Genomic DNA, 144,179 nt, shown 5'->3' with positions numbered 1-144,179 from the left:
TGGCATATCTTTATTGGGCAAACAGTAGTTAGTTGAAATTAAATGTTTGTTGACATTGAATTGGATCCACACAGTAACTCTAGAAGGTAAGAGTCATTTTATAGAGTATTGTATTTAAAATAGGAAAAATTAGTTATAAATGGAAAAAACTCCAAAACATATTAGTCTTTTAATTAGATCTTCCCAATGTTAGTACAACAGTTTGGCAAATGGGAAAATGGGAAAAACACTTTTAGTAGAAGGGTCTATCCTGTTTAGAATTGACTTTTTTTTTTTTAATTAAGTGAGAGGTGGGGAGGCAGAGGGACAGAATTCCGCATGCACCCCTACTGGGATCCACCTGGCAAACCCCTTACCCAGTGATGCTCTGCCCATCTGGGACTATTGCTCTGTTGCTCAGCAACTGAGCTATTTTAGTGCCTGAGGTGAGGCCATGGAACCATCCTCAGTGCTCTGGATCAACTTGCTCAAACCAATTGAGCCATGGCTGTGGGTGAGGAAGAGAGAGAGAGAAAGAGTAAGAAGAGGGGAAGGGGTGAAGAAGCAGATGGTCATTTCTCCTGTGTTCCCTGACTGGGAATCCATCGCAGGACATCCACAGGCTGGTGGAAGCTCTACCATTGAGCCAACCCCCCAGCACTATGGCTGATTGTTATGATGTTAAAAGGCATACTTTTTATATTGCTACAACAATTTTTGTACAGATTTGGACCAAACATAAATAACTTTCTTATGGAATTAATGGGGAATACTTTGAAGATTTTCATCTCTCGAGTGTAAAATATTATTGAATAAGGATTTGGGTTTTTTAAATTTAGATATAATTGACATATTAGTTTCAGGTGTACAACATAATAATTTGATATTTGTACATATTGTGAAATGATCACCACAATAAATTTATCTATCATCATACATGGTGCCAATTTTTTTCCTTGTAATAAAAAATTTTAAGATCTCCTATCTTAGCAGCTTTCAACTATATAATGCAATGATATGAACTATAATCCTCATGTTGTATATTATATCATCATGATATACTTATTTTATAGATGGGAGTTTGTATTTTTTTAACTTTTAAAATGTTATTTGATAGGCTCTGGTTTTGAGCAGTACTCTTTGGATAAGTATAAAGTATTATACTAGTTTTTTAAAAATAAGTCCTGTTGTTGAATTAAAAATAAGGTTGGAAATCTCATTTTGGAGAAGAGAAAAATTATTTGAAAAATAATTAAAAGTGAGACATAAATATTGTTTAGTTAATCATTTGATGAATAGTTTAATAAAGACTCTTGGGTTTTTCATTTTTTCTGTTACAAGTGGTGATTAGAGAAAACCTTGGTAATCAAAATTATGGCAATAATCATAGTAACAATTAAAATGGCTGCAATTTAATTGCTAATTTAATTCAGTTATTGACTTTTTTAATGTATGGTGGTAACTGCTGAGTATGGCTATGAAAAGGCTATGATTTTTGTTTTGAGTGGTACACAATTTATGCAGCGATAAAAATAAATATATTAAGGAATCTTACTAGTCCTTGATCCTGGGAAAGTAATTACATTTTATATAAGTGCTAACTTGGCAAATTATCTCACCATGTAGATTTGTACTTTGTAAGTAAAATGCCATGGATACCTATTTGTTGAAAGAGAAATAAGGAAGAAAGACAAAAGGAAAGAAATGAAGGAGACATTGCCTTCTTGAGTTCCAAATTAAATAATAATAATAATAAATGTAATAATTGAAAAACACATGCTTATTTCTTATTATATGCCAGTCTGCAAAGTGTCCTACACATGTAGGGCTGTAATTTCTTGTCTAAGATTCTAAATTTCAGAGTTTTTTAAAAAGTCAATTAGCAGTAAGACCAGGTCTGATCTGAACTCACTAGTGGCAAGAACTGTGCTAAATAGACAGTTTTTAATTTATCCCACGTAAGGTGAATCCTATAGACTCTGCAGAAGCACTGTGTTTGATTGCAGAGTTATATAACCCATGGTTATGTAACTATGTGATCTCTCCCAAAGAATAACTAAATTCTGACATACACCTGCCTATGAGGATTTGCAGTCATATACTAACTTATTTAATACTCACATTACCTTAGGAGGTTGGCACTATCATTATCTCTATTTTATGAGAAATAAATTGAAACAGAAAGGTTAACAAACAAATATTTACCAATAATGACTGTTTTAAAGCCTGCGATTTTCTGGTTTGAAAATTCTTTGAATAAAAATTTTTTTAAGTGTCATCAGGCTTTCTGACTGTTTTTAGATTCACTAAAGGAAAAAGGGGATTACCACGAATACCTACATGTTAAAACTTCTGGGATATATTATAATACTACTGCTACTATTTCTAAGAAGTTCCAAATGAATTAGAATAAAAATGTAGTACTCTGTTTATTTTGGGTGGTTCCTTCTACCAGAGTAAAATACTGGTTCTCTGCCATGTGGAGCTCCATAACATAGTAATAGGGAAATAACAGGAAAGACACAGACAGCTCACACTCAGAACATTTCACTGACATCTGGCTTTATATCTTCCAGACCTCCTCATCAGTCACTTTATATAATATATGTTACACGTCTTACTGCACTGTGAGAAGGCTCAGAACAATTGCTTTTGACAGATAATTAGTGTTTTCTAACTGCATAATGCAATATCAGTATTTACTCATTGCATGGTACATCATTAGTCTCATTTATTTTAAGGCTATAATACACATCTAATAATTATAATGGGCTTTTAAATGTAGGTATTATTGAGATTTAAGTTTAAGTTGAAATCTAGTTGCATTTTTACGTGCATTTCAGACATCTTTCTAGATGTAATAAATACCATATTTAACAGTTTTACCAAGTTTCAGCTTTTCAAGTTTGTGTTTCAATAAACTTTAATCTGCATAACCTCATAGAATGATTTGTTGATCTTTGGGCACTGGTAAGTTTCATAGATGATGGCCATGCGCTCATAACTGCCTCGAACAAGAAATGATCAGCACTGACTTATGCAGTGCTATGGTCTTTGTCAGAGGTGGTTGTCTCTGGCACTTTTGCTAATTGTGAATGCAGTAGGATCCTGTCTTTGCCTTCAGAGCACAACAGTGCAAAAGTTAATGCAGAACATTTTTACCAATTATTGGAGCAAAGGATGGTCTCAAATCACATTACCTTATAGGTAGGAGCCAGCTGCCCAGTTGAGGGTGCTACTGTTTATAATGTACAAGGTTGCTGTTGTGATAAGCCCCTAGGAATGTGTGGAGGAAGGATAATGTGGTTTAATACAGAGTGCTTTGGAATGTTGGAATTTGCCCTTGGTTATCATTGGTATTTAACGTGTTTGGATAGAATCATGTTAGATCTATCCAGAAAACTGCCAGTGATCTGAGAAAATCTTCTGGCCTACTGCAATTCTTTGGCTCACCCTTCACGTGTAGACTCCTACTTTCTCCCTGCTTGCCTGCACTCATTCGGTCACCTTCACATTGTCACATGTTCATGTTCACACACCTGCAGGAACATGAACCTCTATCTTTTTCCTCTCTCTTTCTGCTCTCTCTCATGCATGAATGCAGGCAGGCATGCACAAACTCAGACTTACATTTCTTTTCTCTGTAGGTATGCAGGATTCTTCCCTACATAAGGGATGTTATTTGATGCCTTTCCTTATACTTTGTGGAGAACCATAATCATTTTAATATAGTCTATTTAAAACTTTTTTCAGCAGTCTAAGTTGATTAGGAACATACATCTAGAGGAAACTATTATTTCTGTATGCTAGTCAGGGTTGTTGAAATCTTACATGTGTTAAAACTTGATGAAAACACATTTGAATAACAAGCTATTTGTGTGGTGAAGGCTTATTAATTTAGAACATTTCTTCTTCTTCTTTTCCAAGTTGAGAGGAGAGGAGATAGACAGACTCCTGCATGTGCCCTGACAGGGATTCACCCAGTAACTCCCATCTGGGCTGATGCTCTGCCCATCTGAGGCCATGCTTGGAACCAAGCTATTTTTAGCAACTGAGGTGGAGGCTCTACAGAGCCATCCTCAGTGCCCAGGGCCAAAGTGCTCCAACCAAGGAGCCATGGCTGCAGGAAGGGAAAAGAGAGAAGGGGATAGGTGGAGGGGTAGAGAAGAAGATGGTTACTTCTTCTGTGTGCCCTGACCAGGAATCGAAACCAGGACATCCACACGCTGGGCTGGTGCTCTACCACTGACCCAATTGGTCAGAGAAGAAAATTATTATTATTATTATTATTATTATTATTATTGACAGAGACAGAGTCAGAGGGACAGACAAGAGAGAGAGATGAGAAGTATCAATTCTTTGTTGCAGCATCTTAGTTGTTTATTGATTGCTTGTTCATTGATTCCTTTCTCATATGTTTGGCCGGGGGGCTACAGTAGAACCAGTGACCCTTGCTCAAATCAATGACCTTGGGCTCAAGCCAGTGGCCTTTGGGTCATGTCTATGATCCCACGCTCAAGCCAGAGATCCCATGCTCAAGCTGGTGACACTGCTCAAGCTGAATGAGCCCACTCTTAATCTGGCATCCTTGGGGTCTCGAACCTGGTTCCTCAGCATCCCAGTTCGACACTCTATCCACTGCACCATTGCCTGGTCAGGCCAGGGCAGAAAATTCTTGATCAACTAAAGATGGTCATCAAGATCCTTCAATAAAGAAATTTATTCAGAGTAAAGAAAATATTCTGTGTCTCTTTCTTCAGCTTTGCTCTGGGGAAAATGAGAACTCTTGATTGTAACCTTATGAAGACAAATGCTTTTTCCTAAATATGTTGTGACTTTCCCACTGAAAAGCAAAGAGGGTTAAATAGATTGTATTCAAGAAAAACATGATTTTTCTTTGAAGCCTCAATATAAAGGCAATTTCCAATTTATTTATTTTTCTTTAACAAGAAGGAATGGTCAATTTAAAATTGAGCAGAGATCATTAAAGTGCTAGCTTTTAATGTTGTGGGACTAAATTGGTATCAGAGATTAGATAAAAAATAGTTCCTCGAGTTGCTCTAAATTTGTAGTTTCTAAACTATGTGCTGAAGCAGCTCTGGGTGCTACATAAACTCACAAGAATAGCATGGGGTATTTTAAATTTTCAAGGGAAAAACAGCACAACATGCTACCAGTTGATTGCCAGGAAGCTTGGGGTAGTTCATAGTTTCAACATTAGATCATGCTACATTCCTTTTGCTGATGTCATATCTTTATGGAGCTGGGTTTTTGATGATTTCTAGAAGGTGAAAATCATTAGGCATTTATTTTGGTCTAGGAGTACCATGAAAAAAAATTGCTGAAACACTAAGGATGCCATGAACAGAGAGAATTTGGGAACTTTTGCTCCCATTATTTACCTATCTATCTACACACAATATATATACATAAACTATATGTACAATATATATTATACAAATGTATTATTAGTGGTAATTAATATTTGTACATTTATTTTAATATTTAGTTTTATAGAAACATTATTGTTGATTTAGGGTCTTATACTATATTCATTTTGCATCTATAAATTGTATTTACAGAGAGATGGTCATTCCATTTAGATTACAAGCCTTTAAACTAAACATTACACTTGCTTGGTGGCAGCTTAACTGAAGCACACATCTAGTGCTTTGGATGAAAGTTGTAGAGAATTCCTCATTATTATGGCTCAGAAATATGACCTTGTTTGTATTCCTTTGATTTTCTCATTTATGTTTTGAGATTAAAAGAGGCTTAAACTTGTCCAATTGAATAGAATGCTCTCTGTTTAAAGGGAATCACATTTAGGAATGCCCTACCTTGAGACCTCATGTTTTTATCTTCTCTCAGAAGTAGACAATGGTTAGGTTAGAGAGTAGGATACTAGAGCTCAAGATTAACAGAGAGCCTGAAAGTAAAAATTAGGAAGATCATTAAGTTGTGCTTACTGAGAACATTGGTTTTATAATTCTTTTCCAAAATTCCTAAGTCTCAGGGCTGGATAGTCAATAAACCATTTCACAGGCAGTGTAATTAAAGTATCTTGTTTGCCCCTAATTCTACCAAATATATCAGTTCTTTTGACATATGAATTTTCCTTAAAAGGGAGAATTTGTATCTTAAATTCTAGTTCTTGATGTATTATGGCCTTTGGACAATATCATTTTTTACCTGTCAAAGTGATAACAGTAGCTTCCGTCTCTGGATCAGAAGGATGTTTGGAACTCAATATACACCTACCAGTTTCACATCATTGTCAGTGAGAATCATCTCTACCTGCTCAGCTCTCCCTCTGTCTGCATGACCGATGACCCTCTTCCCAGCACCCACTTTGCTTACTCAGTTATGGCTGTCACATGTGATCTGAGCACTGATGAGAAGCTGCAGCCTTTGCTTCATTATGCCTATTAAAATCTGTGTCAGTGGGGAGCAGCTTCTGCAAATCTCAAGGTGGCATCCTCCTCGCAAGTCAGAGATTGCAAACACTAGGTGACTGTGTCCTTGTCATGACACTGCTAGCATCTGCCTCCTGATTTCATTTCTTGGCTCTCTAAGATTCTCTATTGAGACACTGAACAAGTGTATAGGTCTTTATTTCATCTTACATAATCATCTCTTATACACGAGTTACTCTATCCTTGAGGCATCTGCTCCTATGATTTTAAGATATAGACATGATCTTGAGTGGCTAATAAGACTAGATATGACTTACACTAATAATTTAGCACAGTAGATTCCCAATACTTCCAACTGGAATCTTTTTTTAAATGAAAACTTTACACAACTCAAATATATAAAGTAGATAAAAGCAGAGTTGATCTGCTTCAAATCAGAGCATGACCAATCATACTGTTTTTTTCAAAAATATTTTCTTTAATTCTTTACCTAAGAAACAGAGGGTTTTAGGGGAACACCTTTTAGAAAGAGTAGATTAAGATGTGTTATCCATAAATTTAGGAAGAGAGTTCATCTGATTTTAGGGGAAATTTTATCTTTATTAAATGTATTAAGAATTTTCTTAACAGCTTACATAATTTAGAGTTTGGCATAAAGCAGGAGTGGCAAACTACAATATGTGGACCAAATATTGCCTCCCAGCTGATTTTGTAAATAAAGTTTTATTGCAATCTATGTATTTATTTAGGTATCATCTCGGGGTGCTCATGCAACGTGGCAGAGTTTAGAAGAGACTGGATGTTCCATAGAGCCTAAAATATTTATTTTCTGGTTATTTAAATAAAAAGTTTGCCAAAAAGTGTCCTTTGGGAGCCATATGCTTAGCTCTCTCTACGTAAACAGTGTATATTAACCTACAATCTATGAATTACAAATAAGTATTATATAAAGTAATTGTTATAGTTTAAATCCAGTTGTTGTTTTTTTTTTTACTATTTGCACTTTAGAATACATTAGCATTTAAAGTTGACATTACATTTTATTTTCACTTATTTATTTTTGTTCTGATAAAATGTCATCTCCACATTTCTGGTTTATACCTCAAAAGAAATGAAATTTTTCTACTGGCATGCTCAATTTAAAGAGGGCTTTGCAGATTTTGGATGCATTTATATGATATGAAAGTTCCTCTGTACCGAGGAAGGAAATTCTCTCTTCCCCAGCCCAGTCTTTGAATAACTGCAGATCAATGTGTACATTCAGTGTCCTTGCTTTTATCTAATATGAAGAAAGCAGTGTGCTGATGGCCTCTGAAACGCTTTCCAAGTTGGCCCAAGATGAAATAAACTCTCCTTAAAGTAAAATAAATGGTACCCCACAATGCTATTGATACAATACCTGCCATCAACCATGTCTTTCCATTTTTAATAATACATCATAGTGGAGAGAAAGGGGTTACTAGAAGAATCAGCTTTTACTACTGAGAAAGATCTGAGATTTTACTCTATTTCACTTTTAAAGGAAGACTCCCCTTAGACCCTATTCTTGAAGAAGTACCACTAATAGATAATCTAAAAGGTGAAATCATTTGCTGGCTTTCTTCAAAGAAAAGTGCTTATTTACTTGACTTAGCGAAATATTTCAAATCAACTAAGGCTTGAACAAATGTTTGATTTTTTTTTTTTTTGAATCAATGATCATTTCCATTCTGTGAGTTTCAGCATGTAGAAACTCATCAAGTTGCAATATATTGTGAAATTGGGTTCATTATTTTTTTAACATTGTATCATCTGGAAATTGCCATATTGGACAATAAAAATTAGAAAGGGATAAATAAAATAATGGCAAAATAAAAATAAACTGGTTACCTAATAGGTAAATATTATTGGAGGAAATTCAAGCATTATTTTGTTGATCAATCAGTTATGCTTGTTAGATACACAACTCTATATAGTTCTTTCTCTTAAGGTACACTAGGGCAAAACTTCGAGACACTTGTGTGTGTGTGTGAATTAAGAAACATATATGATGGTTACTGACACAGTGAGTGTAACCACAACAATATGACTGATTTCAGGCTATTTGGAGATTTATTATTTCCCACTTAAAAAATATATCTAGAAAGTAGGAGTGATGCAGTAATAACCTGAATATATATATTCTTGTATATCATCCCTGGTGTTAACTGGACTTTTTCAATTGGAACCTACAGAGATCAAATCTTGAATGAGATTTTATTGCCCCCATGCAATAGAAAACTATAAGAGCAAAACTGGACACTCTCTTTGCCTCTTTGCTTCCATCTTTGTTTCATCTGTGTTGACTAATTCTCAAGCAGATTCTTCCCCTCATGGCAAAAGCTGGCTCTGTTAACAGCAGGCGTATAAAATCCCTTAGCATCAATGATCCTGGGAGAAAAAAAAATCTTTCTTATCCCTCTAGCATTTTATTTTAATCCTGCAAATGGCTCTTACTGACCTTGTTTGTCCAATTGTCCATTCCTAGACTAATTAATATGTCTAGGCATTTGGAGTACTCTGAACAGCCTGAGTCCTGTGCCCACCCTTGTGGGAGGGGAGAACAAATCCTTTTATGAGCAGCAGACCCAAGAAAAGCAGGAGGCACTTTATAAGCAAAGAAGGATTTTCTACTAACAGAGTGAAGAGAGATAATGGCAGGCAGAAAGCACAGATCATTTCTCCAACTTCTATATTTGAACTACTGTTAGAAAGAAAATGTTTGTGACACTCCTAGTGATATGACCATGACACATCAATTTGTCTTGACATTACTGCTGAGGATAGTTATTTTAGTAAGCTTAAAATCAGTAAAAAACAATTTCTGCTCATAAAAGTCATTGGTCAGTTCTTATATTGGTCAAAGTCTCTAAGTTATACACATGCTTCTCTACTGAATTAGAAATGTCAAGAGAGAAAAAGAATTTAGGTCATACATGGAATCCAATTAACTCCTGTGTTTTAGACTGCAATGTTTAAAATGCAGGATGTTCGAGATGTAACCTTAGTAAATACTTACTTTTTATGAAGGCTGAAGAAATCACTGAACTTGACTTCATCACTTTTACTTTTTTCTTTTTGCCATACTTTCTAAAGTACTAAATGTGGACAAGTCCTGCTGGGGGTGAGGATGATGGAGACACAAAGACCCGACTCCAGGGAACAGGTTCAGTGACGCAGATCCACTTTATTCAGGAAGTAAGCTAGCTTATATACACAGGTTCAGCCTATAGGGTGTTACAGCATGTTCCTCAAAGCCAATGGCTGAAAAGATCAGGGAGCTGCGTGGTTGGCACTGAGTCACTTCCTTATAGCGGGCAAGCTCCCTTCCTGGGTATGCCCAGGAGGGTTCTGGGAGCTGGAGTATTCTCACAGCATTGCATCAGTCACAGCTGCTAGGAATGTGCTCTGTGCTCCACCCACAACTAAATAGTTAGAGTATGATTTTATTGTTGATATTGTTGGAAGATATTTTATTAGAGATGCGACAAGTTGGAAGGTTTTATGTAAGTATACTATAGGATTGTTTGCTCTCTGAGCATGTGGCCCAGAATTAACCTACAATGACCCAAAAGATATATCCTAAGACCTTTCATATAACTTATACCTATATCAAAATGGATATGATATATATTATATAATTTATATCATACCTAATTCAGATATCTGAAAACTATAAACTTAAAAAATCTACACTTTTATAAGAAAAAAACAGTGATGAAATCATTTCTAGTTTGATTAAATCAAGGGCTTCAATAGATTAGGTCTTTCAGAACATGTGCAAAATTTTCAAATTTGTACCAGAGGAAAAGGGGACAGTTGCACAAATATAGAAAGGATGAAATATCTGCTCCAAGATTTAGTGTTAGCACCTATTATGTCTTTTAAATTTCTAATGCTCCAAGTCTGACCTGAATAACAAATCACTTGATTTGAGAAGATTGTTGCTGAATAAATATCAATTCAGGTTATGAATTGGCCCATCTTTGAGATCTATACGATTTCAGAAATTCCTAAATATTCTGGTTGTTCAAAAGTTAAGTAGTAAATGTATTTTGTTTTTAAAAATAAAACATTTTTTATGAATTTAAACCCGTTGAAAATAGAATATCTTGTATTTACTTACCTTTGGTAGATTTGCTTAGACTTTTTCTTCTCTTAAGCTAAGGTTTTGGAAACCCAAACTCTGACTTGATTATAAAATTATAGAGTTAAATTAGTTAGAAAGGCCTTGAGGAATAATTTAATCTACTACACCTAAGGCAAGACTACACTCAAACCATTTCAGACAGGTGCAAATCTTCCCTGTTTTTAAATTCCATCACCTCTGTAGTTAAATGGTGGCCCTCAAAAGGGCCATGTCCATGTCCTAATCCTTAGAACCTGTGAATGTGATCTTATTTGGAAATAAGATCTTCACAGATGTAATCAAGTTAACAAGAGGTGGTACTGGATTAGGGTGGGCCCCTAACCTAATGTCTACTATTTTACAAAAGGAGGAAAATTTGGACACAGACACAGATGAAAATGTCGTGTGAAGACAGATACACACGGGGAGGATGCCATGTGAAGACAGAGGCAGAGGGTAGAGAGATATATGTCGAAGGAACACCAGGAATAGCTGGCAACTATCTGAAGCTGGGAGAGAAGCGTGGAACGGACTCTTCTCCAGAGCCGTGGCAGCGGTCGCTGTCCTGTCAGCACCTTGATTTTGAACTTCTGGCCCCTGGAACAGTGAGAGAATAAGTCTCGGTTGTCCTTAAGCCACCCACGTTGTGGCAATTTGTTATGGCAGCCAGAGGAAACTAATACAGCCTCCTAATTACTTATTTAGGAAAACATTTCCTAGTTCACATTTTTTTGCCCAAGATTAGCTCTGGATGATTGTCAATTTTACACATATCTCACCATGAAAAGACAAAACAGACAGATAAGGAGGGTGACCTTGGGTGTAGAAGAAGCATAATAATCTAACGAAAGGACTTTTCAAGACACATTAATGTTCTGTAAACAAAGAAGTCGACTTCTCTTACTGTAATATCTCTCCTTTGTGTTCAAAAAACAAAGACAGGGAAATAAGAAAAGAGAAACTTGGTTCTAGCTCTCTTTTTTATTTTTCAACAAGGTTGTGGATATATATATATATATATATATATATATATATATATATATATATAATTGCTTTTTATTTTCTTAAAGCTAAGATTTTTTTTTTCCATTCTTGGACTGTACTTAAAACTAATCATGGCTTTTGCTCTAGTTTTTCTAAAAAAATATTGATTACCTAAAAATATTATTGATGTCTCCCAAATTTTAAACTATAGTATAGGGAGAATTGCTGATGTGTCAATAGTATTACACAATGCAATTGTTTGAGTCTTCCCTTCAAGAATTTTTATTTGCTGGGTCTGATATGAGGCTCAGAAATTGGCATTTGCTTTTGTTCTTTTTATCAACCGCCATCCCTGTAATTCTAGTGCCAGCAGGGTCTATGGGGCACACTTAGGAAGATATGCTCTAGCCTATCCATCTGGCTCCTCTGAGGGCAACAAGTTCTGGGGAAAAACCAAAGTATCCATGCTTTGTGTCACAATTTATAACTGAAATTCCATTTTCCCTCTAACTAATCTCTGTGAAATTAAGCCTATTTTTTCTTCTTCTCACTGATTCTGAGAACCAGTGCTGCTTTCTAAAGTTTCAAGGCTCCTCAGCACTTTGTCCTGTTCGCCTGTTTTATTAATTTTCCCTTCCGGGCATTGAGCGGGGAGTGGGTGGAGGACCCCTCTCCCAGAGGCAGCTCTCCCAATGATATGCACCACGACTCCCTCCATCACTCCCCTCCTCTCTCCCGCACCTCCCAGAGCTGGAGGCTATGATCTCATTCTACCCAGGATTTGGCAAGTGAGAAATCACAAATAATTAACCAAATAAATATGAGGCATCTTTACTATTGTTAGCTCAATGCACAGAAATGAGACAGTAAGCTGTCGTATCTAGCATTTTATTTACGTTTTCACCCTCAGTGTTCTCGGAAGGAGGTGGATACCTCTGGCAAGGAGCAGGATTAGAGATTCATTAGCACTCAGTTTCTTGACTGGGACTGGGAATCCTGAACTCCATTTTGATTTCCAATTTTTAAATGAAGATACATTTTTTATTTAGATGCACTGAGATATATTGTTTCAGCTGGCTAACATCTGGCGGCTTTCTCAGCACACGCTGAAGCCGGTGGCGTTTGTAGCACTAGTTAGTTTGTTCCAGGAACACAAAGTGCTCATTATTTACCATTGTTATTTTCTCTGACTCTACAGAAAATTCAGGGCTACAAAAGTGCCAACTTAAAGGAAAACATGAATTAAAGCTGATAGAGTTCAAAACGTTGATATTCTGATTGTTATCTCTTGGGCTAATCTGAAAATGATTCTTTTTCAGTGGAACATAAAGGACCATGTTAGATTAATTTTACTTCCTTTTTAATAGATTACAGCCAGTCATTCATGATTCTAAATTTTCCACTTTATAGAAACCTCATGGAGCCACAGAATACATCACTCTATCTGGAAGGGACCTTAGAGGTTATGGAGTTAGGTCTCCCACGTAGGACAGAAATATCCTCTGCTAAGTCTTTGGCAAGGCTCACTCTGGCCCTGTTGGCTTATTGGACACTGTTCCCATGCTCTCCCCAGGTGAACACCAGCCCTTCCATTGATTTCCCTTAACATAGGTTATTAAATGCCGTTAGTCAGATGGAAGATAGATGCAATTAATCATTTGTTTATACATTCATGCACTCCCCCACCGAGTTCTAAAAGAGATTTAATATACTTTACGATGAACGTAGTATAGGGTAGGGGACTTTAAAGTTAGACAAACCTGGGTTTGATTTCTGACTCTTTCACAAACCTTTTCATGACATTAGCTAGTTAAATCCAAAGCCTAATTTTCCTTATATTTTAAGGGAAATTTTAATAACAGTGCCTACTTTATTAAATTGTTGTGAGTACTAAATGTGTGTTGGGTAATTAGTAAATACTTGATGTTTATCACGATATGAGTTACCAGTATTTAATCAGTATTCTATCAGGAAGAAAAATTTCAGACATTAGCAATATACAGAGATGGTAGCAAGATTCATTTGCTTAGTTGGGGGCTCTCTTCAATTTCCCTTTGTTCATGAAAGGGAATCTGGGAGGTTAGTGCACCTTTTCTAGGGAAGTCGATTTGAGAGAGTGAGAATGAGTGAGGGGTGTGTAAGACAGCCAAAGGTCAATTAAAGGAAACCCAGAGCAGCAATTTGGTGCAAAAAGGAAAAATTAAAAGAAAAGAAGCAAAGTAAAGCCTCCCTTCTCCCATACATCAATTTTCTGGATTTAAAAAAAACCATTCAGCAGGTACTCACTTTTCTGCAACAGGGAGGAAAAGGAAATGATGATTCAAGAATATGGCAGAACGGGAGACTATTAAACTTTATTTTTATATGTAAAGTGATATACAAAATAACAAAAGCAAGATGTCATTTATGTATTCATGCAACAAATATTTATTGAACTTTAATTCTGTTGTAATTTCTGGAGATAATTCAGAAAAGAAAGACTAATAAGGAAGAAAATACTGTTTTCCAAGTTCTCATTCTACTGAGTGGGCTGCTGAAACAGTAAATATGTAAACTCAGCACAGTCGGGCAGAAAGTGCAATGTCAGGGGATGGAGAGTGACAGAGGAGACAGAGGCCTATTTGCTAAGGTGGGCAGAAACCCGAAAATTTAAGCACAAGCTATGAAGGATTAAGGAATAGTGCATCCCAGGCAGAGGGGATAGTAAGTGCACAATCTTGAGGTAGAATTTTGCCACTGTGGCCAGAATAAAACAAGATGCCGTGAGTATGGAAGAATGAGTTCAAAAGGGCAGCCTACTGCGATGGAGAAAGAAAAAGTATAGGAACAGAAATCAGGAATGGTGCTTTGTACAGGATGAAGGTAATATTTAAATAAGTGAGGTAGACTAAAAGCTTTGAGGTTTCTCTAGGGAACTCTGGGCAATAGTTTCTGGATGTCAAAGATGAGAGTTGGAGCTGGAGTGTTATCAGTGGGAATAAAGTAATAGAGCTGAAACTATTCAGAAAAAGAACGCAAGGCTTGTTATATTAGACTTAGAGGATGAAGGAAGGGCCGATCTAAAGACCATCCTAAAGTTTTGAGTCTTAAGGATTGGGAGAACTCTGTCCTGATACCACTGACAGAGAAGAAAGCGACGGGGCAACCAGAAGAGAATGAATCAGTGTTGCTACTGTTGGGGTGAGCTGGTGGCAGCATACAATTTCCAATGAAAGGTTAGGTCATTTATTTAAAGAGTCTGGCAATGAAAGAAAGAGACAAAAAGCACAGTCCTTAAAGAGAGCAGTAGAATTAGCAAAAACACTTCTTAGATTGGGATGGAATCGATGGAGGATCAGCAGAAGGGCATAGAAAAAGCTGGTGGAGATGGATAAACGCAAGGCAGCGTCTTGTCTCTTGGAAGTTGAAGAAGAATAAAACCTAGGATTCTGTGTTGTGAATGGGTGGATTATAGGACTTAAAAAGATTAATTTTGCTAGTAGTATCTGGGGTTTTCTAGATGGATTCATGCCTTTGAATAATTGACAAATACTAATCCAAAAACATAAATTCCTTTGAGTTTAATTTCAGGAACTAAGGAAAGTTGAAAGGGAATTTGTTAATAATTAGCTAAATTCCCACAAACACAAGTCAGCAGACACACAATATTATAAAACCCAACTGAAAGATGGGGTTGTTGAGAGGACTAGGCATATCGAGATAATAAGAGAGACTGTTGGCTACACAAGGCTTTGTGAGCTTCAGCTTTGTTTATTTATACTCATCAAATATTTGTTGATCACCTAACTGTGATGGTTACTGTGCTGGTCCTGAGGATAGTGGGAAGAAGCAGAGAAATATGGCCCTGCTGTCATGAAGCTTTAGTCTAAAGTAGGAATCAGATATTAAACAAATAGTTAGATCATTAATACTAAGTATATTAGCATTGTGATGAATGAAATGAAGAACATAAAAAGAGTGACCATTATGGTCCATTTCATAACCTTTCTACATGACTGTGAGAGCTGTCTACTCAAGTACACTGCTGCTGTAATTTTTCTCTTAAAGGAAGGCACCAGACCAATCAGTGTTTTAACATTAAGGAAACTGTATTATCTATCATTCAAGTCAATTAATTGTGCTGGGATAACAGGCCCAAAAGATAACCAATTGTTACTGGCTTTAAAGGGGCTATGGGGAGAGGATTCAAAGTAAATAGAGTGATGAGAAGGATAATGATAAATTAATATGGCAACTCAACATTATTTTTCCTATGACAAATCAGGGGGCAAAGAATTATTTAGCTAAATACAATAGGATATATTATATTAACACTAACAGCATGGTCCTAATGAAAGAAAAAATTGAGCTCAGTAAAGTACCAAGGAAAATTTTCTAACATCTAAGATTGATTATAAAAGATATTCCCAGGGCAAGGTATTTTAGTCAATGTGAGCTGAAATATTGAAAATTAAAATGGAGAACAGGCATGATATATATACTTTAAGAAATATGCCTTCATCATGAAGAGCTAATTAAACTAAGAGATTTTTTTCTACCTCTAATTTTTAATGTCTTAGAGATTCTTTTTTTTCTCTCACCCTCCCCATCCCTCTCCCCCCTTCCCCTTCTCCCCCTCCCACCTCTCTCCCTCCCTTCCCCTCCCCTCCCCCCACTGATCCCCCTCCCCCACCCATCCCTTTCCTATCCCTCTCTTCTCATATCCCCTCCCCTTCCCTCTCCCTTCCCCCTCCCTTCCCTCTTCCTCCCCCTCCCTTCCCCCTCTCTTCCCCCTCTTCCATTCCTTCCTTTTTTCCTTCCTTCCTTTTTTTCTTCTTTCCTTTTTTGTTTTTAAGGCAAAGGGCTCTCTTAGTACTTCTGATCACTAATCTCATTTGAGGTGCTGAAAATCCTGACATCAAATATTGGAACAGTTTAGATCATATTTTTGTTTAAATCTGTTTACTCTGTTTCTGCATGGAAAAAGCAGAGTCTATGGCTAAAAGGCCCAAGAGTTCTTCTTAAAAGACTAACTTACATAATTTACATAATTTAAATGAACATCTTCATTAAGTGTCATAGAAAGGCCAATCTGAGATATCCTATCTCTCTAAAAGCATGGAAAACTGATTTTGCCTAGAATTAGAACCAGGGCAAGGCAGAATTCTAGCTTCTATAAATATAATCCTTTTAATTTGGAAAGAGTCAAAATTCATATAGCCTAAAATATTTGGAAGCTTGTTTCAGTTACTCTGCTAGAATTAACTTGGCCTCCTCGGTGCTAGCAAGAAGACTTGGCAGCCAAACTAAGTGCTGCTGTGACTCCATCTAAGGTGTTCTGTCCACCATGGGGAGGAGAGGACGCTGGAGCCAGAGGCACGGACCTCAGATGGAGCATCTGATCCTTAAAGATCCCCTGGTATTCGTTGTCAGAGATATCAGCTGGATTTCAGTTCAGATAATTACAGGTTGCTTGTCCAATGCCTCTAGCAGTTTCAAATGGGATCTTCATTTCTCATCAGAAATTGCTCTGCATGGGATGCTGTGTTTAATTAAACTGCCGTGTGGTAGTCCACAGGTGGCACTGGTTTCAGTGGTCAGTGAAGTGATCTCTCTATAGGTCCATGCCAGCCATATTGCTTAGCCTTGAATTCTTTTCAGGGAAGTTTCTGATAGAAGATCTTCAGTAAATAATAATAATAATCAATCTATCTTTAAGCAAGAAAGATGAGTTTAAGGTGGGTTTTGTTGAATTTTATGTGTTTGTTTTAGCAGGCTGAATTTCAAGATGGCTACTCAGTATGTCTTCCAGTGGATCAAATTAGTTTGCACTGTGTATGCTTGCTTCTTTTTACTAGAATCTTGGGATCAATTAATCTTGGTAGAAAATCAAAATGATGGGAAGCTCTCAGGCAATTCACTGACTTTCATTCCAAGGATTTGGGAGAAGTTGGATGATTAAATGGTCAGGGAATCCTCAGACACATTTTTCTTTATTTCATATTTACTGAAAATGTTCTCAGTTGAGCCATTTAATTATATGGAAATAAAGTTTAGAATCCAGATGTAAACCACCCAAGGCAAGTATTGAAGTATTGTACTGTACTAAAGACCAATATCTCACCTTCAGAACTTTTATTGTTCTTTTAGCTGTATTCAATTATTATTTTTTCTATGTGTATATTATAATTCTATTTTCAAAAATTTCTAATTTCTTTAAAACTTAAACATCACTTATGCATTCTTCAATCTAACATAATCAGCGTGAATTCTTTTATGAGGATATAGTCTGATCAACACAATGTATAATTCACAATATGTGAAAATGCCATTTTTTAAATAAATAAAAGTTACAAAAAGGATATTGTGATTGTCAGAAAAGTAGAACACTAAATTATACCAATATTAAAACATATCATAAGAAATGTATATTTGGAATTTATTTCGATGCTGGTTCATAAAGATACACTATTCTTTAATGGTTTTAATAGCAATACTATAGAAAATATTAAAATAAAAAGGCTTTAGCCTGACCGGGCGGTGGCGCAGTGGATAGAACATCATACTGGGATGCGGAAAACCCAGATTCAAGACCCGGAAGTTGCCAGCTTGAGCGAGGGCTCATCTGGTTTGAGCAAAAAGCTCACCAGCTTGAGCCCAAGCTCACTGGCTCGAGCAAGGGGTTACTCGGTCTGCTGAAGGCCCACAGTCAAGGCATGTATGAGAAAACAATCAATGAACAATTAAGGTGTTGCAATGTGCAACGAAAAACTAATGATTGATACTTCTCATCTCTCCGTTCCTGTCTGTCTGTCCCTGTCTATACCTCTCTCTGACTCTCTCTCTGTAAAAAAAATAAATAAATAAAAAGTCGTTAATCATTGATAATTTGTGTGGTCTTCTTTTGGGTAATAAGAACAATATTGAAAATTATAGTAATTCTTGTAATTTTATATTATTGACAATTTCCAAATATCAGATGATTATAAATGCTATCATTATGGAATTGGTCAGTAAACATGACATTTTTTATACAGGAGAAATAGTGCTTGGTTTTGCTTTGTTGGGGACTGCCAAAGGAAGTAGAAAGAGGAGGGCATCTTTGTTCTGGGGTTTTCTGGAATTTAATTTTATCTTTTTGAAGAGTAATGAAAGTGTGTACTTGGATACTAAGAAATATACTCTAATATGAAGATTTAAAGAAAAAAAATAAAAATTCATTTGTTTTGTGTACTGAAGGAAAAACTCAGAAAATATCAGCAGCAATATAATCTCTTAACAGTTTTTCCTCATCCTCACCGCTGACCTCCATTTTTATGCTTTCCAGACAATGTCAGAAGGAAAGCTAAGGCTGGAAATTTCAATTTGTTATTGAGATGTTAAAGCCTTTTGGGAAAAATTGAAGTCCTACCACTTGAAAAAGAACTCTACAAGTAACATATTAGTCTTTCACAAAAAAATTCCCCCTTTGCCACTAGTGAATTATTCACTATCCTGGTTATCTGAAATAATTTTTTTGTCATAGGGTGATATTGTTTCTAAAGTATTATCTTTCACATTTCTAGACTCTAATCTCCCAACTTTTGTTGACGTGTTTATACATTTATTTCCTTTCTGTTCCAGGAAAACCTTTAAAATGGTTTTTATGGCCACAGAAAATAAAACAAGATAAAAAAGAAATACAAATTACAGAAATTAAAAAAATGGGCTCAAAGGAAATGAGACTAGGAACAAAATGAAGATGTACGGATGGTGTTACTGGGTAAATGCTGTAAGATTATTTTCATTGCTTCAACAGGGCTGTGCATTTGGCTGTACAGTTTTTAGTAAGCAATATAAGGATAAGAATAATCATGTCCTCTGGAGAAGCTCAATGACTCTTGGTCCTGAGACTGACGATGGTTTTACCCATGAGTCTTTATAAAGAAGAAATGGCAATTTCATGAGTAATATCCTTGCAGTATTCTTACCTATTCTGAGGAGCATGAGGTACAGTTACGGGTTGTCTAGTTAGACCTAAAGTTGAATCCAGGCTCTGTTTTAAAGACTACATCTGTGACCTAAGCAGACTTAGTTAACTTATTTATGTCCCACATTTCATATTTGTAACGTGTGTCCACTTGATAGGCTGAGACAATACATACAAAATGCACAGTCCCGTGACTGACATGTAGCGAGTGCTCAATAAATGTTAGCTCTTTCTAATCTGTGGTTACTTGGGGAATGCAAAGGCCCTCCAGTGTTAGCTCAAATAACTGGTTGCAAAGGTAATTTGTTGTAAGATAAGTATGTATATATACTTACATAATGTACATATATAATGTATATAATTTTGATTTTAATTTGTACCTTGGCTCTTTTCTATATAGTAATTTTGAGCCTAAGCATCTGGCATATGTTGAAGAAAGTTTAGCATGTATGTTTTACCAACCCCAGGTCGGTTATGAGAACAAAAATTTGTAAAATAGCTGCCTCCGTCACGTGCTGAGAGTAGACTTGCAGAGTTCCCAAAGTCAGCAAAGATGTGGATTAGGCGATAATTCAGACCAGCTAAGTAGACAATAAATGAATCTTTTTATTGTTTTTTTTCCCCCATTCTACAAATCATTTCCTCATTTAAGTCAAGAAGGAAATAGAAGGCTGAGAACTTTGGCTGGAAATGCCTTTTTCAAAGCATTTCTCACAAGTGAGAAGAGGAACTGGGGGTTGCCAGCTTCTGTAGGAAGAGCTACGCATCCACCACCACACGGAGATGAAAGGGCCACATTTTCCTAAGTATTTTTCTGTGATTGGAATTACAAAGAGTGATGAATTGGAAAGGTCAGCAGTTGATGCTTGTTTTTTGTGTAGTTCTGGCTGGGGAGTAATGTGTTCTGAGAATGGAACTCTGACAGTGAATTCTAAGCCTTCCATAGAGATAACATCAGAACAAAAAAAAACTGGGGAAAGAAATACTGGCTCCATTATGTTTATGAAATCATACATTTGTTATATGGGCATACCTTGTTTTATTGTGCTTTGTTCTATTGTGCTTCACAGAAATTGTGTGTGTGTGTTTTTTTTAACAAACTGAAGGTAAAGACCCACCACCAGCAAAGAGATTACAACTCTCTGAAGGCTCAGATGGTGGTTAGCATTTTTATTTATTTATTTATTTATCTATTTATTTATTTATTTATTTATTTATTTTTTAAGTAGAAGTGGGAAGGCAGAGAGACAGACTCCTGCATGTGTCCTGACCAAGACCTATCTGGCAAGCCCCCTATAGCAGATGCTCTGCCCATCTGAGGCCATTGCTCTGTTCCTCAGCAACTGAGCTATATTAGTGCCTGAGGTGAGGCCATGGAGCCGTCCCTAGCGCCCAGGGCCAACTTGCTCCAGCTGAGCTATGGCTGTGGAAAAGGGGAAAAGAGAGATAGAGAGAGAAGGGAGAGGGTCAGGGATGGAGTAACAGATGGTTTCTTCTCCCATGTGCCCTGACTAGGAATTGAAACCAGGACATCCACATACCAGGCTGACACTACCACTGAGCCAACCGGCAAGGGCCAGCAAGGTTTTTTTGCAGTGAAGTATTTTTAATTAGAGTATGTACATATTTTAAAGACATAATGCTAATGCATACTCAATAGACTACAGTAGAGTGAAAATATAACTTTTATATGTACTGGAAAATAAAAAAATTTGTGTGACTCGTTTTTTGCAATATTTGCTATACAGTGGTAGTTTGGAACCAACCTGCAATGTCTCTGAGGTATTCCTATACCAAAATCTGCTAATCCATTCGGTAATCTCTTTTTTTTATTTTTTATTGATTTTAACTTGTTGTGTTTACATAGTTACAAGTATACCCCCAGATATATTTTCCTCCCTCCCCCCCATTTGGTAATCTCTTAAGTAGGTTTTATTCACTTGAACTCCTGAAATAGTTTAACATGAGTAACTTTCTTGATTTTCTCAGAGCATGAAGTAGCATAACAACTACCCCATGTATATATTTCTCTTCCCTGTCTCTCGCTCACATCAGAAGTTTTACTAGATATGCTACATATTACTTATCTTAGGCCTATCCCTTGGGCCTTCTTTCTATAGTTTTAATAATGTTTTGTTCTAAAAAGATCCTACCCTTTTTTCCTTCTCTTATCTAAAGAAGATACAGTGACGGGACCAGGGTGAGTTAGAGCTTAGATTCTGATTCTAGCTGTGCCACTAGCTAAGAGTATGATATTGTTTGAGTAATTGATCTTTAATTGTTTAGTATTTCCTCTCCTGGGAAAATTTAGTATGCTTTTTAAACTAAGATAAATAAATAAATAAACTTTTCTTTAAGTAGAAACTTCTTTTTTTTTTTTTTTTTAAATAATTTTATTTTTTTAATGGGGTGACATCAATAAATCAGGATACATATATTCAAAGATAACAAGTCCAGGTTATCTTGTCGTTCAATTTTGTTGCATACCCATCACCCAAAGTCAGATTGTCCTCTGTCACCTTCTATCTAGTTTTCTTTGTGCCCCTCCCCCTCCCTCTTTCCCTCTCCCTCTCCCCCCTCCCCCATAACCACCACACCCTTATCAATGTCTCTTAGTTTCACTTTTATGTCCCACCTACGTATGGAATAATGCAGTTCCTGTTTTTTTCTGATTTACTTATTTCACTTCGTATCATGTTATCAAGTAGAAACTTCTTGAAGTAAAATTTTTGCTTAGAAACTCGACGTGTAAATTAGATGAGAGCTGGATCGTGTGAGATGAGAGGTCCTTGGTTCTGCCGCCACTCCTTCCTCTTGTCTTTGGTGTGTCCCCTGAGGGTCTGCAATGAACCCGGGGCAGCGGTTCTCCGGCACAGTCCATGGAACACCGTTGGCACCTGATGGTCCGTGGGTGGTTCATCAGCTTAGGTTATTTAGAAGAAGGACATGATCTGTTTGCTCACATAAATTTAAAATATGTGAATACTAATGACTTTTTCTACAGAGATACTTTTCTGTTCTGAAAAATCATTATATTTGTAAACATTCAATATAAGATACTAGCTTTGGTAGTCAATTTGATTAAATAGCATATTCATATTATTTGTGTATTTTTTTAAATTAATAATTCTGTTTTATTGTAGTGACTATAGTGCTATAGATATCCCAAATTCACAAAATAGATCAATAATTCAAATGTATTTTACTGAAGCATTAAATTAATGGTAAAATAATAATGTAAGTGCTGCAACTCAAAATAGTTTTTTAATTATTAAGAATGAATAAATTTATTATGGAGTGTGAATCTTTTGCTGTTGGGACAAATGAAATCACAAGTGTGATGATGTTATAAGAGCCAAGAAGCAAAAGTTAGACTAGGCAGCATGTTCATGAATATTTGAGAACCGGACTTTCTTAGATCAGTGAGTCATCCAACCCTAGGCCCCAGCAAGTTGTCTGTTATGAACATTTTCAAATAGTAGAAGGAAGCTACAGAAGATTTTGTGTAATTTTGAGAATTATATAGTGAATTCTTTCCACTAAAAGAAAAAAATTAAAAGATTAATGAATTGTTGCCAAAATGGAGAATAAGCTAAAGGTAAGTTAAAATGTTTAGTTCTTACACTAAAAACATGTAAAGATACATTCTAGCTGAAAATTTTATGATATCATTCTCAGAGTTAGTGATAATAGCATAACTTGGAGAAAAAGCATAATAAACATTTTTAATACTATTTTATCATAAATCAGTGTCATACTCTGAAAGAGAGAATAATATGTGTCTATGAGAGTAGATATTTACTTTAAATTGAATGCAGCTAATTTATTTATTTATTTATTTATTTATTTATTTTAATTCTTATTCATTTTAGAGAGGGATAAGAGAGAGAGAGAGAGAGAGAGAGAGAGAGAAGGGGGGGAGGAGCAGGAAGCAATAACTCCTGTATATGCCTTGACCAGGCAAGCCAGGGTTTTGGACCAGCAACCTCAGTGTTCCAGGTCAATGCTTTATCCACTGTGCCACCACAGGCCAGGCTGGATGCACCTATTAATAGGCAGATTATGAATTAGTTTTTATTGTATTTGTAGTATATATATGGGAAGGAAATGTTTTACAATCTATATGTACATATACATATATATACATCTATAAAAATACATAAATGTAGTATATAGAGAATACTATATGTAATATGATATATATATCCTGCTAGTTTTGTTTCTATGAAGATCCCTGACTAATACAGTTTTTGGTGACAGTGGTTCCAAAGGAACAGAATGTTGAGGATGAGTCTTCTGAATTGCTCTTGGGTTTCTGGAGTTGGCTCTTAATCTCTAATTAAAGATATTAATGACTGTTTCCAGGAGTAAAGAGGACACTGACAGTCCACAGCAGGAGCTGACAATAGAGACATGTAACACATCATCATTTGATACTGGTAACCAGATGCTGATAGAGAACACGGATCTGAGTGACTGTGTATATGATACTTTTGAACATTTTTGTCAAACTAATGAATATGAGGACATTGGCTGGTGGCTCATAAGGTTTCTGGGCAAAGTGGTGAAAGAAAAGGATGAGCTCAGGGATTCAAGTTCCCAGCTCGAGCACTGTAGAGGTGACCCGAAAGTCTCTGTGTGCCCTGAAGGCAATTCCCATCTCCTGTAGCTGCCGGGATGAGACCCTTGAATCAAACCCAGAATCTCACCCTGCAGCTGACTGGATTACAGGGCAAGCTGAACTTCCAGTCTTGCAGGGTGTCTACCGTTAAAGGGAGGGTATTGATGAAAAAAGAATGGGATCCTGAACATTAGGATGGGCCATGTAGGAACATCCTGGTGAGGCTGGGGACAGTGAACCCCTGAAATCTGATGAGTCTTTGCCAGTAGAAGAGGCCTCTTCACTTCCACTGGGAGCTGCTGCCTCTCCTGCTAGTGCAAAGGGTCCCTCACTCTGGCTGAGGGGATTAACTCTGCATTGCCTGAGGAAAGTGTAAATGCCACCCCTGACAGGATTGCCTTGCAAGACAATGAATGATTCCCCCTCTGCCCCTCTTTGCTTTGCTTCTAGATGCATGTACTGAGCAAGGGAGCATCCCCAAAAGGAGTCACTCAGATATGTTTGTGTCTTTCCACAATGACAGGTTTATTAGGGAGACCTCCCCAATTAGCTAGTAGAGTAACACACGGGTTACAAACAGAGGGGCAGCTTCTGCTATTGAAAGGAGCAGAGCAGGCATCTGCCCTGAAGTCCCCGTTACTGGAGGCATCCACAGATGGAGAGGCAGGGCGTAGGTCTCAAGTCAGGTGGCTGCAGTGGAGGCACGTGTCCATTGGGGTGCAAGTCCCGCTGAGCTCCAAGCATGACCTGTGATACAGCCAAGCTTCAGCTTTGGGTGCTCAGAGCTCTGAGTTTTTATAGCCCACAACTGTGCCAGTCCCACGCCCATTGGTGTCCAGATGGAGTCCTTTTCAGAGTGTCCAGACTTGTGGTTTTAGGCATTTTGGGTATAATGGGGTATTCTCCTTATACCCGTTACCTCAGTCTTGACATAGCACTTGACATAACTGTCATGGCTGACAGTGACTCCGTATTGGATTGTCAAAAGGTGTCCAAAAAGTTTGCTCTGCTCTTGCTCTGTGTAACCCATAACTAGACAGAAGTCCCTGCAGACCCCTAAAGGTGAGTTGCAAAGTTGACACATGAGGATGTACTCTATACTCCATAAGAAACTTCAGTTTCTTAATTTACACAGACTGAAATCTGGGGAACATGTGGGGAAGGATATTAAAGGTGTGGGATAATGGTAGAAGGAACATAAAGTTGGATTAGGTTGGATTTATTGACATGGGCTCACTAAGCAGACATTCCACATTTAATGTTGCAGCTCAGGGAATTAGAAAGGGCTCAAACAATTTGTTTTGTTGGTTGACTGTAACAGGGACTGGAAGGTGGACCACAGTGAGTTAAAATGCTTGACCTATCTTTATTTAATGAGGAGGAAGAATTTCAAAGGTTTAGAGAGATTAGAATGTTAGAATGGACTTATCACTTAAGACATACTTGTCCACCTTGGGAGGGTACAGAATGCACACCTTCTGTCATGACTATGAGAAATGAATTTGTGAGGGGAGCCCTAGTATCTTGTAAGAGCTCTATGATTGCTCTTCTCTATAAGACAGACCCTACAGTGGAAACAGGGAACACCAAGCTAGGAAATCTAAATGCAATGGTAGTGATTAGATCCTTGAATGGTAGAGTTTGGACAGCTAGAGAAATCTTCTTAAAACATAATTGAGGCCCTGGCCGGTTAGCTCAGTCAGCTAAGAGAGTCGTCCTGAAGCAACAAGGTTGCGGGTTCAATCCCTGGTCAGGATACACAAGGGAAGCAACCATAAAATGCATGACTGAGTGGAACAACAAATGAATGCTTTCCTTCCCCCTCCTGTCTCTGTCTCTTTCTCTCTCTGTCTCTCTAAAAATCAGTAAAAGTTAAGCCCTGGTTGGATAAGTCTGGAGTGTCGTCCCAGAGCGCTAAGGTTGCCAGTTCAATTCCCTGGTCAGAGCATATACAGAAACAGCTCAATGTTCCTCTCTCTCTCCCCAACCCCCACCTTTCTCCAAAAGAAAGAATGAAAGAGAGAGAGAGAGAGGAAGAAAGAATGAAAGAAAGAAAGAGAAAGAAAGAAAGGAAGGAAGAGAAAGAAAGAAAGAAAGAAAGAAAAAAGAAATTCAGATCATGACACTCCTATGCTCAAAATTTTTTCATGGCTCCCCATTTCATGCAGAAAGCCAAAGCCTTTTTTTTTTTGTAAATCTACATGGCCCTGCAGATCTTCCTCCCAGCCTGGTCTGTTTCCTCTACTGGTACATCTCTTCCTATTCCTCACTTCTCCACCTGGTTTCAGCCACAGGAACTTGTCTGTTACTCCTTAAACTGGCTGAGCATGCGCTACCTCAGCACCTTTGTGTTCTCTCTCCTGACAGGGATCTTCCCCAAATTCGCATGACTTCTTCACAACTTTATTTTTTCAGGTGTTTACTCAAAAGTCTACTGTTCAGTAAAGTTTACCTTGCTATCCTATTGAAAATGGCAAAACCCATCACTCCCAAACTTTTAGGACTTCCTTGCTTTGTTTTTCTCTTTAGCTTTTATTATTCTCCGACAGTCAATACATTTACATTTATTTTGAAAGGTCTATCTCTCCTATTAGAATGTAAGCTCCAGGAAGACAGGGATTTTGTATCTCCGGCACCAAAATGAAGTCTTGCACATGGAAGGTGCTCCATAAATCTTCATTACATAGGTGAATTCATAAGTGCCTTCAATTTTTTATAGAAAATTTGTAAGTTGTATTTCTCTTTGATTTGCTTAACTCTGTGGGTTTTGGCCTCAAACCCATGTTACTGGTTCTTGATTCTTTCAGTCAGTGGGTGACATGGACTGTATTTGTGACACAAATTCTACATAGAGTAACCTTTACTTTTCCAGATAAGGAAATAAAATATGCTTTGGATATTTTTCGATGGATATCTTGGAAGATACATTTTATTTTAGCTATTTTATTACATAGTCTTCAAATTCTATCCCTATGAAAGTAGAGGAATTAATATAAAATAAAAGAAATGAAGCTAAATTGTTTATACCTAAAAGTATTCCATTTTACATAAAGCTTAAGTACTGCTTATCAAGCTAAAAGCAAGGAGCAGGAGGCTAGAGTAAAAAGTGTCATTTCCATATGTGGTTAACCTATTTCTCATTTACATTTTGACAGCTGCATGTATCATTACAATCATCCGCGCAAAGTCAAAGCCAAGAATAATGTTATTCTCAGATAAAGTTTTTCTCTACTGAGGAAGTAATAAAAAAACATCACAAAGATGCCACCTAGATCTTTGAGCAAATACATGAAAAGAAACCAAGAACCCAAACGTACTCTATTATTACAAGTAGCTAAATTGTACTGCAGTAACAGGTGAAGAAATATTAGTTTTCAAACTAAATCAAAGTGGTGAATTAAGTTTCTGAAGGCTTTTTTTTTAGAGCATTTTAATCTAGCTACTCAGTTTCTGCTGTTTTTGACAACTTACTTGTGGCATGAAATGAAATACAGTTCCTTTATTATTTTCTAATTCTTTTAGACAAAAATATTTGATAGCAGTAGTTTGAGTCATTATAGAGTAGGATAATAATGACTGTTAGGGAGGTGTTTTCCTGTTCAGTTTCAAGGTGGATCTTTGAACAGTGAGGGCAGCACCTGGAGTTGGTTTTCTGGATATTTCCCAAGATGCTTCTCAGGGTGGTTATTACTTGAGTTGATTTGTAATGATCCAGGAATTGGCCGTCAGCTTTCTAGACTTAGCAGCCGTGGCTCTCACCTCTCTGAAAGTGGTTTTGCGTCTCAGGGAGAAACTTACACCACAAACTCAAAACCCTGGTGTATAAAGTGAATGGCCAATTTATTAACTTACTGTAACATTTTAGCTCCTTCTAGGGAAGCTACATGCAAAGCCAAATGCTACCCAGAAGTTTGCTTAGTGAATAGTTGCAGAGTTAGGTTCATGATTTGAATGTTTTAAGATATCAACTGAGGGAGCCTAATGCACCCAATATCCACTGATTCAAAGTTGATCCCTGAAGGATCAAGTACCATTTCATCTGCTTATGCTCCAGTAAGTACTCACAACTTTTGTCTTTGAAACTTTTTTCTTTGCTGCATGGCTAACATTTTATTTTTTTAGATGTTCTATACATCTCTCTCTCTCTTATTTTTAATGTTTATTTATTGATTTAGCGAGAGAGAAAGACAGAGAGAGAGACAGGAGACAGGAACATCAAGCTGCCCCTATATGTGCCCTGACCAAGGATCAAACCGGCAACCTCTGTACTTCGGGACAATGCGTCAACTAACTCAGCTATTCGGCCAGGGCTACATCTCTTTAAATAACTTTCCCACTATTTCTACTTGGAATCATTATGGATTGAATTTACCTTTTTTTTTAGAAAAATATTATGTCCTTTATTTTAAAGTTCTTGTAAGCAGAGAGTATGCAACTATAAAAACCAAAACATTTAGCAATATATATATATATATATATATATATATATATATATATATATATGATAAGCTGAGAAAGCTGTGTCTCTATTAATTAACTTATGAGTCTGGTTTATCATTGACCTAGTACTTAAAGGGTTTTTAGAGATATTGCCTTCTAGATAGAGTTTGAACAAAGCAAATTATTTTGCTTGTGGTTGCTGAATTATCACTTATTTTCTATTGGATCACAGATGACTCTGCTGTTGTTTTAAGCTATACTTTCAACTGTAGGTGGGCGCAGAAAAGATGTAGCTGGTATACTTTCAAGGTAAACATTACTAGAGTAGCTGCAGAATAGTAACATGTACCCCCTTATGGCTTTTCCTTGGTTCATTGAATGCTAGCTAACTGGACTCAACACCCCAACACTGGTGATTTTATGTTGTAGCCCAGCTGCCTGGATTTCCTCAAGTCTCAGTCTGTGGAGGACATGTGATCCCTTGATATTTAAATAAAAAATGGCTTGAGGCCCTGGCCGGTTGGCTCAGTGGTAGAGCGTCGGCCTGGCGTGCAGGAGTCCCGGGTTTGATTCCCGACCAGGGCACACAGGAGAAGTGCCCATCTGCTTCTCCACCCCTCCCCCTCTCCTTCCTCTCTCTCTCTTCCCCTCCCGCAGCCGAGGCTCCATTGGAGCAAGAGATGGCCCGGGCACTGGGGATGGCTCTGTGGCCTCTGCCTCAGGCGCTAGAATGGCTCTGATTGCGGCAGAGCGACGCCCCAGATGGGCAGAGCATCACCCCCTGGTGGGCGTGCCGGGCGGATCCCGGTCGGGCGCATGCGGGAGTCTGTCTGACTGCCTCCCTGTTTCCAACTTCAGGAAAAAAAAAATGGCTTGAAGTTCCAATGTGTCCCCAACAAAATTGATGGCAATTTCTCCTAGTCATCTTTTCCTCTTGATTCCTTTGTCCTTGAGGTTTTCATTTCCTTGGGTCTTGCCACTACCAACAGTGGCCTCCTTGCTTCTCCATGTCATTGAAATGTAGCCACTTTTTGCTTCCTCAAACACCACTCAGATAATATAATAAGAGGCATGTTCCTGATGACTTGTAGGCCATTTGGCACATCAGGGGAGCTACATTTAAGAACAGTGATTCCTTATAAAATTTTAAAAAAATACTCATAAAAAGAAAACCATAAAATTTCAAAGCAAAGACAGCAAGTTCAGAGCTACCCCCCCCCCCCAAGTTATTTAGTTAAATTGTATAGCCACTGTCTCACATTTAAAAAAATTTTAACAGTAATATTAAACATCCTTCTAAAATTTTGTCAGCCATGACTTTTTCCGGGGGCATGCTTAAAGACTGTTCTTTCTTTTTATTTTTATTTTATTTTATTTTATTGACAGAGACAGAGAGAGCGAGAGTCAGAGAGAGGGACAGGGATAGAGAGGAAGGGCTGGAGAGATGAGAAGCATCAATTCTTTGTTGTCGCACTTTAGGTGTTCATTGATTGCTTTCTCATATGTGCCTTGATGAGGGGGGGCATCTGAGCCACTGACCCCTTGCTCAAGCCAGTGACCTTTGGGCTCAAGTCAGAGACCATGGGGTCATGTCTATGATTCCATGCTTGTCAAGCCAGCAACTCTATGCTCAAGCTGGTGAGCCTGCGCTCAAGCCTGCAACCTTGGGGTTTCGAACCTGGGTCATCCTCATCCCAGTCCAATGCTCTATCCACTGCGCCACCACCTGGTCAGGCAGGACTGTCCCTCTCTTTAGATCCCAGGCCCTGCCCTAGCTCTCTGGCTGGCCTGTCTTCACCCCCACCTCTCTTGGCTGCAGCGCTCTGCCCTTCTCTTTATTGCTGCCAGTAATCCCTCCTTCTTGGGTTACTGTTGAAAACTCAAATTTATTTTTATGCAGTAAGTGTTAATTTTTTTTCAGCCTTCAATCTTCCTAACTAGGGGTAGAGTTAGGACAACTATGGTTGTCTTTTTACAACTGAAGTCAGGAATCAAGTTTATTTTCTATAAAAGAGTCTTTTTTCTAAGGAATTCTGCTATCAGCTATCAACTGATGGTTGTTGGCACCAATTCAATGCCAACAGGAATTCACAATTTTGGGGTGCAGGGAAGAAGGAAACATTATTTAGTGCCAACAGCTCAAGGGTAATACGGCATGGCTGTGGGAACAGCACTGCTGTGGAACAGCTGGATAGAGCTACAGTGCAACTGTGAGAACAGCATGGACTGAGGCTCCCTGGGGCCAGACCCCACTTCAGCTAGCTCGCTCTCTCCCCGCTGCACTGCTCTACTCCTCAATGTCTCTGCTCTGCCTGACTGAATGCAATCTAGGTGGGAAGTACTGGCCCCAAGGCAGAGGGGAGCTTCCCCTGGTCCCTGATTGGTCAGAATAGAGCCATTCTGATCGGTCAGAGCTACATAACTTTAATTGGATAGGGAAAGCCTCAGTTCCATTGGTTGAAATAGGACTCCAAGACCTCCTTTATAAAGGGTAGCTCAGCCGGCAGTTTGGTACATTATTAGTTCAGAGGCTTCTCTGTGAAGTGTACCTTGTGTGAGAGGCTCTTGTGCAGAAATGGCTGCTAGTCTCTGTGGTTTATTTTTGTTGTTGCTACTGTTGTTTTACTTTTTTTTTTTTTTTTCCTAATTGAGCCCAGATAGCCACCAGGAGCTCCTCTTAGTCCTCATGGCTTCTGACTTATACCCTTTGTGTGACCCAACCATACAGCGAATTCAGTGTCAAAGCCAAGGCATAACTGCGGGCATGCTAACCTTCAGAAGGGGTGTTATAAAGTACTGCACCCCAGATTCTGAAAGCACTGTACCTCATTTCATCAAGTTCACGTAGGAACACCCAGTCCAGATGAATTATGAAGAGTTTTATTAGAGGAGGAAATTTTAAATATGCCGGCCACATATGGCTGACACGGGCATCTGAGGCCCAAATCATGCAGTGCCAAAAATAGTTCAGGGGCTGCTAATATACCCTTGATCACACACAGACAGGGGAGAGCATGACATCATGGCATGGGCTGACAACATTTGTTTAGGGCAGGGGTCCCCAAACTACGGCCCGCGGGCCACATGTGGCCGGCCCCCTGAGGCCATTTATCCGGCCCCTGCCGCACTTCTGGAAGGGGCACCTCTTTCATTGTTGGTCAGTGAGAGGAGCACATTGACCATCTCATTAGCCAAAAGCAGGTCCATTGTTCCCATTGAAATACTGGTCAGTTTGTTGATTTAAATTTACTTGTTCTTTATTTTAAATATTGTATTTGTTCCTGGTTTTTTGTTTTTTTTTTTTTTTACTTTAAAATAAGATATGTGCAGTATGCATAGGGATTTGTTCATAGTTTTTTTTATAGTCCAGCCCTCCAGTGGTCTGAGGGACAGTGAACTGGCCCCCTGTGTAAAAAGTTTGGGGACCCCTGGTTTAGGGGATACACAGAAACATTAAGACTTTTAAGATAACACAATCAAAGATGTTTACAAATCTTTCAGGGTTCATCTTCCCTCACTAGCCTAGAGGTATTTTACTCTCAAGATTCCAGGAAGGGGGAGGAACTACAGTCAATGCAAGGTGGTATGTAAATGCTGCCTCCTATTGAAAGAGAAGTTTTTCATTAACCTTTATTTTAGATTTAAAACTGAATGACCCATTGTTCTTGCAAGCCAGAAACTTCTACGTTCTTCTCCCTCCTCTCCCTAAAGGAGGGACGAGACAGGAAAGCCTGATAGGAAAGCCTGACCTTTCCTCCAAGAATATCAATATCAATTTTCAGCTTTTTGGTACCTGACAATAGGGGGATGTCTGACTAGTCTGTGTCAGACCTGGATGTGTCTTGATTCTTAGGCATTTGCTTATCTGGAGTTCACTTTTAGGAATTCCTCACCCCTGTTGATAAACACACACAAAAAGATTTACATGGTTTTTCTTTGTTGTAGAGGAGAGTCCAATAGCATATTCTTCTTTAAACTGTTACTCGAAATATAATACTATTTATTCATATGTTGTGGGATCCGTATACGGCTTTTGATATGCTTGTAGGAATAGTAAAAATCAGAAAACAGCTGAAAATTTGTTTATTCACATTCCTTAATGCCTCTTTAATAGTGATGATGTTATCTTCTGGTTATTTTTTAACCCTATTTTCTGCCAAGAAATAAAATAATTTGAGTAATGCAAAGTCTTAAGTACATAATGATCACCATTATTAGACAGTGGAGTCAAATCTCCTCTTCACATCCAAAGGATCTAGAAACTCCTTCTGGGCTCAGGACAAAGAAAGAACTATTTCTTTCCTGGTTTTCTATGGTTTAGTAAACTGAAAAAGAAAAGAAAATGCTGTTGCCTACGGCTAGATGGTACTAGCTAATAAAACATGCATTTTATTACTGAACCTTGATTCAGTAGGGGTTACTGGTCACCTGGTGGAATTTAGATATGCTCTATTCTCAAATTGCAGGATGGTGACTCGTGAGCCTCAGGGAGGTAAGGGGTTAGGATACCATAATGTAATAGGGGAACTAGACACCATCAAATCAATTAATGAAAAATTCATTAAGATAGGTGAGCTTACCCATATTATGTAAAAAAACAATACAATTCCTTAGAAAGGACCTGGGAGAAATTAAGTTTTTATGGGCAAATACAATCTCACATCTAAAAGAAACCTCCCTGCATGCATTTAAATGTTTGCCTCAGGGAGCCACTTAGATAGTAAGGGAGTTGGAACAAAAAAGTAATTTCAACATTGGCAACCAAAGGGAATTATTTTTTGTCATTGAGTTTTGGCTATAATTTGGGGGGTAGGAGTATTGAAGGGCCTCTATAATGAGTCAAATTATAAAACATTTAAAGAAATGTTTGCAAAATACTTTTTAGAAAAATTGAGGAATTCTTTTCCAAGAGAACATTTTCCCCTAAGTTTAAATAATGTACATTCAGTTCATTGGCCTACCTTGGGCTAAATTACTAACAGTTGTTTTTTTTTTGTATTTTTCTGCAGCTGGAAACAGGGAGAGCCAGTCAGACAGACTTCCGCATGTGCCAGACAGGGATCCACCTGGCATGCCCACCAGGGGCAACGCTCTGCCCACCAGGGGGCGATGTTCTGCCCCTCTGGGGCATCGCTCTGCCGCGACCAGAGCCACTCTAGCGCCTGTGGCAGAGGCCAAGGAGCCATCCCCAGCACCTGGGCCATCTTTGCTCCAATGGAGCCTTGGCTGCGGGAGGGGAAGAGAGAGACAGAGAGGAAGGGGGGGGGGGGTGGAGAAGCAAATGGGCGCTTCTCCTATGTGCCCTGGCCGGGAATCGCACCCGGGTCCCCCGCACGCCAGGCCGATGCTCTACCGCTGAGCCAACCGGCCAGGGCCCTAACAGTTTTTATTAAAACCTAATTTTCAGACTTTTATCAATTTAGCGTCTGGAGCTTTCTGTATTTGAACTTGCATTTTTCTGTAGTAGGTAATCTAATTATAATAATTACATTATGGGGAATTTATTACCTTGTCCTTTGCTACTCATAATTTATTTTACTTGCTTTTGTAGCTTAGGGTAAATTGTAGAGTCAGAGAGTAGTAAGAATGTATTTTCCAGTTTCATTGCTATGTGGATATATGATGCTTTGGAATATAAATTCTCATCAATTTTTTAATATCTAGATAATAAGCCAAATTCTGTAAAGGTATTAGGAGACTAAAAAAAACCCCCATAATATTTAAAATGGAAAAAAAATAAAGAGCCCCTTTTGGTATCTGTTCCTCTTTGTTATAATCAACTCAAGTCCATTTTCTCTATTTCTTTTTAAAAGTGAGTTATTTAAGACAAGAAAGTAAAAACTGAGGCATATGCTATATTTAGATATTAAATATTCTAAGAAGGAAAGTGAAAGTTTGCTATGCCCCAGAAATAAAAATTTGCTAGGGTTGTTGAACTACGGAATGTTAACTGTCCCCAGATGAATTCACAGTGTTCAGAAACAGCGAATGCATGACTTCAGCTCATCTTTAAGAAAATGATTTTGTTCTGTATTTTTGAGATGCTTCATTCTATGAACTTAATTAATTTGGGATGTTAGACACAATTAGTCATGATGCTTAGAGGAGACACAAACTGTTAAAAGTAGCTCTGGTCTCAGTTTTATTATTATTTGAACAGTTTTCTAAACACATAAAATTCCTAAGGCCTTAAAACTAAAATGAAAACTGAGCAACTCTTATTATTGAAGAGGTGACTTAGGTTGCTTATCTCAGGTGTCTACTAGTCCCTTACATTTCATAAAGTTAAGTGCTCATGGTAATTAACTGGGCATCTCCTAGTTAGCCTTTACAGTTGTGGGAAACTGAATTCATATATTTAGCACTGTAGAGATCCATACCTAGGGAGAGAAAGGCTCATTTACTTAGTTGTTATGCATTAAATACTACATCATATAATTCACTGGTAAATAATTGTTTTAGCCCTGAATACCTTTTATAATTGTCTGTGATTAATTTATTCATGTACTTTTATATATTTATTCTCTGTGTGTATTAATTCTATATATCTATATCAATGCATTCAATATATCTGTATAAAAATATGTACATATACATATATGCAAATACACACATGCATATATATACATATAAATATATAGATGTATATACTATACATGTATATATGTGAGGATGTATGCTCACCTCATTGCTCAGCAATGAGCAACTAAGCTCTTTTTAGTATCTGAAGCAGAGGCCATGGAGCCATCCTCAGCACCTGGGGCCAACTTGTTCCAATTGAGCCATGGCTACAGGAGAGAAAGAGAGAGTGAGAGAGAGAGAGAGTGAAGCAAGAGAGGGAGGGGTGGAGAAGCAGATGGGTGCCTCTTCTTTGTGCCCTGACTGGGAATTGAACCTGGGACATCCACATACTATGCCAATCCTCTACCACTGAGCCAACTGGCCAGGGCCACATATATCACAAACTTAAAAAAACTATTGCACACCAATGAGAAAATTACATGATTGAGCCATTAAAGCTATTTTTAATAATGTGAGGCACATAAGCTGTTCAATTCATTCTGAGCATGATTGATCGATTCATACCCTGAATGGATACAGAGCAGGATATGATGGGCTTCCCTCTCCCTCACTGAGCCATGATTTATACCTTCCTGACAAATTTATTTGAAAAAATGACTAAATGACTTCATCCTATACTTAAGTATTATTGGAGGTAATAAATCACACTTTGAAAGACACTGAGGGTACTGGAAAATTGGCCTTCACAAGGTGAGATTAAAATTTACATTTAGGTGCCTTCATCTAGCACTGTGATGACCCTGCAGAAAAAGGGACGAATCCCTACTCACTCGTGGAGTCTTAATACTGTGAAATTGTACCACTGGCCTTCTTATTTCAACACTCAGTTACCAGCCAAAGGTTTTTGTAAATCATTGTTCTAAAATGTTGCCTGATGCTCCTTGCCTTCTATTTAGGAAGAGACCCAAATGCATCTAAAGTCAAATGTCTCCATTTGAATTCTTCAGAATTATGAGCTACAGGCCACAAAGTTCGTAAAGAATGTGCTGCATAGTTGTATAAATGAAATATGTATCTATATGAATAGATAATGAAGAAATGTTAGAGACTTGCAGGGGGAAGGGGTGCTGATAAAGAAGAGAGTTTTTTCCAACATCCATAAAGGATTTAAATAACCATCAATACTAAGAGTTACTTGATCTTCACATTGTTATAGAGGGTAAAGGAAATGCAGGAATTAACGGGCAGAAACACAGCACTCAGGATCTGCGTTGCCATTAATACCATGTATAGATATCTATCTTTTTGATATCAGAACTAGGTAATGTCAGCCTAGAGTGAGAAACTGAAAGTGAGTTGAAATGGAGGTTCAAAGCATAAGTAATTCTGGCAGACATGATTACTTCAAAATGATTTTTGCTTCTCTTTTCACAGTAAGTGCATATAGCACTTAGATGGTGTGTTTCTTTCTGTTCTAATCTGAAAGTGTTGTCTCTCAACCACTCAGGATAGAGCGGTCTTTGTTGAGAACAAAAATAGGCCATTAACTGTCCCAGTCCTCTCACCATGATTCCAAGGAAAGTCTGATTTATGGCTTCAAAATGTCCAGAGCTGTGGGAAAGAGGAGAGGCTGTGGTCCACTGCACTTGGACAGTTCCAAGGTTTGGTTGCTTTTGACCAAATCCAAATGTTAATGGTTTGTTAGGGCCTTATTATATTAACCCTAGCTGGATTAAGAAACTAAGTATGGATTTTAAATGGTGTCTCTATAATTTAAGACTGTATAAATAACCAGACTTTTTAAAAAATTTGTCAGTTACATGTGACTGTTTCACAAAAAATAAGTCAATTGTAGCATTCCCCATTTTGCAAAAAAGCAAGACAAAGAAAAATTAAAAATTAAAAAAATATATCGTTAGAAAATGGATCCATAGAAATCCAAATTGATCAACTTATTTTTTAGGTAAGGTGATTTTAAGACTTGGTTTGGGTTGGACTTTTCCAGTTAACTGTGCTGTCTTGGCATAATTATTAATATTGCTCCCTTGAGTCTCAGAACTATGCAAGTTTAGATAATAAATGCTATGATCATCCTATTTTTAAGCATCTAGGTACCCTTTGATTTTAAGGTAGGCACAAAATCTTAAAATGGTGCTACATGGAAAATAGGTTAGGATTTAAGAAAGTGTAAAAATAAACTTTTTGAAATGTATCCCCTGAATGAAAAGCATTTCTAATCCCGCAGGAACTTTCATGGTTCTAGGAACTAATTCATAACATGAATAACATAGCAAAGAGGCTCCTGTGTTCTTAAATTTTTAATTTATTCTTAATAAATCAGTTCAATGAGAAAGTTTAAAAATTATTTTTGTATAAAGAGCAAGACAAATGAATTCTTCTCTATACATTTCCATTCATAGGGAATAGAAGAGCCCCCCTGAGCAAGTGACTCTCAGTGTGAAATGAGAGGTTCTTTTCAACCTAATGAAATATAGAGGTAATTGAAATAGGAGAAGGAACAGGATGATTAGCAGAAGAGGTGAGACCAAGAGTCCTCCTGTAGGACATCTGACCTGTAGGTGGGATCAGGATTATTTTGGTCAAAAAACCCCAAATAGCTTTTCTTCATCTGATTTTCATGCAAAGTTAGGATCATAGTTTTCAGATCTCACTGTTCATTTTTGGTTTAAAAGTAAATATGGCAATTGTGAACCAGAATATAGTAAATAGGTACCTTCAAATTAGGGTATATTTTCAGTTGTAGTGGAAGTATAGCTGTATTAACCCATTGTAATCTAATTTAGTTAAGCTGTACTACAAATATATATTCAACATCTTAATTATACAGACTAGAATCTAATTAAATTACCAAAAAAAGGACAATTTTTAAAAATTGGGTCTATAGTGGGCATCTGTGTGGTATTACTGACCCGCTTTGCTGTCATCTCTGAGCCCACGCCAAATGGCTTTCACATGGCTAGAGGGAGTCCCGAAGCACCTGCCAGAATGAGGGTCTCCTGTCTACCACAGTCGGCTGGTTCAGGTACAATGTATGACCCCAGGTAAGCCAACTTGAGCTCTTCCTTAGGACTTTTCAGAATCCGTGTCTTCCAGGTGGAGAAATGTGTAAGATATAAAATTGTGAGCGGTCACTGTCATGTGAAAGCAATTGTCTATGGTGATAATGAAGCTGAAACAGAGAGAGACATAGAAATAAAGAAGAAGGAAGGGAAGCTGCTGGGATTTTATCCCTGGCTCCAGGGTTTTCTGAGAAAATAATGTCTCTTTGCCACCTTCTTATTCTTCAGCTCTTTCTGGATCTCAGTGACCTAGTAAGGTTCCTCTCTTTGCCTAAACTAGTTTTAATTAGAGTCCTGATAATAAAGCATCCATATGGTCTCAGACACAGTTTTGCTTTATTTTGAAAACACTCACTATAAGACAATTTAGTGGCAGATTTTTTTTTAATTTTATTTTTTTACATGAGGGGCTGGTAGCTACAGAACAGCCAAGTATATATTCTAGCAAAGGGAAGAAGAAAGAGATAGTAGGAGAGAAGGAAGGAAAACCTAAGAACGCTCACTGTCTACCACACAGGGAAGACATGGCTGCTTGTGGTTTGGGGCAAAGAAGGTCTCTTAAAATTGAATGGAGGTAAATGGGGTTGCTATGAAAAGTAGAGGGAATATAAAAAATTAGAGAGGATTTAAATATGTGTTTTGCATGAACCAAAGCATCCGTTACTCATTTTTAATAGTAATTGAAAAAGAAACAACTGCATTTTAGATATGTGACAGAATTGAGGTCCATTTAGGTTTCGAATAGCACAAAAATGTTTCAGCCAGGTGGGCTATGTTAGGCAACAGTTATATACAGGGATTAGCAGAATCAGGTTTATAGTTGTTGAGTACCTAAAACACAGAATTTATTCTTCTTCTTATTTTAATTATTGTATTATTTTACATACAAATAACTGCAAACCTACTTTGCCCCATGCTATATAATGAAAATATCTCAGAGACTCAACACAATGAATGGTTAGTTCCTACTTTGGGTCTAGGACCTGAGCCATGGGAAGGCTCAGGGTAGCATGTGTATATCAACACATGAAGGGGAATGGAGAGCTGGAGAGTATTGCTTTGGCAATTAAATGCTTTTGCTAGGATGTGATGTCACATCTGCTCCTGTGTCATTGGTCAGTGAAGGTACATGGCCCTGTCAAGCTTTGAAAATATATTTGAAGTGTAGTCCTTTCATGCTCCTGAAAGAGATAAGCTGGAAACCTAGCATGATAGGGTTATGAAAAGGCAATCTGGAACCCTGACTCAGAATCCCAACTTTTCCATTGGGAGCTCAGTCTGCTGGGCTTCCCGCTCAGAAACTTTTGCTTTGGTTTGGGGAGGGTTAGCTGAAAGAACCAATCTACATGGTCCTTTAAGCCTAGCTTCTCCATCTGTAGAAAGGATAATAATAATTTCCAGTTCATCATTGTTGTAAAGAGTAAATGCAAGCAATAATATATAAAAAGAACTTGGAACACTTGGAAGCCCTATTGAATACAAAATATGTAATAGTTGTAATATTTGCTCTTTTACCAGCCAATTTTCATGAAATACTGTTTCTGTAATCGATTATTCATATGGAGCTACTTTTAAATGTAAAAACATCCTATTATAAGAGAACATACATTAAGAAGTAGTAAATGATCTTAAATCATATTTTAAACCATAAGCTTTTTGTATTACTTATGATGCCTTACATCAGACTATATGTTTACTTATTCAAGCAGCTTAGAATTGTGATCTTGTTTTAAATAAGTCTCACTTTCACTAACTAAAAAGCATGGAGCATGTTATTAAAGCTTATGTGCCCTGGGTTTAACCTGAATTTCTTTAACCTAAATTCTCAGTAAGTGGGACAGTTAGTTCATTCTTTTAGAAAGAGAATTTACAAGTTTCCGAAAGAAGCTTAAGTGTACATTCCTCGTCTCCACAAATGTCAGAAGTACAGAATAGAAGTATCGTTTATTTAAAATATATTTTAATCTTAGACTGTTTAATCAAAGTTTGTTTTAATTAGGATAAAGATATAAATGAGGCACACTATTTATGCCTTCGTTGAATTCCCAATAGGACGCTTTTGGTTAGTTTTCAGGTGATCATATTTTTCTATGAATCATTAAGAGAATTTCCACTGATCTGTGACATAATATCTTAATCCCATGGCACTTGACAACTGTAATTTATAATGTTAAGGTTAAAAGACTAATTTCAATAGTGCATTAAAGTTACATGTGGATATCCGTTAATTAAAAAATAAACAGACGAATTTATAATAAGTACTTTTGTACAAGACAAATTTTGTGGGGGGAAGTGGCCTTCCCGTAGATGATTTAGATTACCCAGAGAATTAGACAATGTGGATAATGGCCACGGAATGTATTTCTTCTCCACCCCCAGAGTATTTATGTTTCTATCACTTCCAGTTTAAGAAAAATCACCTCTCACACTTAACTGTGTTTCTTATTGCCCCTTTTCTTCTGTTTACTAATTCATAGTACCCAGCTTACCCATTTTACTTTTCCTTTAGTTGCCTTTACCCCCACTCCAGATCACTGTCCTGACCCTTCTCCTTCTTGAATACTGATATATTTATTTTCCTCCCTGAAAACAGCAAAAGTAAATGAAAATTTTTGAGGATTCAAAGCATTTCATTTTTTATCATTTAAAGTATATTACAGAATGTATCCAGTGTCATTTTAGTTATTTTTCTAGGCCTCCATCATATTCTTAGTGGTATTTATAACTAATTTTAATATAATTTATGACATTTAATAATTGTTCATGTGAACATACCTGAAAATCACAGCGACAAAGTACAGTTTTTATAATGTTGATACTCTTCATTGATGAAGCCCATATTCTGTTTTTATCCATCTTTCCATGAAAAGACCTCCAGAAAAACCTGGAGAAGGATGTTATCGTATTTATGCATAGGAACTAGTGAATCACCAAATTTAGAAAATGTCATCTCTTCCGTTACACCATCTCTGACCATTCTCATAGATTTCCTTCATGCCTCTGCTACAATGGTCCTTTCTCAATTTCCACAGCAAATTATATCTCCTTCATAGCTCTCATCAGATCCTACCCTCTATTACTGTCGTTCACACACCTGCTTTATCTACTCTTCTAGACACTTTGAGTGTAGGACTTGGAATGGAAGTCTGGCTGTCCTTTGCCTCTCTCAGAGCACCTCACATAGTAACTTATACAATCACTATTGCTCAGTGGCTGGATATATGAAATCTGCCTTCCCACAGAGGCTAACAATCTGAAGGTGTCATCAGTTGTAGGTCTCCCAGAGTCTCCACTGTGTGGTCAGACCTTAGATAAAATGGGTGACCTCAGTCTGGAAAGGTTACCTTTGATTTCTGTTCACAAGTGGCTCTGGTGAACTCTGACTTCACACTCATTTGACATGGCCTTCCTTTGTAACCAGTTTGAATATTTCCGCTGCTTTGTTCTATTTCCTCCTTTTGCCATTTTTGCCTCTAGAACTCACAGCACTGTGATGAAACCTTGGCTTCTCCAGCAATTTACTTTTGGTAAGAGATCTGGTATCTTCAAATTTAAATTTTTATAAAGCCTTACAATAAATTACTAGTGACCACTAGGACCCATTAATGGAAACTTCTTTACATTCCTTTTATTATTAAATCTTCAGCTAATTCCTTTTCAAGATGATCCTTGGGGGTCTCAAAAACAATCTATAGTAGTTATGACTTGGTAAAACTGTGGTGTAATTAGAAAAACAACTACACGGTGAACAGAAATGTTTGCGGCCAGAACAAACAGGTGAACATAGCATTGTTTAATGGCTTTTCTGTTGTTAATGGCTACAGTGCTCTGGGATTACAAATGCAGTGATGTATCAGTGCTGGTTTCTCAACTGTCTCTGTTGAACATCTGTGTGCTCAGAATTATTCGTTCTCTGTCCCTTTGACCTGTTTCATTTGAACTGTTCTGGATGTGAATTTTTTAGTCACTAAATCTAAATTCAGGGTGTGAATCACAGCTGGGCGATGATAGGTAATTGGACAGGGAATTTATCAGGGGCATGAGAGCATCAGAGATTCTATGTTCTCAAAGGAAATATTAAAAAAAAAAGAAAGAAAGAAAAGGAAAGTAATATTGGGAGGGGAAAATTTAAAAATTTTTTTCCTGGAGGAAGTCAACAAGATTCTGTTTAAAAAATGGGGCAAATGTTTTAACAAAGTTCTTAAGATTATGCAGCCAAATGGTAAATCTTAGTCTTTCCTCAACACTTAAATTAATGGATTTTTTAAAAGCAGATGCGATGGGAATCAGATATGTGAAAAATATATCTGTCCTTCACCATGGGATACTTTGTCATAATGGAAATCACAGATCTCAGCAGCTACAACTCTTTCATGGGTAATGACTCAGTACAATTTTGGAATATTAAATTGGAAACTGACATTTTCCGGCACTGCCTTTTAGAACTATAAGTTCTGACTTTTAGGTTTATAAGTGTAGTATGCAATCTCTTTGGAGTAAAATGATTATTTTGGCCCTATTACAGAAACGAGTTTCTTCTCCTGTTCATATTGTTGAAGTGTTGGCATTTAAAGAACAGAGCTACAGTAGAATGTGTATTTGTCCCGCAAAGAGCACACTCCAAGCATGGTGAGACGTGAAGGGAAATTAGAATGTGATATTGGGGTTCTCACAAGCAGTGGACAGAAATTACTCTCAGATTCATTCAACAACTCATGCAGCCTTGGCCCTGATCCTGTTATGACAATGATGAATTGAGCAAAATAAACAGTATTTTGGTGAATGGAAGAGCACTTCACACATTTCAGTTTTATTCGGTAGATATTTGTTTAACTATTTTTAATTAAAATTTCTGATAAAGATGATTCAAAACAAAGATTTTGGGCATTATTAGTTATATATTCATAATACATACTGTAATGTTTTTCAGAACTCAAACTACTCCATATAATACCATCTTACTGAACTTTATGATGTTGCCAATAGGAAAAAGGCTAGATTGCCTTAAAAATAGAAAATTTCAAATGGAAATACATTTCTCTGAAATTGCTGAGTCTTGCCTAGACTAATTCCTTCACAGTCCTTACACCTCCTTTCCCATTAGTTTGTCATCAGGGGAAACACTTAGCATATGGTTTAAGAACAGATAGTTTGGTAAATAATTGACCCAAGGGTTTCATTTGGCCCCACGCTTAAAATGAGTCAATAGCATGACACAGATGTTGAAAGAAATAAATTTTACATAACATTAACAGAAGTATCATCTCCAGATGTTCTCACAATACTCTGGAAATATTAACAAGGACATTGACAGAATGATGTTTTCACAGGAGGGGTAGCCGTGAGGGGGGGAATTAATAAGCCTTATTTTATGAAAATTGGTTGATGGACTAGGACATACTGAACTCAGAAAATATAAACCTAGGTGATTGTTACTACTTTTATAAAATATGTATTTGTATTATACTTATATCTATATCTATCTATATCTATGTCTATACTTACATCTAAATCAACATCATCTCTCTCTGTGTATGTTAGAGCTCCTTACTCTCTGTGGCTTTAAAAGGTAGACCGGGACCAATGGTTAGAAGACAGATGTTTCAGCTCCATATAGTTGGGCTTCTCTACCCATCAAAGGTAATAAATGGAAAGGGGTTCTTTAAATAGATTATCAATGCTAGTGTCTAAGTGGAAACTGAGAAAGTATCTGTCAGAGACTTCATAGAAGACAGTGATATATTGGGAGGCAGGTCGTACAAGATAGCTTCTACTCTTCCAATTCTAGGATTTTATTATGTACTTTAATAATTAGATATTTATTATTTTCTTCAGACAAACCTATTTTATTTATTTCATTAAAATAAGGAAAAAAGTCTAGACAGACATCATTCATAATAGTGATAGTAAATTTCAGAACAATTGGAAACTTTTCTAAGTATGATTCTTGAATAAAGAGAGTAAAAACCAGTCATATTTGTGTCTTTAAGTGTTTTTAATTCAAATCATACCAGTATAAATCCACTTTATATATATATATATATATAATTTTTATCTCTGAGCAATTTTTGTTTTTGTACCAGATGCATGAATAACTCTAGATTTGGGTCTGGACTAAAAAGTTGCAAATGAGAGAGCCAGATGTAGATAAGGCAGAGATCTTAACTGGGCATGGTCAGGTTAGGATTCCAGAAATATACAGAAGCCAGGCTGGCAGGTAGGACGCTGAGCAGAACCATCAGAGAATAAGTACAAGGAGATAGCTCCAAAGTCTCTCGATCATGAAGCAATCTTTTGCCTCCACAAAGAAATTTTCTTGTTGGAATTTATCAGTGGGAGCAGAAATTGCAAGAGCTGCGTGGCAGTTGCCCTACCAGCTACCACCCAGTCATTGATCCAGCTGAGCTGGCTGTTGGGTATTTGACAAATTGTTTAATACCAGAAATTCATAAGACTCTATTTCTTTTTTTTCTTTTTCTTTCTTTCTTTTTTTTTTTTTTTTTTGCTGCAAGGGAGAGAGACAGAGACAGACTGAAAGGGAGAGAGATGGGAAGCATCAAGTTTAGTTGCGGCTCCTTCACTGACTGCTTCTTGTATATGCCGTGACTGGGGGGAGCTCCAGCCACCTCAGTGACCCCTTGCTCAAGCCAGCGACCTTGGGCTCAAACCAGTAACCATGCGCATGACCTCAGGGTCCCAGGTCAATGCTCTATCCACTACTCCATCTCTGGTCCGGCTCGTGGAGCTGCAGTTACATTCAAACTTTTCACAGGAACAGAGCTCTGCTGAGAACAGTCTTTCATAAGCAGCTGAGTGCCATTGTCCTCTGGTTTTCTATGACAGTCTTTCCCTTTACCCCCCACCCCCACATTGTTATTGACTATAGGCCTTGAACACAAACATTGCAGATAACTGGGGTACCAGGATAAAAATGAGGCAACTATTGGACCTTGGGTAACTTTTTAACCTTAAATTTTATCAGTATGTTGAACCAGACAGAAAACATGAATCATGAGGATGAAGGTACAAAGAACGTGAGATCCCATTTGCCTCTCATTACTAATGTCAGTCTTTCTTCAATTGGAAGTGATCACTACATTTTGTATAGTTTGAATTCTTGTTGGTTATACTCAGAAACCCTCCCTCACTTTTCCCTTTTAGCCCATCCTTTATGCTACCATCAGAGTTACTGTTTCAAAGCTCACATATAACCATATAACTATGCTGCTCCTTTGGTAAAAATCATCTGTGGTTCCCGGGATCGAGTCTGTCTTTAGTGAAGCAGTCAAGCAGCATTTCACTGCTGCCCATCTTATGACTCATGTACTCCAGGTTTTACTCATGTTCCATAAATCCAACATGTATGTTAATATCTCTGTGCTTGTTTCTTTGTTCTGTTCTGTTTCTTATTCTTGAAATGGCTTTTCCCTCTGGTCTTCTTTCCTGTTTATTTCTCCTCCACCTTTCTGCTAGATTACATCCTTCCTAACTGAACAAAAATCTACCTTCTCTGGAAAGCTGTAATTGACTTTAAAACATCAGTCATTACCTCCTTTATGTTCCTGTGTCTGTATCTTTATTGGTGAGCATAGTCACGATGTAGTGTAATTTTGTTCTGTATAAATCTTCCTTCTAGTCTGGGAGCTCCCTAAGGGTAGAAACAATGACATTCATTTTTGTAGTTCCAGGGTCTGGCACAGATAGATATATACTAATAAATTTTGAACATTTGTTCAATTGTAACTATCAACTATTAACATTTCTTGGGTCCCCCTTGGCTCTAAAATTCTTTGGTTGTCATTGGTACTATGGGAATATAAATATTATGATACAATTCAGATGGAATTGGCACCATTGTACAGAGTCTTATAAATGGCAAATTAAATTGCCTTTTGGCTTGCTAAATAGGAAAAGCCAAGTCCAGAAACTGTGTGATTCTAGGTCAGGTTGACATTTACGGGCTTTCCAAAGTCTATATGGCTTTCGTTGTTAGAAGGAACTACTAGTCTCATGCTTTTTTGTAGGATTCAGCTATGTTTTTTGGAGATAACTTGATAGGAACAGCCATGGGGCATATAAGGAGAATGGGTGTGCATGTATTTTGTGATTTTCTCCTGCTGCCTCCCTGCCACACAATAGGGATGGCAAAAACTGAGTATAGCATGGGAGGCATTTGAGGTTACTTGTGCCATTTAGCAAAACGCTTTCATCAAAATGTGGATGTAGTGTCACACTTATGTGAAGCGAGCTTGGCTAATGTTTATAAACATATGTTTAATGTTTTATTATTTCATATAATTGTGATAAAAAATCTTAACACTAGAATAGCTGTATAGCAGCCTGGAAATGAATGTCACCATGAAAGTAAATATGAGAAGAAGATGATCTCATGGCCATTGTGAGTAGCCAGGGAAAATAAGATTCTAATGGTCAGCATATATATACATCATGTCTAAAACACAAAGGCATTTACTCTCTCCTCCATCTATATTTCTTTAGCAATGACAAGCGCATGTCCAACATCAAGTGTTTCCTCTTGGGTTTTGCCTATGGTCCAGCTTATTATTTCTGGTACCTTTCTCCTCAGTTCCTAGTGGTTGAAGCCTTAGAATTTGGCCAATAATGGCTCTGGCCAATTGGTGTAACTAGAATGAAGGTACATTTGGGAAGGCTTATCATAGGGGCACCCCACAGTGGGTCTGTTAGCATCTCCTTTCAAAACTTTCTTGCTGAGAGTTTTGAAGGTTGATCTTTTCAATTTTCCACTGGCTTAAAATTCATCATCATAGGTGTTCGGCTTTTTAAATTAAAATTTACATTGTTCAAAACTTTCAGACATATGGTTTGGTGAAGTGAATAATGCTTTATTGGTTTCAAAGGGAAAAAGAAATAAGATTTACTTAGATTTTCTTTTTCTGTGTGATTCAAATTATTAAGTTTATAAACATTTTGTCATTGTGTCACTTGGAGGGAATGAGTAGTGATCTAGAGGTCGATTTTCTTAAAAAGTTAAAGCCACTCTGTACTGTTCTGTTTAAAGGTTTTAAAATATAATCCTTGTTTATATTCTTGACTACATAATCCTAAATTGACAATAGATCCATTCCTCATTGCCTAAGGACCAGGACTTTCAGGAAGCCTACTATTCTCACTGATCTGATAAAAAGAGTTATATTGCTGTTTCCCATTAAACAGTGCAGACGTTTGGCAGAAGCATCCTGCTGCATGAGTGTACGGGTAAGTCCTGGTGCGTTCATTTCACTGAGTTCACCAGTACTTTGTGGCTTCAGTTCCATGAAGACAACATCAGATTCAGAATAAACAACCTAGATTCCAAACATCGACCAAGGAATCCATTGGTCTCTTTGAAGATTCCCCAAATCCTCCTCTTTCTACCACTTAGCTCTTACATGTCCTTAAGGCTTTGGATACTTGTGCATCTCCCTTTATGAAATGAAAAAATCCCCAAACTTCTTAAAGGGGTAAAGTGAGAGCTACACTTTCAAAACACAGCACAGGACATTCCATTTTCTTCACTCCATCCTCACAGCAGCCCGACAAGATGGGGATATTATTTATAGTTAGTGAATAAGTTATGTGAGAGGCTCAGGAACTACAGAAGCGATTCAGGCTATGGAGGCGATAAAATGAGGCACTAAAATCCGGATCTCAGTGCGTTTGACACCAAGTTCTGTGCCTGTGGCCACCGCACACTGAAACACGCAACCCACTGGAGAAATTGACCATATTAAGAAATACTACCCCATTTTATTTTTTGTGAATAATTACTGAAACTGTTTTGTGTTTAAAAACATTGCTTATCTATTTTAATTATTTAAAATATTGTACACTATATGTTCTAAGAGATAATCTATCTTTAATATTCCTAATGTATTGCAAAAAAGCATTTCTTAACTGGAGCCCATTGGTGGGCTTTATATACTCAACAACACCCTCTGCAGTTGAAGGTATATTTTATGTGTATTTAAAAAATTCATTTTTCGTGGGCCCAAATGTCCAGTGTTTCTTTCATCATAGCTTTCAGGAGAAAAAGTTTAAGTGTTATTATTCTAAATAGCTGGAAAATTTTACTGCTTAATAATGAAGGGAGCTATTTCAAAATATCTCCACTACTTCAGAGAACTTAGAGTAACATTTTCCTACTCCTTATCCTATTATAAAGAAGGGAGATTTGGGGAAGGAGGAAAGAAAAACCAGTAGAAGAACTGAAAAAATTTTAAGATTGTAGTAGATATCAAGATCAATCAATTTAACTTGGAAATCCTGAAAACTAGGCTTTATCTCTGTGGCTGATAAAGTTAAACTTATGTATAATTATTTTGTTCAGTAGAAAGCAAGTTCAAAATTTATATAGTGTCAGACCTGGGTTAGCTGTTTACACCTAACTGTAAAGTGCTGTGTGCAACACTCAAGAAGTCAAAGGAGAAATGAGCCTATTTGATGCCTCTGACAGGAGAGAACTGGGCAGTGCACGGCTCAGGCACACTCATGGGGGCTGAGATCCAGCCAATTTGAGCTGCATGATTGAATATAGAGCAGCAGTCCCCAAAGTGGGGTGCATTTAATTACTCCTGCACGTACCTGAAGACTCTCTCTGGAGCATGAGAGTATCCACAGTTTTTGGAGATCATTGCTAATGGGGTTGAGTCTGAGAATTCATCTCATAAATGTATTCTTCTTTCTTGCCTCTCTTTCCAAAGTCCCCCTTTACACATTACCAAAAAGGCAAAGGGGTCAAGGTTCTTACCCTCTCCTATTGGGGCCACACTGCTTTGCCCCAGAGTGGGGGAACCTCCAGAGGGAAACTGAAGAACAGAAAAATGCAATTGATGGTGGGAAAGGGTATGACCAATTTTATGGGCAAATCCTTTGAAATATAATAGTTGCCCGAGTATCTGCTTTCAACACAACTGGAAGAGAACCCGATCAAATTATTCTGTTACATCAAAGAGGTATTTTTGATAACTAGATCACCGTGTAATTTTTGACCTATAACTGATGCAGAATTTAGAAAATTGAGGAACACTACTGAATTCTATTTTTTTCTATCGAATTTGTAACACAGTCTTTTATTTATTTATTTTTTAGTGTTGCTATTAAAAAAGGAAAAAGTAATAAAGCTTTGGCAGGAGTCTGTCTCATTCTAACAATAGAAAAGATTCATCTTTAAACACATATACTGAATTTAACAGTCCCATCCATTTTATTAAAGAATGCATTTCTAAAAAATTCTTTTATAATTAGTTATTATTTATATATTATTTATATGTTGTTTTGAGCAGTAGTCTACTACTAATAGTAGTGCTGATAACAATTCAGAAAAAAATCATTTAAAACTTAGAGCCTTATGATCATAGAATATTTAAAAATCTCTGATTACAGTTTCGGTACATATTCTATCATAGAATGTGATAGGATGAACAGAAATAGGCTTTCAAGCTTAAAATATATTATATTTGAATAAAATTGTCCAATGGATATGGAAAGGAAATGAGAGTTCAAGCAGAAAAGGGGATAATGTAAAATTTTGCTGCATTAAAGAAGAGATTGCCCATGTTTTTCAAGTGGATAATGGTTGGTGGGTATCAAATATTCTTGGTATTAGAGTCAGCTGAATATATTTAAAAGAGTGATGAAATAGAACTGTATAAAATGTTTATATTTATAATACACTCTTTTTTTACATCCTGACAACCAGCGGGGTGGATGATAAATTAGTAATAAGTACCCTGGAGAGAAAATCCCCTGATTTGTAGCATTTCCTAACTTCCATAGTGTCACTGTTTCCCCCATAGCTGATTTAAAGCTACCAGTAGTTTTACAACTCAATGGCAAAATTCCTGAAAACTTAATAACTGGCCCTCACAAAGCTGTATAAGTCAGCTCCAGCACACTGCTGATAATATAATATTGAATGTCTACATAAAAATGTGTGAAAGGCTATATTACTTTTCAAGTTCCTTTATTTGGAAGCCCTTGCCAAAATTTTTGTGATCACCTTCAGTCCTGTGTGTACCCTAAATTTCTATTTTAAGAATTCATAGTGATCTTGTCTTTTCCTTCTATGTTGATTCCCAAAATTAGCTCTTCCTGAGAATTACCTATGGAAGGTTGAAAAAAAAATTAGATGCTAAGGCCCGCCTCATACCTACTAAATCAGAATCCCTAGTGGTAGGGGGCATCCATCTATTTTAGCAAGGGCCACAGAGATCGAGAGGTAGCCAGCCCGGTAGTCCTGCTTTCCCTAGGACTGCTTGATAGGCTCACAATAAGGGAAGCAGAAATTGAGATAGAAGTCTTCTCTTCCTCTTTCAGTATAAAACAGCTAGAAAAACCTCAACAGGGCTGACTTTATGCTGCTTTTGCTAGAGAACTGGGGAAAAGTTGTGACACTATTTCCTTCTGTATTTGTTTATTTATTTATTGACAGAGACAGAGAGTCAAAGAGAGGGACAGATAGGGACAGACAGACAAAGGGAGAGAAATGAGAAGCATCAATTCTTCCTTGCAGCACCTTAGTTGATCGTTGATGGCTTTCTCATATGTGCCTTGACAGAGGGGGAGGGCAGCTGAGCCACTGACCCTTCGTTCAAGCCAGTGACCTTTGGGCTCAAGTCAGAGAACGTGGGGTCATGTCTATGATCTCACGCTTGTCAAGCCAGCAACTCTACACTCAATCAGGTGAGCCCATACTCGAGCCCGTGCTCAAGCCCGCAACCTGGGGGTTTTGAACCTGGGTCCTCTGTGCCCCAGTCCTACACTCTATTCACTGCACTATTGCCTGGTCAGGCTATTTCTGTCTGTATTGAATGAATAATTAATTTCTGAGTTAAGTTTTGAAGCAACATTTGATTGTGGTTGGAGAAACAAGCCATTTTTTGGGATGAGCATTAGAAAGAAATGCTGGTGGCTGAGATCTTGACCTGAAAGCCAAGCAATGTCCCTAGGAAGCATCCCAGCCCCTGTAAATTCTGTTTCTGCACCATACTCCATTCTTGCCCCTCAGCAAACTCTGTGACTTTTCCCCACAACACACTACCAACCACACTGTGAATATGCAAATATAGAGAACAAAGCATTATTTCAAATTCAAACGGATATGAAAGAGCAGCAGCAAATGTCCTTCCATAGATGTGCATTTGTGAGTTTCATACTTAGCTTTCTCTGGGACCCGTAGTGTGATCATTCACTGATTGGCAAGAGCAGAGCTGTTTTAAAGATGGTTAGCCATGAGTTCCTTCAGGTTTCTTTTCCATGGGTTCTGTGACACCGGTTTATTTAAAGGTCTAATTCCAGGGTGTCCTGGGCTTTCATGGATCCTAGAGACAATCTATGGTATTCATCCATCATTTGGGACCTTAGTTTGTGTTCTCAATATTGTCTGTGTCTTTGTGATAATGACTCCATCATGTGTATTATTATTAAAAAAGATGTAGTAGGCTTCAAAGCAGAATGCTGCTTTCACCCACTTCACTTTTTTTTCACTATCTCTAGTCTCTGTAGTAGTCCCCTCTGCAGTAGATAGTCCCATTAATTAATTGAAATACAGGACCAAAGATGTCTAAATCCTTTGAGAGTGTGAGAATTACTACTTCACTACTGCTCACCATAGCAGATAGTCGCAGAGAACTGGGAGTGGACAGTTGGATGGGGCTTTCCACTTGAATTTCCTCCCAGGAGGCCCTTGGAATATAAAGTGCTTACTCATAATCATTAGAAGAGGATATATTCTCGTTCAGGGCATATTAAAGCATTTGTGTGAGCAATTACTATTAGACATTTCCGGCTGAGGCATTCCCAGGTGCTAGTGAAGCTGACTTGTTTGCTATGGGAAAACACATTACTCACATTAATGAGTTAAGTGTCTTTTTGTCTCGATAGTTAAATTTCTCACGGAATGTGATAAACATGCATAAAAGTACAGAGAATAATATAATAAACATCCATTGTGTTTATAGATACATTAAAACATTACAGATTTAATTAGAGATCCTGTATAGCTCTTCCTGGTTCTATTCTCTTCTTGCCTTTTTCAAAGGAAGCTACGTTCCTGATGTTGGGTTATTTCTTTCTTATACATGATTTTGTATTTTCACTATATGCATATATTTCCATAACTCATGTGAAGTGATGAATTTTGGAACTATATATGGAATAATATTGTGTGTATCAATCTTTATTTTTTCATAACACTGTTTAAAACATTTCTATGCACAGTAAGTATTTAGCTTTACCTAGCTCGATAATACTTTTATTTTTTCATATAGGCATATATGTACTTCAATGTATTTATTTATTTTAGACTTTTTCCTAGTTTTTTATTCAAAAAATTATAAAATGAGAATTAAAAAAAACAATTTTAGTGAGGTGAGAAACAGAGAGAGAGGGAGAAGATGGGGAGAAGCAGGAAGCATCAACTTCCATATGTGCCTTGACCAGGCAAACCTGGAGTTTTGAACTGGCGACCTCAGCATTCCACGTCAATGCTTTATCCACTGCACTACTACAGGTCAGGCTAAAATGAGAATTTTTTTACATGTCTCCTTGTTACAGAGGTTCAAATTCTTTTAGGTTTCATGCTTAGAAATGAAATTGCTTGGTCAAAGCTCATTTTTCATAGGTCACCTTCACTGTGTCCCAAAGATCTTCAAGTATGTTACCTTATAAATAAGAACCTTAAAGTTCACTAGGCACATTTTAGTTTTTAATTGATCTAAAGTTAACTTTCTGTGTTATGTGAGACAAGGATCATTATTTTGTTCAACATGGAAAATCATTGTCTTAGAAAAATTTATTGGCTAGTCTATCTTTTCTCCACTGATTTTATCCCACTTCTGCAGTATACTGAATTTCCAAATTTCTGGGTTCTCTATTACATTCCTTTGGTCATCCACTTCTGTGCCAGTACCACCTGGTCTTATTTACTGTATTTATATATTGTCTTGATAGCAAATAGGCAACTTATTCTTCTTCAAAATGGTCTTAGTAAGTCTTCACTCTTTATTCTTCTATATGAGCTTTATCACTGTCTTTTGAAGTTTTGCACATATTTCTACTAGGATTTTTATTGGAATGCACTGAATTATGGAACAATTTTAGGATAATCAATAACTTTAGACATTAGGACTTTCTGTGTAGAACTATTTTTGTGTCCTTCAAAATTATTTTTTTATATCTTACACAGCAGATTTCTGGATGTATTCCAGTGTACCTGAACATTACTTGTTACTGTCTTTCCCCCATCACCAGAATTTATTTTATTGTTTTCCATTTGATGAACCCTTCCATCTGACTCTTGTGCATTTATTTAACTTAGATAAATTTTCTTTTATTATTCCATATTTTATAGTTTTGATTTTATGTTTCTGAAATGTCTTTAAACAGATGTTGAACTTTTATTAGTTTTCCATGTCCTCTAGTTCTTCAAGTTGTTTTGTCTTTTTTCTTTAGGTTTTCGAGAACTTTCTTAAATAATCTTCCAGGTTGTTAGTCTGTTCTGTAGGTATATCTATTCTAAAATTTGATTCATGTGCTAAATTTTTCAATTTTAATAATCATATATTTAATTTCCAAGAACTTTTCCTCCTTCTCTGACTGTTCTTTTTTCTTCTTTAATGGATTTCATATTCTTTCGTATCACTTAAAGTACTATTAGGAATAAGATCTTTGTTTTTCCCTTTGTTTTTTCTCAAATATCTATTGTTCCTTATGGTCTATATTTTAGCACAAAGAACTAGGCTAGTAGGGTTAAGTAGTGATATGAATTTTCTCAGACATGCTAATGTAAAACTGAACCAACTACTATCTCACCCAATTGCTGAAATAAAAAGTTTCATGCTATACAGCAGCTCATATACTTCTCTTCTGGGCACAGTTGCTTTGCCCTTTTTTCTTTCTGTGATTGCTATTGAGACTCAGAGCTACATACTAGCTGAAAACATACAGACTTCCACAGCTCTGTCAGCTTGTATTGCAACTCTAATATGCATTAGCTGTGTGACCTTGGGCATTTCACTTGATGTCTCTGTTTTATCTTGAAATGGGGAAAGTAGCAAAATCTACCTTATAGAGTTTATATGAAGATTAAACCACTTAATATTTACAAGCTGCTTAGAACAAGGCCTGGCACATTATCTCAATAATAACATAAGTTAGATCCCATTCTTCTTCTTTTTTTAATGTTTATTTCATTTATTTTAGAGAGAGGAAGGGAGAGAGCAGGACAGAGACAGGAACATCTTCCCCTGTATGTGCCCTGACTGAGGATCGAGCCGGCAAACTCTACACTTTGGGGTGATGCTCTAACCAACGGAGCTGTCTAGCCAGGGCACAGACCCCATTATTCTTTAAAAAAAAAAAGACTCTGCTAAGAAGATTACCTACTTGTTTCAGAGAACAATTCTCAGGTCTATCTATCTATAAACAGTGCTGTTCAGCTTATTAGAAGAATGAGGAGGGACAATAGAGGCAAAGCTGTTAGATAATCTTAATTCTTTGCTTTTAAAGTATCCTTGAAAGCTCTGGAAGAGCTCTGGAAGTTTTTATCCGTGTAGTGTTTTGGCCCCTGTTTCGGCATTTTTGTTCTCCCTCAGTCCCATCAACTTGCTGTTAATCTTTCAGGAATTCCTCAAATTTTCTAATTTTCTTATTTTACCCTTTCTCATTTCTTAATAAAATTGTAGATGTATCCTTTATTAAAAATCTGTCATCTTAAGAATTATGTTGCAGGAAATGAGGTAGAAAATTTTGTTTGTTCCAAAACCTTGACCCAAATACTGCCCTTTGGATTTTGCAACAAGAAAATTGTGAGTGACCTTGGTGAGAGCAGGTTCAATGACGTGGTAAAAGGAATGCAGATTGTCAAGGGTTAAAGACAGAGTAGTGGATATGGAAGCCATGGCAGCTGGTCCAGACATTTCCAAATTAGATTATCATTTGAGATGCTGATATGCTATGTGTATCTACATAATAGATGTAGTAGAAATATCATATGACATTTCAGAGGAGCGGATAGCATGAAATGCAGTCCATATTCCGTAACTGTGGAAATGCAGACCTTATACAAAGAGGACAGGGCTCAAGAGGCTGGAGGCTCTATTCCAACAGCTGTTCAAACACAGATTTGTTAAGCCACTTTGAGAAAATTACTTAACCTTGTCTAAAGAATATTATTTCCTGTCCCCTGCCCACCTCAGAGTTGCACTGTGAGGATTTATAAGCAAAGCACTTGAGGGGTTTTGGCTCATATATATACATATATATATGTAAGATCTGTCGAGGCTATATAATGATAGAGTTTTAATAGCTTAATTACCCTCTGAGAACACATTCTCTAAGCCAGTGTTTTTCAGAGATCCATGGCCTGGGTTTCATTGTTAAAAAGATTCTTGAGGTACAGCCCAAACCCACTGAATCGCTATGAATGGGCCTGGTGATCAACATTTTTCAAGTTCTTTTGTGCGTCTTCCCCAGGCCAAGGTTGGAGGACCACTCCTTCACGCCAGGGAGCTCTCCATGCCTGCCAACAGAGGAGGTGATTAATGTTCTTGTCTGGTCACATTTATTTTTATGTCAAAGGACAACCACAGTTTAAAATAGGAAACTGGTTTTTAAATCAGTATAATTAGGATGCTCGTAAATGACAGTAACCAAGTTTTTGAGGGAAAGCTTGGCTTGGTCTCTGTAACATGTATTATGGGTGATAATATCAAAATGTGGGAGATTGTCCTACATTTCTTTCACCTTTGTTTTGGAATGTATTGCTTCCACACGGCGTACAGTTATCGAAGCAAAATCTGATAGTTTGAAGAGTCATTCATTGAATCCTCTTTTTTGTTGGTTCCCTTTGCAGGGGGGACGAGGTGAGCAGGGGCTCTGAGTCTCCAGGTCTTCCATCTGGTGCTGTGGACAAATGAAGAAAAGTGAGAAACTGCGCTGGCCAAACAAAACACGTTCACGAGGCCCAGCTTTAGCAACCTCTGTGGGAATTGCACGGGTTCTAATGAGACTGTTTTGGCTTGAGGAACCAGGAGGCTGGAACTATCACCTGGTCAATCATTTGAGTCAAGAATCTTCAGTGTGACAGGGCTGCTTGGGCCCTGCCCTCGCTGCTGCCCACAGTGTCTAGAGTTGACCTGGGACCTGGCACCCTGTGGGTGATGAGAAGCCCCAGCGGATGTGCCAGTGTCCTCCTCTTCCTCTTTTCTGCCCCGGCCCGCTCACAGACGTGTGAGAACACTCAGACCACTTGACCCACACTGTGAACGTTTTTACTCTTAACATTAAAGGGAAAATGTCCATATGCCTCGATGAATATTTCTCTGTTATATATATCACAACTTTGGTTCTAACACAATTTATGTGACTGGAAAAAAAAATCTCTTTTCTACTCAATGAGACGTTTCTTTGAAAGGATTGTATTCGATTTCTTGTTTTCATGCTTTTGAAACCCCTTTTGAAATTTGCACTCGGCAAACAGTTATACTCAAATTTTCTTTCTCCGGGATTAATACAGTCTTGACATTAGTATGCTCTTGCCTCTTTAGCTGCCTGTCAAAATCTTTACAAATATGCTAATGAGGTAAAGGATATTCTAAAACACACTGTTTAACTCTGAATCAATCACCATTCATAGCTGGGGAATACTGCAAGTCTCACTCCACTAGAGAGAGGTGAGGAAATGCCTAGCGCCCTAACAAGTTTTCAGTGAGTGACAGTTTTTACAGGTAAACATCAAGTGCGTTTTCTAGTCTTCTGTGTGCTTCTGTAATTGTGAGAACACATCATCGGAAGTCGAAATAATTAAATATTCAGTAAGCATGAACTTGAATTTTATTTGATAGAATTACTATTATGTAATCAGAGACTTAATTTGAGCTTTTTTCCAGGAATTGTTTGCAAGTAGTGATGAAAAAAAAACCAAACTAACAAATGCAGGTATTTTTATTTATAGTAAAGCAGAGAGTTGGAAGAGACCCAGAAATTGAGAAAGTTGGTATTTCAGTGCTGAACACTAGCTTGTAATAATTAGCAAAATCCAAGGTCTGAGTGATTCAATCACATCTTTGTTTTCCTCTTACAGTAAAGGCGATGAGACCTTAATGAGTCTGTGTGTACAAATGAGGTCATTACTTGAGTTTATTTTTTCTCAGTCCTTATTGTCCTTTTCAGCCTTGCAGTAAGGCTTTTGAGTTTCCCCACTGTCCGTGTATAACCTCTATCGGGTCATGGGAAACTGAGAGAGAAAAAGGCACAAATTCAATCAAATTGTCAGGGTGCTTGCTATATTGGGACAAACATAAGTTTTCATCTAGCCTGTTTTTATGACAAGTTGTGTTATATATTTGACAATACTGTTAGCATCTTAATTCCATATTGACTATATAAGTTGTGAACTTCAATGTGTAAATGAAATTCTATTTCCCCACTTTCCCCATACTTACTTGCTTTCTGCCCAGCACGGAGAAATAATTTCATAAACACTTTTTGAGTTAAATGAGGTTTTGCCGCCCCTTGTTTTGTAACTCATCCAAGCCCACAGCTGCAAGCTTAGGTACTGCTGGAGAGAACGGCTCCAGTCCCGGAGGCACAAGAATGTGAAAGTGAGCTTTCCTCTCCACAGTGTTCATGATCTCAGTTCCTGGGGATTAAGTGAGCATCACCTTTGAATGCTTTAATACACCAAGGAGAGAAGGTAGATGATTAGGAAGTCTAAGGATCTGTAGACCACAGGTTTAGGGACTGGCTTGAGAGAGATAATGTACTTATAATGGGGTGTGTTTATCTTGAAGAAAATGTTTCTATAATAGGGAAATTTCACATAAAAACCTAGTGTTTTGACTTCCCTTGAAGTTTAGTAGATTGGGCACCCCGTGGCAATACTGCTGCTGAGAGTCTCCTCTCTTGTTGCAAGCTTAGTTCTCCAGTCTAATATGCTTCTGTCATCTGCAGAGTTTTACTTTTGGCCTTTAGATATTTGGGTTTGCAACCTTGCGCCCACTATAGAGGTTTAAAACTTAAAATTAATCGGGACAAGTAAGATATTTTTTTGGCATTTAAAAACGTTTACAAAGAGTTTGCAGTGAGTTAAATTTGTAATTTCTTGGAACCCCATCAGGAGCTCCTTGCTTCTTTTGAGGTCCCACTAACAACCCCATTCCCAACAGTAAACTAGAACATCACTTAGGAGCATGTAGTAAATGTCCCTTCCGACAATGAGTCCCAATATTGTACGAAAAGACTTGGAGGCCCATCTTGTAATCACTCATAGCTTTGAAGATCTGTTCCATGGTATCAGCTCATATCAAGAGCAATATTGGTAAAGCAAGAAAGGGGTCTGGATGATACTTCTCCCTGCTGCTCTGACCCACAACCAAGACTTTGCCTGCCTGTTTATCCCACATTGGGTTAATTCTTCACAAATGGCAAAATGCTTATTTTAATTGTGGATTTAACTTTCTAACATTGTGTATAAGTGATCCTAAAGATCCACGGAATACAGTAATTTATAATTGTGTTGAGTGTAGTCTTTGGAGACTGGTAGTCAGGACATTAATCACTTCACTAGTTAGTGGGCTTGATAGATCACATACACTCACATCTCCATGTGGCAGTTCCCAGTTTTATTTTTATGTACATATTTTATGGTAGTATACATTACATATTGTATAACACATTAGTTGTCTCAACATAAGAAAATGTCATAAGTTTACCGAGTTCACTCTAATGGTAACTAAGCAATTTAAGTAGGCCCTCAGTTTACCTCAAGTTTAGATTTTAAATATTTTTTCCAGGTTTGGGAACTATATCCAAAAATAAATCATATGGCATGTTGGCAGAACCTTTCTCTAGGCTCTGTTTTTAATTTTGGATGTTGCTAATACATTTATTTCACTCCTTCATAGGCCTGCTTCTCTGAAATTTATGAGGATAGTAATACTTTTATGCAGAGTCACAATAGCTCTGTGCCATTTATCCCAGTAATGTGCATGAACTGAGAAGTTGGCTTGTCTTATAAATGCTAAGAAAAATGCATCATGCCAAACTTTTTAACAGTGGCCCCTTCTAAGAGAGTAAATCATTCTATGTTTTCCTTAAGATTCGTTGCCAAAGTTTAAATATTTATAACTTTAGATGAAGAAGCAGGAATCATGGTTTTGAAGTCCCAAAGCATCAACTGAAGTCTTAAGCTCTATAATTAATAATAAACTGCATATTTGTACAGATACAACAGATGTGAGGAAGTTCTATGCTACCTGTCTGACAAGGAGAAATGACAATTAAATGTTGAACATGCAGGTCCATTTTTCCATTAGCAAAAGGAGCCTATTTTACCTAATTATACAATGTAAAGATATGGGTGGCGGTGATTTGAAGGGGAAAAGTAGTATCAGAACAAGAAAAGCAGAGATGGCCAAACACAAGTATCAGAGCAGAAATAGTTCAATGACCTGGTAAATAATTAAATCCAAGAAGTCACTAAGGGAGATGAGAAAGACCAAAAGTCCAGAGTCTCTATAGAATAGTTTCCCACCATGGTGTCCACAGGCATGGAAAGAGTAGCAAGCAACTCAATGAAAGAACACGTGCACAGCACCAAAAGTAGGCCAAAGGACTGGAAGCAATTAGTTTCCCCAATCTCAACTGCTTTTTCTCACTGGCTCTGGTTAGCGTCAATTCCAATATAACTTGACAACAGGAATACAGGTGAAGCGGACTGAGGACGGTGTGAGCAGGGGTCAGAGAAAAGTCACTGTTTTCTAAGGCACTTTCCCAACAATCTCCAGAGGGAAGCACCAACAGTGTCACTCTTGACTTCCTCCCTTAAGTCAGGTTTATCTCCAATGTAGGAGGCAACTTGTTTCTGTGATTTATGGTCAATAGCCAAGAATCTTTCTTTTACTTATAATGAAACTTCCATAAGGATGCAGAATAGGAATCATAGTGCCATTTACAACAACATGGATGGACCTTGAGAACATTATACTGAGTTAACTAAGTAAATCAGAAAAAGCTAAGAACTATATGATTTCACATATAAGTGAGATGTAAAAATGAGACTCATGGACACAGATAAAAGTTAAGTGGTGACCGGGGTCAGAGGTTGAGAGAGAGGAGTTAGGGTGAAGGAGAGTAAAGAGAGACAAATATATGATGATAGGAAATAATTTGACTTTGGGTGATGGGCACACAATGCAATCAACGGTTCAAATGCTATAGAGATGTTTACCTGCAATCTATGTCATCTTATTGATCAATGTCACCCCATTAAATTTAATTTTCTGAATAAAATTTGAAAAGTAAAAAGAGCAAATGGAGAGTAAAAAAGGCTGTAGAGCCAGAGACCACTCCTTGCCCCCACTTGCCCTGTTCCCAAGTCTACCCTGCCCTGGTCCCAGATCCCAGAAGACTGCCCAGAAGAATGTGCTCCATCTTTCAGGCAGCTCTGGTTCAAATCCAGTGATCTCTCCTGCTCTCCTCACTCCCTTTAAAAGTTTAGATTTCTCCCTCAAACACAATTCAAGCATGAGGTCTTCATTCTTAAAATATGAGTGTTGACCCTTCCAAAGAATGGTGTTAAGAATGATTTTGATCTCTTCCATTAACTCATCCGGGCCTGTCATCTGATATTGCCCTGAGAGACTAGTAGAAGTTAGATGTGCTGATTTTTAACATGGTGTCTGGTCCAAAGCCAGAGAGAGTTTTAAAGATGTAAAGCAAATGTCTCTATTTTTCAGGAAGAAATCACTGCCTACTTTGGGACTTTTGATATATAGTCTGGTAAGATTAACCACCACTATCTCTTCAGTAAACAGCTGTTGATTAGTTAAGTCCCTCTGGGCTGGAATGAACTAAATGTAGATCAGTGCTGCTTGATAGAAATATAGTAAAAGGCACATATGTGAGCCACACATGTGATTTTTAATTTTCTACTAGCTCCATTTTTAAATGTAAAATTAATTTTGATACTATATTTTATTTGATTCAGTATATCCAAAATATTATCATTACTACATAACAATATAAAATTAGTAATGAAATAGTTTACATCTTTCTTTGTACTAAGTTTCTGAAATCTGTTGTGTGTTTTGTACTTACAACACATTTCTGTTTGGTCCAGCTATATTCCAAGTACTTAATAATCACTCGTGGCCAATGACCATCATGGTGGACTGAATGGTACCAGCCTTAAATAAAGGGCCTGGAAGTGAGAGTTTCTCTTCTTCAGATTTGCTGGGATTTCTTTGAATCACACATTTCCCTCGAATAAAAAGATTTTCTAAATCTTATACAATTTTGTCTTTATCACTGAAGATATGCACTAAAGGTACTATCAGATAATTTTCTATGGATTGTGACTCTGACTGATTCTAATTTCTTGCTTTTTTCCAAGTGGGTAACTGTCTGCTTCTCTACCTATCCAAGTCCCTGTTCACCCACTCCCAGTCCTACACAGGGAGAATTTCTCACCAATTCAAAGGGCCACACCTTTGTCCCATAGTGCTAAGATTTGCTCCAGATAACTCATTAGGGTTTTCCTCAACTTAATCTACAAAACAGAGAGGTAGAAGAAGCTGTGTTCTTTAGGTTTCGCTCGCTCTTGCTAGTACAGTGGTGGGTTTGTATTGGCTTTTGGCTTTACCACCAGTTGTACTATTAATCAGGTGGTGGACAATCTGTGTCTTTCTGTCACTTAGAGAAAAAAAAGTTTGTTGAGACTATGTGGCGTGTGGACCAATTGCCCCTGAAGTGTCTGCCTCCATCCTAGGGCTGCTCAGGTTTAAATGATTATTTGTCTTGGTTTCACACTCCTCTCTTTATTTCTGTTTTAATCCCCTGCATTAACATATAAATTAAGTTATTTTACACCAGTTTTTTTTTAAAATTCTTCACTGATCTTCACTTTAGGACAAACTAATAATTCTCTGCAGAATTTTGATGTAAATGAGTATATAATAGAGTATTTCTGAAGTTACTTACTAATAACTAACTAGTGTTTAATTTACAGCATTTTGAAGGAGTGCTCCAACCCTGACCCCTGAGACATTTCTCTAGACCTGGGAGCAGTGCCTTACCTCTCACATGCAGGTCTCTGTGGGCTGGGAGTCCTCCCGCTAACTGTAGGAGAAAGTAGTCCCAATAAGAGCAGACAATGCTATTGTGTGTGTAAATATCCCAGCTTTTCATCAAACATATAAAAGAACAAAACAAACAATGAATGATATATAAACTAATATGCTTATCTTTAAACAGGAAGTAATTCATGGGTGAAAAAGGTGAAGGAGAATAAGAGGTACAAAATCCTAGTTATAAAATACATAATGCACGGGAATGTAGTGTACAGAACAGAGCATGTAGTCAGTAATATAATAACTTAGCATGGTGATGGATGGTTACTAGACTTCTTGTGGTGATTACATCAAAGATATAGAAATGTGAATTACTGTGTGGTACACCTAAAACAAAGATAATATTGCATTCCAACTCAAATTTAATACATTTTTAAAAAGAGAGTCATGCAATTTCCTTATAACTCTAGCTGATCAGGGAAGACTTGAATGGTCCCAGGGAGGGCTGTGTGTTCCCTTCCCTGGTCAGAGAAGGCAGCCTACTAGACACCTGAATGTTTATGAGGATCCTTCTGATGGGACAGAGACAACAGAAAAGGAATCGAAGAAGGACTATGGGTTAAACCAGGGGTCCCCAAACTACGGCCCGTGGGCCACATGCGGCCCCCTGAGGCCATTTATCCAGCCCCTGCCGCACTTCCAGAAGGGGCACCTCTTTCATTGGTGGTCAGTGAGAGGAGCACGTTGACCATCTCATTAGCCAAAAGCAGGCCCATAGTTCCCATTGAAATACTGGTCAGTTTGTTGATTTAAATTTACTTGTTCTTCATTTTAAATATTGTATTTGTTCCTGTTTTGTTTTTTTACTTTAAAATAAGATATGTGCAGTGTGCATAGGGATTTGTTCATAGTTTTTTTTATAGTCTGGCCCTCCAACGGTCTGAGGGACAGTGAACTAGCCCCCTGTGTAAAAAGTTTGGGGACCCCTGGGTTAAACTTTCCCAAACTCAGCAGATCCATCTGGAAGGAATGCAGAAAACTTCAAAAATTACTTTTTCTAGTGTTGTATAGGAGAGTTATACTGGCTCTGTTTTAGAGTGAGAAGACAGATAATGTCTAATCAGTTCTTTTTTATTCCCAGAAGATGCAGAGTAAGAGAAACACACAATATGGGCAGAAGAAAGTCAGAAATGTAGTTGTCAGACTTTATGTAAGATTTCTACCCTCAGGGTACCTCTCTCTGTTGAGACTGCCCTATTAAGTCTCTTTTACTCCCGGGTCTAGTCTAGTGCCTGGCACCTACCTTGTTCTCAATAACTATTTGTTGGATTGATAAACAAGATAACCAATGTTCTAAATTTCCATTATGTGGACGATGAGAATAATGTTGAAACATACATATTTAGCTAACATAGAGCACTGGTTAAGCTAAATTGTGATTAGGTGAACCACTGGTAAATTATTATAATATTTTCAAAGAAGTTGGGAAATAATCCCCTGTCCCCACTGCTCCAGTTCCCCTCCCTCATCCTCCAACCTCCCTAAAGAACGGTCACTAATAGGATGACCTGTTCACTGAAGAATGAAGGCCTGGGGTAACAGAGGTCTGCCCTGATCGTCACTTCTAATTGGGCAGGTTCTGGCGTGCAGTGCCCGGACCAAAATATTTTGAATATAATCTTCAAGTGTGTATGGAACAAAACCCTTGGAAAAGCATATGACGTTAAGTGTCTTAAGATATATTTATTCTAAGTGGGAAACATTTCTTAAAGGATAGTTTAAAGGATTTTTTTCTTTATGTTTTCATAAGAGTCTCAAAAGTACACTATGAAAGGAACTAACTGAAAATAGGGACCCTTTTGTGAAAATAAATTCCATTCTGATTTGGCATGTGCTCTTTAAACCCCATTTATCTCTCTTACAATTTGTTTTGTTGTGTGGTTAAAAGGTCTTCTGCATAAATCTGGTATTGCATTAATAGTACATTTTAAGTAGCATGAACAAAACAAATTATCAGTTTATCAGGGGTGGAGAATAGTTACAAAGCATGACTTAAATTTGCAGTGGTTGGTTCCAAGGAAATAAAACAGGAAAGAATACCTGAGAAAAATATTTGAGACAATTAGAGAAAAATTCAAGCTGTTAGTCACAGACACATCAGATGCAATTTGTACAGGTAACTTTCCATATTACATTGAGCTGATATTTGCAGTTCAAAAGGTAGCTTCCCCTTTGTGTTTTTGAAGGGGAAAAAGGGCAAATTATGAACATGATTAATAAGCCAACAGAAGAAAAAAGATAGTTAAAGAATTCTTGCAACTTGATTGTGTTCTTCACTGTCTCTGAAGTTTTGTTATAACTAAATGAAAGATTGTTTTAAAATCTTATTTTATACTATTGGTGAGACATTTTATTGTTGAGTACTCCTTTAAAAAGAACTAAGCTTCAATACATGACAGAATACTGAATTTTATTAGGTAACTAAAAACATAAAAATAACGAGGTTATTTTTAGAGAACTGGGTGATAAAGTCCTTGTGAAAATTTTATTAGCAACTGTCAGCTAGACTTGACAAATAATTTTGGCTAAACATGGGAAAATCTGGTCTGTTTTAGCACAGTCAGAATACTTTCAATAAAGTTAATGTTAGGGGCCTGACCTGTGGTGGCGCAGTGGATAAAGCATCAACCTGGAACACTGAGGCCGCTGGTTCAAAACCCTGGGTTTTCCTGGTCAAGGCATATATGGGATTGATGCTTACTGCCCCTCCCTTCTCTTCTTCTGTCTCCTCTCTAAAATGAATAAGTATTTTAACAAAATAAAGTAAAAAAAAGTTAGTGTTAGGGTACAAATACTACAGTGGTATCTTGAGATACGAATTTAATTTGTTCTGTAACTGAGCTTGTAAGTCAGTCAATTCGTATATCAAACTGCCAATACAGGACCCGTGCGCCAAAGTGCCAACTAGCGGCAGCTTCCCAAATCATGACTCAGATCTCGGAATTTTGCTCGGATCTTGAACAAAAATATGGACCGAGTCGCAGCTCGTATCTTAAAAATTTGTGTTGGTGTGTTCGTATCTCAAGGTACCACTGTATATACGTACAAAACTGCTTTGTCTTGTGATAGGTACAGCTTAGTACTTACTACCAGTCTCATTAAGGATAGAATAAGTTCATAAAAATAAATTTATCAGAATATGTTTATAAGAAGACAAAAGGTACATAAAGAACTAGGAATCTCAGTAAAAGCTGGGATCCTGTAAGGTTTGTATGCTGAGGATTAAAGAAACAGGTGATAAGAAAATCAGACCCTTATTTTGTTGTGGGCTTGGTTTTCTTAAATTCCGTCTGTGCCTCATTCAGTGTTTTCTCTATTTCCTATACTTTTCCCAAATCTTGTTCTTTCCTTTTCTTTTCAAAACCTTGCTTAGATTCTCACCTAAAATGTTTAAAATTGATAATCAGTGTTTATGATGCAATAGATTCTTAGAGATACAACATAAAAGTTGTTGGGTGTCCTAAACAAATTCCATGATTAATATAGTGTAATTATATTTTATTTTTACTTTTTACTCCCTGTTTTTTACCACATGCAGAGAGCATCCTCTGAGAAAGCTATTTTGGAAATAATTGCAAACTTCCACGTGAAGGATGAGCATGTATGCTAGTTAATACATCCTCTTTATTTCAAAACCAGTGCCTAATGAGCTATAAAATAATTTAAAATTTGCCTTTAAGAATCGCAGTGGAATGAGGGACCTTAATTACTGGAATTGGAAATAACTTTAGAAATCATGTAATCTGTTCTCTTTGTTTTACAAATACAGAAACTGAGGCCCAGGGATGATCAGTAACTTTTACAAGATTATGTAGCAAGTTAATGGCAAATCTAAGAAGGCTAACGAGTATTCCTGTTCCCCATCCCCAGTCTGTCTGTCACGCAATGCTACTTCTACTACATCTATAAAAAGATAAATATTGTTATGGAAGAATATGTAGTTTTAAAAACCACTACCCAGTATGTATATATATCTTTAAATCAGAGTACTTAGAACACAACAATTAAATAATGTGGTTGTTTTCTTATTCTCTAGGTACTCATTACCTCTAGAGAAACATATAACTATTGTCATGAAAACCTTAAACTTTAAAGAAAGTTACTTAATGGCTAATGTTAGATAAATTTCAAAAGAAAAGCAAACTTTTGTCAATAAGTAAGGTACAATGTTATAGTAAACTCTCGGAAGGCTAGACTACTCAGTTCCAAACACTCTCAAGACTTGTCAGAGGGTGTTGCAGTTGCTTGCACCCACAAGGACATTAGAAAGTAGATCCTTTCTCTTCTAGTGAAGCACACCAATAGAATGGTGTTAAATACTGGTTTGGACTTAAGAGACCATCTTAAAGTGACCGTGCGCCAACCTTGTGCTTTGCTTCCACGGTCAGATGAACTCTTTCCTCCTCTCTTTGAGTCTCCACACCAGACCCCCCTGAAAATCCCATATGGTACTGCTTTGGGAAACTTCCGTCTTATATATTCGTCCTTGAATATGACAGTAATACATACTTTATTTTCCAGATGGAAAAAGTATTTGTCATAAAAATAAATAACTTTAAAAAATATATATATTAGTTAACAGCAACTTGGAAATGATTCAAAAATAAAATACGCTATTTTCACCCTTAGTAAATCCAAGTGAATCGTAAAACTTTCAGTGGCAATAGGATCAAAATATAGACTGCTCTGTCTTCAGTTAATTGAAGTCCCATAAAAATGTAAGATAGTCTTACTATATAAAAGTTCTTAAAATTGTTTTATTTTTGTTATGTATTACCTTTAGTTTAAATTTCTACATAGAACTAAAATGTCAAGGTATATTTTTAAATCTTACTACACATTCAGAAAAATTTTCTTACCAAATATCAAGAGCAAAATGAGTTAATTTCAGATAGCCCAAGTTTAAAATATTTTAAGGCATTAAGTTTTCATAGTTAACTTTCATGTGAATGTTAGTTATACTTAAAAATATTTTTATGTTCTAGGTCACAATTTTGGATTCTTAATATATAAAAAGGAAAGCATTTTTAAAACTTAATGACTTCTAGGAAATAATTTCATTGAAAGTTAAAGTATACTAAAATATACGTTCAGGTATATAGAAAAGGAGATTTCACTGACAGGGTTAAATTAAGAGTGGCTTTAAAAATACATATTTTAGTATATAAAATCTATTTCAGAAGTTTATTAAGTTTGAGTACATGTTTATAATAAGATTGCTTTAAAAGTGAAGCCAATTAATTGTATCATTATTCAAGCTGAGCAAAGTACTAAAACAGTAAAAAAAAAAAGGTAATAAAATAAAATGTGTAGGTGGTGGCTGATTTATGTCTTTTTCAGTCTTTTAGCTATTTCAGATGACTTGCAGTTTAATAATTTATTTTAAAAGCAACAATTAAACTATTTCTCTATGTCTCCAATTTCTTTTTGGCCATGTCACTTGCATGTGTTCTCTTAGCTATCAGTTAAAAGACAAACGAGTAGAGAAACTATGAGCCTCCACCCACAGAAGGGAAAATGCTCCTAGAAAACATCTGCTTTGGGTAAAGCAATTCAATTGCAAAGCTATGGCATGATTGTCAGGATTTATTTTAAGGGAAGAGCAAGAAGCAAAGATGCAATGAAGGAAGTGGGAAGCCCTGATACACTCCTTCCTTGTGGAATTATATCATCAGCAGTGAAGGGGCCAAGAAAAATCTGTCTTCTTTTGTCATCCTTTGTATCAATTTCCTCTTCTGAAATACAAAGTCTACACAAAGTAGTCTAACTTTTGAAATTATGTATATATACACACACATAATACATATGCATATACACATATTCTAGCTTTAGGTGTAATTAGATGTAGTCTCTAAACAGTAAAATCTACTGTGGAGCAATTACAAAGGCTGCCAACTTTTCTGAGATTTCCAAGCCTGAACGTCATCACTGTAAATGTATAGGCTCAGGATCAGTGGTTCACCTCTATAACTCCAAGACAAAGCATGAAAAGCTTTCCAACCAAGGTTTAAGTTGGGCCAAGACTGATTGAGGAGGTAACATGGAGCAGACTATGATTTATGAAGAAATGGTAGCTCCTTTTTTGAAAAAGTTACAGAACAAATCAGCTGTTTATACAAGTTAATTAGATACTTGGTATCATTAAAACTTTGAGGGAATAATGTATATTGTATGGCTCATCAACATTTGTTTGGCCATAGTGTTTGAGATGGTAAATCTTCAGAATTGAAGGCTTGTCCTACCCACTAGGACAGGCATATGAGAGCACACAGTGGTGTCATAGCCTTCAGTTGTTTCCTGAGAATGCTCATGTTAGTTCTTCTCTTTCTTTTTGACTATCCCAGTTGCCTTTCAGATCCAGACATGAACCAAGTCTTTTCTGGCCAGAGATAAAGAGAAGGAAGCAAGGGATATCTTATGAAAAAACATGAGCTGTATGACAAGTCAAGTACACTCAAAACATGTGAACTAATAGACTGAAGTCAGCTGTGAAGGAGGTGTCTCAATATGCACTTCAAGGCCCACCAGTGGGTTGTGGGAGTTCACCTGAAGGGGTTAAAATGTATCAGACATGCAAGTTGTTTCTTTTGTTCTCACCAGTAAGTGGTCTGAAAGTCCTTGGACTTCTATTTTTTGTTTAATGGAAGATTACCTATTAAAACCAAAGTGCATTTTTGATAATTGCTAACATTTGGTATGCATCAACTAAAATTAGGATGACACTGAAGTTTGATGAAGACTTTGATTCCATAATCTTAATAGAATTCCAGTGATTTAACAATGTTAAAATGCTTCTCTTGAACAGTAGAGCTAATAATGAGTGGTAAAAGTCAAGATTTGAAAACATTTCTTGACCTTGGCTGGTTGGCTCAGCAGTAAAGCGTCGGCCTGGTCTGAGGATGTCTTAGATTCGATTTCCGGTCAGGGTACATAGGAGTAGTGCCCATCTACTTCTCCCCCTACCCCTACCCCTTCTTTCTCTCTCTCTCTTCCCTTCCTGCAGCCATGGCTTGATTGGTTTGAACACATCGGCCTGGGCACTGAGGATGGCTCCACAGAGCCTCTGCCTCAGGCACTAAAAATAGCTTGGTTGCAAACATGGCTCCAGATGAGCAGAGCATCATTTCTAAATGGGGGTTGCTGGGTGGATACTGATCAGGGCACATGCGAGAGTCTGCCTCTCTCTCTCCCCTCCTCTCATTTGGAAAAGAAGAAAGAAAACAAACAAAAAAGAACATTTCTTATACTAGCAGAGCACTCTTTACAGTTGATTCAGTTAAATAGGTGGATCACAGAACCAGCATTTCAAATACTTTCATAGTCTTGAACAGGACATCAAATCTAAGAAGTGGAAATTTAATTAGGAGTATTAGATGCCATTTTGAAATACCAGCTGCAAAATATAGAATTGGGTAGTATTTGTTTTATAAATACTTGTGAGAAACAACATCAAACTTAAGGAAGGACATTGATGAACTTGAGTTTATGTAGAGAAAGGTAAATGCTTTGGGAAATGTGTAATAATAATAATATGAATAACCCCTGGAAATATACCGCTTAGTGGAGACAAGATTTAGAGTAAATGAAATTGTCAGATGGAAGAAGGATTCTTTATTCTGTAGAGTCCTGTGGCTCCATTTGTGGAAACACAGAGATGTTAGGCAGTAACATAAAATAACATAAAATACTTTCTTCTGCATTTCTGTTTTCTACTCTGAAAGAGGATAATAATATTGACCCTTGTGCCAAGAACAATGAAGAAACATTTAATTAGCACCTGAAGTCTTTGGAGCATGTAGTGGATGAGGTGATATACTTCCTAGCACCCCATTTTGAATGAAGGACTTCTTTTCCTGGCTGCTGGGAGTGCTGCTGATGGTAACTCTCAGCAATATGAGACTATAGGAGTGGTACATCTGGTGACAGGCACATGCAGGGCTGGGGGGCACAAGGAAGCTGCACAATCAGATAGTCCTGAACCCTGGGAGCCCCATGTCATCTACTATTAATACCCCAGTGCCTCTCCCTCCACTCATTTCTGTAGCTCCAATGGGGGGACCCACTTAACAGCAAAGCGAGTAAGGCAGTGGGCACATGGCTAGATCTTAATGATTGTATCCTATCCCATACCCCCTAGAGGCTGTCACACTGAGTGATCAGAAAACTTGTTGAAGGCACAGATGAGGCTCCAGGAAGGTGTCTCACTGATCTAGTCATTCAAATGCAGCACTTGCTCTAATTGATGATGGTTATATAGTGCCTGAAGTGGGTGTGTCCTCAGTGGATAGAATTCAAGAATTGGGGAGCCATCAGTCTCTATTATCCTCTAGATAAATATAGGTTTCCTTTCCCCAAATCTCTTAAGCAGGGGTCCCCAAACTTCGGCCCACGGGCCACATGCGACCCCCTGAGGCCATTTATCCGGCCTGCTGCACTTCCTGAAGGGGCATCTCTTTCATTGGTGGTTAGTCGCTTACGTGGCATTGCTCACATACAGTACTACTTCCGGTGACGGGGAACGCATGCGTCATATCACTTGTTACGGCTATAGCAGTGACAAATATGGAACTGGACATTGACCATCTCATTAGCCAAAAGCAGGCCCATAGTTCCCATTGAAATACTGGTCAGTTTGTTGATTTAAATTTACTTGTTCTTTATTTTAAATATTGTATTTGTTCCCATTTTGTTTTTTTTTTACTTTAAAATAAGATATGTGCAGTGTGCATAGGGATTTGTTCATAGTTTTTTTTTATAGTCCGGCCCTCCAACGGTCTGAGGGACAGTGAACTGGCGCCCTGTGTAAAAAGTTTGGGGACCCCTGCTCTTGAGCTCTGTGGTTTACCAGAAGGGAGTATTTCCAGCATGGGACACAGCATGCATGCCACCTGCTAAACTTAAAGCTACACGGCTACCCTAGCACTTCAGGATCCTCAGGGCAAGGGACCAGCAGGCAAGGAGAGGAGTTACCATCACGGCAGAGATAACTGGCCAGGATCACTGGGGAGAGGGACAGCTGTTGGTACACAATAGGGGCAAGGAGGAAAGTGCACTCAGGTGATTGACTTGGGCATCCCTTGCCTAATTTTGATGGTCAATGGGTATGTGCTGCATGGCGTAAGAGCATGACAACTGGGCTCTCAGGGGTGAGGGTTGACGTCATGCCAACAGGTCAGCCACCCTAGCCAGCAAAATTGATAGGTGTGGGTGAGCCGTATCTAGAAAGAACAGAAGACGGAGACAATGAGGATTAATGTCAACTTGAGACCAGCTAAGGGATCTACAGTTGGTTCTATTAACTTTTCATGTTTAAGTTTTCCCTGAGAAAGAATTCCATTAGAATCATGGAGGTGCTGCTCTCAGACTTCCATCCCTCCTCGCACTCCACCATTACCTCCTAGTCCAAAGAACTAATACCTCTCACTGAAACACTTGTCTCTGTGATTCTACCCGTAGGTCCTACATAACCCGCCACAGAGCAGCGAGAGTGAATTTTGACATTTCCCTTTGTCCTAATAAACTTCAAGTGCATGGCCCCAGGCTACACAGACCTTCACCCTCTTGCTTCCTCTGGTCAGGCACATTGGCTTCACTTTCTAGAGCATGTCAACCTCCTCCTTCTATCAGGACCTTGCTTTACCTTGTTGTTGTCCCCTTTACTTGGAATATACTTTCTCCTGATGTTCACATGGCTGGTGGCTTCCCTTTCTTCAGATCGTTGGGCCTTTCCAGCCTCCCTAAAACACCCTCACCTCATCTGTCAAAAACTGATTGCTTAGTTTGCTTTATTTTTTTCCCAGTGTACACAGAACATTGGACATGTAACAGTATCTAATGAGACAGTGATTTAATTATTAACTTGTTATTTAGGTATTAATTGCTATTCAGGTATTATTGTCAAAATCCCCATTCAGTGTAAGCTCCATGAGGGTTAGTCCTTTCTTGTTTATCTTTACATTTCTAGCACCTAGAATCTGGCCTGGCATGTATTAAGTGCTCAGTAATTGTTTGTTACATTAATGACTGATGCGGATATTTATTATATGCTGGCCAACTGATGGCTTCAGGGACTCTGTTGTCATCTTTTGCAGTGGGTTTGGTTCCTTTTTCTATCTAATAATAAACCAAAAATAGGGACCATACTTAAAGATATTGTGAAAGAAAGACCATTATATTCATCACGTTAAAGAAAAGTTGTTTTCGACATGGCTAGGGTATACAGTCAATTGCTCTGTAAAAACTTATGGTTTTGAGATCACTTAGGTAAGAGTGTTTGATATGCTGGCACAGATTTTAATTATAAACTTCCCAATGAGTCATTCCTTGGGAACATTTATTCTACCTGTTTTCACCATTTCCTCAGGGGAGGTTAATCTAAATTCTGATAATACCAAAAGAGGCAGAACTTGGGTTTTGTTCTTATTATTAGCAGGCTTAAATGAGTTTCTTTGAAGATTGCCTTTTATTTGAAACACATTAATTGTGACTTTTTAAATTGAAGTCAGCCTTTAATACATAATTCAGAGGACCTTGTCACTGTTCTCTTTCTCAACAGCACAAAGCCCTTTGTAAAGTAAACCCTCGCCCATTGTTACAGCAAAGTTCATGAGCATTCAAGCCTCAGATTTCAAAATAGTCTTTTAAGTAACTATAGACACTGTCCTGCCATTTATGTGCAGGAGAACTTCCTGACTGACATTTTATTTAACAAAAGGATTTGATCAAATATCCAGCTAATAAACCTGAGAGTTCCTTTATTTTTGTTTTGTAAGAAGTTAGGACTATTTTACATTCACTCTAAATATTAAATGATATTTCTCAGGAACATTCAGAATTAGAGAAAATTGGAAATTAGCCTGAAATTCTCTTGGTCAGAGAATTTTGGGCATGATGGGTAGGATGAAGTACTTATCTTTAGGGGACTCAAGTGGCCTGGACCAAATCACAGCATGACTTCTCTGCTTCCTTCTTCTCTCAAAAGCAAGATCCTCTCTCAGACACAGGAAGTGAATCTTCACCCCAAGATAACCTACAAAGGGCAACATACCTTCACTTACTTTGGTAGGTGGAATAGTAGCCCACAAGAATGTCCATGTCCTAATACCCTGGACCTGTGCACATGTTAACTTACATGGTAAAATGTACTTTGCAGATGTGATTGATTTAAGAACCTTAGTATAAGGAAGTTATCCTTGATTATTCAAGGAGACCCAGTGTAACCATAAGGGACCTGATCAGAAGGATGCAAGAGTCGGAGTCAGAAGAGAAGGCAATGTGACAACATGAGCAGAGGTTGCAGTGATGTGGCCATGAGCCAAGGAATGCTGGCAGCCTCTAGAAGCTGGAAAAGGCAATGCACATATTTTCCTCTAAAGTGTCCTGAAGTAACCAGCCATGTAGACACTTTGATTTTAGCCCCATAAGACTCATTTTGGATTTCAGACCTCCAGAGCTATAAGAGAATAAATTTGTATTGTTTTAAAGTCACTAAGTTTGTGGTAATTTGTTACAGCAACCACAGGAAACTAATATACTTGCATTATCTTGACCAAAGCTAGGGTGAAACGTGTGTTTAATAGTCACCTAAAAACTGCTCTGTCTGGGTGGGTTGCCAGGAAAAGCTTCCCTGTGGCAGTTAGAATGTCAGTTTTATAAATACATTATGTTAATTTATCTCTTCAATAAGTTACTGAGTACCTAGCTAGCTTCAGAAACGTGGTAGGTTTGAGGTTATTGCAGCAAAAAGATGCCAGAATGAAAGGGAGCCCTACTTGTTAAATATTCTGGGGCCTACCTTCTAGGTTTTGGCATGAAAAACTCCTTCAGACTGGTTTTGAGGTGAATAGAGATCTACCTCAGTATGTAATTTTAGCTTAAGCCTACTCTATAGCTTAATTATTCTTTATCTATTAAAATATACTCTAAATCCAGTGCAGTGGTTCTTGAGAAAAAGACATCATCTTAAGGAAGGTATACCAAAATCTCAAAGTATGTGTATAATTTGAGTAAGGCAAGTCTAAAATGGCCATTACTTTAATTTTTGTTATTTCATATTTTTGGAATTATCAAATGAAACCGAATGAGAACATAAGATTTAAAGTTGAGAAACACTGATTCAAAGTCACTGAGACTTGTCAATTTTTCCTGGGAAATTCTTTCACACCTTATTCTTCCTCTTTGCTATTACTGTGACAGTTTCCTATTGCATAATATTTAGTTCTTCAACTATGCTATTAATTCCTCCATGATTATCCTCATACCATAGTCACCCACGTACTTTACAACTGGCACATGCTTTAGTATATGTTCAATGCATGCTTAATGAATTTGAATTCCTGTTCTGAGATTTTTAAGATCCTTTGCCTAATATTTTATAATTCCCAAAGTAGTTTTCATAATGATAATACCAGCAAAGACATTCAGTTATGAAAGTAACCTGATTACAAAATGGGCAGTGCACTTAAAGAGACGTTTCTCTGAAGAAGACATACAAATGGCCAAAAGGTATATGAAAAGATGCTCAACATCACTAATTAGTCGGACAATGCTAATAAAACTACAGAGGTATCGCCTCACACCGTTAGGATGGCTAGTATCATAAAAACAAAAGATAAGAGTTGGCAAGGATGTGGAGGCGTTGGAACCCTTCTACACTGTTCCTAGCAATGTAAAATAGTGAAGCAGCTATGAAAAACTGTGGAGGCTCCTCAAAAATTAATACTAGAACTACCATTAGGTCCAGCAATCCCACTTATAGTATATCTCCAAAAGAATTAAAATAAAGCTCTTGAAAAGATATCTTCACTCCCATTTTATTGCAGCATTATCAATAATAGCAAAGATACTGAAACAATGCAAGTGTCCATTGACAGATGAATGGGTAAAGAAAATATGGCATATATAGATGATGGAATATTATTCAGCCTTAAGAAAGAAGGAAATTCTGCTCTTTATAACAACGTGGATGAACCTGGAGGACATTATGCTAAGTAAAATAAGCTAGCTGTAGAAAGACATGACTTCACTTCATAATTCCACTCATATGAGGTGTTTAAAGTAGTCAAACTCATGGAAGAAGAGAATATAAATAGTGGTTGTAAAGGGCTGAGGGTAGAAGAAAGGAGTTGTTCTCAACAGGCATGAAGTTTCAGTTACGGTAGATGAATAAATTCTAGAGACCTGCTATACAGTGTAGTGCCTAGAGTTAACAATACAGTATTGTGCCCTTAAAAGATATTGAGGATAGAATTCATGTTAAGGGTTCTTACCACCAAAACTAACACAAAAGCAAAACGAAGGGACACAAAGAAAGCTGGACAGGTGTTCATTATCTATCCCCTTTATCGTGGTGATAGTATCATGTGTGTTTGCATAAGTTCATCAAATTGTATACATTAACTATGTGCAGTTTTTTTGTATATCAATTATACCCCAGTAAAAATGTTTAAAAAAGGAAATTCTGTCTAAAATAATGAAATACCTAACTGAAATATATTCAAAAGTCGTAGTAATGTATGTCCCTTTAAATTTAATGCTGACCACAATGCTTTGTAATTTTCCTTTGAAAAACTGCTTTTTCCCAGCATGACACCCAGTGCTGGCATCAGTAACAGACACTTAAAAACACCCATGCCAAGGAGTTAACAGGAAATATCTTGGCAAATTCAGAGTCAAAAGGAAAGCACAAAATTGTCAGAACACATATCGTGTTCCTCAGAATTATCTGCATCACGTTGGAAGTTTTTATACGGAAGTGTGTGTTGACACAAATGATTAAGGCCAGGATTCCTACAATTGACAGGAAAATGACCTATAAATAATGACCCGTGATGGACTTGTCATACAGTCATTAAGAGAAATATTCTAGTACCAGTTTCCTCCCTTTGGTATCCCCGTTTCCGGCTTCTGTGAAGTACTTTTCCTTTGCAAAGATCACTCATTTTATCTGAGACCATCAAGTTTTCTTTAGGCTTTATCAAATGATAATTTCATTCTCTCTCTTAGTAGATAACAATATCAAATAGAGTTTCACAAGCCTTTTTGGAACACATTTTGCTTGCGCAGAAATTTTCTCTAGAGAGGTTCTTATTTCTCTTTCTACATAAAAAGCAAAATGAAATGTTTGAAATGTTGAAAGTTTAGAATTTAAGATAAAAGTTAACTTTTAATAATCATCCCCAGTCAGGGCATATACAGGAACAGATCAATGTTTCTGTTTCTTTCTTTCTCTTTTTTTCCTCTCTCTAAATTCAATAATTAAAAAAAAATTTTAATTGTAGTTTTTTTTTTCAGTTTTTTTTAATTTTAATTTTTTGTATTTTGCTTAAGTTGGAAATGGGAAGGCAGTCAGACAGACTCCCACATGCGCCCGACCGGGATCCACCCGGCATGCCCACCAGGGGGCGATGCTCCGCCCATCTGGGGCATTGCTCTGCCACAATCAGAGCCATTCTAGCGCCTGAGGCAGAGGCCACAGAGCCATCCTCAGCACCCGGGCAAACTTTGCTCCAATGGAGCCTTGGCTGCGGGAGGGGAAGAGAGAGACAGAGAGGAAGGAGAGGGGGAGAGATGGAGAAGCAGATGGGCGCTTCTCCTGTGTGCCCTGGCCGGGAATCGAACCCGGGACTCCCGCACTCTACCACTGAGCCAGGGCTCCAACAAGGTTCTCTCTTTTGTTATTTCTCTTTCTCAACCCAAAAAGCACTCTGGGAACCAGTAGTCTCCTCTATTTTCCTTCCTTTTTTCCTTCCTCCTTCCCTTTTTTTCTTCTTTTCCTTCAGGTTGATGGTTGAGGGATTACTGTGGAAAAGTAGTATGTGATAAATGTTATCTTCTAAACCCACAAGCCAGATACATGTATTTAGGTACTTATAGTAAAAGAAAAATGGATAATTTGAAACCATGTTACAATGACTGTATTACATTAAGTCAATTTTGAAGTGATAAAAGTTAATATGTAATGAAGGCTGAGAAATGCTTACAGAGATCATTTTCTCACCAAATATAGGTAAGGGCTCCATCAGAAGCCAATAATTTTATGTAACAGACTCTATAAAGAAAGTTAGATATAACTCCTTAGGAAATGATTGCACAGATTCAATACCCTGTAAATTCTATATTCAGTAATTCATTATCTTGTTCACTCTAGCTGCTAATATTAGGGTAACTCATTTTTTAATAAACAAAATGACTACTTTTAAGACCCCTGTATAAATCATCTCACACTAATTGATACCTAAAAAAGACACAAAATGTTGGTTTAGTACTGCTGTTTAAAGTTCAGAGACAAAAGTCACCTTAGAATTATTTAATTTAAATGTCTCATTTTATAGATAGTGGATGTTAATTTGGGAGAAGTTAGGGCAAATGTGACTTCCCTATATTCACAAGGCCAAAAACAAAACTGGTCTCTAAATGAGTTGAGAGTCTGATACAACATGATATATGTATGTCCTGTAAGGCAATTCTAATTCTGAGACTGGGATTGCTTATTTTTATTCTCTCTCTGCCATTCTTTTATACTCTCTTTGGACTGTACATATATCAATCAGCATTGTGTGGTTTACTCTAGGAGCTGGAGATTATGAAAAGAGGAATAAAGTACAACCCCACCCTTTAAAAACCCTCACAATCATGATGGAGAGATAGGACATGAGTGCATAAAACAAAGCAAAGCGGAAATGCAGTACTAAGCAGCGGACTGCAGTCCCTTCCAGCTGAGTCCTACTGGTGTCCCTTTCTCCAATACTTGCCCCTTGAACCACTGTCATTAAGGCAGCGTGAAAACTTTTTAGAGCACCTCTTTGAACTCCAGTCTTTCTCTGCATGAAATCACCAACGGGTGTCCCTTAAAAAAGAAAGTAGAACTCCTCAGGTACATAGCACTAAACACCTTATTAATCTACCCGCCACCCATCCTCCAAATTTATTTTGCAGAGCTAGGTCTCATTATTCACCTAAAATGGAACTAATCTCTAGCTAGACTGCATGACCCACCACTGTCTGAATGGACACACCTATTTTTACAAATTTGCCTCCATGTTCTATTTATGCTATGCTATGTTCTCCCTGTCTGTCAAAATTCTGCCATCATTCCCAGCCCAAGTCGAGTACTGCCTTTTTCATAAAGCTTTTCTGGCTCAGCCAGGAGAGATCATCTCGTGGCTGGAATACCTTTAGAAACATGGCCACATTGTTCTTAAGGCACTTAACACATTTGCCTTTGAACTATACTTCTTTTATTTCTCTTAATATAGTTTATGTTCCCTGAGAACTAGAAATACCAACCTCTGATTCACCCCTATTATTTAGAAATATACCTAGTACAGCTTTTGCTACTGAAACTCTTAGTAGCTAACTTTTTTTTGCCAATATGTGATTATTTATTTATTTATTTACTTTGTATTTTTTAAATTTTAATTTATTATGTTTACATAGATTCTAGTGTTGCCCCGAAAGCATCCCCATCCCCCCATATTCCCTTCAACATCTCTTAGGAGCTAATTTAAAAACCACTAACTAGTTAAGAAAGAAGTTATCATTTATCTGGCCCAACTTCTCACTCAATAAAGGAGAAGCTGGTCTGACTTTTGAACAGTTGTAATAAAAAAACCATTTTGGCAGCTCTAAGGTAAGCAAAGATCTCTTAAGACAAAAGCATGAACCATACAGAAAAAAAAATTTAATCGGGCTTAATTAAAATTAAAAACTAAAGCAATATGAAGAAAATGGAAAGTCAAGCCATAGGCTGAAAGAAATATTCACAAAACACATATCTGATAAAGGATTTAAATACAGGCTACAGTAAGAAGTCTCACAATTCAACAACAAGATGACCACAAAATTTAGGGGCTGGTGGACATTTGAACAAACACTTCACAAAAAGGATATAAATGGCTGATAAGCTCAAAGCCAGATTTTAAACTTCATTAGTAATTAGGAAAATGCAAATTGAAGCCACCACAAAGCACTACTACATACCCATTCGGCTAGCTAAAATTATTTATAAACAAAACAGCACCCTGACAATACCATCTGTATTGAGTAAGAGCAATTGAAACTCTCACACACTGTCAGCGGGGGGTTGGGGGTGTAGAGTGGTAAACCACTTTGCAAAACAGCTTGCCAGTTTCTTGTGCTTAACTGTACACTCTGTATGGACTCATTTATTTTCTTGCTGGGTATTTACCTGAGAAAAAGTGAAAATTTGTGCTCACAAAAAGACTTGTACATGAGTGTTTATAGCAAATTTACTCATAATAGCCCCAATACAAAAACAAATCAAAAGACCGTAAACAGGTAAAGAGATTAACACATCATGAAATGTTCAGACAATAAAATATTACTCAACAGTAAAAAGAAACAAAGAACTGAGAAAAAGAGAAGCTGGATAAATTATTAACCTGATTGAAGGAAGCGAGACAGAGAAGAATACATATTGTATGATTCCATTTCATAGTGGCAAAAATGGCTACCATGATGACAATAAAAAAAAAATAGCTGCAAAAGGGTTTGAAGAAACTTTTTGGAGTGATAGTGCCCTCCACCCTGATTGTTGAACTCTTCAGATTTCACAGCGTAAAAGAAAAAAGGCCACATTCACCTCTACAAAGGATGAATGCTCTCCTCTTGGGAGCCTTATTTAAACAGTAATAAATTCTTTATGAAATACGTCTTATTCTTTCAAATTAATTTTAAATATATTAAATTAGTAAAACTTTACTGTACAAATTTAGGGTAGCTTTTGTATTATTGCAAAAGAGCTAAATATAAAAGCAAAATGTACAGTTTTAGAGTTCATTTTCCAAAACGCTTAGGTCAGACATGTTTTTGTTGTTGTTGTTGTTTATTTTGTTTTGTTTTTCTTTCTGTATTTTTCTGAAGCCGGAAACGGGGAGAGACAGTCAGGCAGACTCCTGCATGCGCCCGACCGGGATCCACCCGGCACGCCCACCAGGGGGCAATGCTCTGCCCACCAGGGGGCGATGCTCTGCCCATCCGGAGCGTCGCTATGTTGCGACCAGAGCCACTCTAGCGCCTGAGGCAGAGGCCACAGAGCCATCCCCAGTGCCTGGGCCATCTTTGCTCCAATGGAGCCTTGGCTGCTAGAGGAGAAGAGAGAGACAGAGAGGAAGGAGAGGGGGAGGGGTGGAGAAGCAGATGGGCGCTTCTCCTGTGTGCCCTGGCCGGGAATCGAACCCGGGACTTCTGCATGCCAGGCCAATGCTCTACCGCTGAGCCAACCGGCCAGGGCTGGTCAGACATGTTTTTGTATTCAGATCTGTCTGGATTATAGAAAAGTAAGGTGGTGCACATACATTCTATTACACACCAGCTGCCTCTTTCCTTAGTGAAAATACTAATATTTTGGTAGTAAAACACATGAAAATGTACACAAAATAAGATAAAGACTATATATATATAACCTCATGTCATTGCATGACATGTTTTTTAAGCCAAATGAGATCTAGCATGACACTTAGCCCAAACTTTTAGTTTCTAAATGTTTTTGGGTTTCAGAATTGCAGGTTAGGTACTATATATCAAAAGTTCAATTTCCCAATAATTACTAAAATGGCTCAACAAAGAATATACTTGCTGTGTTTCAAGGATATATAAGTAGTTGTGATGAACTGGTACTTTTGTCAAGTGTGGGCATTTCAGCCAACATTAAATTCATGGCACCGTTCTTTCAATGAGGAAATATAATCCCAGCCAAAGAGAAAATTTCTGGTTTTATTGGATTTACTGTGAGGATGAATTAATACTTTTTTTATTTTACTTGAATGAAAGAAACATTCTTCTACTCTATTTTCATCTTACAATGTGTACCCATGTCACAAAATTGCAATAAATGAGGAATCTTTCTATAGAAAATGCAGGTTCCCACTAAATGAACCAAATCTCAACATGGAATTGAAGACATAATCAATTTTTTATTACCCTCATTGCTTAGTTCTCATTCAATTAAGCCTGCTTTTTCCTTTTTTCTGGTCAGTATGTGCATGTGAGTATGTGTGTGTGTGTGTGTGTGTGTGTATGTGTTCATATTTTCCTCCATTCCTAAGATAACACTTGTAAATATGATATCACGTGGAGGTGATGTGATATAGTACAAACAGCGTGGAGATGGGACTCAGTAATATCTGGTCTTAAATTCTCAGTCTGCTCTTAAAAACCTTGTGACTGAAGATACTTGAGCTTTTCTGAACCTAAGTTTTGTTCAACTGTAATTTGGGAGCTATAAATCAAACTTTTCCAGATTGTTCTTAGGGTAACATGAGATAATGTCAATCATCCAGCACCAGGAGAGGCACTTGATAAGTTGTAATTGTAATAAATTTATTATGGTATTATTAAAACCTTAACAGAGAAATATATGATTGATTGAAAAGGAAAGTTTGTGTTAGAGATCAGCTTCAAACCTCGCTGTAAAGCCAGTTGCCACAGCCACCATCACAGCCGCCTGGCCCATGCAGGTTCGCATTTGATTCAGATAGACAATAATGAAACAAGGGAGCCAAGAACTGGTGGGCCATTACCTTTAATCCTATCTTGCACCCGGCGGGCAAGAAATACACACAGTGGGAAAACACTTCCCTTTCCATTCAGGGCTCCCAAAGCCACTGACTTATCCGGGTTTCCTAGAATCAAAGGTTTCTAGCTCACCAGACTTACTCACCTCTGTTCCCCATCTCCTTCTCTCTGCACAAACTGGCTTCTACTTCAGCACTCTGCCATCTTGGCTGCTTCTCCTCTCCTCCATGTTGCCTTTCTCTGCTCTCTTCCAGCATGAGCTCCTTTGCCCCATTTTATAGTGTAGAAATCAAAGCCTTTAATCCAATATACAAACAAGGAAATCTCTGATACAAAGTCACTTATCTGAGGCATAATGGGATTCCTCATGAGAGTGCACCACCCCATATCATGCAACAGTCAAGGGTGTGGGGAAAAGCTTAGTTTTCAAACTAAGCCTTAGGCTATAATGACTTTGCCAGTTTACAGTCTCTCTCCCACACCCAAAGCGAGTAAACATATATGTCATATTTACAAACTTATTTGACCAACACTCGCCCTGTGAAAATGTTCTGCTTCTCCCTGTAAGACTTAACGTTTTCACCACTGGAATTTGGCAAGAGGTACATTTGATAAAATGTTTGATGAAACCTCACATCGTCTACTCTTTTACAACTTCCTCTACAAAGCACGTAGTCAGAAATTATAATGTAACTAGTGTAAAAAAAATTCAGAGTTTAACAGGAGAAAAAAAATTCCACTCAATAGGAGATATGTTAATTGTAATTGGGGCTCATTAAAAAATTAAGGTTCTGATTGTATTTTGATATAGTGAATGAAATTTACTTTTAAGAAAGTTTGGCCTTATTATCGGCTGATGCAAATGAGGGAGGATGTTGTATTATAAAATGTCAGCTACAAACAATCAGCTAGAGTCATTAAGCCATTTATTCTTGAAACAATCTTTTCAGATTGATTATTTAAGTAACAGATGCAGTTAAGCAATTGACTTATTCCTCTTATATTTTTCACTACTCAGTTCTTATGGGAAATCCTATCCAGGTCATCATAACACAATTGAAAACAACTGATAATGAAAAGAATGCTAATTGGTTTCCTTTCTCTCTTATCACTGATCCCTACACAAACTAATGCTTCCACATTCTTCCTCTTGTTTGTATCCAACCTCTCTATATATCTAGACTTGAACAATTTTTGGAAGTAATTACGAACTAACAAAGCAATGCCCAGCATTGATAAAGTATATTGAGTTGTAGACAGTGCAGTACACTTGGATCAAATATTTATTGAATAAGCAGTAAGCCAGTGCTAAGAATAAAAAGACAAGACTCAGTTTTTGCCCTTTGGGAATTTGGAGTTTAGTAGGAGAGATTTGTAAATAAACAAAAGCAACACAGAGCAATACATGCAATAACAGATCATAACCAAAGTAGTAAACATTCAGACAAATAGTAAACACACTGGGCCAACACAGATGTGACCATTACACCACTCAATGGCTTGTGTTCTGCTCTGAGATTTATGTAGCCAAACCAACATCACCTCAATTTGGGTGAGCCAAGAACTATCAATCATTCCCTCATTTCTACCTCCTTCAAAGAGATTGTCAGAAGGACTGGATTTATGAATTCTCTAGGACTTTAATTCCTGTTTAATTCAGCCAATATCTAAAATCTCCATGACCTCTTTAAAAATTAGTATAATCTTGTGCAAAGAAAATCTATTTTCTACTGCGTTATGCTGTTTACCTTCTTAGACAACTTCACCAGCCCCTCCTCCTTCTCCTTTCTCCCACCTCAAACAACAATGCCCCCTACAAGATCTATTCCACAATGGAAAAATTCCTCTATACCATCAACTTCTATTCAAAACATTCCTTCCTCCTCTGCCTCAACTGGCCCAACTTAGTCTTGAGAGCCCAGTTTCACTTGTAGGTCTCAAGAAGTAGCTTTTATTTTTCCTGTCACCTCAATATATTAAGCGTCAAACAGTAGTAAGGTTAGCAGATTTCAGACGGTTGCTTCCCTACTGTTCAATGAGCACTCTCACTACTGTGAGGTTGCCCTTCATCCTATCACTCCATCTATCCCTTACAGGTGGCACCTACCAAGCACTTATAGCTCCACCATATTCACTGAACACCTTGACACCAAAGTCACAAGCTTCCTCTTCATCTCAGACTCCTGATATTATCCTGTAAGATTTCCAGGTCCATGGACAACCTATTCAGGACTCTAATCACTTTTTTCCCAGTGTTCTCATTTACTTCATTCTCACACTCATTCTTAAGGTCATCATCTGGACCTGGCCATAACCTGAAGTTAATCAAGTACAAATCATCATCTGTCCATGATGAATTTATTTTTTCAGATAATTCCATGATAACTATTCTTTGACCTTCTCTGGATTTTTAGTCCTTTGACCTGTCCACATTCTATGTCCTTCTTACCCTAACCTGAACCCTAACTCTAACTATAACCTGACCATGACCATAATCCTTGATTTTCTTCCTGATCATTTTAGACTCTATGTCTATTGTAAATTCAATTTCTTCTGTTTTCTTCATTACATTCATTTAACAAAACCTAAATTCTAAAGGAATCTACTCTCTATGCCTTGGGCAGTGTATGATACGGGAGAAAATAACAAAATGAACAAAGTAACACTAAATATTTATCTTCGCAGATCCATTCTAGGTCATTAACAAATCTCTCATATCACTGGCCTCAAATGTTCACACATTCTATACTTTCTTCAGCCTCACTTTACACCACACCAGACCATCATTTTTCAGGTCCAGGTGCATTTACTTCCTAAAAGAGAAAAGCAGAAACTATCAGATGGGCACACCCTTAATTCCCAATCACTCAACCTATAAACCTCATTGCATCTGCACCTATCCTATTTTCTTTCCTTTTTGTTTAAAGAGAAGAATCATTGTTGCTGGCTCTCTTTAAGGCCAGTCCTTCAGCCAGTGTCCTAGATTCAAACCCCTCCCACCCTCCTAGGCAGCATGCACTGTCTAGTATTACATTGCTCTTCTATGTAATTAACCTCATTCTTTCTCAAACAGATACTGTCCATAAGCATTTAAAGAGTGTTTTTTATCTTAAACACAGAACAATGCCAAAAACATGAAAATAAAACTTTCCTTGACTCCAGTTTTACTTCTGTCATCTTATCTCTCTTTTCCTGTCCTGATCTGGACAGTCTAATTTCTTGACAAAGTTGAGAACCCTCAGTGTCTTCTTCTTACCTCCCCACTCTCTCCTCAACATACTCTGATAAGCCTCATATACTATTGCTCTTCAAAAACAGCTCTCACTTCCATCAGTGATGACCTCCATGCCACTAAACCCCAAAACCAAATTTCTTGTTCCATGGATAACTTTTCTCTGAATAGTGTTGACCACTTTTGGCTGGATAGAAGTTAATATAAAGAAGTTGTTAAGCTGTGGACTCTGGAGTCAGGCAGATAGATTCCTAGGTTTGCCAATTACTAACTGGGACTTAACACAATTAGTTAAAAAAAAGTCTTGCCTCAGTTTCCTTCTCCGTAAAATAGAAATAAAAATAGTAATTACTACATTGGAATTTTGTACAAATAAAGTAAATAATTATTTATGAAGTTCTTAGAATATAGCCTGGCACCCAGTAAGTTCTCAAGAAATGTTATTATTAAAATCAATTGACCATTGTTTCCTTCTTGAATAACACTATTTTTTTGGCTCCTAAACTTCATTCTTCCTTGTTTTTGGTAGAATGGCTATTTATGTCTTCCCTGGAGACCATACAAAAGGAAAATGACCTGCTCAGGGTTTAACAATATCAATTCAAATAAAGATCTTCCCTGTGATACTGGGAAATAAACTTATACGTGTGTGTGTGTGTGTGTGTGTGTGTGTGTGTGTGTGTGTGTGTGTGTATTTGATATATTTGTAGATGGCAGGGAAGAAATAGCTGAAAATTAAACTCAACATTTAAGTATCTATCTTAGTTATGGAATCAAAACATAAGGTAAATTTGTGGACTATACAAGTATCCTAAGTGAAAATTAGGACATTGATTAGAAAAAGTGGGAATAATTAAGTAGGCATGAATAAAGATGAAAACCTTAAATCTACTTTAAGCTTTCTTCTAATGGGGTGCTTATTTCTCTCCAGTCCAATTCCTACCACCCCTGTCATGTCTAGATCCATAGAGGGATTTGAATATATTCCAATAGGTACAAGTGAAAAACTCAACATAGAAAGAAATGAGTTTGTTTTTTTCTAAGTTATACTGGCATAAACCTAGGGCATATATGTGAGGATGAAATATGGCATGGAATCAAGCCAAGTTAATCAAGTGAGAGTACTTATTTCTGACTTAATGTGGTAGGTCGAACAAATGAAAGTGTTCAGTTAGTACCTCATATTTTCTACATGTATCAGAGCTTAGTTCTGCTTCCTAGTAGCTCCCAGATGATATTATTAATATATGGTTTTAAATACTGTTTATTGGCCTGACCTGTGGTGGCGCAGTGGATAAAGCGTCAACCTGGAAATGCTGAGGTCGCCGGTTCGAAACCCTGGGCTTGCCTGGTCAAGGCACATATGGGAGTTGATGCTTCCTGCTCCTCCCCCCCCTTCTCTCTCTCTTCTCTCTCTCTCCCCTTTCTAAAATGAATAAATAAATAAATAATAATAAAAAAATACTGTTTATTTTCCAACAACTCTCAAATATATATTTCATACCTTTTTTTTTTTCTCCAAGCCCTAGACCTTTAGATTTCAAATAATCTCCTACAATTTCCATTTGGTTATTTGAAATGAGAAATTTCAAATTCTCTATATCCAAATATTCATAATTTATCTCCTGGTGATAGTTATACTACAGTGTTGCTCCTCTATATATGGCTAGACTATCTACCCATTTGTTTAAGTGAGAAAGCTGGGGTTGACTCTTGACACTTCCTTCATCTCTATTGCCAATCACCAAGTCTTGTGTTTTTATTTGCTAAGTAGCTTTCTAAATCTTTCGCTGTTCTTACCTTTACATTTTCTCTTTCCTCATGAATTTCAGTGCCTTGTTTGCTATTACTCTCTTGAACATTTCAGTATCTTTGTAGGTTATCTGTCAGTATTATCGACTCTGTATTTCTTAACAGTTTCTCTTCCAATGATGATCTTTCTTGCCCCTTATTTTAGATGCTAACTTGTCTTTGTAAATGGCAACACTGTAATTCTTCCAAATATTCCATTTCAAATACGTATTATCTAACAAGCTTCTCCTATTTTGCCTGCTAATATTCTCCATTTTCTCTCTTCCTCAATCTGCAACTGGGTGTCAATGTGTAGGATAACCTTGAGAAATACATGTTGAGCTTCTGTCAGCCAGGATCATTGGAAGATGTAGTTGTACTACCCTGTTTCCCTGAAAATAAGACATGCCCCGAAAATAAGACCTAGTGCAATTTTTTTCAAGCTTAGAAATATAAGGCCTCCCCTGAAAATAAGACCTAGCGAATCTTTTTTTTTTTTTTTCTGAAGCTGGAAACGGGGAGAGACAGTCAGACAGACTCCCGCATGCACCCCACCGGGATCCACTCAGCACGCCCACCAGGGGGCGACGCTCTGCCCACTAGGGGGCGATGCTCCGCCCCTCCGGGGCGTAGCTCTGTTGTGATCAGAGCCACTCCAGTACCTGGGGCAGTGGCCAAGGAGCCATCCCCAGCGCCCGGGCCATCTTTGCTCCAATGGAGCCTCGGCTGCGGGAGGGGAAGAGAGAGACAGAGAGGAAGGAGAGGGGGAGGGGTGGAGAAACAAATAGGTGCTTCTCCTGTGTGCCCTGGCCGGAAATTGAACCTGGGACTTCTGCATGCCAGGCCGATGTTCTACCACTGAGCCAACCGGCCAGGGCCAAGACCTAGCGAATCTTTAAGAGCAAAAATTAATATAAGACACTGTCGTGTTTTTGGGGAAACAGGGTAGATTGTTGTACACGGAAATAGAATCATGAGAAATTCTTGATGGAATTCAGAGTTTGGCTGGTTATGCTGATGTTTGTGATGACATGACTACAGTATATTACTAAATGTTGATTTTTTGTTCAACAATAAATGTGAATTCTTGTTCATAGAAAGATAAGACATCCCCTGAAAATAAGACCTAGTACGTCTTTAGGAGCAAAAATTAATATAAGACATTGTCTTATTTGGGGGGAAACATGGTACCTTGGGTTTGACCTCCACTACCATGTCCCACAACCTATTATACTTTAGGTTACTAAGGTATAAATTTACATTGTGTTAGCTCACTAAAATTTTAGAGTTAACCTGTCACAGCAGATAGCATTACCTTAACAAATAGAACCTCTGTGGAACTACATCTGTAGAAAAGATACAACTATACCAATTGGTCTCACTTTTAAATCCATAATCACTTCTCTTAATTATTGTCTAACATTAATACTAACTTTCCCTACTCCATTCAGTCTCTTCCTCTCCTGGATAATAATCCATACTCTTTCTCTTTCCTCAAAATTCAGATCTGGTCTATCTACAAATCCCATTAATCAATATCTTCAAAATTAACATAGAATTTAATCACTCCTTCACTTAAGAGTCTGAACTCTCTTCATCTATTTAAACTGAAATAATTTTCTAACTGATTTCTACTTTGTCTTTTTCAACACAGCAGCCAGGATGATCCCATTAAAAAGCAAACAAATTATTCCATATCTCAAAACCTTCCACTTTTTGGCTCTGTATCAGAGTATAGTCAAGAAAACAGAAAACAACACTAAATATTTGAAACTGAGGGGCTTCTTTCATAGGTGTTGGATGACTTAAGGAGTCAAAGGGTAAACACAGAGATTAATAACTATGCGCAACAACTGTTGGCACTAGATGAGGGAACTAAAGGGAAACAGTAGGTTACCAGAAACTAGGAGCTTAGAAAGTTTCTGTAGGGCTTGTTCTTCGTATTTCTAAGAGGAAGAGCCACAGCCAAGATGCTATTGGCTCCTCTGAGAGTGTGCCCCAAGGCTGTGCTGGAAATGTCATAAAATGCTGGAGGCTGGATCCCACTGCTGCATCTGGTCAATGCTGGCAAAGGCAGGGAAAACAAGAAGGAAGTCCCTTCCTCTGCCTTATCTCTATATATCCTGTAGGTAGACTCTCAAAGGAAGCCAGCTGGCAAATGTAAGTGGGAAATGTAATTTACGAAGTCCCAGCCCCAGTCTCAGCATCATAAAGCCACCCACTTTGGCTACTCAGCACTCATAAAAACTCCTCTACACATATTGTAACTTCCATGCAACAAAAATAACAACTCATGCTTCTACCAGCAGGATCCAACTCTCTTTTATATAAGTGAAGTCACTTTCACATTTTTCCCCATAAAGAGGAAGCTCAGAGTCCTAACATTTATGATGTCCCAGCTCTGGGGGATGTTAAATTTTCTTGTTCAGTCACAATCTCACTAAAAATTGTTACACAAAGTAATAGGGGTAAAATGAAGAATGAAAAAAATCAGTGATTCCTCTGGGCTCAGATGCACTCACTCATCTGTCTGTAGTCAGTTGCTGGGATGGCTATGCTGGTCTATGGGCTCCCTTGTGTGTCTAGAATCTTGGCTGTAATGGTTTGTCTCTGTTCCATGTGGTTTTTCATTTTCCAGATGGCAAGGATAGGCAGTTGCAGAGTTCCAAAAGAGAGAGCAGAAGGATACAAAGTCTCTTAAGACCCAGGCTTAGAATTCACACAATCACTTCTGCCATATTCTATTGGCCAAAACAAGTCACAAGGGCAGACAGTTTTAAGGTGTGGAAAAATGGATTCTAACTCTTAAAAGAAGGCACTGTAAAAATTGTTTATTTGCAGTATTCTGTATAAGCAAGAAAGAAAATTTATATAGTTCTTTTTTTCTCACTGTATTTCTCTCCTCAGTTGGCCCACTGTGAGGTGGAATCTTTTTCCCATTGCATAGGCACCCACTTTGACCAGTGATCCAAAATAATTTTTGAGTTTCTTGGATTAACGTCAATTTAAGTCTAGTACATCATCACCTATTAAACGAGTGCAGGCATTTTTCAAGAAGGCTTAGAAAAGTTTTACAGTACATAATTGTGGCAATACTGCAGGGTTCTTTCTCAAAGGTATTCAGCTCCTTTTGCATCCAAAAATTTCAGGTCACTGAATTGGATTAGGTTTGGGAAGTGAGTGAGACTCTGTACTCAAGCCAGATTTCTGCCCATCAGGTCCAGAGTTTTCCTATTATAAGGGTGGACAAAAGTAGGTTCATAGTAATTAATAAAGTAGGTTTATAATGATAAATAAATAAATCAAATACATAAAAGAATAAACTCTGTGTTTTGTGTATTTACAACTGTAAACTCACTTTTGCCCATCTCTGTATGCTAAGTAATACTCTAGAAATCTGCTCATATAATAGCCAAGCTATGGAAGCAACCCAAGTGATCATCAGTAGATGAGTGGATAAGAAAGCAATGATACATGTATGCAGTGGAATATTATTTGGCTATAAAAAAAGAATGAAATATTACCATTTGCGACAGCATGGGTGACCCTTCAAGGTATTAGACTAAGTGAAAAAGACAGAAAAAACAAATACCATATGATTTCACTTATATGTGGAATCTAAAGAGCAAATTAATAAACACATGAAACAGAAACAGACTCATAGATACAGAGAACAGACTGACGGTTGCCAGAGGAAAGGAGGTTTGAGGGACTGGGTGAAAAAGGTGAAGGAATTAAGAATACAAATTGGTAGTCACAAAATAGTCCCTGGGAATGTAAAGTACAGCATAGGGAATGTAGTCAATAATATTGTAATAACTACATACACTGCCAAGTGGGTACTTGAAATCGAGGCGGACCATTTTGTAAAGTATATGATTGTTTAACTACTATGCTGTAGACCTGACACTAATACAAAATAATATTGAATATAAACTATAATTGAAAAATAAAATTTTTAAAAAAGAAAGAAAGGCTCAGGGTAGATTCAAGACGTTTAGTTCTATTTGTGGCCACCCAGATATCCCCACTCCTCAATCAATGTCCTCATTGTCACCGAGGACACTTGGAAAGTCTACAAATACACATTCCACTGCAATTCTATGTCTAACCCAAATATTTCAATGTTGAGTTTAATTTTTAGCCATAACTGCCCTGCAATATAAAAACTAAGTATATTCAAAAAGAAAGATTCTTTTAGGATCTCAAGAGAAGCTTTGGGATTGTTAAACTCCAGAGCATATCATTGTCCTTTTGTTTGGTCCCCAGTACAGTCAGAAATACCCATTCTAACCTTTAGTCATCTTAATTATCATTATCAACATATCAGTCAACAGCAGCAGCCACTTGGTCCCATAAGATGTTTATTCCAATAAGCACTTTATCCTAAGCCACTGCAGGCGGTTATTTAATTAAGTAGCATGCCATGGTGATATCAGCATCCCATTTTCTACTGACAAGGAACTTAGCATTAATTAAGTTCAAGATCAAGGACACATCTGGAACAATTCCATAATTCCGTCTTTGAGGGTTTCCTTGGATTATTCTTGGTACCTGACACTGTAACCATCAAGAGAACAGAAACCATATTAGGCATTTTGAACCAAGGGTATTTAAACAGAAAATTGGTAAAATCGGTATTTGAAGGTGCAGGAACAAAAGGGAACATTACAGTTACCCTGTATTAATAACTCAGAAAGGAGCACCCATTCTTGATCTTTGGGACTGGGAGTAAGTGAGGAAGTTACCAGGACCCAGAAGGTTAAAGGAGAAGCTTCCTTGCATTGGTCCTCAGACCTCAGATAATGGGTCCCAAATTGCTGTTGGTAAAACCTTGGAGATGATGCATTTAACTTTGAGGGAAAATAGGTAAATACTCATCTCAGCCAGAGTAAATACTGAAGACCTACAATGATCCATAGATTCTGCATTACCTGGGAGCTTGTTACCTCTTGACTTCATATTTTGCTCTTTTCTCCCTACTCCTTCTGGCCTTACCCTGCAGACTTCCTGTTCATTCTTGATGACACTGTGTCTGTGCTCATCTCACAACCTTCACCTGTCCTGTGCACTCTGCATGACAGGCGCTCCCTGAGCACTTCGTGGCTAGGTCCCTCGTTTCCATCCACTCAGTAGTTACTTTCTCAGGAGCTCTTCCCTGGATGCTCTAATGAAAATTTCAATTCACAATGACATTTCAAATTTCTCTTCCTTGATTTCTTTTTTCCCTCTGTACTTACCATTCTATAAGGCACTATTTATATTTTTATTAAATTTTTTCCGTATCTGTCGTGACTATCTTCTCCAGTAGAATTTTAATTCCATGGGGCCAAGACTTTTGTTTGTTTTGCTCATGGCCTGAATTCTCAGTGAAAAAACAATGCCTGACACCTGGTTGACATTCAGTAGATATTCTCTTGAATGAATGGGCATCCACTAACAGAACCCTAGTCCTAGTTAACTCTCACTTGGTAACATTCAATAGTCCTCTGTCTCTTTGTCCATTCTTACCTCTGTCAGTCCATTTTCAATGCTGCTGCTATTACTGATCCTTAAAAATTAATTATATATTAGACTATTCTAAGCAGCTGGAGGATAAGAATCCTGTATTATCTATAATTATATCCCTACTTCATTGCTTCAATCATGGCCCTATATCTAAAATTGACTTACTTAGGTAAACTTTGATCATTTACAGTTTCTTTCATCATTTAGAATAGATCATGAAGAATTTCTACATATGGCAGCTTTATCGACTGGTTTGTTTGTTTTTTTACTTGACTTGTGGTTCTAATTATCTCATTTATAAATCTTTGTAAAGTATCTTATTACCTAATTTGGCTTTCTACAACACAGAAATCAAATGGATCATTCTTAATCTAGTCTTTGTTATGGAGACACAAGATGGGGATATATATTTTAGGTGAGAGGAGGGGAGATAGTCAGGCAGAGTCCCACAGGCACCCCAACTGGGATCCACTAGGCAACCCCATCTGGAGCCTATGCTGGAGCTGGAGTACCAAGCTCTTTTTGGCATCTGAGGCTGATGCGCTCCTATGAAGCTGTGCTCAAACCAATCAATGGAGCCACTGGCTGCTGGAGGGGAAGAGGGAGAGAAGGGAAGGGGGAGGTGGGGGAGAAGCAGATGGTTGTTTTTCCTTTGTGCCCTGACTGGGGATCGAACCTAGGACATCCTTACACAAGGCCAATGCTCTACCACTCAGCAACTGGCCAGGGTGGGATATTGTATATCTTATATAACTCAAAGGTTATGGTCTTGAAATGTTGCCTATGATCAAGCATCTGTGTCAAATTCAAATATTTGAATTTTTTTTTCAAAGAAGTTTATAGTACATTGAATATTCATTCCTTTGGAAAATTCCTTGGGAATGAGACATCATAAAATCTCACTTAGGATAAAGGCATTCAAGTAAAAATCAAAAGTGCTCTATGTCATAAAATATGAATGTGTATTTTATATTGGGTTTAGTTTTTTAAAGGTCTAAAGGGAATAGTTGTTTAACAAAATTCCTATCAACTCTTCACTGGTTTCTAAAATACAGTAATATGTCCTCTTTTGCATTGTCCAAACCCCTTTCTCTGTAGAAGCTGCATACTTTTAGAAATGAATGGGTGGAAATAGTCTAAACTGGGAGAATAAAATGTAACAAGAATCTGGATAACAATTCATCATGCCTGCCTGTTTTGTTTCTCTTGATTCTGAACCACCTTATCCTTTTAGCGTTGCTTATGCCAAGCTGGTAGTTGGATAGGTGTGCCTTCTCTTAGCAGACTGTAGTGACTGGGAGGGTAGGTTTGATTCACTTTATGTCCCACAGAAGGCTTTTTACAGGCTAGCTACTGAAATTTGTTTATTTAATTAATTTAAAAACTGGACAAAAAGAGAAGTAAATGAAACAACTGTACTAACATCAACAAAACTTATGAAACATAATGTACATCTTGAGATTTAATGCAAAGGATGAATGCTCAGATTTACCAGTTATGTAAAATGTGATGTTCTATGCAATGAGCTAGGTTCATATCACAGCTCTTGGGAGTGAGTGTGTGTACATGTGTTTAATGGTTCAAGCTAAACTGAAAAGAGGGGTTTTGATAATTTTCAAAACAATGCTTGCTTTTTTTAAAACAAAATATAAATTGCTTGTCCCGTTTATATAAATATGTCTGAATATAAATGCATGCATGAGCATTTCCTACCACTAGCTTCTCCCCTGCAGACCCTGGGCTACGACTTTGCAGGGCTGCCTTGTGCTCTGGCTCGTGCTTCTCCCCCTTGCTTCCTTTGGAGCATACGATATGCAATGGATTGAAAAGCAAATTGCCTATTTTGGAAAAGGGTGATTTCTTTATGAGACCATCTTAATCTCCAAGGAAAATGCAGAGTCACACAGAAATATGCACAAACAGCTGGAGTACAGGTTGAGGTTAGTGAAACCAAGCCTTTTCTTCTTTCTTTTTTTTTTATTGGAAACTATGAGTGCAGTGACTTTTTATAAAACTTCCCTGCTGTTTTCACAGCACAGCATGCAGCCCTATGAGACTGCATAAACTGTATTTCCACACACACTTCTCTTAATATGAGCCAGTACTGAGTGTCTAATCCTTACAAAGTACACTGCTGATGAAAAAAAAGAAAAAGAAAAAGAAACCCTTTGGATGTTGAGGGGAACATGGGGGAGGGGATGCATTCGGGGGACACTAGAATCTATGTAAACACAATAAATTAAAATCAATAAAAAAAAGAAAAAATGAAACCCTTCATATGTAATTGTAGGGCTATAAAAATACAAGAAAATTTGTTTGAAATACTACATATTGTATATATATATGTATAATATATGTATAATATATATATGTATAATATAATAATATATATGTATAATAATACACTGACTTTTTATCTCAGAATTACCTTTACTGGTTTATCGTTCATGTAATTATTCTTTGCTATCATGAGTTCACCCTGGCTTCACGGGGTCTATCTGACAGAATAACAGTAATATTTATATGTTCCTTTAGTATTTGAGTGCTTACATATATATTATCTCACAAAGTAGGTAATGTTCTTATCCCCATTTCACAAATGTTTGGTGATTGCTTTTGCAGACATTATCCAAAGATGTTCAGGTGAAATCTAAAAATCCAAAAACCTTAGACTATCTGAGTTATTTTTAATAAATGACCACATACTTGCATAATAAAATAAATGTCTTCAATTTATTATTGTAAAGCAGTTATGGTAAGAGGAGAAATAATAATAATTCTAATTTACGTGTTCACATGTAATACTGTTCTTTCATCATTGAAAGGATGTTGTTAAGAATTGTATTTGGCTTTTAGTGACAACAGGCTCAACAAAAGCCCTGGGGCTCTGCCTCAGTTCAAGGCATCTGAAGCTAGGAAGCTTCATGTGGGTAAGGGAAGTGTGCTATCTATATCATATAGTGTAGCACTGTATGCCAGGAAACTATGCTCTTGCTTCTTGCTCTGCTGTACTCAGCACATGTTTTTCATTTCTAGGGGAATAGGGTGGCTTCTGCACTTCCAGCCATCATATCACCATTTCTGTTGGGACACAGGAATAAAGAGAAAGAAAGGCCAAGAAGTTTTTCCAGAAGTCCCACCCGGTTATTCCACCTATAATCTCACAGTTCATCCTAGTTGCCGGAGGGGCTGGAAAAGGTGGGCTCTTGGCTGGCCTGACGCTGCAGGGATAAACTAGAGATATGTTACCAAAGAAATATGGATTGGGGCAGATAATTTGCTGTTTTTGTCACTCATCCATAAAAAAACATAGGATTTTCCTACTTAAAACATTTTTTTCCCATTGATTTGAGAGAGAGAGAGAGAGCGAGAGAGAGAGCGGGGGAAGCATTAACTCATTCTACTTAGTTTTGCACTTATTGATTGTTTCTCTTACGTGCCTTGACCAGGGATCGAACCTGTGACTTCATTGTGCCTGGATGACTCTTTGTCCACTGAGCCACATGGCCAGAGCAGAATTTTTTTATATTTATAGACAGAATCTGTTTGGTCCTCCAAACTATCATCCCACATATAAAAAAATGCCCAGCTAACAGATTTAAAAACATTCTTGATTAATTGAATCCTCTGATTAAAAAGTAATCAGAGAAAACAAATTGAGTTTAGTAAGTTTAGTAAGTAAAAGTTGAAAATGGAAAATTATCTACCCTGGTTCAAAAGACTATATGATGGCAGTAAAAAAAATGAACTAGAATTAGAAAATGTGAAATTATTAGTAGTCATTGGGTGCATGGTGATTTACTTAGAAGTCTGGTGAGGAGTAGAGAGTTTGGTTAAATGCAATTTTCTCTATAAGAAGTTTGTAGCACTGTTTGTTAACTAATAAAAAGCTTACATTAATTATTTTTAGTAGAAAATAAAAGCTATAATTTTTATCTCATTCAATAAATTATTGATTAAAGAAGTTATGTTCTTCCTTTATAGGGATCACTTTCTGAAATTATCTTGAGACCATTATGGAACTATGTTTAAATTATGACTATTGTTTCCTGAAATTCTGACAGTGAGAAGGAATTAAATAATTGTCTGGACTCTGGAGTTTTGTTCATTTCTATCATGAGCATGATTTAAAAATTTAAATTTATTAGGTTATTGACATCAAACATTTAGAACAAGAGCAAATTATTGAAAATAACATTAGTTCACAATTTTAAAACTTTTGTAAAATTTATGTAATAGGCCCTGGCCAATTGGCTCAATGGTAAAGCATTGGCCTTACATGTGGAAGTCCCAGGTTCGATTTCCAGTCAAGGCACACAGTATAAGTGATCATCTGCTTCTCTATCCCTCTTCCTCCCCTTCTCTCTCTCTCTCTCTCTCTCTGTGTGTGTGTGTCTTCCCCTCCTGCAGCCATGGTTTGAGTGCGTTGACCCCAGGGGCTTAGGATGGCTCAGTGGAGCCTCCACCTCAGGTGCTAAAAATAGCTTGGTTGAAAGCATGGCCCAAGATGGGTTGAACATTGGCCCCAGAAGGAGATTGCCAGGTGAATCCAGGTTGGGGCACATGCAGGAATCTGTCTCTTGTCTCCCCTGCTCTCACTTAGAAAAGAAAAAAAATTTTTAATTTATATAATAAACATGAAAATGTGCTAGACCACACTAATAATACAGTGCAAATAAATTAAACAAAAACAAGATAGAATTTAATATAGAATTTTATGGAGAACAAGTTAAGAAAATGATATAAACATTCCCTTTCATTACTTGAAAAAGAGGAATCAACAAAATTAGAAAATATATGCACACATATATGCATATTTAGCCATATGTGAGTGTGTATAAATATATAGAGACAATTAAAATAGCCATAGTACTTCTATTTCGGGAAATTTATTCTAAAGAAATAATGCCAAATACTTAAGGAAAAAAAGATTTATGCACACTCTTCATGGCAGCAGTGTTTAAAAGTAAAAATTGGAAATAGTAGTAGCTGTTGAACACAGGATAATAACTAGGTAACTAATATGTTTGGTTAACCAGGTAACTGAAAATGTACGAAATGGTTAGAAAAATGCTAAGGTGTCACAGAGGTACCAACTGCTGGGAGCAGCTGTGATCCCTGGGGCCGAGAGAACAAAAGGAGTGATTGAATTCACTGAACTTAGTACCTTGGTACCTCCTAACTTGAAGCCCAGACCTCTGAAAAGGCAGCCCAGCCCACAGATGCTGACATTTTTCAAGTAGAGCACAATGACACTGGTTTTCTCTTTGTTGAAAACAGCTGAAAATTGGATTTCCCTGCTGCTGTGGGAGGGAACTGTTACTTGCAGGGTGAAGAAGCATTCCTACAGTGATGCTCCCGGCACAATCCCAGATAGGATGCTCCCAAGAAGGGCTTTCTCCTGCTCTAACCTTCCACTCTCCTTGTACTGGTCCCTCTTGGCTGAATTAAACAGGGAACAAGAGGGCAAAGCGGATATGCCTTCAGCCCTGACCTGCGCTCATACCCTCATACCAAAGGGAGATCTGTCAGTTGTGCTCCGCCCATCTCTGTGCTCACCCTCTCCCTCATCAGCTCCTATGGCTTCTGGAAAATGAAGAGTGAATTGGGGTGGGTGGGCTGGGCAGTGCTCCCTGAAGCTGCAGGGCTGAGCCGGAGCCTGTGTACAACTAACTGCAGTGAGCAAGTACCACCCTGGCTAACGCGCTGGACAGCAGGTACCCGGGGTGCGCGAGGGGGGGGCGCTGGTTAGGTGGGTGAGTGTGCTCCACCATTGCAAAGCTGAATATGGAAGGGTGGTTTGGGGATGAGGGACGGTCGCTTCATAACTTCATAACTGGCTCATTCTTCATTTATTGCATGTTTCTCCATCTAGAAAATCAACTCTTATAAGGCAGGGCAGCTTCAGTTTGTATAACATTGCCTGGCTCATGGCAGGTACTCCATAAATATTGTCGAATTAATGAGAGAAACTCCCTGTTATTGAAGGAAGGGGGTACAATATGAAAAAAGTATGGCATCCTTATGTCTGCCTTTTAGATTTTCCTAGTCTAGAAATTATTCCAACAAAGGAAAGGTATAAACCAAGGAATATCTCTAACAATTATGTCTTCCACGTTCCACCTCTTTTTAACTATGTGTGATTTCAAGAAGTTAGTTAACTTTAGGAACCTTAGTTTCATAGTTCTAAAAATAGAAACAATGCTTATTTATGTGTTATTGTAAGAGCTAGGAAGATGATACATGCAAAACACCCTCTATGGTAACATTTGTTCAGTGGAGTATACTGTTGAAATCACAATATACATGTCCACGCCCTTCAAACACTGTGCATCTGACATCATTTCCAAGTAGATATGGTTTCTGGATAATATTATAAACTAACATTCATTGAGTATTTATATTTGTTTCTTCGCAAGGGCTTCTAATAAAGCTTATAGTCAGTCAGTCTAACTATAAGCGTTTGCCTGTATTAACTCATTTCATACTTCCAACAATTTATAAGGTAGATGCTTTTCTTTTTCCTATTTTTCCAAAGAGGAAATGAAGGCACAGAAAGTTAAGTAACTAATCCTAGGTGATATAGCTAGAAAGAGGCAGAGCTAGGATTTGAATCCAGGTCATTTGGTGCTAGAGTCTGTCCTCTTAGCTGTTGTTGCTGAGTTTCTTTAATAAGACTACTAACTATCTTATTCTTAGTGCTAATTCTCGGTATTGGCAGGACTGTCTTGTGAGATTATTAACAAGCACCTAACCTAGTTCAGCCAAAATTCCTAGGGAGAATCATTGGCTCAGAAAAGCCACATCTGACTGAATTGAACACAACAAGAATGAGGAGACGTGGTGTCTCCTTTCACAAGGTTGTCTGGATGACACTTAAATTCAGTTACCCCAATTATAAACTCTTAACCCCCTATTATGGAAAAGCTCTGTAATTGGATACAAGAAAACCTTCTGTGAAAGCTTGTCCCTCAGGGAAGGTTTAGCTCTAGTCTCAGAAGTCCAATTAAATATGATCAAAACTTTTTTTTAAAAAGAAAACATAGTTGTGTGTGTGTGTGTGTGTGTGTGTGTGTGTATGTGTGTGTGTGTATAAGATTGAAGGGAAATACTTCACAACATTAATGCAGTTGTCTTTGGTAACATTGTCGGTAAATTTTATTTCTTTTCCTTTTTTAAAACATTTTTTTCTGATTTCTTCTAAATGTGAAAGCATTATTTTAAAAAGAATATTTATTTCTTAAGTATGAAAGAAAATTACTATTAAGCAGTTAGAGAAGGAATTATACTTGCTACTTTTTCCAGACTTTTTCCAATGTAAGGACACTCATATACTGCAGGTGTGTCCAGAATGTTTTACAAAAATAGAATTAGTTCGTTCATATGGCTTCATACTCCGTTTTTCTTTTCATTTATCAGAAAACTGGGCCCTGGCCGGTTGGCTCAGTGGTAGAGCGTCGGCCTGGCGTGCAGAAGTCCCGGGTTCGATTCCCGGCCAGGGCACACAGGAGAAGCGCCCATCTGCTTCTCCACCCCTCCCCCTCTCCTTCCTCTCTGTCTCTCTCTTCCCCTCCCGCAGCGAGGCTCCATTGGAGCAAGGATGGCCCGGGCGCTGGGGATGGCTCCTTGGCCTCTGTCCCAGGCGCTAGAGTGGCTCTTGTCGCAACAGAGTGACGCCCCGGAGGGGCAGAGCATCGCCCCCTGGTGGGCAGAGCGTCGCCCCCTGGTGGGCAGAGCGTCGCCCCCTGGTGGGCGTGCCGGGTGGATCCCGGTTGGGCGCATGCGGGAGTCTGTCTGACTGTCTCTCCCCGTTTCCAGCTTCAGAAAAATACAAAAAAAAAAAAAAAAAAGAAAAGAAAAGAAAAGAAAACTGAATATCTTCCTCTATAAATAAGTATACTTTTATATCATACTTTACTGTAAATGGGGTTGTAAAAAGGGGTTGTAGTTTTATAGTTGTTTGTATGGAAAATAATACAACACAAGAATAAACTTTTGTGTACTCAACTGTAAACCTACTTTTGCCCATCCCTGTATTTATTTGTTTTAACATACTATAATTTTTAATCAGTCCTTTATGTAAATATCTAGGTGGGTTCCATTCTATAACTATAAGAGCTCAAATTTTATGTATTTGTTTCAATCACTTGTTTAATTAATTCCTCAGTATAAGTTCCAGGAGTTGAACTGCTGGGTCAATGGATGTATCTGCTCAGTCTTCTAGTGCATATTAATTAAACATCCTCCTGAACGGCAGTTCTAAAAAACTCTCTGCCCTGAAGTATCTAGAATACCTGTTTCCTAGAGACGCACCAGGTTCTTTATGATCTTCCTCAATAAGATGAGCTAAACAAAATCTGTGGCATTATTTTTTATTTCTTTGATAACCACTGAGCTTCATGTGCTTTTGTCATTTGTGTTTCTACTGCGAATTTCCTCTTTCTGTCTTTTGACCATTTTATTTATTGAATTTTTTTTTACTGATTTGTAAAAGTTCTTCATCTTATTTTTAACATGTCTTGACCAGTTGATGAGTTAATTATACAGAAATTCCTATTCACGTGTACATTGTGTATGAATCGGATGCTAAAGAAAAGCTAAAGCGCACAGCCAAAGGAGTCTTGCAGCATGCTGAATGCTTAAGCCCAAACAAGAGCCTGCAAATCTCTGGAGCAAAAGAGACTCTCCCAGCTGGACATCAAAGGTGCAGGAAAAGACAGCGCTAAGCTCACAGGAGACTGTCAGGAAGAGAGCCAGGGTGTAAACCTGGGTGAAAACTCGTCCCTGGGCCACAGGGGAAAAGGTCTCTCCTCACCATGGTTTCTTCAGGAGACCAAACTAGAGCTTGATATCAAACTTTGCAGTATATCCTTCCCAGTTCCTCTCCGCCTGCTCAGGGTTACTCATCCTTCAGATCTCAGCACAAGCACCACTTCCTCAAGGAAGTTCTCCCTGACCTTGCCCTCTAGGTCAGACCTCCATTTTTTTAAGTTCATTAGACAGCGGTCTCCTTTGCAGTTTCTCACTGCTGTGATTCTACATTTGCTTACCTGATGATTTGATTCATATCCCTTTCTCTCTATAATGGATACTCCTTGAGGGCAGAAACTGTCTAAACTGTGTTTGCAACTCATCACCTCTCTACTCTCAACCCAACACATAGGAGATACATGACTAAGATTTGCTAGGTAAATGGATGGTAGAAAAACATGCATTGTGATTTATAATTAACATCCATAGAGTGAGTTCAGCCATTCTCCATGAATGCATTTGATATTTTCATAAAGTGGTGATTTGAAGAGCCACTTCAGATATTATTAAATAGAAAAGTCTAAATTTGGAAGATCATTATTTATCAGCAAAATGGACATTTGAGTGCCCCAAAAGAGCAAAACACCATTTTTCTTCCTAGAGTTCTAGCTAAGCAAGGTCTGTTTAGGTAGCATGGTTTTCTATTAAATTCCTCATAACATTTTTTGTCTTTTTAAATGGTATTTTTAAATTTTTTCATTAAAATAAAAAATACAGTTTACATTCAATATTATTTTGTATTAGTTTTAGGTGTATAGCATAGTGGCCCATGCATAGTTATGATAATATTATTGAGTATATTTCCTATGCTGTACTTATATCCTGTTGGGCGGATAAAATATATTATGCTCACTTTGTTAAAGATGCTACTGCCCACGTGGGGCAGCTGAATGCCCTTCTTGCTTAGAAGGGGCGTGGTTATGCTAATATGTGTTAGGGGAGGTTTTCTCTGCCAAAACGTTTTACAAGGAGGAGTTAAGAGGCCATTTTGGGGAGAGAATGATTACGTTCTTGTAAAAGAAAGAGCTGCCCATGGTGTAGCAGGGCAGGGAAGCCATGTGGAGGACGCAGTCAAAATGGCGGAATGGGGAAGGAGAAGCCAGTTTGCGCAAGAGGAGATGGGGAACAGAGGTGAATAAGACTGGTGAGGTGGAAGTCTTTGATTCTAGGAAAACTCGGATCAGTCAGTGGATTTGGGAGCCCTAAATGGAAAGGGAAGTGTTTCCCACTGTGTGTATTTTCTTGCCCGCCCATTGTGAGCTAGAATTAAAGAAAAATGGACCACCAGTTTTTGGCTCTGTTGCTTCATAACCATCGGTCGGAATCAAACCTGAACCTGTGTTGGCCAGGTGGCTTTGATGGCAGCTGCGATTACTGGCTGTACATATCCCATGACTATTTTGTAACTACCAATCGGTAACCTCGTAACTTTTTAAAAGGCTCTTGATTTAGACCCACAAAGACCTAAGGATTAAAGATAAATAATCCCCTGTACCTCTGCAGTTCAATGTGACAGTCACCAGGCACATGTGTGGAACAGTTGAAAGATGATTAGTCAAAACTGAGATGTGCTATATGAGTAAATTAAGCACAGAATTTCAGAGTCAAGATGAAAAAAAAGGTAAAAAATATGAAGAATTTTTATATATTGAAATGACATATTTTTTGAAATTGTATTTTGGCTATATTGGTTTAAATAAAATATATTAAAATGTATTTCACCCTTTTAAAAATACTTTTTATTGGGACTGGTAAAAAATTTACAATTAAGTATATGACTCACAATATATTTTAATTGAATGGTGCTGCTCTTTATTATAACACATAGATAGAAAATCTTCACTTAGCTAAAATCAGCTCTATGCCTATTTATTGCCTATTTTTAAAATTGCAAACTCAGAATTCTGCAGAAGAAATATTTGAGTAATAAAAATCTAAGTACTAAAGTTTACACATGGAAGCCTTCAAATTGCCAGTGAACATTTATTATCTCTTATTTTACCTGTAAGTAAATACATTTATTACCTATTCACTTTTTAAAGTCAAAGAAATAAAAAAGTAACCATTAGTAAGCACATATATATCTAAGGATTCAAACTCATACTCCTACACATCATGTTTGGCTGTCAACCAGGTAAAAAGGAAGGTAATATTATTATTATTATGAAAGGAAGACAAAACAACAAATATAATGTGCTTTGTGTAAGAATGAGTGTTACAGCCTCTGTAGACTTGGAGAACTTTCCAATGTACAATAGTTCAGTCCAGCTATTGATGTTAGAAAAAGTTAAATGATTGACCATAGGGCATTCTCCATTTAAGAAAACAGGATGAGTTCTGTACAAAATTATGAAGGTAAAACATTGAAATCTGTTGATTTTTGTCTATTAAAGACAGCTATTCTCCTGAGATAAATGGGATAACAGGTGGAGAAAAATAGTAGGAAATGACAAAAATAAGCGTATGTTCTGGTTCATCAAAATTTTATTAGAAAGGAGCTTACTTCAAAAATGAGTCATTTTTATTGTATAATATAATAAATTTTAAGACAAATATAGATTAGATAACAGAATGTGGTAAAATAATACCTTAATATTGATACCAATGATTGCAACCCGCCTATTTGCAGGAAAATATCCTGTCCTGCCACTTGTGTCAAATCCCACCCTCTGCTTTTTATGACAAGATTTTACTGGAGCCTTTGGATTATTATACACTTTGGCCTAAGGGAGTGAATGAGCGTTAGGGCCGTTCACTGACTTCAAATCACATGTTATCAGTGAAACCTTCACTGCTGAGTTTCCTTTCATTGTATCTCCAGGCTGACCATTTCCTGTCAATGTCCTTAGAACAGAGAATATACTGAAAACTGGGGTCAGCCACTATGCCGCTAACTCCACACTTCTGGCTTTGGAAGATAAAGCCGTTTTTATTTTGTTTGGTTTCAAAATATTATTTTTTTTTCTCTTTTAAAAAACCAACATGAAAATTTTCTGTAATTTGTTTTTTGTTAAAAATCATCAAAGTACATATAAAAATATATATGGTGTTTTCCAAAGATTCACCCACTGCAAAATCAATTAATTTCTCACTCTGCATATTATGCTTCATTCAAGAATTTGCAGGCTCTGTCCAGCACACAGTCCTTGAGAAGGCACAGAGTTGGTGAGCTATTAAAATCTGAGTGTAACCCTTGTAATATGGGGACTCACGAGAACCTAGTAAGCAATGTATGTTGATTAGCTTATGGAAAAGAACTAATTTTTTAAGAAGTCCATTGTATTAATTAGAACTATAAGGCGATATTTTTCAGATATCCACCTACAAATTTGTGTTCACAAACTTATGTTCTTTTAGAATAAATTTTATAAGTCATTTTGCTTCCTCATCATTTTATTTTTGAAAAGATAATTGTCATTATTTTAAGCATGTTGGGAAAAATAAGCATAGCAACATGTAAAAGAAGGTAAACAAGACCCCAGATATAAATGTTAAAATAGGAAGACTTGAACTGTTCAGGGTGACCAGAGGACAGTTAGCGCAGCTGCTTGGAAGTGTGACAATCATCCTCGCCCTTTGGATTTCTCACAGTATTATTAGGCTGGCTAATGACCAAGGTGTGAAGGATTAGGACTCTGAGCTCTCAGTATTTAGCAGTAGACAACCTGTTTTGATTGGAATGACAGGAGGTGGAAGCCACTTCCATGTGTTTGGGGGTGGGGGATTGGAATGGAGGAGTAGGCAGTGACTGCTTCTTTCTGAAAAGGTCTGTATTGTGTTGTCATTACTATCTTTTAAGTGAGTTCCTTCCCCTTCGGCTTCAGACCTCGTTTCCTGGTCTGTGTGGAGAAAGCTATCTTTATGAGCAATAAAATCAACTGATAGTTGCATCAGGGAAAGCAAAAAAAAAAAATCACTTCTTGAATCAAGAGGTAAAATGATCCAATCACTTTATACAGTTGTGTAGTGAAGAATGTCCTTAACATAGCCAATGTAAAATATTTGGCAATATGCATTATCAGGGCTGGATTCCCACACGGGTCCATTAACATAGTTTTGACAGAAGCAAAGACTGGCTCTCCCCTAGAGAGAGGGTCTGGACACAAGTCTCTGAGCATGTTCAACTCTAGGAAACTATGTGCTATAAGAAAAGAGAAGACAATAAATGAAAGTAAATGGAGGCCTGAAGGAAAGATGTCTTATGTTTTGTTTTAGTTCCAATTAAGCCCTTGAGTATGGGTGACAGGGGAGAAAATATATCGGTTGCACGGTTGTCTTCAAATTGCTTTTTATATTATTATTGTATTTTTGTTTATTCATGGATTGTTCGCTGGTTGATGTATGAAACTCACCATTCATTCTGTTTCCTTACTAGTCGAATGCCAGTTGAACCACTTTTGGCTAAGTGGAAATTTCTGATTTTCTTGCAGTTATCCACACTAGTGTGGTTTTTCTTTCATTTTGCAAGTTCCAGGACCTCAGCTTCTCTGTCACATGCATTCCAGGGACAGATGGCAGAGGAAGACACCACCTGTCTGACAAAGACTCTACCTGGTTGGTGCTCTGAATATCATGCTGAGAAGCAGTAGCTGTCACCAGGGAAGTAGCAATTGTTATATAATTGTACATTTGAGCACTTCATTGTGTTCAGTTTTGCTGTTAATTATCTACTGCCTTATAGTTTTACACTTGATGTATATGTATCTGCAAACTATTAACTCCTAGAGGACAGAGGCATTGTCATGCTTTTCTAACCTCTAAATAACAAGAAACACAAGAGACTTAAATATTTGATATATCCAATACTGAACTACTATTATTTCATGAGGACAGGGCTGTGACCATTTTGTTCACTATCATATCTCTAATGTTTAACACAGTTCCTGACATACTTACGTGCTTCATAAATATTTATTTAGTGGATGAATAAATGAATTTTTTAAAATCATAAATTAGATTGTCAGCTGACATTGAGGTTGCAGTGAAGAACAGGAACGCTAAAGGTCACATGAAGACCATTCTTTGAAAAGTTTTATTGAATTTATCTGGGTGACATTGGTTGATATAGGTTTCAGGTGTACAATTCTCTAACACATCATCTGTATATTGAATTGTGTGTTCACCACCGCAAGTCAAGTCTCCTTCTGTCCTTATTTCCCCCCCTATGCCTTCTTCTCCCTCCCCCACCCCCTTTCCCTCTGGCAATCACCATACCGTTGTCTGTGTCTATGAGTTGTTTTGGAGTTTTTTGTTCATTTTTTGTTTTTGCGTAGTCTCTTCACTTTTTTCACCCAGCCCCCAGAAGACCCTCTTTTTACAGTTGCTTTCCTCTAGTTTATTGGCCCATGGTCAAAAATAAAAGCAGACTCAGGGAAACTTGGATGAGATCTAGTTATGCTTCTAAACCTTTAGAGCCAGGATATATGCCACCATTCACTGCCCTGTTCTCAACTCCCAATTCCCTCATCAAAGGCTGGACTTGGGCTGAACGCCTGACTTTGTTTTGGTTAAAAGGACCAGCTTATATTTTCTGGTCAAGTAATGTTATCCTTTGTGAAATCCAAAGCATATGGTTTTGATCATTTTACACTTTAAACTCAGAGGAAAAAAAACAAACAAAAACTCATGACTCTTAACATTTTCTGCAAGGCCAGTTACAGCTCATGTCTATAAGAGCACCTAGATTTATACAGAATGCTCACAGGTGTAACCCATAATGTATTAGTTCTACTGTTTTTAATACAAAATTAGGTCTATTTTTTTTTATACATGCTAGATTAGAAATTAGGTACCATGCTTTAAGCATCTTTGAGTCTCTTGCTTGGCACATGACATGTGTTCATTAGTATTTGTTAAATGAGTGAGTGAATGAATGAATAGCCATTGGATTTTCTCTATTTTCTCACACTATTACTAGCCTTTTTTTTCCCTCCTTGAGAGCAGTTTCTACTTTTTCAGAATATATTTATTTCTCCTCTGATTCACGTTCATGTATTTCTCCTCTGATTCATGTTCATGTCCTGTATTTTAAAACCTCATGCTGGGAAATCCTAATTTCCTATGTTGTAAGGTTGATTTAACTACGCAGAATATTCTTAACCTTGGTTTGTCACAGCGAGTTCCCAGCATTCTGATTCATGAGTGCCTCATTAAAATCAGAACAAAATATACAGGAGGAACATTTTCCATATACTCGTCAGGATATATTTATTTCAGCCTTCCTCTTCCCACCAAATTGAAACTATAGCTGAAAACTTTTTTAAAAAAAAGCAGCTGAATGGGTATTTCAAATTACAATTTGACTTACCTGGAGTTAAATAGGAAAAGAAAACAAAAAACAATTTAACCCTGATCATCTAATATAGTCAGGAATACATTTAGGAATTTAATTAGGAAATGCAAGTAAACATATTGATGTATTTAAAAAAATAAATAGCCTTAGGATGGAATGTACAACATGGTGACTATAGCTAACACTGTTGTATGATGTACACAGACAAGTTGTTAGAGTAGTAGATCCTAAGAGCTGTCATCATAGGAGACATTTTTTATTTTCTCAAAAAGATACTATTATGGAAATTTCTTATTTTAATACTATATAAGATTTCCAAGACTACTTTATGAAATGCTTGAAATATTTTTCTTTTAGAAATATACTTTTCATTCTTATCTACAAATGTGACTTCCTGAAATAATTTTTTAATATACTCCTTCTTGTTTCCTGGTTATAATAACTATGAAATAATTGATTTTGAAATAACTTTGAGAACATTTATGAAATTATAGCAGGTAAAACTTGACCTTGGTCCCATCCCTCTGTCTTTCCCATCTGTTTGGCCCCAGCCCTCCAGACATCTTGAGCCAAAGGACGTCACCCTGAGCTGGTTATTAAAGAGCCTGGAAAAGGTGTTGGCTGGTAACTTAAATTGTATCATCCTTAGTAATATATTTTATACAGGATTTTCAAAACAGAATATTCTTGAAAACTCAGAAGAAATGATTGCCAGTGATAATATTTCTTGGGGTAGTATTTTAACATGTCCTGTGATGGCAACCCACTCCAGCCAGACCCTGTAAACAGATAATTTAGGAATACTGGGCTTGTGGCAGGGTTGGATACATAGTTTAAAAAAACAAAAGCAGCCCTGGCCAGTAGACTCAGTGGTAGGGCATCGGCCTGGCATGTAGATGTCCCATGTATGATTCCCCATCAGAGCACACAGGAGAAGCAACCATCTGCTTCTCCACCTTCCCCCTCCTCACCCTTCTCTCTCTCTCTCTCTCTCTCTCTCTCTTTCCCTCTCCCACAGTCATGGCTCAATTGGTTAGAATGCATAAGTGTTGAGGATTGGTCTGTTGAGCCTCCACCTTAGGCACTAAAAATAGCTCTGTTGAGAGCATCGGCCCCAGAGGGAGTTTGCCAGGTAAATCATGGTCCAGGCACAAGTGGGAGTCTGTCTGTCTCTCCTCCTTTCACTTAAAAAGAAAAAGGCATTTTCTTTTTACAGCAGGCACAATGTATGGGGGATCAGAGAACAAATAGGTTCTCTGTTATTTTCCCCAAAGCAAAAAAAAAAAAAAAAAAACCCAAAAAACACTCCTTATAATTGTCCACATACTATATGACTTAAAGTCTTCAGTTGGTGGTTGTTGAATAAACAGGGTGGGTGGTTTATAAAAGAAGCAAGAGCGAGAAAGGGATTTGTTGGTATATACGTTCATCTACAGAGAGAACAAGAGAGAACCAGACTCTAGAAACCCAGCCAACTTTTTGATGATGTGTCATATGGCAAGTGTCCCTGAGTCTGTAGAAGTCATTGCTAAGATTTATGAAATCAACTATAGAATCACCTCTTATACTAAAAGACCTAAGACTTTAAATTTCAAGTCTTCAACTTTTCTAGTTAGAAAGTTAAAATTACCTTTAAAACATATACCTTTTCAATAATTTTTATTACTAGTTTTCTAGAATATTTTGTACATGTTTTGCAACGATCTATGTCTGTGTGTACATATTTGTAAATTTTTTATTTGTAGATACACATTGTTTATTTGCACTTTATTCATAAAAATTAAAAAGGACTTCCACTTCTAATATATATTAAAAATAGAGAAAAGCATGCACAATCTTGAACAATATGTAGTTTACAGAAAAGTTCACTTTAAAATACCTAATACTACCTGACCAGGTGGTGGCACAGTGGAAAAAGTGTTGGACTGGGATGCAGAGGTCCCAGGTTCAAAACTCCAAGGTCACTGGCTTGAGCGTGAGCTCACCAGTTTGAGTGCAGGGTCACTGGCTTGAGCAAGATCACTCATTCTGCTGTAGTACCACGGTCAAGGCACATATGAGAGAGTAATCAAAGAACAACTGAGGTGTCGCAAGAAAGACTTGATGTTTCTCATCTCTCTCCCTTCCTGTCTGTCTGTCCCTATCTGTCCCTCTCTCTGTCTCTGTTGCAAAAAACAAAACAAAAAATACTGACTTAGATATCTAGTTTATAATGTGGGTAATAATGACACGATTTGTTTTCCTTGAGATTTCTAAGAATATTTATGAAAACCTCCAAAGAAAGACTCAAAATTATTTTTCTTCTCTGTGTTAAATTCTTTCTGATGCTTTTAATCAGCTCTTACCACTGTTGTCTTTTTTTTTAATGCAATATTTGCTATGTCTAAAGACTATTATATGCGACATAGATTTAATTTACAAGGAATACTAATAAAAGGAATGACCATGAACCCAACATCTCTATGCTCTCTTCCTACCCCACCCTCCGGCCTCATCACTGTTCAGAATTTTGTGTTTGCCATCCTCCCCAACTTTTTTATTTAAGTTTTATTGCATATGTTTGTACTCATAAACACCATATTGTTTATTCTTCATCTCTTTAAGAATGTTATAACACAGTCTTCTGGGATTTACTGTTTTCACTCAACACCACGTATCGTTCAGATTCATCTTTATTGTATAAAGCTGATTTACAATGTTATGTTGCATGCATATAGCATACTTTATCCATTATCCTGCTGTTGAACATTTGGGATCTCCCAGATTTCTGATACTGTGAACTGATATTATGAACATTCTTTTACTTCTGTTGTATATGTATCAGGCTTTCTCTAAAGTAAGGACCTAGAAGAATTCCTGAATTGTAATGTATGAACATCTTCAACTTTAGCAGAAAATGTTAATTATTTTTTCTAAATCTTCTGCTTACACATGATCATCAATAGGTGATATTATCAAACTTAATTTTCCTCAATTTGGAGGCATAAAATAGAATCTTGTAATACTCTTAATATGTATTTCCTTTAACGTTAATGAGGTTGGATACCTACCTCTTCACTATTCTTGCTTTCTCTTTGGAGAAATGCCTGTAGATATTATTTTCTTTCTATATTTTTCTATCACATTATCTATCTTTTACTGATTTGTAGGAATTCTTTATATGTTCTGCACACTAAATGGTTATTCATTATTTGCTGCAAATACATTCTTCTAGAGTGTGGCTTCCCCCCCCCCACTGTATTTATGGTGTCTTCTGCTGAAAATTCTTAATTTTTAATCTAGTGTAAATTATCAGTCTTTACTTTTATTGTATTCCTTTCCTGTCCACTTTAAGAAATTCTTTAAGACTTTGAGAGATTGGATTTTCCCATGATTATGCTTTTCTATTTTTTGCCCCAAAAGTATTATGTTTGTCTTTACTGTTAAATTTTTTATTTACCTGATAATTATTTTAATACCTGTTGAGACAATGGGATTCAGTATCACCTTATACAAGTTTTTTAAGAATTATTCTGGCCCTGGCTGGTTTGCTCAGTGGTAGAGGTCGGGCTGGTGAGTGGAAGTCCCAGGTTCAAGTCCTGGGTTCGATTCCCAGTCAGATCACACAGGAGAAGCAATCATCTACTTCTCCACTCCTTCCCCTTCTCTCTCAATCTCTCTCTCTCTCTCTCTTCTCCCACATCCATGGCTCTAATGGTTCTAGCAAGTTGGCCCCAGGCACTGTGGATGGCTTCATGACCTCACCTCAGGTGCTAAAATAGCTCAGTTGCTAAGCAACAGAGTAGTGCCCCAAGATGGGCAGAGTATGGCTAGTAGGGGGCTTTCCCGGTGGATCCCAGTCAGGTGTATGCAGGAGTCTGTCTATCTGCCTCCCTGCCTCTCACTTAATAAAAAAAAAAAAAGAGAAAAAAGAATTATTCTTAGATATACAATTTGTTTATACAGAAAATGCTAAGTCTTAAGTACTGATTTTTTTTAAAGATTTAAATTATTGATTTTAGAGAAGAGAGAGAGATAAATACCGATTTTCTTATATTTGGTGATGATAAACAGAGATTCAATGGGCATTTTACTATTGATCATATCACTAGCCAGCTTGCTAAATTTGTGTCTTAATGGTCTGTACATTTGTGTTGAAGTTGTATTTTGTGTTGTTTTACAAACAATTATATCATTTAAGAATAATGATAATTTTGCTTCTTTCTTTTTAGTTTGTATGGCTTCTATTTCTTCTTCTGTATTACTATGCTGGCTAAGACTTCCAGTATTGTGTTTAATGGCATAGTGGGATTATGTTTAATCTTATGTTTAACCATTAGCAATGATATTTCCTTCAGTCTTTTGGTAGAAACTTGTTATTGGGTTAAAAAGTTTTCTATCATTTCTAATTTGCTAAAATTTTTTATCATTTGTCATGCTGAGTTTTGAATGTATTTCATCTTTAATGTGGTGAATAATATTCATAGATTTTTAAATGTTGAACTACTCTTGGATTCCTGGGATAAATACCACTTGGTCATTTGTGAATTTTTTTTAATCCACTGAAGTATTTATTTTGGGTCTATTGCATTTTTATCCATGACTAAAACAGGCCTATAATTTTCCTCCCATAAAATTGTTGTCTAATTTTGGTATCAAAATTATATTGACTTCCAATAGCCTTTCTATATGCCAACAATGAAACATTTGAGAATAAACTCAAAAGAATAATCCCCTTCACAATTGCAACAAAAAAAATAATAAAATACCTAGGAATAAACATAACAAAGAATGTAAAGAACTTATATAATAAAAACTATAAACCATTGTTAAGGGAAATCCAAAGATATAATGAGATGGAAGAATATTCCTTGTTCTTGGTTAGGAAGAATAAATATAATCAAGATGGCCTTATTACCCAAAGCAATATACAAATTTAATGCAATTCCCATCAAAATTCCAATGACATTTTTTAAAGAAATGGAGCAAAAAATCATCAGATTTATATGGAACTATAAAAAACCCCAAATAGCCAAAGCAATCCTAAAGAAAAAGAATGAAGCTGGGGGCATTACAATACCTGACTTCAAACTATATTATAGGGCCACAACAATCAAAACAGCATGGTATCGGCAGAAAAATAGACATTCAGACCAATGAAACAGAATAGAAAACCCAGAAATAAAACTACATATATATATAGTCAAATAATTTTTGATAAAGGGGCCAACAACACACAATGGAGAAAAGAAAGCCTCTTCAACAAATGGTGCTGGGAAAACTGGAAATCCACATGCAAAAGAATGAAACTGGACTACAGTTTGTCCCCCTGTACTAAAATTAACTCAAAATGGATCAAAGATCTAAACATAAGACCTGAAACAATTAAGTACATAGAAGAAGACATAGGTACTCAACTCATGGACCTGGGTTTTAAAGAACATTTTATGAATTTGACTCCAAAGGCAAGAGAAGTGAAGGCAAAAATTAATGAATGGGACTACATCAGACTAAGAAGTTTTTGCTCAGCAAGAGAAACTGATAACAAAATAAACAGACAGCCAACTAAATGGGAAATGATATTTTCAAACAACAGCTCAGATAAGGGCCTAATATCTAAAATATACAAAGAACTCATAAAACTCAACAACAAACAAACAATCCAATAAAAAAAATGGGAAGAGGATATGAACAGACACTTCTCCCAGGAAGAAATACAAATGGCCAACAGATATATGAAAAGATGCTCATCTTCTTTAGCTATTAGAGAAATGCAAATCAAAACGGCAATGAGATACCACCTCACACCTGTTAGACTAGCTATTATTAACAAGACAGGTAATAGCAAATGTTGGAGAGGCTGTGGAGAAAAAAGAACCCTCATATACTGTTGGTGGGAATGTAAAGTAGTACAACCATTATGGAAGAAAGTATGGTGGTTCCTCAAAAAACTGAAAATAGAACTACCTTATGACCCAGCAATCCCTCTACTGGGTATATACCCCAAAAACTCAGAAACATTGATACGTAAAGACACATGCAGCCCCATGTTCATTGCAGCACTGTTCACAGTGGCCAGGACATGGAAACAACCAAAAAAGCCCATCAATAGATGACTGGATAAAGAAGATGTGGCACATATACACTATGGAATACTACTCAGCCATAAGAAATGATGACATCAGATCATTTACAGCAAAATGGTGGGATCTTTATAACATTATATGGAGTGAAATAAGTAAATCAGAAAAAACCAGGAACTGCATTATTCCATACGTAGGTGAGACATAAAAGTGAGACTAAGAGATATTGATAAGAGTGTGGTGGTTACGGGGGGAGGGGGGGAGAGGGAGAGGGAAAGGGGGAGGGGGAGGGGCACAAAGAAAACTAGATAGAAGGTGACAGAGGACAATCTGACTTTGGGTGATGGGTATACAACATAATTGAATGACAAGATAACCTGGACATGTTATCTTTGAATATATGTATCCTGATTTATTGATGTCACCCCATTAAAAAAATAAAATTATTAAAAAAAATTATATTGACTTCAAAGGTAGAGTTGGAGAGTATTTCTTCCTCTTCAATCATCTTTTAAAAAGTGCATAAAGACCAAAACAACTGGTACCTTGAAAGCTTTGTCTAATTCGTCTGTAAACCTATTTTGACCTAGTGTTTATTATATTTATATTTTAACTACTGATTCAATTATTAGTGTATAGTAAGGGTATTCCTCCTTTTTGAATCAGTTTTATAAGTGATATTTTTCTCAGAATTTTCTCCTTCTACATATATTTTTAGTAATATAAATTGTTTCTTGGCATTTTCTTACTCTCTTTTAATTTGAATCTCTACTGTAACTGTCATCTTTATCATTTTAAATCCTGTGATTCATTGGTTGTGCTTTCCCATATATATATTTTTAATTTTTTCATTGATTTGAGGAGAGAGGAAGAGAGGAAGAGAAAGAGAACCATCAACTCTTGTTCCACTTAGTTGTTCCATTTAGTTGTGTACTCATTGGTTGTTTCATGTATGTACCCTGAGCAGGGATTGAACCTGTGACTTCAGTGTGCCAGGAAGAGACTCTATCCACTGAACAACCCAGCCAAGGCTTCCCACCTTTTTCTTAACAGTCTCTCTAGAAGTTCATCATTTACCTTAGGTGATTCTCATTAGGTCAGTTATTTCTGCCTTTAAAGAAAGTACATTCTAACTTATAAATTCTTTTATTTATTTTGTTGTTCTTTTGTTTTCACATATTGGATGATTAACCCATTAATTTTTGTTTTTCTTTGAATATAGCATTTACAAGTATAAACAGCTATATCCAAAGTACTGCTTTCAAAGCAATTTACCGGGTTTATTTGACATGTAATATTTGTACAATTGTTCAGTTTCAAGTACCTCACAGTTCCCATTATGGTCTCTTTTTAACCCATAAATTATTTAAAAATGTGTTTTTATATTATAAATATATGTAGTTTTTTAATATTGTTTTTTAATTGCACAGTGTCCAGAGAACACGGTCTAATAAAATGATTTTTAAAATTACCTTAGACCCGATTTTGGCTTAAATTATGGTTAATGTTATAAATGCTCTATGTTTTTATACATTAGATAATGTATAATCTCTGATTGTTGCATGCAGAACTCAAATTTGCTAATCCTGTTGTTCAGATCTTCTTGTCTTTATTAATTCATTTCTCTTTTAACTGTCAGTAAATGAGTGAAATGTGTTGAAATTTCTCCCCCAATGGTGGATTAATAATTCTTCCCTTTTTTCAATATATTCTTACTTTTTATATTTTAAAACTGATTCTTTTCCACAGGGATCTGAGTTTAGATTTGTTAAATATTTTCTGTCAATTTAAACTTTTATCATTATTTAATGATATCTCCTAATCTTTAACAATAATTTGATTTTTTAAATCAATTTTGTCTCATATGAACCTAGTTACCCCATCTTTTTTTGAATAGTATTATTTTGGTGTATTTTTGTTGTAGCCAGTATTCAAGATGGTGCTCTGTAGTCTCCAACTTGCGGTAATCAATTCCATGAATAATGTCTTCCCCTAATGAATAGGGTTGACTTGTATTATCACTAGGATGTTGCATAAAAATCAGTGTGTAGCTTCAGGCACAGGTTACCAAAAACACCATGGCTTCTTGGGTTCCCTACTGTAAGAGATGGCATCTTGTGAAATACTAGGCCTGTAAGAGGTCCTTCAGCCCCAGTCAGGCCTCAAGATAGGTGCTGGCCCAGGCTACCTCTTGACTACAATCTCCTGGGAGACCCAAATGTGAATCATGAAGTGAAGCCACTTCTGAATTCCTGATCTATAGAATATGTGGAATAAAGCATGTTTGTTTTAAGCCATTAAGATTTGAGATAATTTGTAATGTAACAATAAATACATGTTGATAAAAAATATATATTGTAAGTTACAATCTAATTGCATCCTTTTACCTTAGCCTTTCCATGTTGGTCCATTAGGGATAAATAACACATAGTTATATTTTAAAATCCAATTCAATAATCTGTCTTTTCACTGAAGACTTTATTGTTTTACTATAATTACTGATAAAGTTTGTCTTATTTCTACCATTCTATTTTTTTTTAACTGGCCCACTTTTTTTATACTTCTTTTCTTGCCTTCCCCCTTTTTAATTAATTGTTTGAGTTCTTTTTTAGTTCATTTTCCCCTCTAATGTTTGTATTTATATTATATTGCTTTTTACTTGCTGTGTATTATGAAAAATTTTGCCATTTATATTTAATTTAAGATTTCCAAAGGAACCTAAAGTACTGAAAAAATATTATCAAGCTGTAAGAACACAGTAACCCTGACTACTCCCCCTTCTGATTTACCCAGCATTTTGCCCAACATTTTAAAGTTGTCCTTTTAAATAAAACTACAAATAATTAGACACTATTTTTATTATTTTATGTAGACACTATTGTTTAAATTAAGATACATGTCACTATTTTATCACTATTTTTTTTCTTCTATCTCTAATTATCCTCAATGAGAATTTTCTATTTTGTGGAACTATATCTTTTAGAAGTTCCTTGAGTAAAAAAATATTAGTGGTCAACACTTTTTTGTTTATCTGAAAAAGTTTCTATTTCACTTTAAAAAAAATAGTTCTTGAAATAAAAACATTTTTATTACAACTTTAATAGTTTAACACTTACTATTGAGAATTCTTTTGTATGTCTAATTTCTGTTTTTATTAAGCGATAGGTTTTTATTTTCTTGATGCTTTTAAGAACATCTCTTTGATTTGGGTATTCTGTAACTTTGCTAAAACACATCTATGTTTGGATTTCCTTTTTTTATACTGTTGGAAATTTCATTTACTTTGCAACTTTTCAGGAATTATGTTGACATATTTCCTCACTTTTATTATATCTATTCTCTCCTTTTTGCCTTCCAACCATACATATCAGAACTTCTTATTTTATCTTCTACATATATTAATTTCTTTTTTATATTTTCTTTTTTATTTCTGTACTACATGTGAAGTAATTTAATCAAATACATATTCAGTTCACTAATTGTTTCTTCAGTCATATTTAGAAAATTTTAATTGGTTTATGTATATTTTTGTTTCAAAAATTTTTATATCAAGAAATTCCATCTTGTTTTTTTAAGATGTTTTTGACCATTATTTTTGGTTGTGTATTGCTTACTCATATTTGTGATTCCATATTTCATTTTAAAGTATTTATTATATAGTTTGTAGTATGTAGAATAATGGTTCACAAAGGTATCCATGTTTTAATCACCAGAACCTGTGAATGTTATGCCATGTGCAAAGGGGAAATAACATTGCGGATGGAATTAAGATTGCTAATCAGCAAATAGGAAGATTACTCTGGATTATTTATGTGGTCCCAATATGATCACAAGGATCATTAAAATCAGGAAAGGGTGGCAGAAGAAGTAGGTTAGAGAAACAAAGTGTGGCAATGAAAGCAGGATCAGAGAAACACAACATGGCTGGTTTCAAGATGGACAAAAAGGGTCTGATTCAAGTAATGTAGGAAGTCTACTGAAGCAGGAGAGGAGTTACACTCCCTGTGGTTAACACCAGCACAGTGGCTCCTGTGCATTGGACAGGGTGGAGCTTCGCAGTCAGCTGGCCTGTGCTGGATATCCTGTCCAGTAGAGCTAGATTCCATAGGGGGAAGGGAGAGAGGCCTGCAGAATGGATATTTAAAGTGTGGGTCCTATGAGCCTATTGTTGGGTCTAGTCAAGGGGCTTAGCCACTTTCAGGAGGGGCACAGTCAGTCCCAGGAGAGGACTCCCTCAGTCTTCCTCCCTAAGAAGAGGGTCTCACCAGCTGTAAGAACTTCTGCAGAGAGCACTGTTGGCCCCACCCAATCTTAACCTGCTGCTCATGTCGCTGGGGAGAAACAGAATTAGAGTATCCAGCAGAGTCTGAGGGATTAGACTCAGAAGTAGGAGTCACTTTGCCTGTACTGAACTCCTGACCAAGACATCCCTGAAGTGGGGTGGGGTCTCACAAACATTATATTCTCAACCTCAGCTGCCCTAACCCATCAAGCTTGCAACCTGTAGAGCAGTGCAGGGGTTTGAGGCCAGTTTGAGCCCCCACCACAGTCTCTGTGGGAAGACTGTGGGAAGACCAGGCAGCTGTAAGAGGAGGTGGAGCAGCTGAAAAGTGGATGCAAATCTTATGGAGCCTAGGGCTTCTATGGAGCTATGGTCACCTCTAAGTAGGAGGAAGCTGATCCTTATACACAGGTTGGTCCCTACCACACTACCCAGGCACAGAGAATGGAGACACAAACAGTGAACAGAGCAGTAGTTCCAGAAAGGTAGCCCATGGCAGGTTACAAACAATGGCTTACATCAACCCAAGAAGACCTAGAACCAATACAATTAGTAGTGGGTGGTAGATAGCGCCAATGCTAGACTCAGCTAGCTACACAAACAGCATGCCCAAAGAGGAGTCCAGTAGATGCCAGACACTGTGGAAAATAAATACATCCAACAGGAAAGACACTGCACATTGTCTAATATACATGATCAAGGTTGACCCTTAGAGCCAGCCAACTTGAAGGAATAACCACACCCATGAAAGGACCAACTGCATTCAACACTTTCTTACAATAGGAGGGTAAATACCACCCTCAGGAAGCATTCCTAGAGCAAGACACTCAGGTGGCCTAGAGGTCAGTACCACTGAACCCATCTTCTTCAAAAAGACAACAAATTTCAAAGTCAGACAGTGCTACCTCATACACAGACAAAATGGGCAAAAAAATATGGCCCAAATGAATCAACAAAAAAAATCCCCCAAAAAAGAACTAAATGAAATGGAAGTAACCAAACTACCAAACACAGAGTTTAAAGTAATAATTTTTAGAATGCTCAAGGATCTTAGAGCAATAATGGATGATCACAATGAGAAATTAAAGATAGCAAGCATCAAAGAGGACATTAAAATCATAAAACAGAACCAATCAGAAATGACAAATACAATATCAGAAATGAAGATTGCATTAAAAGGAATCAACAGCAGGTTGAATGAAGCAGAGGATTGAATTAGAAATTTAGAGGACAAGATAAACATAAGCAAAGAAGCAGAGCAGCAACAAAAAAATAAGCTCAAAAAGATCGGAGAAACTCTAAGAGACCTCTGTGACAACATGAAGAGAAACAACATCCACATCACTGGGGTTCCTGAAAGAGAAGAGAATGAACAAGCAATAGAGAACATGTTTGAGAAATCATAGCTGAAAATTTCTCTAAGTTGAAGAAAGAAAAAGTAACACAAGTTCAAGAAGCACAGAGAGTCCCATTAAAGAGGAACCCAAAGAGGCCAACACCAAGATACATCATAATTAAAATGCCAAAGTTAAGAGACAAAAAAAGTATACTAAAAGCTGCAAGATAAAAGGAGTTAATTATCTAAAGAGGAGCCCCCAAAAGAATGACATCTGATTTCTCAACAGAAACACTTGAGCCCAGAGGGATGGGCAAGAAATATTCAAAGTGATGCAAAGCAAGAACATACAACCAAGAATTCTTTATCCAGCAAGGCTTTTGTTTAAAATAGAAAGAGAAATAAAAAGTTACCCAGATAGAAAAGGACTCAAGGAATTCATTACAACCAAACCAGTACTGCAAGAAATGTTAAGGGGCCTGTTATAAAAAGAGCAAAGGCATAAATAAATAAATAAATAAATAAATAAATAAATAAATAAATAAATAAATCGAGAGAAAGAGGATTACAGGATTAAAGAATAAAATGGCAGTATGTACATATCAATAATAACTTTAAAGGTAAATGAATTAAATGCTCCAATCAAAAGACATAGGTTAGCTGCATGGATAAGAAAACAGGACCTTTACATATGCTGTCTACAAGTGACCCACTTCAGAACAAAAGATACACATAGACTGGAACTGTAGAGATGGAAAAAGGTATTTCATGCAAATGTAAATGAAAAAAAGCTGGGTTAGCAATATGTATATCTGAAAAAATAGCCTTTAAAACAAAGGCTATAGTAAGGGGTAAAAAAAGGTCACTACATAATGATAGAAGGAGTAATTCAACAGGACGATATAACCATTATAAATATCTATGCACCTAATATAGGTGCACTTAAATATGTAAAGCAGATTTTGATGGACATAAAGAGAGAGATCGACATCAATACTATAACAGTGAGGGATTTTAATACCCCACTAACCTCAATGGATAGATCCTCCAGACAGAAAATTAACAAAGAAACAGCAGCTTTAAATGACACACTAGGTCAACTGTATTTAATTGATAAGTTCAGAACCTTTCACCCCTAAACAACAGAATATACATTCTTTTCAAGTGCTCATAGTAAATTTTCTAGGATAGATGACATGTTAGAACTCAAAGCAAATCTCAATTAATTTTAGAATATTGAAATCATATCAAGCATCACAAAGGCATGAAACTATATAGAAATCAACTACAATAGAAAAACAGAATAGCATTCAAACACTTGGAAGTTAAATAGCATGTTATCAAATAACAAATGAGTTAACAAGGAGATCAAGGAAGAAATAAAAAATTTCCTTGAAACAAATGAAAATGAACATACAACAACCCCAAATCTATGAGACAAAGCAAAAGCAGTCCTGAGAGGGAAGTTCACAGCATTACAGGCATTCCTAAAGAAACAAGAAAAATCTCAAATAAACAATCTCACCCTGTACCTAAAAGAACTAGAAAAAGAGCAACAAATAAAGTCCAGAGGAAGTAGAAGGAAGGAAATAATAAAGATCAGAGCAAAAAAAAAATTACATAGAGGCTAAAAATAAAAATAAAAAAGATCAATAAAACTAAGAGTTGATTTTTTGAAAAGGTTAATAAGATTGATGAACCTTTAATCAGAATCATAAAGAAAAAAAGAGAGAACCCAAATAAATAAAATTAGAAATAAAAGTGAAGAAGTAACAACTGACAACACAGAAAAACAAAGGATTGTAAGAAAATACTATGAAGATCTATATGCCAAAAAATTGGACAACCTAGGTGAAATGTATAAATTTCTAGAAACATACAATCTTCCAAAACTCAATCTGGAAGAATCAGAAAACATAAATAGACCGATTACAACAAATAAAATAAAAAAGTTATCAAAAAACTCAGCAAACAAGAGTCCTGAACCAGATGGCTTCACAGGTGAATTTTACCAAACATTCAAAAAAGAACTAACACCTATCTTTCTCAAGCTATTTCAAAATATTCAAGAGGAGGGAAGACTTCTAAGCTCCTTTAATGAGGCAAGCATTATCCTTATTCCAAAACCAAGTAAAGTCACTACAAAGAAAGAAAACTATAGAACAATATCCCTGATGAATATAGATGCTAAAATTCTCAACAAAATATTACCAAACCAGATTCAGCAATACATTAAAAAAATCATACGTCATGATCAAGTGGTATTTTGGAGAGGCAAGGCTGGTACAGTATTTGCAAATCAATAAATGTGAATCTTCACATAAACAAAATGAAAGGTAGAAATCACATGACAATATCAACAGATGCAGAAAAAGCATTTGATAAAATCCAGCACCCATTTTTGATAAAAACTCTGAGCAAAGTGGGAATACAGGGAACATACCTCAACATAATAAAGGCCATTTATGACAAACCGACACCCAACATCATAATCAATGGGCAAAAATGAAAAGCAATCCCCTTAAGATTAGGAACAACATTCTCATTCAACGTAGTTCTGGAAGTCCTAGACACAGCAATCAGATAATAAAAAGAAATAAAAGGCATCCAAATTGGAAAAGAAGTAAAATTGCTAATGACATGATACTGTACATAGAAAACCCCAAAGTTTCAGTCAAAAAACCACTAGGCCTGATAAAAGAATTCAGCAAGGTGGCAGAATGTAAAATTAATATTCAGAAATCAGTAGCATTTTTATACACCAACAATAAACTGTCAGAAAAAGAAATTAAGGAAACCATCCCCCTCATTATTGCGACAAAAAAATAAAGTACCTGGAAGTAAATTTAACCAAGGAGGTAAAAGAATTGTACTCAGAAAATTATAAAACATTGAAAAAAGGAGTAAAGAAAGATACAAACCAGTGGAAGCATACACCGTACTCATAGATAGGAAAAATAAACATCATTAAAATGTCTACATTACCCAAAGCAATCTATAAATTCAATACAATTCCTATCAAAATACGAATGGCATACTTCAAAGATATAGAACAAATATTTGAAAAATTTATATGAAACCAAAAAAAAGAACACAGCCTCAGCAATCTAATGAACAAAGTGAACCGAGTAACGGAATAGAGATAGAGGCGGAATCACAGGGGGCATAGGGACAGCTGTCAGAGGGAAGGGTGATGAGGGGACGGGATCAGAGGAGGTGAAGGGATTATTGAAATTATATATACATAACACTGAGATACAGATAACAGGACAGCAAATCCCAGAGGGAAGAAGGGTGGAAGTAAGCGTGAGGGGGGCAAAAGGGGTGTAAATAGGGATACAGGGGAGGGGGGGAGGGTGTTATATTCAGTGGGACACTTGAATCCATGTTAACACAATAAATTAAAAATAATAAGAAAATAAATAAAATAACAATTAAAAAAAAAGAGTCAAAGTCAATTGTTTCTGTATCTGCTGGCTATTACTCTTATAGCTTACTTCCTTTATTCCTGATGATTCTTTCATTTTGAACTTATATTTTATTGATCTTAATTGGTAGGAATTCTGTGGGCCTCACTGGGAATAGATTTCTCTAACTCTACCAGGGGTCTGGGGCAACAGAAACCTGGAAATTAATTTAATTCTCTGGATAATTAATTTTTAAAATGCAGGTAGGTACAGTTATCAAATATTTGTTTAATTTAAAGATAAAATAATATACATATACAGTGTGCCCGTAAAGTCATGGTGCACTTTTGACTGGTCACAGGAATGCAACAAAAGACGATAGAGGCCCTGGCGGGTTGGTTCAGTGGTAGAGCGTCGGCCTGGCATGCAGGAGGCCCGGGTTCGATTCCCGGCCAGGGCACACAGGAAAAGCGCCCATCTGCTTCTCCACCCCTCCCTCTCTCCTTCCTCTCTGTCTGTCTCTTCCCCTCCCGCAGCTGAGGCTCCATTAGAGCAAAGTTTGCCCGGGCACTGAGGATGGCTCTGTGGTCTCTGCCTCAGGCGCTAGAATGGCTCTGGTCGCAACAGAGCGACTCCCCAGATGGGCAGAGCGTTGCCCCCTAGTGGGCGTGCCGGGTGGATCCCGGTCGGGCGCATGCGGGAGTCTGTCTGACTGCCTCCCGGTTTCTGGCTTCGGAAAAATACAAAAGACGATAGAAATGTGAAATCTGCACCAAATAAAAGGAAAACTCTTCCAGTTTCATACCTATTCAGTGCAGTTCGATGTGGACTCACGCAGATTTTTTAGGGCTCCTTAGGTAGCTATCCCGTATAGCCTCTACAGACTCGTCACTGACTGATGGCCTACCAGAACGGGGTTTCTCCACCAAACTGCCAGTTTCCTTTAACTGCTTATCCCACCGAGTAATGTTATTCCTATGTGGTGGCGCTTCATTATAAATGTACCAATATTCACGTTGCACTTTGATCACGGATTCAAATTTAGCGAGCCACAGAACACACTGAACTTTCCCCTGTACTGTCCACACCTGGACTGGCATGGCCGTGGGCTGCTCCACTGTATACACGGTGTTACGTCATCATCTGCGCATGCGCACATGCTGCCACATCATCCTATAGAAACTGGGAGGGTTTTCCTTTTATTTGGTGCAGATTTCACATTTCTATCGTCTTTTGTTGCTTTCCTGTGACCAGTCAAAAGTGCAGCATGACTTTACGGGCACACTTTATATCATTTAAAAATATTTTTAACTCCCTGCTTCTGTTTTCACATTGTAATAGGGTAAAAACAAAATTCTTTTTTTCTGCAATTGAAATGTTCATGTAAACAAGATTATGGATGATAATCCTTATGTATAACATGATTACATATGTCAAAAGGAAAGCTTTAATGAATTAGAAAATCAGAAAATTTTGACCCTGTGTAGAATTTACTGAGGGATCTTGTGTATGCTGACAAATCTTTCTAGTTAAAATTTAATTCTGTAGGACTTGGTTGTGTAAATTACAGATAACTATTTATTCAACTTTAATCAGCTGTTTTTATGTATGTTTCCATGAGATTTAGAGAATGGGAAGTAAATTTGTGAAGGGCAACACAGGTCAATGAATTTTGCCATCACAAACTTGGATGAGAGACTTGGAAGGACTTTCAAGTCAATGATGGAAATTGGATTTTATTACTGGTGACTTTCACCAATCCAAGCTCTTTATATATCTTTTCTCACAAATAAGGTCGAATTGCTTGCATTTTACATCAATTGACTGTATGACTAATTCTTAAGTGTGACTCTCTAGCTCTATTTAATTGGCCTGGGGGAAACCCATTAAAGTTGTCAGCACCACCCTTTTTACGTAGGCTATGATCTTTTGTGACTGTCAATTGTGGGGATCTCTGAAACCAATTTGCGAGTGTGAGAACTTGAATGTATTGTATTTAATTTAAAGTACATGTATTTACACTTTAAGAATAAAATCATCTTGTCCTTTCCTCTTCATTTCAAAATTTGAATATTAAATGTAACTTGCTCTCTATTTTATTAATCACAGCACATGTGAGCATGACATATAGCCCTTTCAATATATAGATCTGTGTTGTGTGTATATGTGTAGATATCAAAGAGAATGATGCTTTAGAAAGCCAATGATCAATTTGGCCTCTTTGATTGACACTTTTGAACATGCCTTTGCATCTCTGCCCGCCTTGATGAGTTACAATGCCTTTTCCTACAGGTATCTTGAAGTTTCACTTCTAGCTAAACAATAAGAAAATGCACTAGCTTTTATATAACAGGACTTCAAAAGGTCAGGCAAATTCCCAGTATACTTGATTCAGTGCTCACCAAGGTCCCTTAGAGACCAAGGTTCTTTCTCTTCTTATATATATATATATCTTCATGTTTAACTTTCTCCAAAAGTGCTGGGGAACTGTCTGCAGCTATTCTAGGTGTCACTTTAGAATATGAAAATATTAGGAGGAAGTCAAGGAATAACTTTTTATGTGGCCTTCTCTGAGGAGAAAGAGAGGGAACATTTCTTAGAAGGCTGACGTCCGTCTTGTCTTACTGGTAGGATGAAGCAAACTGCCCTTTCCTGAGTCAGCCATTGGCAAGGAAATCAAGATTAACCTTAGATCAGTCGGGCTCACTCTTAAAACAGAGGGCGGGGTTGGTCTCCACTGAAGCACTTGGATGACTGTAGGAAGGTTCTATTATAAAGGGAAAAGGCCACTGGTCTGGTGGCTCAGAGGATAGAATGTTGTCCCAGCCTGCCAATGTAACAGGTTCAATCCCAGTCCGGGCACATACGAGAAGCAGCTAATATGTGGAACAACAAGTTGCTGCTTCTCTCCCTTCCTCTTTCTCTCTCTCCCCTTACCCTTTCCTCTTTCTCTTTCAAAGCAGTGGGAAAACTTGGGCAAGAAAAAGGGAGAAATAGATTATGAGTAGGCAAACAAGTTTCAACTACAACACTAAAATATTTTATTTCTTTAAATTTGAGATTTTTATAAGAAACAAATTTAAACTCTAAATTAAAACTTCTGATTATATTCTTAATAAAGATTTGGAAAGGGACAGTACCTGAACTGCTATCTCTCTTGCTATATAATTGAAAAAGAATTCTTATGGCTAACGAAGAGGGTTAATTGGTCACCCAGGCAATGAATCCATCATGAGAGTGAACCTGAAAACTTTCAGCACTCCTGAACATTGCTTTTATTGTCCAGCCAAGTGTTCAGATGCAACTGAAACTAAAAACAACCTTATTTTCTAACTAGAGTATTAATTATTCTGGAGGAGAGAATAAAGTAGCCATTTTTAAAGGTGTGGTGGGATTTGTTTCAGGTCATTAACGTTCCTCACAGTGTGCATTAGAAAATAGCTTTGAAAGTGCTTTACCCTACAGAATGACAATATAGTAACCAAAACATTAAAGCAGAAAAGTCAAGGAATGGCTAAAAAAAGAGTACAGACAGTAAAATAATGTACAGCTATAAAATCACATTTTTAGGAGTACTAAATAATGTAAAAGAAAATGTATAATGTAATATTAATTAAAATTAAGATACAAAGTACAAATATATTTTGATCCTATCAGTAAACTAATTGGAAAGATATAGGCAATTTTATTTTTTTCTGTTGCATTTATGGTTTGCAAAATTTCAAAGCTGTGATAGATGGTATTGTTACCAAGTGTTCTCTGCCCTCTCTGTCAAAGAAGTATGCCTTTGCAACCATCTCTTAGGCAGATGACTTGTTTTGATCAATTAAATGTAGATGGAGTGATGTCTGCCATGTCTGAGCAGAAGCTTCAGAGCTACTGTGAGCCTTTGACACTGCTCTCCTTCTTCTGCTTAGAACATACCATGTCCAGGTAGGGGCCATTTGTCATTTACATCCATGAATTAAGAATACATGTGGAGTATACCTATAAGATAGACAAGACATAAACCTCTGTTGTTAGAAATCATTGAGCCTGACCAGGTGGTGCTGCAGTGGATAGAGCATTGGACTGGGACGCAGAGGATCCAGGTTTGAAACCCCGAGGTTGCCAGCTTGAGCACGTGCTCATCAGCTTGAGCGCAGTGTCACTGGCTTGAAGCCCAAGGTTGTTGGCTTGAGCCCAAGGTCTCTGGCTTGAGCAAGCGTCACTTGGTCTGCTGTAGCCTGCAGTCAAGGCACATATGAGAAAGCAATCAATGAACAACTAAGGTGCAGCAACAAAGAATTGATGCTTCTCATCTCTCTCCCTTCCTGTCTGTCTGTCCCTATCTGTCTCTCTCTCTGTCACAAAAAAAAGAAAATACTTCCAGTACTCCCCCCCCCCATAAACTATAATTGATCTAGCAAAATATCCAGATTACTTCTCTCTTTACTTCCTCACCTGGCATCTTTTTCTCTCCTATCCATTTTAGTCTCTGATCAGGAAAGTCTCTGATAATGTCCTCACTATCTAATCCGAAGGCCTCTTAGGCCTTATCTTCTGGATTTATTTTTAGGTCTTGACCCATATGTGCATCCCTGTTCTTACTAAAACTTTCCCTCACTTGGTTCATGGGGCACTATGTTTTGTCTCTCACACTGCTTGGATTACTCCTTGAATTAGCATTTCCTTATTTTCCCTTCTCTTACATGCACTTGTGCCTTACATTCTCTTTATCCTTCTTTTCTCTTATTTTTCAGACATTATATTCTTTGTCACTCATATCCATCTCTTTCGAAGTTGTATAGAGGAATGAACAATGGATCTGTGAGTTACTTCGATCTATTTCACCAGGAAACAGTGGCATGGCTATTGGTACATAAATCCTTCAGGAGACATGAGTGCATCTCTGAGATCAGTATAAAATTATATCATGGAAGTTAACTATGTCTTTATCCTTTAAAGAAAAATCATCTCATTGGTGAAATTGTTCTAAAAATTGTCCCATGATATTTTACTATCTAACCTCATTTGCTAGGGCCCTTTCTGGTGTGATATATGATTACTTTTTCATAAAGAAACAATACTCAACAACAAGGAATAGTATTGATCTTGGCAAGATTTAATAAGTTATGTAATAATTGCTTTGGTTTCCAAGCATGAGTTCATGGACTGTTATTATGTTCATGTGGAAAAAGAGCCCAAACCTAAGCTAATGATTTTATAGAGCCTGCTGCAATAGCACATATACCGAGAAATATTTATTTTCTGTGAAGCAACAAAAGCTTCTGTAAAACTGTTTGTTTTTCCACTTATTCTATTGGAATCTCATTAATGGGTCTTCCTGTCTTAAGTAATTTTATAGAAAAAAATATCCTTAGTCAAAAAATTCATATTCTCCCTGAAATCAGCTACTGTAATTACCCATCTCACATACAGTGCTATCCTGGAGAGATAAAATGTATCATGTTTTAAAGACCATTAGAGAAAAAGATTTTAGAATTTAACTTTTTGTGACTTATTCCAGTGACTAAATCCCCACAGAAATGATTTCTCAGCTAACCAGAGTATCTCACAATACGCTTAAATATTTTCTTTCACTATGTCTTCACTGAAAATCTCTGGGAAGGAATGTTTCTAAACTGGAAAACCATATTTTAAGTTACTCCTTGCCAACTTTCTTTAATCTAACTCAAGTCTTTAAAGAAAAAAAGAAACGAAAAGGAAAAACACATTCTGAATCATTTCAGAGATGCTCTGAATGCTTTCCAAATCAGGCTCCCATTTAAGATTCAATATTTAAAATTATGTAAATTCATTTTTCTTAATTTACAGTTCTATAATTCAGACTGTCCTATATGTGTCCATTTAAATATATGTGATTATAAAATAACTTATAAAAATGCTTTTTAATAAACCATCCATCAAGATTAGACCAATAACTGTCAAAACAAAAGGCTGGTCTATGAAGATTATTTTTGTTAGTTCTTTTTAACTTCCTACCTTTTGTGGCCACTGTTACACTAAGGCAGGATTATCACAGTGTAACATAAATAAGAGATTAACTTTGCAGTCACTCTCCATTCACCAGAAAACTCCTTGACCCACTCAAGTCCAGTAGGGTCAGCGTTTTCTTTGGCTGGCTTGAATCTTTGGCTGGGGTACTGTGGGACTCGCGCCATGGAATACTGTCAGCACAAGGGATATCCTTTGGAAAATAACTCAAACTCGTTCTCTCTCTCTCTCTCTCTTTGCATACAACGGTAGAGAAACTCTTATTTCTCAATTCATTAATGTCAAAGAGTCTAAAGAAGTTTGTAAGGACAAAGAAAAGCCTTGCTAATTAACCATTGTGTTATAATCATAATCAAAATTTACAAAGTACTTTTTGTGCCAGGTAGCACATAGATTGTACAAAAGACAATTTCTGCTGACAAATTTTCTGCCAGCCTTATGTCTCAAGTCTCAACAGTTGGACTTTTTGTTCCAAAGACTTCTGATTAATTAGGAAAAATCATCAAGCAATTATGAAAATAACTATCTAAGTAATTTAGGCACAAGGTAGTGTTTTCCTGTTATATTTCAAGTAAACAAAAGGATATTGGTTGATTGTCAGAGGGGAGTTCATTGTAACCTTTTGGCTCTAAATAATGAGCTTGTGTGTAATTCCATTTAATGGTTTGGAATTCCAAAGCTATGGAGTTCATTAGGGAAGCAGAGGAAGTAAACACATGAAAAACAGGGAAAGAGACCCATTGAATCCCAACTGGCTTCCTTTCCCCAACATTAATTTGCAGGTGGACTAAGTCCACAGCCACTTCTCATTACACACGAACAAACGACATAACTTTAGTTGTCCCCATGCTATCTTTCAACCCAGATGTTGGTTGTCTATGTGCTCAAATGAATTGATAAGGGGATCAGTGCTCAGGGACTTTGGACTAGGTGAGTAGAATTACTGAGAAGTTGCTAAAGACGGATGTTTTTAGTTACCATTTTAACTGAACATAATAGCTTCTCCACAGGAAAGCTCATGGATCCATAAACCCAGTCCACAGCTCCCTTACAGGAAAGGAGCTGTTTATTACTGCAGCACATGCCACCTGCACACCTATCAAATGTACATGGGTTCTCTTAGGAACAACAGGGTGGGGCAGTTACTAGAAACAAGGCTGGGAGCCAGCAGTATTTCACTTCCAAATCCTGGCTGACTCCTCCAGTGACCTCTGTCTAGTCCCCTCAATAAAACTAACCATTGCTTATTTAAAACTGGAGCCAGATATGTAGTACCTTGGGAAATATCCACACTTCACTGGGATTTCTTTGGCACAGAATACATTCAAAATTATCCTTGTCACCAACAAATAGGCGTTGGGCATCTTCTATGAACATATAAGTGAGTCAAAAGGCATAGAGCAGGTCTAAATTTCCATGATGTACTTCTAAAAACCAAGTTTGTTGTAAGGGGATTATTTGGTGCATTGTTTTGTAAAGCATGAGATTTTAAAAATATTATGTGAATTTATCTAAGATTTCTGTAAATTAAATTCATTCTGTAGTAGCTGATTCTTCGGTGTTGCCTATGCTACACAAAATCAAGTTTAAATCTAAACATCAGTAACAAAATAGAGCATAAGAGCCCCCCCCCAAAAAGAACCAGAATGCTAATGTATAAAACAAATTTATTTCCTATTGTTATAATAACAGAATAAGAAAAATGTCACAAACCTTGGAACCCTATGTTAACACCATTAAAATCATGAGGTGCATAATGACAAGAAATTGTCTGTGCCCTCTAAAGTGAATGACAGTTCTTGGGCACAGTGATACTCCATAAACAGCCCAGTGGCAGAACAACCCTAGCAGCAGAATTCACTGGCAGCTGACCAACTCGAATGTTTTTGTACTATCCTTGACTTCTACAGTTGGCAGAGAGAGAGAAAAAAAAATGTTCCAGAGATTAGTGATGTTGAAAAGATAGATATCCCGCAATAGGAGCTGGGGAAGAGAAATGCTTCTCGCACACGTTATCAAGCATTGGAAATAGTTAAGTGGTCCTCCAGAGATCCCAAGTGTTTTAGAAGTACAAAAGCTAACAAAACCTTCTGGTATTTTAAAACACAAATTACCCAGCTCAACCTCATTTTTAAGACTATTAGTGTTACTGTATGATACAAGAAAACAGATACAGTGGTAGGGTGAAACATACTTAGTCTCATAAAATTTCCCCTCATGAAAACTCTTCCTATAAGAAGCTGAATTCTGACAAGGTAGCTCTGGGCAGTGGCTCTTGGCCACACACATTTCCCTAGGCCCACCTTCTGCTTAGGGGTCATGATGTTTCCACATTCTTAATGAGGTAATTAGCTGAAGTTGAACGTGGAAGGGAACATAGAGTTAAAAGAAAAACATGAAATTATTGGTTAGTTGTAGTCTCTCCTTCTTAGCAGCTAGTTTTTCTTTTTTAGCACTTTTTAATTTTTTAATTACAGTTGGTATACACTGTTATATTAGTTTCAGGTGTATAACCAAGTGATTAGACATTTACATAACCTATAAATGTGATTACCCTGATAAATCTAGTACCCATCTGACATCACACATAGTTATTAGTGCATTATTTACTGTATTTCCTGTGCTTTACTTTACATCCCCATGACTAGTCTGATACCTATGCTTGATCGTAGCCAAAAAGCTGAGAAGTGGCCCCACGACTATTCTATAACTACCAATTTGTACTTTGTATTCCTTTCATCTTTTTCACCCATCCCACAACCCTCATTTCATCGGCAACTGTCAAATTGTTCTCTGTATCTATGAGTCTGCATCTGTTCTGTATGTTCATTTATTTTGTTTATTTTTAGATTCCACATATAAATGGAATCATATGGCATTTGGCTCTTTCTGTCTGACTTATTTCACTCAGCACAATACCATCTAGGTCCATCCATGTTGTTGCAGATGGCAAGATTTCATTCTTTTTATGGCTGAGTCATATTTCATTGTACTTTTGCACCACTTCATCTTTACTCATATTTATTTATTTATTTATTTATTTATTTATTTATTTATTTATTTATTTATTTTAGCGAGAGAGACAGAGAGGAACAGATCAGAACAGACAGGAAGGGAGAGAGATGAGAAGCATCAATTCATGGTAGTTGTTCATTGATTGCTTTCTCATATGTGCCTTGACCAAGTGGGCCAGTGACCTCTTGCTCAAGCCAGTGACCTTGGGCTTTAAGCCAGTGACCTTTGGGCTCAAGCCAGTGACCATGGTGTCGTGTTTATGATCGCATGCTGAAGCCAGTGACCCTGTAGTCAAACTGGTGAGCTCACACTCAAGCCATATGAGCCAGCACTCAAACCGGATGAGCCCGTGCTCAAGCTGGCAACCTTGGGGTTTAGAACCTGGGTCCTCTGTGTCCCAGGCCAGCACCACCACCTGGTCAGGCTACCCATTTATCTATTGATGAACGCTCAGTTTTCCTGAAATTCAGTTTCCCCATTAGAAATGAGTCCATTAAAAAAAAAGAAAGAAAAAAATATATATATATATTTAAATCACACATATCTTGCTATTGTCAACCTAGGACAAAGTAGTTCAGAGATGAGCCATAAAAAAGTATGTCTAATTTGATCAGAAAGTCATACCAGTCTTTTCCAGTCATTTTTGAGGAATGCAAATAACAGTTGTAGGTTAACTATACCTTTAGAAGAGAGCTCTAAGTTCTGCCCTATAGATGCAAAGCTTTCTTTTCCCAATTTTGCACATGTAAGATCATTGTTCTTGGATATCATCAAATTCCCATCAAGAATGAGGTATTAGTAAGCTTTAACTGCTATAACAAAATGGCACTGACTGGATGGCTTAAACAACAGAATTATATTTTCTCATGATTTTGGAGACTAAAAATACAAGATCAAGGAACCAGCAGATTAGGTTCCTGGTAAGGGCTGTCTTCTGGCTTGCCGATGGCCACCTTCTTACTGTATCTTCACATGCCCTTTCTCCTAGCCTACTTTTGGAGAGAAAGGGAACGAAGAGAGAGAGAGAGAGAGAGGGAGAGAGAGAGATATGTGGTGTCTTTTCTTCTTCTTATAATACCATTCCTATCAGATTATGTCCTCACTAACCTTAATTACCTCCTAATAGGCCCTGTCTCCAAATATAGTCCTATTGCAGGTTACAATGTCAACATCTACATGCTGAGAGACACAGTTCAGTCCCTTACAATGATAAATACTGATTTGCAATTATTAATCAGACATATGCACAAGGCACTAGTATTGTCCATTTGTTCAGTTACTAACCAGGTAATAATCGTGTGGACTAACTAATAACACAAGCCAATTCAGGGCATTAGGCTAAATGGAATAAGTTAGATAGAGAAAGACAAGCTGTATGCCATCACTTATATGTTGAATCTATTAAAACTGGGCATAGAAACAGAATAGATTGATGGTTGCTAGAGGCAGGGGATAGAAAAAATGGGTGAAGGTGGTCGATCAGTACAAACTTGCAGTTATAAAATAAATAAGTGCTGGCGATGTAATGTACAACATGGTGACTGTAGTTACCAATACTGTATCGTATATTTGAAAGTTGCTAAGAGAGTAGATCTTATGAGTTTTCATCATAAGAAAAAAATTTTGTAACTGTGTGAGGTGATGGATGTTAACAAAATTTATTGTGGTAATCATTTTGCAATATATGCATGTAACAAATCATTATATTGTACACCTTAAATTAATATAATGTTATATGTAAATAATATCTCAATATAACTTGGGGGAAAAAAGAAACTTAGCAGAGAAGATCTCACTTGATGCTATAGACATATAGCAAAAATATAGCAGAAGACACTTCATAGTATTTATTGGAACCAGATTGGTTTGGAATCATAATTTTATCATTCACTAGTAATGGGAACTTGGGTGAATAGCTTAACCACCCTGAACCTGAGCTCTTTAGAATGAAAGAGGCTTATAAGGATTAACATGAAGTATTTTATATCAAGCATTTAGCACAACGCTTGGCACATAACATATACTCAGTAGTTAATATTATGAATTATCATTCTTATTATGTAATACAAATATCAAAATTGAATTAATTTCATTAGCAAATGGATGTTTGTCATATTCTGTGGTAAACTAAGCCTTTTGTATTCACACTTTCAAGTAGGAATTTTCCTGGTCTGTTTTAGGGTTGGAATTCAGAACAGCATTTCTCTTACTATAGTGATAACTAAAGTTGCCAAAGGACTTAATAACTTGCTTTAGGCTCAGAAATAGGTACTAGACACAACTCCCACAAGATGACAAATGCTCAGGTGCCCTCTTGAGGCTGTGCTGTGAGACAAAAGTACCAGTCCATGAGCTGCATAAAACTAATGACTGGTGTAGTGTTGATTACGACACCTAAAATCACATGACCATGCATACAGTGAAACACTACCTCAGATCATAGGCAATTATTTGCTTATAAATGTGAGTGAAGATGGATGTTTTGATTTTCAGCTATAAACCTTCATTTCTCTGCCACATTGAATTCAGGGTATAGTATTTGAGATCTTATGAGCAAAGCAGTAGATCTGTTGTGATTATATTTTAATTACTATTCCTCACACAGCTTTTGAAATTTACAAGCAATTCAGTTCTCTCTCCCAAACATGGTTTTATAGATTTTTCTAGGTTTGGCATTGCCCTTGCTTCTTGGCATAGCATTATGTTACTATTTTTAAAAATAAGCGTGACAGTGTAGATACTGAAATGGAAACAGCCAAAACAAAGTTTGGATACAATTAGAAGTAAGAAGCTGACATTCAAATGTCAATGGATTCTCCTGCTCACATTTTTATCCACTGTATGACTTATAAGATTTACTTTAAAACTCTGGGTTGCTACTACACTGATCAATACCAATTTATTCCCCTTACAGTGAATAATCATAAGTGCTTTAATTTTAGTTGCTTCTTAAGGACTTTTTTTTTAATATATCCTTTAAAATTATACTATTTAAATAGTTTTCTCTACTCATCCTTTCTCTTCATTAAATGTCTGAGTGGAAAACAAACAAAGTTTGAGTGGAATAGTTATATATAATAGCCTGTTTCAAGTAAGGGTGTATTAGCTATCATTTCATAAAACTAACGAGGCTATTTTGATTTCTGAATTGCTCTTATGATTTAGCTATCAATATCTAATTTCTTTTTCAAGCTAAATCTTATCTCAGTTTAATCCCTCCAAGTGGCCTCATTATTTTAACATGTAACTATATAATATTCACATACATATTTTTTCCTGTACTAAAACCTAATAAGGTTAAAGGTCATATAAGTTAATTAGTTTCACACTCAGGACACTTACTTTCTAAAAAAACAAAAATAAGTACCAGATCCTTTGGAAATAAATGCTGTGAAATTTTAGCTGGTCATTTTTTGAGAAACCAGAAAAATGCTGTCAGCCATAATGCTATATTTGGAAATGCAATGTCGTGCCAATCGGTATTTTAGCAAGGCTGATGCTATACTTGGGAATTTGTCAAGAACATAAATAATATTTCCTAGCACATTTGGCTGTGTTTAAAGTAGATACAGAATTTATTCTTCAACCCTCACAACAAGAAATGCCACACATTTAAAAATATATTAGGATGAGTTCCTCCATTCTCTTCTTCCATTTATTTGTATGGTGCTTATTTAAGAAAGCACCTAAGCTGCCTTTAAAGTATCCTGTCATAGCTAACATCATGGGATTTATCCACCAGATGAACTTTAGTTGCATTTAGACAGCTAATGGAAAAATAAGTAATTATTCTGGACACTTGGACAGCAAATCTTGCCGGTGAAACCAGTTGCAGGCTGGGGAAAAGAAGACGTTTTCCAAATGGCTGTCCTTAAAAACTCACTCAACTCTCTCTGTCACCTGCTGTTCTTTCAGAACCTTGATGATGACAACGAATATTTGATGCAGTTATGTCTGTGGTAAAAATACATGCATTGAAAATGACATTCTTTATTTCTAAAGTCTCAAAATATTGGAGCTCGGAAGTACCTTAGGAAAACAATTCTGACCAAGCCAGCAGGAAAAGATGGGAACTCAGGCAAGTCAGATCCCAATTAGCACCCCGCCCCTTGCCATTTATATTTTTATTACAATTTATTCTTTTTTTTTTTTTTTGAGAAGAACTTCACATTTTATTTTGTATTGGTTTCAGGTGGTTAGATAATTGTGTACATTTCAAAGTGATCCCCAGGATTTCCGGTGCCTACCTGGGCCCATACAGAGTTATTTCAGTATTATTGACCATATTCCCTGTGCTGTACTTTACATCCCTGTGACTATTCTATAACTACCAATCTGTACTTTTTAGTCAGGGCTCTTTCAATTGCACCGTAATACCACTTCCTTCAAAGCAGGTTTATTTAAATTCCCGTGTTGATGAACATCTATGATAATTTATGAATATTTGCATTTGTCTGTTTAACCCTTCCTTTTGTGTTCTGACACTAATGACTGGGAAGAAAAAAGGGCCTATTCAATACATGATTACATAAATATAAAATACTTTAGCTAACAAATTTCCTGAATATTGTGTGTCATTGATCTTTTGAAATCAATCTGAAATCATGGTACTTCAAGCATAAAATAATTTTTTTTCTAAAAACTGCTTAATCTAGTCATTATTTGACTTTTGTATTCTCACTGGATAGTTGCATGCATGCTTGTCTAAAGATATGGCTTTATCTTATGCCCAGTAATTATATAATTATTAAGCATGAGGAACCCAGCTGTGTTTTGGTTCCATTGAACATCTTGAACTACTATTCAAACATTTTGGGTAAAATAAAATCTAAAACGCATTTTGCAAAGGATGTTTTTTATTTAATGTTGAAATCACATACAATTTCAGAATAAATGTAATCTATATATTTCTTATTCATTTACAATTAACTCCTCAAATATTTTGCTAAGTAAGAAATGGGTTATGCTTTAAGAAGCTGGCGAAGTCATTTAGTGGAGTTTATCCATTTGTTTTTTTCCATTTTCTAACAAAATGTCATCTTTGTGAAACAAACACCATTTTAAACTATTTGTCATAAAACTCTAAATTTACAAGTTTTTAGTTGTTTCTGATTGTGTCTAATATGAATCTTTGCTTATTACTGTAAAAACATTTTGGAAGACCTAGTTGTCATTGGTTTAAAAGATGAAGAAGCCTAGCTATAAAACCTTCTGATTTTGTGTAATATTTCCTTTAACTGGCAACATAACAAAAGGATTAAATATTTGCTGAGGGACTATTTTGTATACTGCTTTTAAATTTTTGTTGTTGTTGTTCAGAGAGAGGAAGAGAGGCAGAGACAGACTCGGCATGAGCCCTGACTGGGATCCACCCAGCAAGACCACTAGGGGATGATGCTTTGCCCATCTGGGGCATTGCTCCATTGCTCAGCAACAGAGCTCCCCTTAGTGCCTAAGGCAGAGACCAAGGAACCATTCACATGCTGGGCCAATGCTCTACTGCTGAGCCAACAGCCAGGGCCTGGGTTCGATTCCTAGTCAGGGCACACAGGATAAGTAACCATCTGCTTCTCCACTCCTCCCCCTCTTGCTTCTCTCTCTCTCTCTTTCTTCCCCTCCTGCAGCCATGGCTTGATTGGTTTGAGTGAGTTGGCCCCAGGTGCTGAGGTTCGCTCTATGGCCTCTGCCTCAGGTGCTAAAAAGAGCTCAGTTGCTGAGCAATGGAGCAATGCCCCAGATGAACAGAGCATCACCCTCCTTAGTTGGCTTGCTGGGTGGATCCTGGTCGGGGCTCATGTGGGAGTTTGTCTTTCTGCCTGCCCTCTTGTCACTAAAAAATAAATAAATAAATAAATAAATAGGCAACATCTATCACAAAGCCTGGCATAGTGTAAGTACTTAATAAATAATTTTCAAATGAATGAACGAGCAAATGATGAATGAATGATTGAGTATATTAAACTCAACTAGAAGATATCTTGGTCCTTTGCTATATTGACTTTAGATATTATTTAGTAGGACTGCTATATGGGAAGAAATTAATGCAATAATTCCATGCTGATAATATCTTATTTAAAATTGCTCATGCCTAAAACAAAATACACTTCATATAATAAAAGTATTATTTCATTTGCTCAAGTATTACCTTGAATGAGGTACACATGTTTAATACATGTAATATATAAAGACTTTATATATAGTGTTCATATATGTTACATGTTACATGTATGCATCTGTTATGCTATATATAATGTATAGTATATATGTTATATAACTATATGTACACATATATTCTTAAACTATCTCATTTGATCTTTACAGTGATGTCATAAAGTATTAGCCTGATTTTCTAGAAAAAGATACAGAAGAAAAGTATTACCTTGTATTTGTCAATACAGTTGACCCTTAAATAATGCATGGGGTTAGGAATATGACACACTTCTACATTGTGCAGTCAATAATCTGCATATAACTTTTGACTTCCCCCAAATTTACTAGTAGCCTGCTGTTGACTGTAAGCATAAGATGAACAGTTGATCAACACATAGTTTATATTATATTCTTATAATAAAGTAAGTTTAAGCTAGAGAAAAAATCTTAAGAAAATAATGAGAAGAAAATACATCCATGGTAATATATGTATTTTTTGAAAAAAAATCCACATATATGTGTTCTTGTGCAGTTCCAACCTGTGTTATTCAAGGGTTAATTGTAATTGAAATATAGCTAAAAAATTTGAAGTCTTCTTCTCACCACTTTCAAGATGAGATATTAATGTACCAATTTTCTTGCTTTCTTTGATTATATTTAAAATTTTTCTTTCTCTTGGTTTCTTCTAGATTTTGCAACAGAATTATACAGTATACTCCATATAAGGGGTAGAATAATAGAGGTCATGTAAGATTTTTGAACTCTTACCAGACCAAATTCAGGAAACCATTAATTGAGGTTATTTTCCCCACCACTGAGCTATCTCAGATTTTCTTCCTCTTTTCATATTGTTCCTTCATTTTTCTTAAATCTCAAGAAATATAGTTGTATAATTATTGTAATCAGTTTATTTCTCCTTCACTTTGCACTCAGAATGAAGAATGTGATAGAAAGAAACTATAAGTTTATAGATAAATAAACTCCAGAACGTGGGCATCTCATTTTGCTTTGTGTCCAGGTACAAGAAATGAGCAGTTTTTGGTAACTTTACATCTTTGTTCTCAAGTCTAGCTGTCTTAGTAATTACCAGTGAACTCTCAGAATACTGAACATCTAGCAGAAATTTGTGCTGCCTGATCTGTTTTATATATATATATTGGAACGCATGGAGGTTATATATTCTTTAAAAAAAAAAAAAGGTTTTCTCATTTTCCTTTACAGTCTGTGAATTATGTACAAAGGATGCATGGAAAGGCCCAATTTATCTTAATCACATTTTGACTTCAATTCTTCAAAAGCTCAGATCTTTCCTTAATTCATTACGATTATCCATTGTTGAAAATGTGCCTAGAGACATATCATTGTATGCCTTTTCTTACACTGAAAGATAAACAAATAAAGAGTGAATTCTGTTAAGCAAACAGATGCTGTAATTTCATATTCTATATCTATCACCAGACTGTGAAATCCTCACCTCTTTCTGAGAACACTTAGAACTTCAGCTCTGGTTTTAAATGATGTTTTACTGACAGACTAGCACATGCCATATGAATTTTATGTACACATGTAAAGCATGGCCTGTGGTTCTGTCAAAAATAAACTGTTCAAGAATATCATCAGTCAACATCGATGTCAGCATCCAGACTGGTTTTGTGTAAACATACTAGAATATGTAATGCTGTTCCACTTGACAACTCCAAGACTGAGATCCTGTTCATTTCCTCCAGACTATATGCTCCGGCCACGGGTCGTCAAACTTTTTATAAAAACCGCCCACTTTTGCAGTGCTGGTCAACCTGGTCTCTACCGCCCACTAGTGGGCGTTCCAGCTTTCATGTTGGGCCAATCGTGGCGCCGTTTGGTTGCTCTGTTACCGCCCACCATGAAAGCTGAAATGCCCACTAGTAGGCGGTAGGGACCAGGTTGACCAGCACTGCAAAAGTGGGCGGTTTTTATAAAAAGTTTGACGACCCCTACCAGACAAATGGATTGGCTTTTCTTAGTTACTTCAGTGGATTCCGGTTTAGATTAATTTCCAAAGCAGGTGAAATGTCTCTTGGTATTTTTGTATGACAAACTGTTCGCAATTCCTGTGTCAACATTTACTACAAAATAAGCCATGAATCGTTCCTTGCTACGGGCCCCTCAGTAGCTGTAAGAGGAGATCCCACCTTTCTCCCAACCTCCTGAACCTTCACTCAGGAAAAATTTACACACATAGAAAATTAATCCAGCACACGTCAGCCACACATGCTCATGGTAAACATTTCATCATGCTCTTTTGTTTTGTTTTGTTTTCAGTTGGGAACTGCCTAACCACACATACAGCTAAGCTGAAACTAACCTTTCTACTCAACAGAAAGGGCGATTTTGCCTGGGCAGATGGTGATGTGCACTGCGGTGTGCAATCCCTTTCCATGTCAGCGGGCATGCTGCACTTTTCAGATGCAATTAAAAACATTAAATAAGAATAAAATGTGATGCAATGGGTTGTGCTCTAAGTACTTGCACTAAGCAAACAAACCCTCTTTTTTTTCTTGCTTTAAGACTAGCTACAATTAGGTAAAGGAAATTAAGTTATAAAGTAATATTTATGCTGTGTGTGTGTGCCAGGGTAGCCTAAATAGCAAAGAGCTTTAATAAGCTTCTAGCTATATCACGAACAATAATTTGTGAGATAGGAAAATGTGAAGTCAAAACTGTCTCATAAGGGAACATTAGTTAGCCATCATATTATATAAATTGTCAGAAAAGAAGATAAGAAAAAATTACTGGACAAAAGCAAGATTTACAATTCCTAATCCTGTCTCTGCCATTACTCAGCCACCTAATCCCTCTGGACTTTAGTTTTAACACATAAAAGAGAGGGTTCAGTTTATACTGGCACTTCTAACATAAACTTCTTGGGACCCAGCTCTCAGATTCGCAGTAGAAAGAATTTCACAATCAAATAAGTTTAAGAAATTTAGATACTGTATTCTCTCCTTGTCACATTTAGAATTCATGAAGAAATTTGCCTTTGAAAGACTGAGAAGTCTGACATTCACATTTCACAGTTGAGTTGATTAATAACATTACAAATTTATTAAAAAGACAAATTTATTTTATAAGATTTTATTTATCAATTTTACAGAGTGGGGGGTTAGTGAGAAGTATCAACTCATAGTTGCTTCACTTCAGTTGTTCATTGAGTGTTTATTGAATGTGCCTTGACTGGGCAAGCTCAGGGTCTCAAACCAGCAACCTCAGCATTCTAGGTTGACACCTTACCCACCGTGCCACCATGGGTCAGGCTATATTTTAAACTAATGTAGCTCTTATTTGATATTTTACCATTTTAATCTCACTATCTCCTGTATCAAACATCACATGTCTCAGAAATGTATGTAAATGGCATTGAGATAATGAACAAACTCTGGTCTTCAGATTCCATGGTCATGTTTTTGACTCTCATAAAACTTGTTTTCATCTCTGATTTTTCAATTAATTGATTATTTTGAACTCACATACTTTATGACCACTTTATATATTGTTACTTTTATTACTACATCCTTGAGTGTCAAAAGAACTTGAAGTCCAGTAAATATCTGTCAAAGTTAGAACTCAAAGTTTAAATTCTTTGCTCTGTGGCTTCACTTACTGGGCTCTGTACCATCTGAAAGACTGGCATGATACAAACATGTTTTAAAAAATTAATAGATTTTACTATTTAGTGCTCTAGACAAATCACTATGACAACTGGGTCATGGACAAAGTTTGTTGTCAAAGTGATAAACTTTTGGGAATATGAAGAATTGATGAAATATTATGGGATATAATTAGGTGCAGCTTAAGAAGTCATCTCTACATGATAAAAAGAAAAACATTTGAGAACACCCAAATCACACCAGATGCCATATAGCTTTGTCACCTTGGAATAATTCAGGCAATAATTTGGCAGCTGCCACACTATGGCTGCCATATGTCTGGTGATCTTACAGAACTGAGATGCTACCTTCACAACTGTGATTCATATCTATGCTAGTTAATCTCCCCCACACTCTTTTATCTTGCATGCCATTTTAGCCTTTTTTATTCTACTCTGCACCTTATCCCCAGAATTAACCATCTAATTATTTCAGAATGAATAAGGAATACACAGAGAATACATATAATACTCTTCATAAATGTTTCAGAAAATACCTATTGTTCATTTAAGAGACAATGTTTGACTAATCTATCAGTGTTCTTTAAGTAATTCTAATTCTAAACTGCCCCAGCATCCCAATAATATAAAGTACTATCTTTTATTGGATAGCACAGGCTACCCATTATATGGGCTAACTTAAATATTTTCCAATGGTCAGGGAAATGGAAAAGAGAAAGAACTTTAGTTCTTGATGGGTTTTGTAAGAAGCAACTTGAACTTGATCTTGAAGAATAAATTGGATCTCAGAGTCAAGGGAGGAGGAAAATGCTATTTTGGGAGTTGGGAAGAAAAAGGTTGTCCAAACTTCTTAAATGGACAAATAGTAAACATTTTAGGGTGACAGGGTATGCTGTTGCTGTAACAACTGCTCCACTGTGTCCTTGTAGCTCAAATGCAGGCTACCCAATACATATATGAATGAGTGAGTTTTTGTTCCAATAAAATTTTATTTATAAAAACCAGCAGCCAGTTCGCCGGCTGTACTTTGTGACCTCTGCTGAGCTCTTTAACACCACAAATGATTACTGTTTGACCTTATTATTAGTATCCTGATAGAATGGAAGTTGACAATAATAAAGAACTAAACCTACAAAAACAGGGTCTAAGCTTTTCCTATAAGTTAAGTCCTCTGTACCTTCTTCATCTTCCTAGATAGAACCTAGAACCTGGCTGATTCTGAATGTCAGGTTGTTATTATTTAATGCTAGAATACTACCATGTACTGAGTTCTTTAATATCATTTCATTATGTCCTCACCACACACTGAGAAACTGAGTCAAGATGATCTTGGATGAGTAACATGCCCTAGATTGCATAGCCAATAAGAAACTCAAATTATCTGGTCTCAAAAGTCTAATTGTAACTGCCTTTCCTCCGGATCTCTACTGCACTGACCTCAATACAGTCTTTAAGTATTGAATTTAGATGCCACCAGGAATATTTCTAGAATAATGTGAGACAAAATGAGAAATGATCAATCCTTAATGCCAAACATTAAGGTATTACACTGTCCAACCATATCTAGGTCACTGCCGAAGACAACTTGGATTTCAGGGTTACTAATTACTGAATCAGAAAGAGTCACCAGGAAACCGCTTTATTCTCAATGAATACAGAATCTGAGTTAGTTTTCTTGACCTCTTCAGTAAGACTTGTATGGCAACAGAAAATACTTGTAAAACTAAAACTGACAAAATTTGGTGTGGCTCAGAACGCAGTTTTCATTTTGTTTTATCATTACTACCTATCAAACATTTTAAAATTGGCCTTATATACACAATCAATACTAGCTTTCATATTGGAAGTGTCTCATCTAAGACTTAGCTGATAATTAAAAAAGAACGTTTTTCCCACTTTTTTTTTGAAGAGTGTAAATACAAAATTCTATCTATTTTATTTCTTTACAACTTAATTTTCCTTTTCATTCTCCCTTAACTAGAAAGTACCTAGGCAAAGTAGAGAAGCAAAAAAAAAAAAAAAAAGTCCTAAACCTCCTTGGTTTTCATGTGTCAAGACTAGTGATAGAAAGATATCACTAAAAAATGACAAACCCTGGTTTTCCTATAGAACTGAGCAAAGGAAGGAGAATAAAGAACTCAACAGGACAAAACAACCAAACAAAAGGTTACGTAGAGAAAAAGGCAGGCTAGATTCTAGCTCAACCTGGCCGTTCACAGTGAATCTGATCTCCATAATTTTTTAACTTAAAATATTTTGGTTTTTAAAATGTTTCTTTATAAGATCTACTTTCTTTCCATCAATTTAACCACCTTGATTGATTATTCCAGAGCCATGTCCAGTTTTCCTGTATCTCTTTTAGAGTTTTGTCAAAAGAAAACATATATAAAGAACAATCGTGTTGGCTATTGTTGTGGTGGATAATGTTGTGGTGGTGTTGTTTTTAATTTTTAACAATTTTATTTAGAAAATTAAATTTAACAGGGTGACATTGATCCATTAGAGTAAATAGGTTTCTTGGATAATGTTTATAAGATATGTAGACACCTCCTTCCCTTAAGAGAGTGCTATCTGATGGACCCATGGTGGTCTCGTGATTTTCCAGAACCACACTGGGATGGTTCAATCAAATTTTATGACGAACATAATAGTGGAAGGGCCCAACAGGGCTTGCTAGTCAAATGAAATGGTATGTTCCAGAAGATGTCTGACCTGGCCCCAGCAGCATCTTGTTTTTAATTACCTTATCACCTACGCAACTTCCTGGAGCAAAGCCGCCTGCTCAATAGGCCCTTCTTTCACAGAGCTTTGCAGGGATTCACTGATGG

This window comes from Saccopteryx leptura, chromosome 1 (genome assembly GCF_036850995.1).
Source record: "Saccopteryx leptura isolate mSacLep1 chromosome 1, mSacLep1_pri_phased_curated, whole genome shotgun sequence".
NCBI classification, from domain to species: Eukaryota; Metazoa; Chordata; class Mammalia; order Chiroptera; family Emballonuridae; genus Saccopteryx; species Saccopteryx leptura.
This window is presented reverse-complemented; position numbering follows the sequence as displayed.